At 39.7% G+C, this 142,172-nt stretch overlaps 11 protein-coding genes and 2 long non-coding RNA genes across 24 annotated transcripts in view; 6 read left to right on the forward strand and 7 right to left on the reverse strand.

Moving 5' to 3' along the window:
* The first annotated feature begins 3,584 nt into the window (after positions 1-3,584).
* LOC116055487 (prostaglandin E2 receptor EP4 subtype-like) lies at positions 3,585-6,637 on the forward strand. Its single transcript, XM_036006857.1, has 4 exons — positions 3,585-3,856; positions 3,890-4,635; positions 4,687-4,946; positions 5,888-6,637. The coding sequence occupies exons 2-4, from the start codon at positions 4,074-4,076 to the stop codon at positions 6,212-6,214; spliced, it is 1,149 nt and encodes a 382-aa protein (XP_035862750.1). The 5' UTR covers positions 3,585-3,856; positions 3,890-4,073; the 3' UTR covers positions 6,215-6,637.
* Positions 6,638-12,711: 6,074 nt separating this feature from the next.
* On the reverse strand, positions 12,712-24,731 carry slc35e1 (solute carrier family 35 member E1). Its single transcript, XM_031307032.2, has 6 exons — positions 24,324-24,731; positions 21,440-21,510; positions 19,040-19,177; positions 17,837-17,962; positions 17,465-17,710; positions 12,712-16,137 (listed from the first exon to the last, which is right to left on the reverse strand). Exons 1-6 carry the CDS (start codon positions 24,649-24,651, stop codon positions 15,910-15,912), a joined length of 1,137 nt encoding a protein of 378 aa, XP_031162892.1. The 5' UTR covers positions 24,652-24,731; the 3' UTR covers positions 12,712-15,909.
* LOC118496200 lies at positions 13,490-32,266 on the forward strand. Its single transcript, XR_004898693.1, has 3 exons — positions 13,490-13,500; positions 18,049-18,053; positions 32,084-32,266. It is a non-coding gene; the product is annotated as an uncharacterized LOC118496200 (long non-coding RNA).
* LOC116055213 (mediator of RNA polymerase II transcription subunit 26) lies at positions 26,266-31,561 on the reverse strand. Of its 2 annotated transcripts, none has more exons than XM_031307030.2 (3): positions 31,200-31,561; positions 29,325-29,402; positions 26,266-29,231 (listed from the first exon to the last, which is right to left on the reverse strand). In XM_031307030.2, exons 1-3 carry the CDS (start codon positions 31,269-31,271, stop codon positions 27,660-27,662), a joined length of 1,722 nt encoding a protein of 573 aa, XP_031162890.1. In that variant the 5' UTR covers positions 31,272-31,561; the 3' UTR covers positions 26,266-27,659. The 2 variants fall into 2 exon arrangements, with proteins under 2 accessions (XP_031162890.1, XP_031162891.1); XM_031307031.2 differs by having other exon boundaries at positions 29,325-29,399; positions 31,200-31,560.
* Positions 32,267-32,296: 30 nt separating the features above from the next.
* Positions 32,297-34,088, reverse strand: smim7 (small integral membrane protein 7). Its single transcript, XM_031307033.2, has 5 exons — positions 33,942-34,088; positions 33,695-33,736; positions 33,554-33,606; positions 33,362-33,452; positions 32,297-32,635 (listed from the first exon to the last, which is right to left on the reverse strand). The coding sequence occupies exons 1-5, from the start codon at positions 33,965-33,967 to the stop codon at positions 32,620-32,622; spliced, it is 228 nt and encodes a 75-aa protein (XP_031162893.1). The 5' UTR covers positions 33,968-34,088; the 3' UTR covers positions 32,297-32,619.
* Positions 34,089-35,299: 1,211 nt separating this feature from the next.
* Positions 35,300-45,245, forward strand: tmem38a (transmembrane protein 38A). Its single transcript, XM_031307050.2, has 6 exons — positions 35,300-35,682; positions 41,115-41,271; positions 42,119-42,303; positions 43,358-43,445; positions 44,015-44,132; positions 44,743-45,245. Exons 1-6 carry the CDS (start codon positions 35,559-35,561, stop codon positions 44,944-44,946), a joined length of 876 nt encoding a protein of 291 aa, XP_031162910.1. The 5' UTR covers positions 35,300-35,558; the 3' UTR covers positions 44,947-45,245.
* A 2,247-nt stretch (positions 45,246-47,492) lies between these two features.
* LOC116055223 (cartilage oligomeric matrix protein) lies at positions 47,493-65,153 on the forward strand. The gene is made up of 19 exons (XM_031307044.2): positions 47,493-47,706; positions 50,430-50,503; positions 50,775-50,826; positions 51,165-51,313; positions 53,485-53,622; positions 54,379-54,456; positions 55,944-56,096; positions 57,263-57,367; positions 57,680-57,787; positions 57,890-58,049; positions 58,315-58,433; positions 59,161-59,213; positions 59,330-59,523; positions 60,049-60,227; positions 60,330-60,378; positions 61,035-61,231; positions 61,790-61,962; positions 62,211-62,350; positions 62,707-65,153. The coding sequence occupies exons 1-19, from the start codon at positions 47,640-47,642 to the stop codon at positions 62,763-62,765; spliced, it is 2,247 nt and encodes a 748-aa protein (XP_031162904.1). The 5' UTR covers positions 47,493-47,639; the 3' UTR covers positions 62,766-65,153.
* LOC116055226 lies at positions 63,691-68,700 on the reverse strand. 2 transcript variants are annotated; one of them, XR_004898691.1, is made up of 3 exons: positions 68,031-68,700; positions 65,309-67,750; positions 63,691-65,224 (listed from the first exon to the last, which is right to left on the reverse strand). It is a non-coding gene; the product is annotated as an uncharacterized LOC116055226 (long non-coding RNA). The 2 variants fall into 2 exon arrangements; XR_004106238.2 differs by having other exon boundaries at positions 65,309-68,700.
* A 633-nt stretch (positions 68,701-69,333) lies between these two features.
* crtc1b (CREB regulated transcription coactivator 1b) lies at positions 69,334-84,922 on the reverse strand. 4 transcript variants are annotated; one of them, XM_031307046.2, is made up of 14 exons: positions 84,723-84,919; positions 82,756-82,872; positions 82,116-82,241; positions 80,279-80,340; positions 79,902-79,996; positions 79,308-79,378; positions 79,165-79,208; positions 76,086-76,309; positions 75,258-75,409; positions 73,955-74,191; positions 72,989-73,075; positions 70,677-70,763; positions 70,412-70,586; positions 69,334-69,975 (listed from the first exon to the last, which is right to left on the reverse strand). In XM_031307046.2, exons 1-14 carry the CDS (start codon positions 84,846-84,848, stop codon positions 69,764-69,766), a joined length of 1,815 nt encoding a protein of 604 aa, XP_031162906.1. In that variant the 5' UTR covers positions 84,849-84,919; the 3' UTR covers positions 69,334-69,763. The 4 variants fall into 4 exon arrangements, with proteins under 4 accessions (XP_031162906.1, XP_031162905.1, XP_031162907.1 ...); XM_031307045.2 differs by having other exon boundaries at positions 79,308-79,393; XM_031307048.2 differs by having other exon boundaries at positions 69,903-70,016; positions 79,308-79,393; positions 84,723-84,922.
* A 1,367-nt stretch (positions 84,923-86,289) lies between these two features.
* klhl26 (kelch-like family member 26) lies at positions 86,290-92,518 on the reverse strand. Of its 4 annotated transcripts, XM_036006855.1 has the most exons (4): positions 92,235-92,518; positions 89,822-90,004; positions 87,664-89,252; positions 86,290-87,614 (listed from the first exon to the last, which is right to left on the reverse strand). In XM_036006855.1, the coding sequence occupies exons 1-3, from the start codon at positions 92,282-92,284 to the stop codon at positions 87,665-87,667; spliced, it is 1,821 nt and encodes a 606-aa protein (XP_035862748.1). In that variant the 5' UTR covers positions 92,285-92,518; the 3' UTR covers positions 86,290-87,614; position 87,664. The 4 variants fall into 4 exon arrangements, with proteins under 4 accessions (XP_035862748.1, XP_031163127.1, XP_031163126.1 ...); XM_031307267.2 differs by having other exon boundaries at positions 86,290-89,252; positions 92,455-92,518; XM_031307266.2 differs by having other exon boundaries at positions 86,290-89,252.
* A 4,192-nt stretch (positions 92,519-96,710) lies between these two features.
* On the forward strand, positions 96,711-108,990 carry il12rb1 (interleukin 12 receptor subunit beta 1). 2 transcript variants are annotated; one of them, XM_036006852.1, is made up of 15 exons: positions 96,711-96,931; positions 97,588-97,711; positions 99,406-99,557; positions 99,698-99,840; positions 99,935-99,968; positions 100,760-100,879; positions 101,989-102,065; positions 102,854-103,088; positions 103,217-103,360; positions 103,710-103,808; positions 104,589-104,744; positions 105,013-105,168; positions 105,297-105,366; positions 106,684-106,759; positions 107,917-108,990. In XM_036006852.1, the coding sequence occupies exons 1-15, from the start codon at positions 96,826-96,828 to the stop codon at positions 108,259-108,261; spliced, it is 2,037 nt and encodes a 678-aa protein (XP_035862745.1). In that variant the 5' UTR covers positions 96,711-96,825; the 3' UTR covers positions 108,262-108,990. The 2 variants fall into 2 exon arrangements, with proteins under 2 accessions (XP_035862745.1, XP_031163124.1); XM_031307264.2 differs by having other exon boundaries at positions 96,713-96,931; positions 107,932-108,990.
* A 16,708-nt stretch (positions 108,991-125,698) lies between these two features.
* On the reverse strand, positions 125,699-134,220 carry LOC116055497. 2 transcript variants are annotated; one of them, XR_004898690.1, is made up of 6 exons: positions 133,885-134,220; positions 132,267-132,587; positions 130,598-130,741; positions 128,864-128,910; positions 128,549-128,764; positions 125,699-126,504 (listed from the first exon to the last, which is right to left on the reverse strand). XR_004898690.1 is itself a non-coding variant. In XM_031307511.2 (5 exons), exons 1-5 carry the CDS (start codon positions 133,952-133,954, stop codon positions 128,612-128,614), a joined length of 735 nt encoding a protein of 244 aa, XP_031163371.1. In that variant the 5' UTR covers positions 133,955-134,220; the 3' UTR covers positions 128,179-128,611. The 2 variants fall into 2 exon arrangements, 1 of the variants encoding a protein (XP_031163371.1); XM_031307511.2 differs by lacking the exon at positions 125,699-126,504 and having other exon boundaries at positions 128,179-128,764.
* A 4,351-nt stretch (positions 134,221-138,571) lies between these two features.
* mast3b (microtubule associated serine/threonine kinase 3b) overlaps positions 138,572-142,172 on the forward strand; it is a 34,551-nt gene continuing 30,950 nt past the window's right edge. The window contains exons 1-2 of one of the 2 annotated variants that reach the window (XM_031307252.2): positions 138,572-138,897; positions 141,560-141,649. In XM_031307252.2, the coding sequence (XP_031163112.1) occupies positions 138,851-138,897; positions 141,560-141,649 (137 nt within the window). In that variant the 5' untranslated portion in view covers positions 138,572-138,850. The remainder of the gene's footprint in view (positions 138,898-141,559; positions 141,650-142,172) is intronic. The other variant, XM_031307251.2, reaches the window with a different exon arrangement.

Here is a 142,172-nt window from a genome sequence, read left to right on the forward strand (position 1 = left end):
CATTATACATAACACAGTCGGTTTGATCCATTTTAAAAGAGCAAAACCCTTTGGGATACATTTAATGAAAAAAATACCTCTCACAAATGAGGATTTTTTGTTTCATATAATTTTAAATCCAACTTGATATGTTTAAATGAGAGCAGCTCACAGAGGACACACATTCAGGTAACATTGGACGAATACTGCCCAAGTCTAGCCTTTGGATGTCTTTGGGCTTTTGATAAAACGAAGACATCACCTTGGGCTCTGGGCTATGTCCTGACATTTTGGAGCCTAAACGACCGATCGATAATAAAAATAATTACTTGTTGTCTTGAGCAATGGATCACATCCTAAGTGCATATTTGGTTACATTAACACCTGTATTTAGAGCTGCTGAAGCAACCAATAACTATTCAGTATTCAACAGGAAGTAAATACAATTTGTTACAATATATGAAGTTTGATCTAATAAAAATGTCAATGTTTTAGCATTTGTTGTTTTAGGAATAGTGGGCAAAAAGGCCTTTTTCCGTTTGCGTATGATTTTAAGTGCTGATTCATGTTTTAAGATGATTGTAGAGGTAAGTTCACACAGAAATAGAAATCCTTTATTATGACAATTTAGGGGTATTTTGTGACATGTTCTGTGTTGCTGCTTAGTCATACACTAAAAACTACACTTTAAGCTCCAGTAACCACAGACCTATAATATATATTAAGTGCATTTGCAATAAATTAATTACCTTTACGACATTTAAGAACACTATAAACCGTGCAGGGACAGCTGGTACATTCTATGATTCACTGTGAACTGCAGGACATTCCAGTCGGTGTTGGAGTTTCCGAGCCTTGGCATTAGCCTACTTAAGTGGTTTGTTGTTTTTAGAATCTGCCAGCTCCCTTTTGTCTGCAGCAGAGATGAGCAGCGGTGGTTTAACTCCCAGAGAGGTGTTGTGTTTTGTCTTTTAAGGTAGGCTGCAGACAGAGACCCTCGTTGCTGCTCCTCACTGTAAACATAAGTCACGCTGTAATTAATGTGCAATGGCTGGAGAGTCGGAGCAAGCCAAGTGCACTGACGTCCTGTGTGTGTTCTCGCTGTCGATCAGCCTTCTGTTGTTCCTCACAACCATTTACAGTCATCTCTGTTTGGGACAAAGCCAGTCCTGAAGGGTCATCTCTGTATTCTTCCATCCTTTCCTTCCTTCATTATGAATGAATGTAAATACCAGGCCTGATTGGTTGGATGGTCATTTTTCCAACCATATATTTATGTGTTTAATTCAATATTCTGCAGCCAAACCTTTGGTCAATTTATAAAGCTTTTCCACTTGTTGTAAATATTCTTTGTCAGATAGTTTCTACCACTGTTGAAAAAAAAATGTCTAAAATTAGTCTAAAATAATGAGGAGCGATGCAAGTCTGTAACTCATTCGTTGTGGATTTGTAAGGTGTTTTAACTGGTTTTATTACAGTATGTGGGGTGTGAATGTTGGCATCTTCTCACTTTCCCACATTTTCGAAGGCACTGGAATTTTTTTTTTATTATTATTTTTTGGGGGTTTTCCCTTTATTTTGAAAGTGGATAGACATGAAAGGGGGAGAGAGAGATGAAGGATGACACGCAGCAAAGGGCAGCAGGTTGGATTCGAACCCTGTGCCGCTGCAGGACTCAGCCAACATGGGGCAAACGCTCTAACTGGGTGAGCTAGGGGGAGAGAGAGGTCGCCCCGAAGGCACTGGAATTAATTAGGAAATACTTCATAGGAACTATGAGTCTTGCTTTTCAGAAATCCCTCTGACTCAGTTGATGTGATTTCACCAGTCAAGGGCAGAGTTTAAGACGGAACAATCTTCACAAGAAAAAGAAAATCTCTTGATAGTTTCAAGACTCAAATTGATGGATGGGTTTCTTACAATGAACAGTTGGCTTGTCAGAGGTCTATTTTAAATGTATATATAAACATGACAATTCTTAGGAGTCTGTGCTGTTGGTTTGTATGCCATTATTGATATTAAGCAGGGGTTGAAACAAATCAGTTATTTATTGAAGTTTGCAGCTTGAATTGAGTTGTGTACACTACTGCAAAGAATAACAGGTCACACACTTTAAATTGACACAGCAGCACAGACTCAGCAGCAGGAGGTAAAGATATGAACTACTTTGAGTAAATAACTACCTCTGATAGCAGCAATTCACACCATGGAAGTGTGTTTGAGCAAGAAACCAACCCCCCAATGAAACTCAGTGTTCATTACTCATAAACGCAAATTACAAAACTATATTTTCTACTTTCTTCTTCTGGTATCTAACTATGCATTTTATTTACACAGCATTTCTTTAAATGCCCAAAGCATTCAAAAACAATTTAACAGCAACATGTTTTTGCTAAAGCAGCATCCCCTCTACTCTGGATACTAACTGCACATAGTGAGATTAGTGGATTATTCAAAGTAAGGGGTACATATATTCATTCAGCACCACTTTATTGGAGCAACAGCAGAATATATTTCAAATCCAAACATAACCCAAACTATCTGTGTGGCTGGATACATGTTTCTATTTATGTATCTATTTGTAATTTGGGGAACTGGCCCTTTAAAAAGAGCTGGGAATGTTCGAACAGTTAACAAATGTAAACATTTTAGCACAATGGAAAAATATAATATATCTTTCACTTTATTCCTTGTGATTTCATTTGATTATTTCTTATTATCTTAAGAGTACCTAGTCTTGCATTGCCAGACCTTCCTCCACAGCACTGCAAAAGAGGGTCTGGCTAGTCTATACAGCTTTCAGGGATGGGAGAAAAACATGATCTGGTTTATTGGCATTTCTTTCAACCAATCACAATCGTCATGGCCGGCACTAAGCCCCGGACGGAGCAAAGGCGGCTCTGCAAAATAGCCTCAGGAAGGAACTTGTTTTGGTGGAACGTGTACTTCAAAAGTTGTTTTAGTCATGTCACAGAAAACTCCGATTGGACAGACAGTCTAGCTAGCTGTCCCATCACTGTTCCCGTGGTCAGAGCCAGAACCAGAGATGGTACTGACAACACCTGTGTCCCAACAGGTGACGGTACGTCAGCGCGGACAGATAGAAACATGTCGGGAATTAATATTTAGGCTTGCTACACATAATATCATTGCACTTTATCAGCCGTGGAGAGTAACTAGTCCTATGCCGTAGGCTACTTTAATACAACTGTAAGGTACTTTTAATTGAGTATTTTTTTTTTTTATTATATTTTCTCTTAGCCTAGGCTACTTGTTGTAGGCTACGTTTTACTTCTCTACTTTTATAGCTTTGCATATTCATATTAATTATACAAAATATTATGAATAATCTATGATGTATTAAAGTGGATAAAGAGGAGACTTTATTGATCCGGTGGTGAAATTCACAAGCTACCTGCCAAGTCAAACTTCCGCTGTTATTTGGTGAAAGTAACTCAAAAGTAGGCCTAATGCAAAAGTAGTGTAAAGCATTACAATTCAGAGACAGTAATACTGTAATATAACTAATTACTCTCAAATGACAGTAATAGTAGCCTAATCTATAATGTAGGCTATTACATTTTGGAAGTAGCTTTCCCAACACTGAATATGACTCATGTCTAACTGGGTGAGAAAAGTCTGCTGAAACCTCTTCTGTCTCTGTACATCATCGCTTTACTCACCAGCCAGTCAAGTTAACTTCCTGACAGGCTGCCACAAATGCAGGGCTGTGATGACGCCAACATCGGCAGATCATGCCTCATCTGGGGAGATTGAAGAAAAAAAACACAAACTCTGTTCCTGTTTGTCTATCGCTCAGAGCATCCCATCCCATCCCATCCATCCATCCCGTCAGGCTGCAGTAGTCCCAGTAGGAGTTAGATTTTTAAGTGGCTGCTGGGTGTTTCAGTACGACCTCTGGTTAATTGCATCTGGATCACTGGAAAGCAGAGGGGATGAGACTACCAGAGAAAATACCCCTGCTGAGACCTTATCTTCTGTTACAGGGCGTTAAAAAGGAAATGCACTCTCAAATCCACAACAGACCAAAGGGAATATCGCTAACACACACCAGCCTATAGGTGTATTTGGCGATGGAGAGCCCGAACTTGACGCATGGATCTGTTTCCATAAACGACACGCTGGTTCGGAATTCACAAACGACCAGCGTCGAGACAGCAATCGCTTTACCCATTTTTATGTTTGCTGGAGGCGCCATTGGGAATTTAATTGCAATAATCGTCCTTTCAGTGTCAGTACAGAGGAGGAAATCTTCAGCTTTCTACACGCTGGTATGCGGTCTGGCGGTGACGGACCTGCTGGGCACCTGCCTGGCCAGTCCACTCACCATAGCCAACTACCTGGACCACAATGTGCTGAACGACCACCATGTCTGCGAGTTTCACTCTTTTTTGTTACTGTTTTTCGGTTTAACAGGACTGAGCATCATATGCGCCATGGCAACAGAGCGGTACCTGGCTATATGCTGCCCGTACACCTACCAGCGGTGGGGAGTGGACCGACGCTTTGCGCAAAAGTTCCTTTTCTTTATTTACATCAGTCACATCTTCTTCTGCTGCCTCCCGATGATGGGCATGTCGGCGAGCGAGCTGCAGCCGTCCGGCACCTGGTGCTTCATCGACTGGTGGACACAACACAACAACAACAACAACAACAACAACAACAACAACAACAACAACAACAACAACAACAACAAGCCTGTGGCCGCCGCTTACTCCGTCCTGTACGGCGCCGTCAGCCTGCTGCTCATCCTAGGCACCATCGTGCTGAACCTGGCGGTGTGCGGAGCTCTGCTGCTGATGCGCCAGAGGACCGTGCAGCGGCCCGTCACCAGAGCCAGCGTCCGGGAGAGGTGGAGGGCTCTGTCCTCGGCTGCAGAGACGCAGATGATCGCGGTGCTGGTGATGACCTCCGCGGTGGTTCTGGCCTGTTCAGCCCCGTTGGTGGTGAGTCAGTCTCGGATTGTAATTAGCCAGTAATTGGTTCTTGATGTTGCATACAGTCTCCTATGCATGGAGCAGCACAACTTGAGGAGAAGCCTCAATTTGTTCCATCTAGAAAGTGTAACTAATGTAAAAGGCTGGTTTAACTGTTGTCTTAGGTGTCTTAACATTATGATACATTAATTAGTGTTGGGAGGAAAATTCAGATCCCCTGCATTGTAAAACCGTAACTGTGGCCTACTTGTAAAACTACTAAACAAGTAAAACTCTTAAAAACATGTGGAAGTACAGTAAACATGTAGCCCATACTAAAATATCAAAGTTTGACTGTTGGAGTATTATTACTGATGCATTGTTGTGTAAGCAGCACTTTAATGTTTAAAAGTCACCTTTGTATCCTGGGTGTTTATCTGATGCATCATATTATGTAAAATGATAATCTGCAGAGTAACTAGTAACTACATCTGCCAGATAAATGAAGTGACATAGTAGCATTACATAGAAAAACTCAACTAAAGTAACTCAAAAATCATTTTCCCTGTTATACTGTCATACTTGATAGTTTTCCCATTTCAGACCTCCAAAAAGTAGTAAAATTAAACAATTTGAGAAAGGAAAATCCAAATATTTCAACTGCACACAATTCATACACATATTAAACCTCTACAAAGGATCACATGTAGAAATTGCTTCGTCTTAAGAGCACATAAGCCAAACAGGTTGGGAACCAGTGATGTGGTCTACATTTTATCATAGGGTCCATATAGTTCTTTCTTACTGTTTTGGAAGAAATTAAGGAATGATAACCTTGATTTGAGCTGGGAAACCTGACAAATATGAAAAAAGAACCTATTCCAGTATATATTTGCAGACATTACAGGATTTATTAACTCTTATTTACAGTATGAATATCTGAGTTATAGTAACTTGTTTTTCTCTTTAAGGTCCGTGTGTTTGCCAACCGTTTCATGCTGAAAAATGATCCCAAAGCTGACCTGGCTGCCATACGAATAGCCTCTGTTAACCCCATTCTCGACCCCTGGATCTACATCCTCCTCAGGAGGTCTCTGTTTCGGCGGTTACTAAGTCTATCCAGGCGAGGTAGCAGCACTCGCAGAAGTTCATCTCCTACAACACAAAGGGATCTGTTTTATCCTGATCTCATGAGGGACAGCCACGTGTTCACCCAGCTGATGTACAACACAAACATTATGACTCATCTGCCTGCCACCGTCAAATTCACTGCGTACAACACAGAGAGACAGACTTAAAACAGACTGAAGATGTGTTCGACATCTATGAATGTGTGCTGCTCTCTCAGGCTGCAAGCAGCTCGATGCAGGGACTTTGTCTCGGAGCTGTTGTCAGTGGCATGAAAAGATATCCCGTATTTGAATACTCTCATAACATTAACGTTAGCCCTTCCATCGGACCTGTCAGTCTCTGTACTGTTGTCCTGTTGCTACCCCTTGCCCTTCCAGCGAAACAGATGTTTTCAAAGCATCGTTTTGCTTACTTGAAAGCAACCTTAGCGTGATGTTGGCCTTTTTAAGATAACAGCGTGGTTGTTGTGAGAGCACGATTTCACGCCAATTTGTAAGCAAAGTCACGTTAGATCTAGCTTCACACAACTCGCTTAGTTAATGCAGCAGTTTTGTAGTACGAATTTTTGCTGTCAGCAGAGGGATAGCAACAGAAAGATGAATGAGTAACCCGGGAAATTTCCCTTATTTTCAATGTTCAATATTCACTTAAGACACACGACTGAGAGGGACGTTACGTCTATAAACAGTGCGCAGTAGTCCGAGTAGCGGTAAAGGAGGCAATCAACATGGTGGCCACGCCAAGTAGTGACGTCCTTTCTCTGGATGCGGAGAAAGCATTAGACCGCGTGCAAATGCCATACTTGTTTTACATACTACATAAATTTGGCTTGGGTGAAAAATGTTTAAACTGGATAAAGTTACTTTATACGAATCCCCTCTCAGCAGTGCTTACAAACAGGTTATGTTCTTCTAACTTCCAAATTTTAAGAAGTACAAGGCAAGGATGCCCTCTGTCACCCTTGCTCTTTGCCCTGGCGATTGAGCCTCTCGCTGAGGCAATCAGGAGCAATGAAAATATACATGGTCTCACCATTGGCACGAGGCAGCACAAGATTACTCTGTATGCTGATGATGTCTTGATTGTTTTGAGTAAGCCTGAGGTATCTATCCCAGCCCTTATTGAGACCATCAATATGTTTAGTACTTTTTCTGGCTACAAGATAAATTACAGTAAATCGGAAGTAATGCCACTAGGCAGTCTGAAACAAATACCCAAAACTCCATCTTCCTTTCCTTTTAAGTGGTCACCAGAAGGCTTTGTATATTTGGGAATACGTATAACACCCTCCTTTGACCAATTGTATAAAGCAAATTTCCCACCCATATTTGAGCATATAAGGTTGGACCTTGAGAGATGGAACACTCTCCCAATTTCCTGGCTAGGCCGTGTTGCACTGCTGAAAATGAACATCCTCCCCAGGCTACTTTAGCCAATACAAATGATTCCAGTTATGTTCCTCCATAAGACCATCAAACAGCTAAATAGCTGGTTTAGTTCCTTTATGTGGTCTAAGAAGAAACCACGCCTCAAAATAGCTATGTTATGTATGTCTTCCACAGAAGGGGGTGTTGATCTCCCAGACATTAGGAAATTCCAGCTGAGTGTTCATCTACGTACTATAGCTGACTGGCTGGGTAGTGAGGCCACATCTCTCTGGTTGGATGTAGAGAGTTCAATGTCCAGATACCCTTTAAGTAATCTTTTGTTTATTAGGAAAATACATCTTTAAAGTCTGCTTGTACCAACCCAATTACGATTTCTACAGTTAAGGCATGGCATGCCATTAGAAAATTAGAGGGCAGATCTCGATTCACCTCTGTCTTTACTCCAATATGCGATAACCCTGATTTCCCTCCTGGAGTGATGGACAATAACTTCCGGATTTGGGTAAATAAAGGAATATCTACTTTACACAAACTGCTGGAAGGTTCTACCATGATGTCCTTTAATCAGTTGAAAAGGGGATATGACATTCAGCAACAGGACTTCTTTCGATATTTGCAAATAATAAACTTCATTACAAAGGATACTACAATCCCTCAGTGTCAAAATGTTACACATGTAGAGAGACAGCTCTTTCTACAGAAATACGGTAAATCTATCAGTTTATTCTATAATATCCTTAAGGGATATAACACCACAAACACCTATTTTCTGAAGAGCTTATGGGAAAAAGAACTTAATGTTAATATAACAGATGATGCTTGGAGGAGTGCAAAAACACTGAGTGTTTGTAACCGAGTGAGAGCCATGCAACTGAAGCTCCTACACAGGGCCCATATATCTCCCTCTCAATGCCATAAATTCAACTCTAATTCATCTCCACTGTGCCCCAAGTGTAAAATAGAAACTGGTAGTCTTACACATTGTTTGTGGTATTGTCGAAAAGTGCAGTGGTTCTGGCAGGTCATTGGGCAGGAAATCAATAAGATTCTATCTACTAATAGAAATAATAATCCCTTATGTTTGTTAGTTGGCATATCTGATTTGTCCATTACTGATAAATTTAGAAGAAAACTTCATCAAACACTTGCTTTCTGTGCCAGGAAGTGTATTCTCTTAAATTGGATAACGGATAAAGTTCCATCCAAGGTTCAATGGCAAAGGGTGACTCTTGAATATGTTGCTCTGGGCTATCTGACGTGTAAGCTACACAGCAAAGATGATGTGTTTCGTAAAACATGGGAACCCTTTTTGTCATATGTTGGTTTAAATATTTCTACTATTCTTTCAAGAGGGTTTGTATCATAGCTGAGCACGCTCTGCCTCGTAAATGACATCCCAGCATTTAATTAACATGTTTTTGTCTCTGTGTACCTTTCTTTGACTATATGAACGTATTATGCACGGCAATGTACACTTGGTTTATTTTACTTTTATTTTACTTGATTATTTTATTTGTATAGGATGACTCCTGAATCTCTCGCCTGTATAACTGTAAATGTATGTGTGAGCCAAATGTATGTTTATGTTTATGTTGTATGTAGGTTATGTTTGTTTCTGTCATATATATACTTGTTTTACCTTTGAAAATTTAATAAACATATATATATAAAAAAAAAAAGATCCTATAGCTTGCGCCTTGGTGTCTTTTGTCTTCATGGTTTGACTGTTTTAGTCTTGAATGGAACTCCTGTTTCTGTCGGCATTGACCACCTTGACCCCCTTATTATATTTCACCTTAATAACTTTCATAGAAATGAAAAGATTAAACTGTAAACTATAGGCAAAGAGGGTATTATATAGGGATTATTATACCCCCTTCAGTTGAGAGTTCTTTATTGTTCCTCGAGAGGAAATTTGATTTGTAGTTGGAGGTACAAAAAACAACAAAATAAGGCACAAAACTTCAAAACCTCCTCGCAGCACACAACCAACAGATTGATTGAGAACAATTTCAACACTTAAAAAGTGGACAGTGTCAAATGAAATCCCTTGAGAGTGTCTGGAAAAGTGATTTCTAAGGGTGTCACTGAGAAGGCCTAAGTGACACTAATAAAAACATTCAAGAGGTGTGCAAGTTAACAGCTTCAATTGCACGAGGAACAAAAGACATTTTATACCGGTTTGTTTTTGCTCTAGGGAGCCAATCTCTCCGCCCGGAGGGGAGAGGAATGAATTCCTCCAAGAGTGGGTGGTCAGAGCTTGACAAGATTGACCGTGCCTTTTGCAAAATTTGTCTGTCACAGATCTTTGTTAGAGAGAGCTGCTGTATGCCGATTATCTTACTGGATAATGCTATAGGCCTACCTTTTTTCCGGAGCACATGGGGTCAGCGGCCTTCAGTTTTTCAGGTCAGGTTCTGTTGTTTTATTGAAAAACATTTTTAAAAAAAAAAAGCATGTAAGCAGTCAGTCAAAGAGTTTCAGTTGGCCATCGACTAGTTTTTTAGTCTCGTATCATTAGACTTTAACCATATCGCTGCTGAACTTACCTGTGCATGTACACTGGTAAGAATGCGGTTCAGGGAGTTTCGGCCATGCAGGGAGGGAGGCAACCTACTGGTAACTGCTGGAGAAGGATGGTTACTGAGCTCCATCTGCAGGACTTTTTATCCAAGATGGTCTTCAAAATGTCCCCCCACCCAGGACCTTTTTCAGATGTCTTTCTTTCCCTGAACAGTTCAAGCACAGATGCACGTCACTGACAGCTTCTCTTGATAAAAGACTAGAATGAGAAGGCGAGTTTAACGTGTTAAACAAACAAGGATCAAGTTAGCATGACATCCTTTACAAATCTTGAAAAAGTGCTCACATTCATTTTGATACGACTCACTGCTCAAGGATTCTTAAACTTAAATTGATGCTGCATTCAATTATTTTTAGCCACTAGGGGGCAGAAAAACTCAAAAACAAGAAGTAGTCTGCTGAATATACAGTAAGTGCATTATTCACTTTGAGCAGCTGGTTTTGCCTCCTTCAGCTCCTGAGAAAAATATCTGGTCTTAAGACAAACCACTGTCAATAATTAAGGTTATACCCTGGGTGAAGACATTTGCCTCCATGTGTTCTTCTTACATGCCCTGACCAGTTGTTACAGTGATGTACAGATGTTTTAACTTGAGATGGACCAGTTTAAACTGGAACATAGAGCTTCAGTTCCTTGATGCCAGGCAGAGGAGAGCACATTTTTTTCAGTTTGTTGAACTTATCATGCAATTAAAGGATAATAAAAGTATAAAGTATAAATACATATTAATAACATTTAATATGTTCAGTATTCCATAATGCATTTATTCCTCCCCAACATTTAAAAATAGCATTTACTAAACATAAGCAGACAAGACTGTAAAAGCTGCACCTCTGTACAACATTTTTGTACCTTGACACCATAAATAAAAATCTATTAACATCGGTTAAGTAAAAAGTCTGCCTCAAGATCTATGAAAAATGCACAAAAATAATTAGTTTTACAAAGTAAGTTCATCTTTTTCCAATCAATAACATTTACATCCCAGTTAAAAGCTTTACAGAAGAGAGCCAACATTCAAATGAACAGTGTTCTCCCAGTTCACTGTACAGAAACAGCCAGCATGAAACAGAACAAAATCATAAAGAAACTCATAATTTATGACTTTTTACATCTTGCCCACCTGCAAACAATGCCCCCATCCTGTGGTGCATCAGCATCAAAAAGGTTATACTTATTGCAAACTGCGTTTGGCAAAATAAGGAAGAAAAAACATGAAAAAAAAAATCCAAGAGGGATCTGTGGGATCTGATTAACTGCAGCTACAGACAGTGAGATTTAAAATGTTCAAATGTGTTGTTGCTTTCTGCAGGTTGAGATGCGAATAGTGCATATTTGAACTGTGAAGGGATTGTGTTACTTTTTTGTTGAATAGTTTTGTTTGGATGTTGTCCGTCAATGTCACACTGCTGTTTAACATGTAATTATCACATTTCTCAGCTGTTGATACATTTAGATTGGTTTTTATTTACTTACCCCTCACAATGACAAAGTATTTTACTCTGATCGTCACGTTAAAAGTTTATTTAATCATGTAGGGGTGCACGGTATGTCACATTTCACCTGATGTATTGCACCAATCTGATATGCAGATGAAGTGTCCTTTTTAGGTTAGCCATTAAAAGGCTTTTTGTACTGAAATGTCAATTACCAGCAAATTTCAATTGTCTCTAAAAAAAAAACACATTTATGAGGACTAAAAGGAGCAGATTTCCAAAAAATGGTTTTAAACAAGAGAGAACTATCAGCTTTTTAAAGCAACACCAAAGATTCTTTTGTACCTTAAAATAACGTTTCCAAAATCGTTTCAGTGGTTCATCAACTCGTAACAGGGTGAACGGCACTTCTGCATTCACTTTGCGGCCCTCTATCGGCTAAAACCGCACTATGCAAGTTTGTCAGATCGGGTAGCGGATCTGTAGTTTCAATGACAGCAGTAATGGACAATTCCGCTTCCAACCTGTAGGGGGGCCGAAGAGGAAAAGTGCTTTGGTGATGCTTTAATGTATCAAGGATACCCCTGTTGAAGACATTTCAAGAACAAAGCAGTTTGAAAGATGTTCTTTAAATATACATGATTTAGAGTTATAGTCATGATTGTGTAGTGTTTAGTAATCCATCTCAACTGGTACTCAAAGTAGTATTTTCAGACATCTTCTTCATAGAACAGTGGTAGACACTAGGAAGATGTTACAGTGAAATAAGCATCTATAGGTGTATGGCCATCTGATGAATGATATCCACTCTTCTTAAAGCTCTGCTTTGGTCTTCACCGACTACGTATAAATATCTGGCACTTTGTTCTGCAGCCACTCAGTAAATCGGTCTGCTGTTTAGTGTTGGGAAGGTAGCATATAAGCGGAGTTCATCACAGGTCCTTTAAATGGCTGCTTGCCGGAGCTGATAAGAGCATTTACATTTTACAACACAAGATACTGTATGTGCGGCTGTAAAACCAAACAATCATAGAGCCATCCATAGAACTGCAGAGGGGTGTTAATTCTCGGCCGTTTCGTCTTTATGAGCAACACTTTGATAATAACATTTTAGTCATTTAATTCAATGTTAATATAGAAAATGTTGGTAATAAAGTGTTGAGGTTTTCATAACAGTTGAATTGTAAATAATAACATCCAAAGAGATAAATGCTACCTTTCTGAAATGTAAAATTGTAATCGATGCAGACACCAGAGATCTCAGAGGTTTTAATTCAACTCCTTTGTCGTTTGAGGCTCCTGTTTATGGTGTGGTGGTTAGTTTCTGATATTTCTGCTTAGAGTAGGTTTTAATTTAACACAGTCCAACACCACAAAGTACAGCCTCAAAGTGTACAACAGTCAAATACACAAACAACTACGGCAGCAGTCTTAAAAAAAATACATTTGAATAAGGTTGTAATTATTCCCAGGCTGTTGGAACTCACTACATGACAACATACAGGTGTTTTCTGGTCAATCAATGCCAACTTTATATCTTTCTTTAAAAACAAGCGGTGATTCCCTCCCTGATGGAGAAAAAGAGCAGCTACGGGTTCCCAAGATCCTACAAAACTATCTTAAGCACTAACAGCTGGTTCTCTCTATAAAAACAAAAAGACAATTATTGATACTAGTTTATCTCTGGGAAGCCTAGAGCGCAGTAACCCCACAGAGCTCTTTTTCCTCCAGACTAAATACTGTGACAGTGCTTTAAATTTGTCAGAGAAGACAAACACAGTACACTTAAAAAAAAACACATTAGAATATAACCGCATTATCCCCTTACCCACATCTACCAGGCACTACAGCTGAAAAGCTCACAGGCTACAACTGGCACTTTTACAAAAATTCAATTAACGTGCGTTGTCCCCACAAAATAATTAAGAAATACAACGTTAATTTCAGATGCTGAGACATTTGAATTACCAAATAAAAATAAAAATTGCTGCAGTAAGATGCTCTGTGCATCAGAGATCCCGCAAGGAGAAAAGCAAGTGACTGATGTTTACAGGAATAAACAGTTCAATTCAAGCAGTAAAAAAAAAAAAAGACCTTTCATTAATAAATGATTATTAGTTAATAGTTTTGCAGCCAGTGTAATTAATGATAATCAAACCTCTTGTCCACCTGAAATTACAGTTGAATCTTTTAATTGCACAAACCAAACCTGTGATTTCATGCACGTCTCATTTTGAATCCGTCCAGTGACCGTCTGACACCAATGTATTAATAATGCTTTAAATTAAAACACTTGAAAGTCACTTGACAGACAGTCACAGTCTGTATAACACATTTAGTTGTTTCATGATGTGCAAACTCGAACCGGGCCTCTGTTTAAAAAACAAACATGATGGAGCAGCTTTGGTTCAGGCTGAAAAAAGGGCCTGACAAGAGAGAAAAAATCTCACTGCCTGAGAAGTTTCGCAGATCAATAAATACCAATAATCACTTAAAAAAAAGAGCATCATTTTAAAGCGATTCTTCACCTCCAAACTATGAAACAAAATAATGAATTTTAACATCTATTATATTTTACAGGGTTAGACTACCGAAGAAAGATGGAACATGAGCAACCTTACAGTATGCATACTGAAAGGATGCTTTGTTTGGTAAATCTAATTTTAACTTTGTACATTTATGCTCCATGATTAACAAACGGTGAACTTATTTGTTATCTTGGGGAAAAGGGACAGATCTGTGGGAGGTCATTGACTGTTCTGGGTGACAGAACTGGTCTCACTCTGAAAGTTCATTTTCAATCAAAGTCACAGAGGCTGTGTGTATGTGTATTGAAAAGTACTTTGATAGTGGCAGTTAAAAACACTTGCTGACAACAAGTGGTACTGATTTTACTGATCTGTGTGTGCAACAAGTTTACAAGCATTGGTTTCTTGCAGACACAATGAATGGATTCCTTTTTGTTGAAATTTGGGCATTTTTCTTCATCAGGCACTTGTAATTTTGAACCACGCTGGAAAGTGAGTGCAGTCTAGATGCTACGGTTACCATGCTAACATGCTCACAATGACGATGCTTACATGCTGATGTTTATTAGGTATAACGTTTACCATGTGCACCATGTAAGTATAACATGGTAGTATGCTAACATTAGCTAATTAGCTCTAAACATAAAGAAAAGCTGAGACACATTAGATTTGCAGGAATTTAGTCATAAACGAAAGTATTGGACAAATTCAAATTTTGACCTAACGATGCCACTAGATACAAAGTCAGAGGATCACCAAATCTGATTACAGTGTATCCTGAGGGGAAAATTAATATCCAAACCAAAAGTCAGGAGATCACCAAAATCATGGAGATTCATCCTCTGTGGACCATGAATTTCTGGTCATGTCTGACATTACCATCTATAGAGCCATGCCGCTATCATGGTGCAAAATGCCAAGTGAAAGTCTGATCAAGTTTTCCTACCATTGGACCAAAGCTACAAAAACACAAATTTCCCAAATTTTCTTAGGGGGCCGTCACCTAAAATCCTCCACTGTCTACAAACAAGTCCCCGGCTGGAACACGTTTTATTCAGAGGGCAACGATTTAAACAGATTGTTTCTACTCACATCCTTAAAAGGTGCCTCATGAAGAAAAATTATACTTATACATATGCAATGCCTAAAACCAAAATGTTAATGCCTTCCACTGAGATTTGTTTGTTTGTAACATGACTGTTGTTTCGGTGCAATTTAGCGTTCACATTAAATAATTACAGCTGACATCCTTTCCTCTGAAAGTGAACAAAATAACCCAAAAAACAAAATATGGCTGGTTATAAAAACAAAACGCCGACATTTCCAGACAATAAGGTGAAAATCATTCATCAACTACCTTTTACGTGTCCACCTGCTGTGGCACATTTCTGTGTCTGGATAACATGGCTGAATGTGATACCAAAATGTATTAAACGCGTGATTTAAAGCAACACCAAAGATTATTTTGTACCTTAAAATAATGTTTCCAAAATCGTTTCAGTGGTTCATCAACTCGTAACAGGGTGCATTCGCTTTGCGACCCTCTATCTGCTAAAACCGCATTATGCAAGTTTGCCAGATAAAAACGGTAATGGACAATTCCGCTTCCAACCTGTAGGGGGACCGAAGAGGAAAAGTGCTTTGGTGTTGCTTTAAGTTTCGTTTTTGTCTCAGACCATTCCATACAGTCGGTACCAAACTAATAAATAAACAATGACATACAACGATGCTGTCAGAAAGTGAAGTTTAGACAGGGAGGAGCGTGGGAGAGGTCACGTCACTGGCCATCTCATTTCTTCCTATCCAGAACAAACAGCACTTGCCTTCAGTCTCGTGTTTGGAGCGGGGCTGTGTCCCGCTGCTGGGAGGGAGGCTACACACAGTAATGTCTATGACAGCCACCCGTCTCAAGGACAGACTCCTCCTTTACACCACGTACTGGTGGTTGCTGCTGAAGTTTTTCGTGTAAGCCTGCCGGCTGTACTGGAAGTGGTCGGTCAGCACGTTGTTCCAGTTGTGATGCTGCTCTGAGCCGTGGGAGAAAGGCAACGACCCGTTTGCCTGGATATTCTCCAGTGATGGGTTTTCAAAGGACATCAGGTCCTGCTTGGTGCTTGGCAGCAGCTTCTTCTCCTTGTTAGCGTCATACTTGGCCTGTTGGCAGAAGAGAAGGGCAAATAGATTTTGAATGACTAGATGTTTTTGGAGTTGGTTCCCTGGCACTGCACTGTGGCTACCCACAGATCCTAAATAGTTTCGGTGGGTCAAATGTTTCTCCAAGAGGATAAAAAGTGTAACTTAACTATTTACATTTAAGCAGGGATGCACCGAATCCAGGATTCGGCTGAATATTGGGCTTTTTGACGGGGTGCGGTTTCTGCCGAACCTACGCTTGCACTACGCTGGTCGACGTAATGACGCCGCCGTTGATTACGGGAAGGTGTTTACGTAGGTGGACCGTTCAATGCAGTAGGCTGTGAGAAAGTGAAAATGGAACTCGTGAGCAGAAAAAGTGTTTGGCAGTACTTTCAGTCAAAAGAAGGCGATTCAAGTCGAGCTACATGTTCAATTTGCAATGCCGATTTGTCTCGTGGTGGCGAGGACCCTAAACAATACACAACATCGCCGCTGTTACATTTGGTATGAAACATCCGAAAGAATACGAGTTGTGCATGAAGGAATCTACAGACAGCAGCCAAAATGCAGCAACTTCAGGTACAGCAAAGGAAGGACAGTCACAACTAAAAACTTGTTAACCAGACAACCATTACCAGCTTTGCTGGTAATATTTTGGATATTGATTAGATCTTGAGACATAGGCCTATGGTAATTGTCAAAATAGTTTTTCCCACTTGTCTTGCTGGCATAATGTTGCCTATTCTTTTTTTACAGTTAAAATAAAATAAAATGAAAAATACACTGCTGTGGACGTTGTTTACTTCATTAATGGGTTTACTGTGTTAATGGACTGAGGATGGGTGTAAGATTCAGTATTCGGATTCGGCAGAATCTTAACCAGTGGATTCGGTATTCAGCCGAATCCCAAAAATCTGGATTCGGTGCATCCCTACATTTAATAGCAAACAGCCAAGTTGGACGGACAGTGACAGATATGGAAAGCTGATTTTAGGTAGAGTACCACAAGCAATTCACAGTTTAGGAATAGTGGCGGCTGGTTGCTATGGAACGGAATGCATTATTTTGCAAACTTTTTTTTTTTTTTTTTTTTAATAAGGCCAAGGAAGCATTAAAAAAAAAAGAAGAATAATTGTAAACTGCATAATAACTTAGTGTTTGAAAACTTCCATAAATTGGACTATTATCTGCTGATATTAGCTTGTCATATGTACATCAGCACTGGTGTAGAGTTTTCAATTAAAGGGAACAGAAGATTCATTGTTCCTTAAACTGTTCTGCTTCTCCTCCTTCATCTTTCCCTCTCTTACTCCCTTCCTCCATCCCAGTGGTCGGTGTCACTCACCTTGTTGTAGAGGAAGACCCCGACTATGGCCGTCATCATACCCATGACGTTTGTGAGGGTGACCGGGTTGCGCAGCATTAGCAGTGAGATGCTAATGACCATGATCCTTTTGGTGGCATTGGCGACGGCGTAGCTGAGCGGGCTGACGATGTTCAGTACGCTAAAGGCAATGACGTTCTGAGCAAAGTTGCAAAAGCCGCTGATGAGCAGGAGGACGAAGGTACCTGACCATCCTGAGATCTCCGACTGTGAGGAAAGCAGTATGGTCAGTCTACGTTCAGAGTCATAAAACAAGCCAGGTGCTGCTGAACTCTACCACCTACAACAACAAGGTGGTGCAAATGTCGTGAAATTGCCGTTACTGCTACTTACCAGGTCTCCGTTAACAAGAAACACAGAGAGGTCCACCAGAACCCAGGTGGGCAGCATGAAGAGAACAGCATTAAAGCCCAGGATGTTGAGAAGCCTCAAGTGGTGGATCTTTGTGTCGCGCAACACCTTTAAAAAAAAATTAAGAAAGCGCAATTAAGAAAAAGGCAGAGGAAATATTTATTCCCGCTATTTCACTTTGATGTTATCTAGAGAATATGTTCATTGGAACATTGAGTTTTAACAGAGTCATAAAAAAGATTTGTGCAAGGGTCAGTACAGCAAACATCTCATGGCAGGAGACGGTGTAGCAGTGACCACCTAATTTCAGCATTTAGAGGTTAGATTCTCCCTTCAGTCCCTCTTAAATTAAGCATTATTCTTAAAATCAGCTCGTGATACTGTATATGACAGTACAACTTTAAAAAGGTCTCTAAACCACACTGACTGACCTTATTAACACCCAAATCAAATTTTGTAATTACCCACTACCCAAAACTTGCATATATGGTGATATTAGACATGCCATTCTGACTAGCATCTTGCTCGTCTTATATGTCACATTATGTGTGGCATATAAGATATAAGATATATGTATATAAGATAATATGTGCTCATATTATGCTTTTTGGCTTTTCCCCTTTCCTTTACTGTGTTATATATTTTTTTGTGTACATTATAGGTTTACAAAGTGAAAAAGCCCAAAGTCCACCCCAAAGAGACTTACCATCTCCAACAGAAAACACTGTTCACAAACTGCTCCAAACAGCTCTGTTGTAGTCCAGCCTTTACTTCCGTGACAAATGTGCGTCACTTTGTAACACGCGTTATAATGCTCCCCTAGCTGCTAGCGCGGCACGCCCTCATACTCTGCAACTGACAAGCTAGCAGTCCTTACTGCGCATGTGCAACTCCCAACAAAGATGGAACAGAAGTGTGATGCTTCACTCTGTAGCTAAAACAGAGAGCTCAACACACAGGGTGAAAAGAGGAGCTGCAGCAATGTGCAGTACAACAAAAATATGGTTTTTCTGAAAATTAAACCACATGAACCTATTCTGGTACAACCTCTAAATACAATTATGATCCTGAAAATGAGCATAATATAAGCACTTTAAAAAAGGAATTACAGTTAGTGGTCACTTGTGAAATCCATATGCCCCTTCTGATTTTTCCAACACACAACACCCCCACCCACACACACACCTTTTTGGAGAAGATGTTCTGCAGGGAGAAGCACAGCGTGGCAGCCAGAGCACTGATTAGTCCTGAAACATCAAAGGACAGCTCAGTTGCTGTGGCCAGCAGCACTCCTCCAATGATGGGGATCAGAGATACATACACCTAGGACAGGGACCACACAGGAGGAAAAAAGTTAGGAGTCAGCAGAAACCAAAACAAACAACATTTTAGTAGTTTATATCCAGTACAGTAAAGTTGCAAAAACACCATTTGCTTCATCAGGGAGTGTTTCCCAATTAACTCCAATACAATTTTATAGATAAAAAAATTAATAAAGAAAATCATCTGCAGATGAATCAATAATGAAAGTAATTGTGAGTTGCATCCCTACAAATATGATCAGCCTGTTGCCACCTAATATTTGTTTGGCGATTATCTCAACACTGATTATTTAAAAAAAAAATTATGCTTTGCTGTAACATTAACACATCGTTTTTACTGTAACTTTAACAGGCTAAATAAGTCAAGTGTGTACGGTAACATTTCCAACATTCCTCAAAGCCTAAAATCCAAAGCACAGCCACATTTAAAAAAAAAACACGTTAAGATGATGAGACATTTTCCCAGCTTTAGAGGCTGCAGCTGGACATACTAACCCTTCTATCTGAGACCACACATTTGGGGACAACACATCATGGACTGAAACTATCAGAATCACCTACAGCCAGTTATTTGCATGTTGAAAATGTTGGATCATGAGAAATGATAAGAGACATGCAGTTGTTATGAAACCCACTTGTGCACTCGCCCACTCTCCTACCCCTCAAACTAACCACACAGAGTGAAACAGAGAAAACACTGCACTACACTACTAATGGGATGATTCAGTTTACTGCCCTCAAGTAAGTATGATGCATGGAAAAATTAAAAATAATGAGGAACTTAGAAGTAGGTTGGGAACTTCTTTTAGCCAGAAATTGTCTCTACATCAAAACTGTAGACTGTGCCTTTAAGCCAGATCTCTTACTTTGTTTGTTTGATTAACATTTTTCAACAGGATGCACTACTAGATAAAGCAGAGCAGTTCCGGGTAACAACTTGTTAAACACAACACATTAATCTTCTGCTAACACACTGAACATGCTGATATAGCAAGTATAAGTACTTTTAACACAAGCACACTACTGTAACGTGTCTGGCTGGGTTTTTTTTTTTGTAATCCTGAAAGGCCTCATCTATTTTGGCAGAGGCCTACATTTCTGTCCCATTTCACGTTTCCCGACTTATTTTGAAAATTCGTCCTGAAGGCTTTCTGCACTCAAAAGGAAAAGTTGGAAACTATACAAATGCATTTGATGAAGATACTGTTTAGTCTTATGTACTCAGTCTTTGGAAGATCTACAGTGTCCACTTTATTATTAGGTACACTTGTGCCATCGAATGCAATCCAATACAACTGCTCCAGCAAAAAAGTCTGCTTTTATGATGCTTGTTTTTTTTTTTACACAGTTATATTGTAGCACAGTGCGGCCGGCTGCTCCTGAAAACAGATCTCTATACACACATAGTAACACGTCATCAACGGCTATGTTCCCTGTCTGTGGACCCAGCCTGTCTGTATACTGAACTGTCGACTGTAAGGTAAACATGACAAGCTGATGTGAGACTCAGAGGTCTCCTTATTCACATTTAGCAAACCTAGACTGTAAAATGTTCCACCTTCAGGATGGAAAATGAAGCGGTGTTCCAAAGATGTCAAACGTTGTGAACTTTGTCCTGATCAAGAAGCAATCAATCGAGTAGAGGAAGATGTTGAGGTTCTTTCTCTTTTTTCATTGAGATCTGATTTGTCGTATATAATACAGCTCCACAGAGCACACTACTAATAGTCAATAGTCAATTCAGTTTGACAACTGAACACAGCAGCTGTGCATGCAGACCATGCATCATAGTTTCTCCTTTTAACAGTTCCCAATAACACCGTATTTCCTTTAGCGATCTATGGTGTTTTGTATAATATCTATGTGTCGGGGCCCATCTAATTTTGTATTTCAGTTCATTTACAGTGCACACAGGCCATGATGAGCCTAAGTGTTTATGGCCGGGCAATAATTGTAGAGCTGAAACGATTAGTCGGTTATTCAATTCATCAATCAACTGAAACTGACATAACACTTGCAGTTAGATACACTCCAGGATTGTGCAGACATTACAGGTGATTTGTCCTCTAAAAGATTGTCTCTTCCCCTTCCACAGAAGATCTGATCAACTTCAGGGACAAAAGCCCCTGCAGATGGCCGTAATATGAGATGCAGTACAGGGGCAGTACTGTGCCACATCACCACTGCTTAGTCTCAAACACGGAGAAACAGGCTAAAACAGAGCGGGCCTTGTGCCATGTTTGCTGTGTCGAAACCTACTCACCTTCGTGGTTTGCTTCTCCTTCATGATAATTCTTGATAACAGCACAACCCATATTGGCATTGTAGCTTTGACTGTGAGAAAAAAAAAAAGATAGAAAAAACAGACAATGTCAGCTTGAAAAGTACAACAATCTTGGAAAGTATAACAAAGTTTGTTTCCTTGACAAACATGTAATGCCATTCAACAGCAGCATGTAGAAAGTATAAGATTGAATAAGTTTGAAGACTATAAAATGCTCCTACGTCAGAGCCAAAGCCTCTGCCAAACACACCTCTATTGAATTGTGTCACTGAGTCGCTGACTGGCGGACTATCAGGTTTATCCTGGTGTATGTTACCAACAATGAAAGAGTTTAACTCAAGAGTAGGGCTGGGGTACCAAATTCAATACTTTTTAGGAACCGACCGAATAAAAGCCTATAAATGCCCTGAAAGTATTGAGTATCGAAAAATGCCTCTTCATTCAATATCCAATTTCAATACCTAAAGGAGTAAATCTCATCAGAGTCTGTGAACTAATAAGCATGCAGCATGCTCCTACCAAGATCTAACAATGTCTGTGATTGGCTGTCTAACGTTACACGTCGCAGAGACACGCAGGAAAAACTCTACGTTACACTGAGACGGGCTCACGTAGAATGGAGCTGTAAAATAAATACAAAGATTTGGGCCGTAATGTTGTAATTTCCTTTTGTTTTATAAAACTGGTATTGAAAAAAGTATCGTTTAGGAACCGGTATCAAAGTCACTGTAACGGTATCGAAGAGTTTTGAACGATACCCAGCCCTACTGAAGAGGGGTGGCACCCTAATAATATAAAAAAAAGGTACTAAAATTACAGACAAACAAACAACACATATTTTCAGAATTTAAAACAATCAAAACTAGATTCAGCACCATTGAAAACTACCATCCACATGGACGGAAGCTAACTATTAAAGCAAAGCAACTTCAAAACTTTAGAGAGATTTTATTGACATGGCGGCTGTGCCTCTCAAATTGTGTCCACGCAAGGACCACCATGGTTCTTTGAATTAGTTTAGGATGTCAAAACAGGCATAGAAGTTTACTTTGAAGCCTACTTCTAGTTGAAGTAAGGACAAACTATCAGAAGTTAGGACTAGTTTATGCATATATTGTACTATACACTCAGCTAGCTAAAACTAATGCACTAAATATGAAGGGTATAATGTTCAGATCATGATCTTTTTGGAGGCTGAAGCTAGCTTGTGGTGTTGTTGAACGCTTCTCACTATAAGGCAATATAGTTCAAGGGAAGGATTTATTGCAGACTTTTGTATTTATTGTATTACACCGACAACTGAGTGCACATTTTCACTGTCAAGGTACTAGTGGAAATGGATTGAATTTATCTACTTTTGTCGTTTTAAATGGTAAAACCAGTTAAGAGTGTTGATGGAAAAAACACTGACAAAGCCACCCAAATTAGGTGAAAAGACCACCAGGAGTCTTTAAAGTGGTGTGCAGAGGTGCCATTTCAAGTTTACTTACTTGATTTTCACAGCTTTCACTAAACACCAGTTTATTTAGGTACACCTAACTAAAACTAGCACAGTTGAAACAGCAGCCCTGCAATAAATCCTTCCAGTTCCTAACCCTGGTTCTAACACCACCAGGGACCTTTGAAGTGGTTTAGAGGAGGTTGAAACCTGTTTGATTTAAAGTTTACTTACATCTATTTCAAGGTGAGAGAGATTACTAGAAGTTTGGACTGTTTTATTCACTGGTTTTACTATGGAGTCAGATGTCACTTTATTAGGTAAAGCAGTCTAATAACAGCCTTGCAATAAATCCTACTGTCATGAAGGCTGTTCAGTTGAAGCTGTTTTTGTTGATTAAACCTTATGGTAACTTTGGTGGCTGTAAGTTGTGGTGCTGTTTAACTGTATTATATTATAATGAGAGGTGTTTCTTATATTAAGTATACCGATATTGCTATAGAAATAGGGTGGACAAAAGTTTAGAAACATCTCACCACAAACTGTAGCCTCAAAAAAAGACCATACAGTTAAATGAAGATCTCTAAACAGTTTCAGCCTATACTGAACATAATGACCTTAATAAAGGAAGGATGCATTAAAAGACTGAATCAGTTTTAGCAGGTGTACCTAAGAAAGTGGAAACTGAGTGTACCCATATAAGCTGCTGCTGACACAGGTAGCTAGTCCGTTGAATTCCACAGCAGCTAACCTAATACTATTCCACATTGGGTTTCTTAGGAGAAAAAACAATTACACGAGTAGTTGAGATTTGATTGTATCTGGCAGTCTGAGATCAAAGTTAGAGAAGCACACTGCAATACAGAACAGATTCAGTAATAGACCCTCCCCCTGACGTGGTATATTAGCCTTAATTAAGTTGGCTAGCTAGCTAACAACAGCCAGTTAACGTTAGCTGTTTTATTTTAAAAGGGAGACTAAAGCTGACCAATTCGCAGTTAACAGGACCGATGTAATTATGCCAATGAAAGCCTGTCTGTTCCCGACCTCCCGGACGCCACACTAACCCGGGGCCCACAAGCTAGTTACATATTGGTGTCGCCGAGTAGTCCAGCGTTAGCTACGAAGCTAACATCAGCTGACGGTACGCCAATTTTGTTCTTAGGATGGCGAAGGCTTGACCCGCCCTATTCTCCCTTTAATTGGCTAGTACGCGTTGCCTGCTCTGGTTGGCTTGGTTTGGTTTAGGTAAAATGAGTGGGATAGGGTAAGAATGTCAAGGTAAGCCAATCAGAGGAGGAGTAGGGCAGGACATGCCTTCGCCATCCTGGGAAATAATCAATATGGTACAGAGTAGACACATCATCAAGTTAGCCAGGTGGCCTCACATTATTATCCAAATTAATTTAAATCCGCTGTACTCACCGGTGTGCGCATATGAAACGGGTACTTTCCATATGCTGAAGTGTGCCGACACAGATGCAAAGTATTTTCCGAACGCTAAAGGCAGAATGTACCACCGGTAGTACCTGCTCGGCAGTTCTGTTCTGGGGACTCCCCATGCCCGCAACAACGGCGGGAGGAAGACGACGATAGAAATAATATGAAACAGAGAGACTGTGACCGGGTACGGGAATCCATTGAGGATGATTTTGTTGACGATGTTGCCCCCCGAACTGACCGTGTACCAACCCACACACAGAAAAACTATCCGTACTCCTTCCCTAACAGGGGGCCGGTCCGCCGCAGCCATCTTCCACTGCGGAGTGACGACGACGAGTCACCGGTGGTTTATTTCTAGGTGCATCAGAGGAGGGAAGCAAAGCGCTGCTCAGCCGTCAGACTTCCAACGATGAAGGAAACGCACAGCTTCCGGGCATAGGTTTCAAAGTAAAAGAAATCCACGGACATGCGTTTATAAAATGGAACATCTAGCTGCATTTAAAATGGTAATTTTTGAGTTTGGATTTCAAAATCTAAAATCTACCATTTTAAATAGTAATCGAAATAAATAAACAAACAAAAAACAGATTGCCTAAATGCCTAAACTTTAAAACAACCACTTGGCTCACCACAGCAAAAAGTGCATGAAAGGATATGTCCCATTCCCTGAACATGAAAATGCCAAATAAGTATGGAAACCCAAAGTTTTCAAAAATGAAACAAATACAAACACATTGTGAATTAAATAGAGTGAATAGACAAAACATAAAACCATGAAATTGTATTCACACAATTTCCTAATCAATTATTTTATAATGCCTTTTCATCCCTAGCATCAGTGTGAATGAGCTAAAATGGACATTGAACACTTTGAGTCCAGTCCAGTCACATAAGCCCTGACCTTGCAACAGAATTTATGAAATTCTCATACTTTAGGTAGGAACACCCTTAAAGACTGCATTTATGGCTGCAACTATCATTTTTATTATAAGTTAATAGAGCTCAACAGTGTGGTTGCGGAAGTAAAAATCCCATTTTCTCCCTAAGGTTTTTGATTATTAGCCATAAAGTCTAAACCATCCGAAGCAGACTGACCACGAGCTGCGAGGTTAATAATAATAATAAATTGAATTTTGTTGTTGGTTGTGTAACGAAAGTTTCTGTTCCTGTAAAAGCTAGAGGTACGTATGAAATCAAACTTGTATTAAGAAAGACATGTTTTATTCACGATCTTATGGAGAAAAACTACACTACCCACAATCTTAAGCGTAACCGCGACGTCTCTGATTGGTCCAACTCGCTGTTACCATGTAAACATTTACCGTACCCATAGACTGTACAGTCTATGACCTTACCGCGAAACCGCAAACGGCTAGATCGCACTTCTACCATTCAAGTCTGATAGCTTTTTTTACACAGTCTTGTACCTTTGCCTTTTTTGCCGTTTTCAAAATGTTTTTTTTGCGCAGCTCTATTGTTTGGTCAATAACATTCAGAAAATAGTACAAACATTATGCCAAAAAACAATTTTCTTAATGTCAGTGAAATTGCTGTTTTTTTCTGACAACAGCCCAAAACCTAGATACACAGTTTATTATCACAAAACAAAGAAAAGCAGCAAATGCTCTATTTTTCTTTGAAATTATATTATATATTATAGTAATAATTTTTCTGTTGAACTAATTGATGTATCGAATCAGCTTCAACTGCATTTACAGAGGGGAAGTTGCATCAAAGAGTGCATTAGGAATTTTCTCATAAGCATAGGAATGTTGTTTCCAAGAAGTGCTTAGTATTCTGGGAATGAATCAAAATTAATCTGAGTGATGTGATTGGAGATCCACCCCTGTGGGAATTCATTTGTCAATTAGATTAATGTGAGTAATTGCAAAGAGCCAGCAATAAACAAGTAAAGACAATCACAATTCCTTCAGTTTTTTTATTAACACATATCAACATGTCCACTTAAAGGACTAAGTAGCAAATATGTTTTCTTCTGCATTCAACAGAACACAAAAGGCTAATTTCTGTACATTCACTAAGGCTCTGTCTTTAGGGAAAACACAGGTTTCCATAAGGCAAACAATATCTACAGGAATGATATTAAGTACTTTATCCAGCATGTCAATTTACATCTCAGTTCTTCCTGACAGTACAAAGATGCAAGCTAGTAGCATGATCTGCTCTGCCATTTCATTTCATATTTTACAGCCTTAATACACAGTAAAGGGAAAAGGCAAGTATAAAATAAGTTCACATTATCAGAATGTGTCATTTTGGAGAGTTTTCCTGTGTAAGGGTGGTTGGTGTATCAGCAGGAAAAGGTTGGATTGTTGCTCAACACTGAACCAATTCTGAATAAATAAATCTAAAAAAAAAAAATGATTGTGTAGTCTGAACGTGTATATAAATCTTAAAATGAATATGTAAATAAATATCATACATGACAGCCACATTTCTTTATCAGCGTGCATTGTGCAACCCCCCATACGAGCCTTTCATTCACCCCTAACTGTCACATCTGGCAGTTTCATGTCACTTTAACAGCATTCAAACCTCACAACACAAGAAAAATATTCAAATGTTTTAAAGCTGATTTGTCAATTATTATTTCTGCTAAAAGTCACTGCATGAGACAGTTGTGAAATGAGGGAAGAGCGGTTCTAAAAGGTGCAATTACAAATGTTTTTTCACAGCAGTTGATAGTTGTTAATACAAATGGTAATGACGATAGCTACTTGAAAATAGCATTAGTTTCAGCCTTCAAGATACAGGAGCAAATGCCAACAAAAACCTAATTGGTATCTGTTGGATGTTTGCTTCAATTATGTAGCTTACTACTCGCTGTTGAAAGATGATAAAGTTGATTGAATCACGTTTTTTTAAACACAATGAAAAACAATACTGCACTATGGACTAAATGTGAGTGGATGCAGAAAAGTCACATTCCACAAGGCATGTGGATAACATAAGATGAATAAAACGTAGCTGGGCAGTTTAATGTAATCTCCCATTCAAAGAATGGCAGGTACTGGTAACTTAAATCTGTACAGTTACTGAACACCAACAACTAAATGGTCAGATAATGCATAGCCTCTTTACTTAACGCTGTCTTCACACAATGTTAAAAAAACTCATTAAAACACTGATTACACCCCCTGTGCTCCACACACAACCAAGCAGGCAGCACATTGAATCCACTTTCACCAACGGTGCAAATCAGCGGCTTACACTTAAATAAAGTGCCTTCATACACGCAAAGTCCACTGTACGATGAAGGCAGCTTACAACTTCCAATTCAGAAACCCAACCTCAGTTTTAATCCAGACAGACGTAAGGCAGTATGTTCAACCGGCTCTCATCTCCATGCGGGTCTAAGGAGATGCACTCGGTCCAGTCATACCAACTACCCTTTGTGTCATAGCAACCGTTAACCCCGGACCAGTGTTGCTTGTGTAATCTGTTCAGATCTTCATTGATGATTTCTCTGCTAACCCCCGGTAAATCCCTTGCTGGGAGTTCTGGTGCCAACACATGTGTTTTCTTGACATCCGTACTTCGGTGTTCCTCTTTTTTCAAGAACTCTGTCATGAAAAAGTGTGCACCAGGGGTGTGGGCGCCTGACGATGTCAGCACGTTGCATTGCTGGCTAAGGTACGACTGGATTATTTCACTCCTCGACAGCTCTTTCCAGTCTGTCTGCTGGAAGGGACTGGGAGGAACCGGTGGATTCTGCTTCGGCTGTTCTGACAACTGAGATTCAGGTCTGTGGCCTAGTATGACCTCCCCCTCATGGCAAGACTCCTTATAAAAGGAGGATTTGATCTGTCCTGTTACAGGGTCAAATGTAAGTCTTCGGTCTTTTAACCTGACTGGTTTAGTGCTGTCTTCTACAGGCTGTCCCTCTAAATTTACCACATGATCCTTAGGCCTGTATTTCTGTCTTTTCCTTTTCTCTGTTCTGCTAACAGCACCGTCATCTTCCAAACTGGCCACATCACTGCAGCAGGAGGCATACGAGTTGTGATGAGACATAATCGGAGGCCTGGTTTGAGAATCCAAATCTGAACCGTCTGTGTGCAAACCCTGAACGCAACCACTGAAAGGCTGAGTGGAAGGGCCCAGCCCAGAGGTGTCCACAGACCCAGGCCTCACAGTGGGGCTAGAAAGACCCTGTGCTTGTGATGTAGTTGGTTTGACACCAGCTTCCTGCTTTGGAGTTTGAGGACTGTGCAAAGAACAGCGTGGGCTTCTGGGTCGATTCTGCCCCCCAGAGACAGCTTGCTCTTGTCTGGCTTGCTGCTGCAGAACTGATGCTTTTAGCAAAGAAGAAGTGCTAGGAGGTTTGCTGTATCCCAGGGCACTTGGATGAGGTTTTACAGCATTGACTGGGATTTTAATTAGCCTGTCACTATCCAATGGCTCAGAAATCTCCCTGTCTAAAGGCTGATTTGCACAAGTATCTGTAAAAATTTCTGAGCTACCGCCTATTCCATTGGTTGGCAGCTGTTTGGAGTTATGCAATTTATCATTAAGAGTCGTTTTGGATATCTTGGCTGGTAAGAGCTGTCCTTCCTTCTGGTCACCCTTACGTTTCCTGTTGCTGGGTTTCTCCAGCCTTGAGGAGTAGCAGTTGTTGAAGTCATTTCTGTTCTTCAACTCTGCGCCCGTTTTACCTGATGGTGTGGTGGCAGCTGGAATGGAGATGCAGGGATGAGCACCACCATTGGAAGACCATGATGCACCGGTGTGTCCTTTGGACAACACTTCACCCTTCCCCGGCTCAATGAGCTTCTGCCAGTTTCGCAGGAGCTTCTTGGCCCTTTTTGCAAGGTCCTCATTCTTGGTTCTCTTCCGGACATCGTTGATGAGCTTGCCAAGACGGGTTTCCTTTAAGAAGATAAGATCAGTGTTAAACAGCAGCTCTGGCTTCAACTGCATTTTATTTTGAATGCACATACTGTAGGTCTGAATGCAACCCACCTCCAGTGCCTCTTTGGTGATAGGATGTTTCTCCAAATAGGAGATCACCTCCATAACTACCACCATGTTGCATATCTGCTGAAAAGACACATAGGTTTATATATCACAATCCTGAGACATCACAATATTGTCAGCATTACAACAATAGTGTCCATGTACAATTGTCTCTATGTTCTATGTAGAGGTTGCAATTTGAGATTTAGAACCTTACAGGCCCAATTTACATAAGTTCTCCAGAGAGAGAAATACAGGCTGTTAAAAGGTTGAGGCATAATTTGAATAAACTTTCAAATGTGCACCTGTATGTCAAGAGATGATGTGTTCCTACTGGTTTCAGGCTCAATATGACAAACTGAGATTGCATGCAAATGTGCCATTTTATCCCAAAAGAAGAGGACAGATCTGCAAGTAAGACAGAAGAAAAGAGCTAATACCTGCCCATTCACTTTAATCTCGGCCTGCTCTGCACCAATTAAGGTTTGGCGATATGACAATATATACACCAAGAGATGATATAAATGTGTCCGCCATCTGAGATTGTACTGTAATAGCAACCCAGTGTTCAACAATAAGGGGCAAGTCAAAAAAAAGTTTTAATAATTTTTCCCCGTTAATCATCGTATTATAAATAACGTTATCATTCTCTTGCCCACCTTCTTTTTCCTGCTCTCAGCGAAGGCGGTCGCTTTTCTCTCCCTCTCCTTCCCAGGCCTACCCTGCTTGCTATCTTGTCTCGTGTTGTCTGTTGTTAACTTTTTAGAGACTCTCCCTGCAAGGCTCTGGCTCTACAAAATCATGGAATTGATTAACTGGTCTCTCAGCGCAATTGACACTGTATTCTCGAGGAGGAGCACTGGTACGGGTGAGCCAGCATGTCCTGACAACTACAATGTTTTGTAAACGTTGTCACAAGTTTGAGTCCAAGGCAGATAAAAGTCGACCATTTTTCAAAGTAACGCTTTTATTCAGAAAACCAGTAAAAATTGACTTTGGGCAAGTAGAATTCTTTTTCGCTAGCCCGAACGGGCAAGTGAAAAAAAACCCCTTAACGTTAAATGCTGCAACCCTTTTAAAATAGTAGGCGATGTTGCAAATCAATAAAGGATTGCTTAATGGCAATATTGGATTTGTTTTTAGGATTTCTGCATCAATGTAATAAAGTTATTATTATTATTATATATTCTAGAAGCCAACACATCAGCTTATTACGTTATGTGCTTAAACCTGTAGTGCACCAGCAGTGCAGTATACATTATTACTACAAAAGGCCATACTTACATTTCTCAAAGTTAGCAAATAACATATCTAGCTTCAGTTATGAAGCTTATGAGATGCCCATTTTTTAGAGTACTTTTCAATGACTGGCAATACGTGTGGTACAGAGGAACTGGACAGCATCCTGCCAAAGTGTGGTATTACAATGTCACAGTGTTAAACTTTTATCGGATACTGTCCAGTTTTGATGTTGCCAGAAAAGTGCTGTAGCATACCATGACAATCTCATCAGCTGTATGATAGAGAAGAGTAGAGATGATGTTTTAATCTTACATGCAGCCTTGATCTTACTAAAACCCCAATCAATCAACTCAGCTCAGTTTACCAAGTCTCCAGTCCTTAAGTATTTTTAAGTGCACACAAATAAGCTAACTTGGCTACATTAACATTAGCCAGCAGAAGTCACTCAGCTAAGCCCTGGAATGACTGGCATTAGTTACTTTAGCTAACTATTAATGTTAGCCAGCTAATTAGAAAGAAAATACTAACTCGCCATTCATACATTGACTGGCCCCACTTTGTCAACCCGGAGTCAGCTTGGCCTTGTTGTTTGCCTTTCTGCGCCCAGTTCGTCCTCTGGAAACTAGCGGTTATACTCACATTGCTCTGGCCGTCGATGGCCTGTAGCAGCCGGTCTCTCATCACCTGCGGAGTGGCTGTAGCCGCTGTCATCGCCTGGCGGTGTCGCGGGTCAGGACGGACTAGACAGCAGAATCCCCAGAAGAGGCGGCAGTGGGAAACCTGTCGACACTCACATGCCCGACAGAAGATCTTCTCTGGGCGTGAGCACCATGTTTTATGATGCTTTTATTTTTGTTTTTATTCGCCGCCGTCACGATTTAATAATTCGGACGACGAAAACAGAAAATCCTCTCCGGGAATCGGCTACCCCCCTCGGCTGGTAGCCTCCTCCTCCTCTTCTCTTCAGGCTTTTTGTTACGCGTTCGCGCAGAGCATGATGGGAGAATTTTACGTAACCAATTGTTCACATCCGCCGCCCCGGTCTTTAATACATCCATTCGTACCCCTTGTTCTATGAAAAATGTGTTAAATTAGACAGGTATGCACAGCAAAAGGTTGTTCATATTTTGTTTTTTAATTGATTCCTACGTTTCATACCGTAACAGTTTTCCATTTAGAAGTTCCAAAAAGGATATGTGGCGTCTTTGAATTGCAACCTAAAACTGTTTATTTTTTATTTTGGAAGTGCACACAGCCTTTGGAAATACAAGACGATCATAGTAAAAATATAACGCAAAGCCATACTTTAAAGATATTCTATTTAAATATACCCATTTCGCTCAATAAAGTCAATATTGGATTATGTGCCCCTCTTGCCAATAGACAGTCACAACCACTTAAGTAAATTAACAGACATTGTATAAGAAAACTGTATTTTTATTATTTTGAATAAGGACACATTTACATCGTAGGGCAAATACATTTACTTACAGCACATGTGCCCCAGAATAAACTCTCTCCAGAACTCTTCTGTTGAATCAAGTAAAACGGATAAAGGGATGTTTAAGCAAGACAATCTTGGCAAGTCAAAAGGTTTTCCACCAGCTTTGATTACTACAGGATCTTTAAATGATGAAACACAGATAACGAGTCAGTTAAACATGTTTTATCCTGTTAGTGAAGTCTGTCCCTTATTTTAACCCTGCTGTTTGTAAAATAAGCAAACTGACGTGCTGGAGAAAATAAACTCATGTTTTATAATGAAGCACAGGGGCACACAACAAAAACATGTATTCAGCAAAGGCAAGGGTGTTGGTGCAGTTAGGGCTTAAAAGCAAAGGGTACACATGGAACAACTTCTGTAAGACAATAAATACAGCGATTCATAAATTCCTGTACAGCCAGAAGTAGACTTATGATTTGGGGTTGTGAAGAAAATGGAGAATAATTACAGTTAAAAAGGGCAAAAAGAACAACAAACTCTAACTAAAGAAAAGTTTATAGCATCCAACTTGGAAAAACAGCATCCTGATGAAAGTCCAGTCGCCAAAAATGTTGATCAGGACCCAAACAATCTGTGAGGATTGAAGACATTCAGCCAGTTAGAAAAACAAGAAATTCACAGAACATTTCTAGAACTCTTTAAAAAATGTATTCTAGGACATGTAGGGGAGCACAAACTGCAGCACTGTTGAACAACAGCCAGGATGAAGGAAGGAAAGTAGCCTTGGAAATAACAATCTCTCATATATATATATATATATATATATATATATATATATATATATATATATATATATATATATAAAATATGTAAATCATTTAGTCTGTCTCCCAGTACTTTCTGACGTATCCCTGTCTGTGGCACCCCAAGTCCATTGGTTCCTAATAAAGGCCTAAATCTCAAAAAAAATGGGTCACAAATGTATAGTTTCCTCAGTAAAAAGGCTCAGTAATTACCCAATACAGCTGGGCACTGTAGTTTTTTTTTTTTTTTAGCAAAATTTTACTCAAACAGTGGTAATCTGTGTATATGTTGGAGACTATTTTTTTGACATTGACTAATAAACATTTGGTCCACTAGTGAGTATTTACAATAGCAAGATGGTGTATGAAGGACTAACACTAATAAAATAGTGTTCATTGTAATTAATACATGCCAGCCAGTGCAACAGTGGGTTCATCAATGTGTTTTTAATTGTTAATGTGAAACAATGGAGCTCTATGGCAAAAAGGGATAAGATATATTAGTATTAAACTACAGCTACATGACCAGCATCAACTTAAAGTCGAATACTCACACGACCATGCAGAACATCATGAAGATGTTCCAGAGAGCGATGAAGATCCTAAAGTATCGCAGGCTGAGCAGAAAATCTCTGATGTTGTCACCTGAAACACAGATTTTTGTGGCACAGCTTTGAGAACTGCATTTAGCTGTGACACACACTTTTTAGTGATCTTTTCCCCAGCTCTCTCATACACATACACACCTGTTGTCGGTGATTTGGACTCATCTCCAAATCCTTGGGACTCCTTTCTTTTGCTGCAAAAAAACCACCGTTAAACTCTTATTTTGCTTTGTTGCTCTGATGTGAGGTTTTAGAAAGTGTGACTGTAACGTTAATACTCACAGCTTGAAGTTCAGCACAGCCCCTGCATTCACCAGTAAGGTCCTAGAGAGCACAGAGAGACAAATTGTTTATCTACCTGCTGAGCTAACCTTAGCTGGTGAGCTGGCATTAGCACGGAGCTAGCTTGTTATTTAGCTTGACGCCGCCATTTAACCAGCAACACAGTGCACAATAACACACACACACAACATTCCCATTACACAAAACGTATCCGTATGTGAAACAAGTCAAAAAGAAAACAAATTACCCGAATATCAACAGATCTCCGATCATTTTGTTCACATCACTTCAAAGAAACACCTAACTTCCGTGTTCGTCACGCAATCAGGAATGTGACCAATACCGTTTCAGAGATCTGAGAATGGGGTTTTATGCCCTGCTGTCCTCTGTCAGTAGGTTCCATCCCTGCGGCCGTGTGGTCTTTAATACATTTGTGTGCGCCCGAGGTTCTCCGTCAATGAAATGGTTACATGTGGTTTCAGTTATAGTAGCAATAAATGGTAATAGGAGCATAGATGTATTAAGAGAACAGGAGTTGTACAGCATTTTAAAAGAATCTGCCTGGAAGACTAGAATGAGGGAAATACGACGAAACAAATATGCACGAGCAACGTGCGCCACCTGTTGACACTAAACGTAATAGCAGCGTCAGGTGCAGACCTGCAGTGGTAGTTTTGCTGTTGTTGCAGTTAGCTGACAGGGCATCACTAGCCTTTATGATAGGCCTACTAAAATGAGCAGAACTAAATGTATTTATTTATTTATTTATTTACTTATTTATTTATTTATTTACATATTTCAGGTGGACAGAGATCCCCAAAATTGATGGTGTAAGGCTTTAACGTCTTTGTTTTCACTACACAGCATAAGTTAAAAAGACAACAACCTGTAATCAGCCTCATTGAGGCTAACCATCAAGAACACAAATATCAAGAAGCAATATGACTTATGTAACACAACCTATATACAGTTATATTTATATAAAAACACTTTAAACTTATAAGAGGTTGGGTGCAAATCATCTTTGTTTTGGTGGCTCTCATTCAGATAGATCACAATACATTTTTACCCATCTAATAAAACAAGAACGTTGTTCTATATGGTTCTTGTATTAGTTCCTGAAAGTTGATATTTTGAAGCTACAAGGTTTTCAATTGTGTGGCTTGGGCGCCCCTGGTGGTGGCGGAGGTGATTGCTCTGATAATTCCTTTGAACATGTTAAAGCAAAAATAGAAAAATACATAAATAAAATGATTTTTTTTTACATATAAATACATAAAATCCGGTTGTTGTTTATTTATGTAGTTTCGGTATTACTGGGCCTTTAACCACACTATTTCTGCATCATCTGGAAAATGTGTAAACAGCAAGTGATATCACCAAATGTTCGCTGAGTCTGCAGCCTCGGAGCAGGATCTGATCTGGATTGAGGGATGTTGTTTTAAGAGGGGGTGAATACGTCTTTGTTCGTATTAAGAATGGACACTTGTCTCGGGCTTGTTGTGTTTACAGGCTACCTCCAATCGCGTCTCGTGGCTCAGTTAAATAATGCTTATTTCAACACAGGAGGTGTTTATCGTTGAAATTGTTGTTTTTTAAATTTCAAGCAGCTGACATGTAAACCTGCTGTCGTCTAAAAAGCGGAGCAGGTGGCACAGACCGCATAGGACGACGATGCTGCTGTTGAGGCTGGAGATGAGTGGTATTAATAGGAGGGCTTGAGTGTCACTGGCTTTCACTGTCGAGACCGGGAGGTTTGGTGGAGAGTCGGCGAACCGGGTTTGGGGGGGCTTCACGATCCAGACTGCGCAGTTGGAATAAAACAAACTGACAAACAGGGACTCACTCTTAACAGACAGGCAACATGGAAGTGTTGGCAGTTCTTAATTTGGGCGATTTTGCCCAAGTTTTCTCCAAAATGGGAATGTTTCCCGTGTTTGATCTCGCTTATTACATCGTGTCCATCCTCTACCTCAAGTATGAACCAGGTCAGTGTGTTCTACTCTACTATTTCCTTTCTCTCTCTCTCTCTCTCTCTCTCTCTCTCTCTCGCTCTCCAGATTAAGGGTCTGCTTTATTATTTGATAAATGTGATTGTATAAGCTATTCTTTTTCTTTTTATGTTATTTTGGCAGCTACATGCTTCACACTCACCAGTCCTGTGCCTAAATATATAAATATACATTTGTTTACAACACCACAACGTAAAATATATCTAGATTAACATATTTATTAACATGGACAATTAATATGTAAACACTTATGAGTTATTTCTGAGATGTATAACTTATAATATTAGGTTGACTTTCTTTGTTATAACTACACAGTGTAATATCCCTATGGGGACTTTCTGTTGCTGTTATGTGTATAGTAGCCTACCCAGTCCTTATAAACCATGACCTGTTACATCAACTCCAGAAGGAGCACTTACAGCTCTGCTGGTGTGAGGGAATGACTGTTGCTGCAGCAGTCTGACCTCATTTACACTGAGGAAATCACCGAACCACTCAGCTTTGGGTAAAGCCTGATATTTTCCAAGAATTAACTCCTTTGAGCAACAGAGCCTTAAGTGGATGAAACCTGAGAGGAAGGCCTGTGCATACCAGAGACATAGGCAATAAATAGAATATCCTGAAATAGACAGTGTCAGTGGGCCTCAGAAGCCTCTCTGCTGCACACTTTTAGGCTGCATTTGGGTGTGAATGTTAAACATGAAAAAAAAAAACAACTGTTGAGCTAACAGCCCAGCATGGCCATATTGTTCCTGGGAGGTTGTAGCTTTTGAAATAACTGATGTTCTTCGCCCTAAAGAAAAAGCTCCCTCTGACATGAAAGTTGAGTCATTGTTGGCTCATTTTAATCTCAGTTGAACCAAACACACCTCAACCTCAAACACCTCATCATCATCTAAAGGTTTACAGCTTTAAATGAGCCTCAGATGTTTATCAAATTCTTTAAAACCAGCTTTTACGAAATATTTCATGTGTATCTCCCACAATTTCCTCAACAATGATGCTCCAGTCACTTTCAGTGAGAAAAATATAAGAGCTACTTGTTAGATGAATAAACTTTTGGAAACTTGTTTTGTACTACATGAGCTATCTGGAGAAAGTTAATTGATATTATATGGTTTTTATAATTCCTTTCAACTGAAATTAAATGAAGTAGAAAATAAATGATCTATGAAGAGAATGATTTTATTAATCTAAACGCGTTTACAGCATCACCCTTAAAGGAGAACTCCACAGATTTTACACATCAAAGTCAGTTTAAAGGTCTTTGGGAGTACTGTGTCTCCAGAGGGAGCTCCGTGCAGTCTGATAAACTGCCTCTAGTGATGTCACTTGAGGCAGCGACAGTTGAAGACTACAAGTTTGAAAATGAAACATCTCTGCTTGAGGTAGAGTGCGGATCGGGCCGCATTTTTCTGTCCGAGCCCAGCCTGTGTCCGACAGAGCAGTAACCGAACCCGACCCGAGCCCGACAGGCATTAAGATATTTATGTCCGAGCTGGCCCGAGCCCGACATAGTTAAAATCTCATTTCTTTCTCATACTAATGACACATGTACGTTTGTTTGTGTGGAAAGCTTTTATTAAGCAACTGGAAGGCATTCGGAAATGTCAACAGATGAGCGCATCAGCGCACACGGGGGAACAAGCGCACGTTAATAAGCTGTTTAATTTAAAATGTTCAATGTGTTAACCTTTCCTGATTGCTTCATTTCCAACCGTGGTCAGAAAACCAGGGGAGACTCAAAAATCCCGTTTCTGGTGAGCAAATGAATGAACTTGGCTTTCAGTCTGGGGTTTATTTCGGACACCGCACACACTGTGTACAAAACTTAAACTTATTCCACCAACTCTGCTCCGGTCACATTTACACGTCTGCTTCCTCTTTCTCTATCTCTCTTCTCTCTTGTATCCACACATACACACGCACTGAGCTCTCTTAAAGGAGCTGCAGCACCATCATACAACAAATGACTTATCGCGCTGATGTGACCGAGCCTGACCCGAACCCAAACATCATTTCTAAATATCCAGTCGAGCTCGGGTCGGGTATCCATCCTCTAGCTTGAGGCTAGCGACTCGAGGCAACATTAGCCGCTACTAGCATTACACACCTGAATCTCAGACCTAACTTTCGGTGATCAAGTTAGTTGCATTGTGGGTAATGTGGCATTTTTGACAAGAAAGAACTCAAGATTTGCCAAACTCTCGCAAGAGGGTTGAGGTTAGGCATTGACTTCTCAGTCTCGCGAGAGTTTTTGCAAATCTAGGGTTACCACCTAGACACAACCATAAATAAGATCCTTTTTTAACTCTCCATCATGAGTTCGACAATGTTAAGAGAGTACAATGCTAAAACAGTGTAATACTCTTTTACAAGTCACAACTGTGGTTATTTGCTAATTTGAGTGAACACATGTTTAAAGTTATGCATTAACGTAGTTAGTAATGTCCCTAAAGTTTTAATGGTTTCAAAAGCAGATGTGAAACTATACTGGGACTCATATCTCACATAGTAGTAGAGGTAAAGGGGATTGTCTCACTTTGCTTTCAACACATTTTTTTTAATTTTCTCTTTAATGAAAAGAAAAAAGATGTCAAAACATGGAGTGAGAGTTCTTGTTTTTTAATTGAAACAATCAGCATTTGTGTGTGTTTTAGAGTTAAAATCCATTATTTCATCAGAGCTCAGGCTAACTGTGTCACGTGGCTACCAAAGCTGACTTCATGACTGTACATTTATCTTACTTCACCTCTCATTTTACAGTCAAATGTCTCATGCTGCCAACATTTGCAATATCTTTTTATATTCACCATTCCCTGTGTGTGTCCAGTGTGTCAGAGTGGAGAGTCCTAGTTCACAGTACATAGAAGAGCACATGAATGAGTTTAGGGGTTCAACATTGGGGGGTGGAGGGGTGGAGAGACAAGTGTGTGTGTGTGTGTGTGTTTGTGTGTGTGTGTGTGTGTGTGTGTGTGTGTGTGTGTGTGTGTGTGTGTGTGTGTGTTGGGGGGGGTTCAAAGGTTAACCCAGGCCTGACAGTTGCAAGGTAGGAGAAGCAGTTGAGCAGAACATATTTATAGGGCAGCATTTCTCAGGATCAGATTGCTTTCATACTGAGCACCAGTGTCACCACGACACCCTCACCCACCTGTTGTTGGAGATTTGTGCGGTGAAGCAGCCGCGCTCTGTTCACATCTCCATTTACTGAAGGTCTCTAACAGTGTTGTAACACTGTGTAGTCTTTACCCACATGGGAACATATACATAACATAAGTATTTTTATTTTATGCCATTTATTTCATTTTGTACTTTTTACTCATTACTACATTTATTTTCAGCTATAGTTAATTATCTTAATAGTTTGCTTTGCTTTCCCAGTGAGAGTTAATTGTAACACAGCACAAAGCTTTAACATTTTTGCTATAGTTAGCTGCAGTTTATCATAACTTGCATACTGATTTAGAAATGTTAACAAAATGTTGACTGGAGCTATAATTGAAGTGTTTTATATACAGTTGTAATGGATACCTGGCAGCCATCAGGCACAAGCAATTTCCATGTCCAAGTCAACTCGATTTTATAGGCCAGTAACACAAGTCACAAACTTGCCTCAAGGAGCTTTACAATTTGTCCAACAATACGACATCCTCTGTCCTTTTTGACCCTCATTTTAGATAAAGAAAAACTCCCCAAAAATTCTTTAATGGGGAAAAAAGGTAAAAAGAAATAAAAACTCAGGAAGAGCAACTGAGGAGGGATCCCACCTCTTGGACAGACAGACGTGCACTACATGTGTTGTGTGTACAGAATAGACCAACAAAGTAAAATTACAGTATGGACAATCTGGATGACGAAAAGACAGAGTGTAACTAGTCTACACTCTATCTGCTAACAGTAGCTGCTATCAGACGGCTGCTTTTGAGTAAGTTTGGCTACAGTGTCATAAAGAAATCTAGGCTTGTGTCCATTGTTACTGATTAAGTGAGAGAAATATGCTACGCGGACAGAGCATGCTTATCATTTGAAACACACTCGTGCAATGAGAGGTAGAAAACTCTAGAAAGAGGTTTGACTGGTATAGAGAGTTTAAATGTTGTATAAATGTCATTTTATGGTATATTTTGACATGGTATAAATGCTTGGCATATAATAAGTCAGTTTCACATCTGTATACAAAAAGAATACCAAATGGTCATATATAAAGCATACAATCAGTTTAATAAATTGTAAAGAGCTGTCTCATCTGCTCAAGTCGGTATACTTTAAAGACTCAGTCATCTGTTGAGTTGGTAAACTGTTAACTCACAAATGACTGTAGAAGTCCTGAGTCAATATTAGGTTATGATAAAAAAAAGGCGGATTATCAGGGCGTGAACTGAAATGGTCGACTAGGAGTGGACAAAGATACAGCTCATAGACGCACAAGGGATCCACTGATAATATTTTTCAAAGGTTATCGCTAACAGTTTTGCTCTGCATGGAACTAACAGAAGGTTTTTAAAAATAAACATTTTATGACGATTTTCAATTTGACTGTTGTGATTCCCCCCCAAAAGAACAAAGATTACCAAAGATTTTCCTTTTGGTTGTAGTAAAGCTTCTAAAACAGGATCTAGACCATTAGGATTTAGCAGGTCATTAATAAGGAGGCTTTAGTATTTATATAGTTTATTCAGTGGTTAACTACAATTCATTTTTTTATTTGATTTAGAAAACATGATGAAATTCGAACGAGCATTTTGCAAAACAGTTAAAAAATAATACATTTTTAAAATATACTAATTAATAACTCCATTATCATTATTCTAAAATCCAAAATGAAGGAGAAATACATAATTTTGAAGTTAATTAGTGGCAAGCATTGATCTGCCACAGAGCCTTTTTTTTTAAACGACCTCTAGGAGTTGACAAGGTCAGAAATTTTAAAATCATAAACAGAGCATGTTAGAAACTTTTTACCCAATACTTTTTCTATTTCTTCTTCTTTTTCTTCTTCTTCTTTGTTTGAAGTATTTACCTGTAATTATAATTTCCATACACTGTTTTGCAAATAAATAAATAAATAAATAGAGTAACTGATTATGATTAATGACTGAAAAGACTAATTATTCCAGTGACACACTTCAGCTTCTTTCGCAGGGAAAAAAAGTGCAGTTTTTCAGTTTTTCGTGGTATTTTTCTCTAGTTGTCGTCACAGAAGAACCACCAAACAGACAGTGTGACATCTGCTATTAAATAAAAGCCACACACATCTTTAGCTTCACACACATAAAACAAACTGAGTGCATAAAACTCCACCACCTTCACCAACACCCCTAACCTAATTCATACGCACACTGAAAACCCCTCTCGACCACACGTAGTGATATTTTCATTTTCCTGACAGCTCCTTCTCTGTGTTGCAGGCTCGGTGGAGGTTTCTCGCAAGAGTCCCGTGGCCTCCTGGCTCTGTGCCATGCTCTACTGCTTTGGTAGTTACATCCTGGCAGACATCATGCTTGGAAGCTCCCCCATCGACTATTTCCAATACAACAGCCACATCCTGTTGGCCTCAGCTGTCTGGTGAGAAAGTCCTCAGAGCTTTAAGGTCACATGTGGATGGGACCATTAAATCTGCTTATTTTTTATTTTTTTTGTATTCAGGCTTTTCATCTAACTTATAAGAATCTGTATGTGATAAAATAATGATCCCCTATCAGCCACAGTTTGGAGGTCATTCCCATTATCCTTGTCAAGTGAACGAAATGGTGAATTTCTTTTCCTGCTTTTTACAGGGAAATAAACTTTATAGATGTCTTCAAATGATCCGTTCAGCCAAATCACAAAAATAATTTCCCCTTCTTATCACAAGCTGTATCGGCAGACAGTTTTGTTGTCACGTTTTTAAAGTTTTAGATATCATAATAGGTCATTTAGTGTGCAGGGCTCAAAGTGAAAATTACTTTTGAAAAACTGAAATGCAACATATCTGCAACATAGCAAACAATGTCCCACTCACTCAGGATAATCTACAGACCTGAGTCTGTAGAACAGTTTCCTTTGAAAAAAAGGACAAATTGTAGGCAGGGCAAAGCGAGGCAACTTTATTTTCATAACAACATTTCTAGGTGCTTAACGTGAGGTAAAGAAATGCATCACAACTACATTTAAAAACACAGCTAACAGGAAAATAAAATAAAATGAGGATGCTGTGAGATGACAGGAAAAAGCTAAACAGTGGATTACTCAACACCTTGGCAAACAAAACCTATCTTTATGGCCAGACACTGAGGCTTAGTAGCATTTTTGTGTGATTTGGGTGAACTTACCTGTTAACATTCTCTTCAAACCTAACAATCAGAGCTGAATATTTGATGTTTATCATCCCCTCCCCTCACTCTAAGATCTTGTTCTCCACCATCTTTCTCAGGTACCTCCTCTTTTACTGCCCACTGAACCTCTTCTATAAATGCGTGGCTTTCCTGCCCGTCAAGCTGGTGTTGGTCGCCCTGAAGGAAGTCGTCCGCACTCGTAAGATCGCAGCAGGTGTTCACCACGCCCACCACGCCTACCACCACGGCTTCTTCATCATGGTTTTCGTTGGATACGTCAAAGGTCAGTGTTTTGTCATTTCACAGCGATTTGCTGCCATAAATGTGTTTATACTGTCAGGGCTTACTTACAATATATTATGCAGTATTACAGTATATCATTCAGATTACCAAGGCAGTTTTGTGTTGCGGCACAAAATGTAGTCATGTTTAAATTGGGTTTTTGAATTCTCACAAAAAACAAATTCGATTGTGTTACTCCATCATTGGCGATGACAAACAGAACTGATTACATACAACATATAGTTCCTGAAGGAGAGTGATGGAGATTGGTGGTCTCTGATGTGTGCAGGGTTACCAAGTTTTTTAGGGACCTTTAATGTTCTATAGAGAAGAAAGTCTTTAATGCTGCTTGGTGAGCCTTGAGTCTTTGCTGCTCACTCTGGCAGGAGCTCTCTGTGCTGACCGCGGCACTCAGTGAGCGACAGAGAGCAACTACACATTTAAACACGAGTGAACACCACATGTGCATGCCGGTGTGCACATGGGCCGTTCATTCATAATCAGTGAGTTTACATGCACTTAAGTAACCCGATAACTGGTTTAAGTGGGTAAGAACTTTGACTTTACTCAAAACCGGAGTCAAATTCCTGTATGTGTACACAGTTGGCCAAACAAGCTGATTCTAATTCTGATTTGTTGGACTAAAGAAAGTGTAAAGAGGAAAGAGGAAGAAAATGTAAAAAATGTCTCCATGAACAATGTTTATGTTTGAACCCAGAAAGGCTCTACAATGATTAAGGAGCAAATTAATGAAAAGTTGTGCAGTCATGATGATCTGTAGAATACTACAGACTTTATAATTTACCTCTGATGTCTTTGATGCACACCTAAACCACGTTTCCTGTATTATTTCACCATAAATTATCCAGTAGTAAAGAAAAGTCCATAGAAATATATATAAAGGGTTGTCCTGGTTTGGTCTCTGCTTTAATAGTGAGGCCCTGTGGGCCTGTTGAAAATGGAGGAGGAAAGCTGAAGCCAGATAAGAGCATTCACATGAGACAGACTTTTTTGTCCTCATTTTTTTTTCCCACTGTCTATTTTTATCATCACAGGGTCTGGAGTGGCTCTCATTTCCAATTTTGAGCAGCTGCTGCGTGGTGTGTGGAGGCCCGACACCAATGAGATCCTCAACATGTCATTGTAAGTCGGAGTCTCCTGCTGCTGCAGGGAACACATACTCATCTCTGCCTCCTTGAGCATGCAAAACTAGAACTTAAACGTTATTTTTCTTAAATTGGACATGAAACACTGACAGCTTTTTTAAGAAACACAGCAGGTTTGTTGAAGTCACTATGCGTAGAATTTGAAATTGTCTGATGTTGGCGCCCTCCAGTGGTAGTATCAAAAAGGCACTTTGGCAGACTGTAGTGCACTGTTAGATGAAAATCTCTCATCCCCTAAAAGAAAGGGGTTTGATAAGCCTAAGAGAATTTATTCAACCTACAGAGGGACATTAGACCTTCAATCAAAACATTCAACTAAACAATTAAACATTAAATTTATATACATTTTTTAAAAGAATTGTAAAATTGCAGCACACCTTGCACACCTAAAGACGTATGTTGGTCTAAAGAAGTGGTTACATTTCTCCATACAAACGTTTTTATCTTTCTCTCTATCTCTGATATGCAATCTAATCCTGATCTCGTTGTTGTGATCTCTGCTGCAGTCAGATGTTTAACTGACAGGTTTGTCTCCTGTCTCTGCAGCCCGACCAAAGCCAGTCTGTACGGAGCCATCCTCTTCACCCTGCAGGAGGCTCACTGGCTGCCAGTGTCCAAGAGCACCCTCATCCTCATCTTCACCCTCTTCATGGCCACATGCAAGGTGAGATTAGCGAAATGGAGTTGAAAATGTTGCTTTTATGATTCATTTTAGGCCTAACATTTTAAAATCTGTGTTGACATTGTTCCAGTGTAACTCGAGCAATTTGTCACATGCAAAGAGTAGCTAGTATCTACGTTCAGGAAATCCCCCCCCGACTATAATATAGTTAGAAAGAAAAAATTATAAAATGTTCCCTCTCTCTGAATGATTGCCCACATCTCTGATTTTATGTATTTCAAAACATTTATTCAAGATGTTTGTTTGGCCTATAGGATTCACAAAAGACATTTTGGTGAGGAACAGCACATATAAACTCTACAGGTCAACTTTAAAGGGTTACTCCAGCAATTTATTATTTCACTTCCAAACAGAACAGTCAAAATTGCTGCAGCAGAGAATGATATATAAGAAGTGCTGCATCCTACAATTCCCATAATGCATCTCAATGGGATCTCATTAGACCATCCCTGCCTACATGTACACAGGCTCTCTGTTAAAACGTTTAAGTATAAACCAGTTAATGGATTCTGATGTGTACAATCTGTGAAGTGCCCCTTAAATTATCCCAAAATAAGGCTAACCTCTTCTAATTGACACCATCTTCCTTCAGGTGGTGATGACCGCCCGACACTCTCACGGCTCCCCCTTCGCTCTCATTGAGTCCTGGGTTTGCCATCTGCTGTTCGGCTCCCCTCTGGGTGGATCTGAGGAGGACCATCATCATCCTCCCGCCTCTGTCCCATCTTCACCTCTCAAAACCAAGGAGGAGCTGAGTGAAGGTACCCGCAAGAGGAAGGTCAAGAAAGCCGAGTAGGACGCCAAGCTGAAAACTGCATCATGGCCTCGACATGATGGGACCTCCCATTCCTTTCTAGGGAGAGGGGCAGTTTGATGTTTAACCAAATGAGACCCTTTCTATTAGAGCAAAATGGTGCTTTCTGCATTTTACACAGAACGAGGACTCTGTAAGTACCACGGCAAATGCTTCACACTTCAATCCAACCCGGACATTTGAAACCTATATATTTATGGGTTTGTGAACATCTGCATCTGTGCTCAACACTGTGTGGTGATCCACCTTCCTGTCTTTAAATAAAATCAAGAGAAAAATTGTGTCTCGTGGAATTTATTTTCCTTTTCTTATTGACATTTATTTTCATGTTGACTATTCAGAAGTAATAAATGGTGATAACTGAGTTATTTAGGTTGAGTTTTAGATGGCGAAGTATGGATTAGGATAGTACATATTACAGCAACACATCAACAGCTTATATAATAAAATATATAATAAAAGTAATATGTTTTTTTTAGGTTTTTTAGTGACTTAGTTTTCTATAAAGGATGCTTCAACGCATTTTACCTTCAAGTAATTTTAGTGCAAATGTTCAGGGCTGGTATATTTAAAATGTCTCATAAAATGTTTGTACATGTTTTATTGTTTCTCACTTCTGAAACAGAGAGATTATACAGCTGTAGGATGCATTAATGTGTGAGCAGCATTTTTGTTGTAGATTGAGAAAACTACTTTATAAAATGTTGGGCTGTTTAATCTGCAAAAGATTCAATCTTACTAAGACATTTCTGTAAATAACTGAGTCCTATAAACCTTGTTTTTCAGTGCAGTAAAATTATTTCAACCAAGTTTGTAATTCAAACCAACTTGCTCAATTTTGTTTTAACCTAGAAACGAGTGTTTGTATCCTGAAACAGGAAAGAAAACGTCACCATCTCTGCAGACCCTGGATCTTTTTATTAACTTGCCATTATGCATGTCTTTGTTGCAAAGTGTGAAGCCTCTTTTTCTGTGCTGTGATGCAGCCCTCTGCTGGTGACTCCTAACTGGGTTATACAACTCTCCCTCTGGAGCTGAGACCAGTTTCTAACACTATTCTTAGCTGTACAATATACGTGGCAATCCACCACCATTTCAGACGTGTTTAAGACCAACGCTGGCCCAGGAACCAGTTGGCAGTCAGGAGTACGTTTGTCTTCATAAACTCTGTTATGTAACTTCGAGGCTGTTGGGAGGTGATAGGAAAGGTCCGAGGTCGACCTGAGGTCATGTCTTGAGAAACTTGGATGCCGCCGGCCGTGTTGACAAACTCTTGTAGCACAGGCAATAAAGCTTCACTAATGAACTTTGCAGGAGGTTGTTACACTCAACCTTTGACCTCAACATTCCTCACTGCAGCAGCAGAGGAGGAGGAGATCAGGGAGGTAAAAGATCTGTTCACTGCATTTTCAGGTTATGCTTGTTAGAGCTCACAGAAACCATCCTTGTTGCTTAAGTCTAGAGGTTTACTTTATCCTCTTTGGTGACTTTGTCAGTACAAACCGTACAAACTAACTCTGTGCAGCCAAACATTGTTTAAACTTAAAGAACTTTATTTTAAATTGTAACTCAGATATCCCAACGTTTCCAAAGATATCAAATATGTCAGGGTGATTTTCTGAGGAAATAAGTCTACAATTATGCAAAATACAGAGAAAATATTTGCTTTTTGATTAAACTGTACAGCTGATTTGAATATAGACATCATATAGCTTTGAGTTGGAATAAGCTGATAAAGAATATGTATGTATGATACTATCAGACAGTGTGGAAAAAGATGATTTTAACAAATTTGAAGCTACCAAAAGAGGAAAGAAGCAACAACTATATGTTAAGGGATTTAAATGAATCAAATGCCCATTTCATCCTTTGATAAAAACACATTATTGAAACAATAAGGATTCAATTTGTTTACTGACTACTCACTCCTACAAACATAAGAGTTTAAAGACCAGAGGAAAGATCTCAGAAATGTGTAATTTCTTTCACTTCGGAGTAAAACGCCTCCAGCAGGACCACAGAAATGAGCTGCTGTGTTTGTTTTTCCTGCAGCGGCATCAGAGTGAGACTTCCCTGCTCCTTTGGGCAAAGCAGCAAGCAGGGATGGAGAGAGTTGAGGTAGTGAGAGCTTATCAAAGTGATCTGGGCCAAAAAAAAAAAACCTTCACTGCAAGGAATGTAACCAACATCTGCTGATCCCATTACTGACACACACACACACACACACACACACAGACAGAAAAAGTCTAATGCATTTGTAATCATGAACCTGTAAACATGGAAAGTTGTAAAATCCGTACTGGATCTGAAGTCTGTTTTCAGTTTATATATAAAACTACAAAACTTCTTTTTCTGTGCTACTTTAATTTATATTCATTCAGATATCAGAGGCTAATTAAAGGGAAACAGAAACAGAGGTTGGGTTGATGCATGTATTATATGTGGGGGTGTAATGTGTTGCAATCCTGTTACTTGGACTTGCCCAAATAGTGGTTTGCAGAGGAGTTTTAGGGGAAAGGATGAGGATGTAAGTTAGGGAGGGAAAGGTGGAGGGGAGGGGGTATAAAGAAAGACTGGTACCAGGTTTGCAGGAAGAGCGCTGAGTCAGAACGCAGAAGAGAGAAAAGAAGCTGTACTTGAACAGTCCGTCAGGATCTGTTAACACAGATTCAACCATGCTGTGGTTTCTGGTGCTGAACTGTGTGCTCTGCATGGGAGGACACGCTGCAGCGGGACAGCGAGGTGAGATCTTTTTTTTTTAAATAAATGTTGTAGTTATTGGGCTATGCAGGTGGGAAACAATAAGGTGGAACTTAATTGTTCTTTTTGGGAAATCATAGGTTTGCCAGAAAAGCACTGATAAATTAAAGTTGCCACTGGCATTCCCCACTATCATTATTCACTCCAATATAGTATAGAATTTGTGAAAACGGAGAAATAGTAAAAGCAAAATGTCTAACATGGATGAGAAAATAAATGTTATAAGGTTTGAAACTTGAATTAGAATGTATGTTGTTTTTTATTTTCTTTTTTTTATACCTCATAATGTAAATTAATATTTGACTAGTGGAGGATTCAGAAAAGTTTGAGTTTCCGTGCAAAGCCTTTCTGAGTACACAACTGTACTTGCACACAATAAGGAAAAACAATCACTGAGAGCTTTCTGTTGCAGAAAAAAAGAAAAGAAAAAAGTCTTATTTACCTCTCTATTAGCAGTGAGAGTGATTTATCTCTAGTATCTTTTCTTTCTGCTGTGGAATCCATTCAGTAAACAGAGTTGCTGCTAATGGGAATACCATATTTCCTGCGCTTTACGCTCAGGAGGTTTCTACCCTCGTACAGGGGGATGGGGTGGTGTGGGTAGATGGTGAGGTCTTAGGGTCAATTAGAACAAGCAGCATGTTGCGTCAGGATCTGACCACACCGGGGCATCCCATCCTGTTTTGAGATAAGCTTCATGAACCGGTCTTACACAGAATCTATGTTTTGTTTTGTATTCCAAATAATGTGTAAGTTAAAGTGCCTAATCAATGCTTTATTTTAACAATGTATAAAATGACAACGTGAAAGGGATCACTCATAGTAATGAACTTAACTGGAAAGAGAGTTACCATCTTAATCTGCAGCTCACCTCGGCTTTACAGAGCTTTATAACGAGTTTCAGCTCATTGTAACTGTCCGGCCCACAACTTTACTGTTTTGGTTCACTCTCACGCTCGATGGTGTTTTAAACCCCCAACGTCTCCTTCCAAACAGCGCTCAGACCGTTGACTTCAAGGCACCTAACCCGAACCTTAACCCTAACCCTAACCCTAATGATAACCATTGCCTAATTCTAGAGCCTTCCAGGCAGCGCTGCCTGGAAGGAGACATTGAGGGCTTAAAACACTGATAAACTGCGACAAACACTTGTGTTTTCTTGTGTAAGTTTTTGTCTCCCAGCTAATCCCACTGCAGAACTTTAGTTAGAGGACAGAGATATTTTCAGTCTTGCTATTTAGTGCAAATGGCATAATATTCTCCTGAACAAATGAACCAATTTTTTTACACTCTTGTTTCAAAGATAATCTTTTTAGCATCTCTGCGTTGTAGGATAGTTGAAAGTAGGGATGCACAGAATCAAAATTTTTGGGGTTCGGCCGAATACCGAATCCACTGGTTAAGATTCTGCCGAATCCAAAACCGAATACCGAATCCTACTCCCATCCTCAGTCCATTAACACAGTAAACACATTAATGAAGTAAACAAATGGTTAACACAAGCTTTTAGTTGTGACTGTCCTTCCTTTGCTGTACCTGAAGTTGCTGCATTTTGGCTGCTATCTGTAGATTCCTTCATGCACAACTCGTATTCTTTCGGATGTTTCATACGTAAATGTTTTAACAGCGGCGATGTTGTGTATTGTTTAGGGTCCTCGCCACCATGAGACAAATCGGCATTGCAAATTGAACATGTAGCTCGACTTGAATGGCCTTCTTTTGACTGAAAGTACTGCCAAACACTTTTTCTGCTCACGAGTTCCATTTTCACTTTCTCACAGCCTACTGCATTGAATGGTCCACCTACGTAAACACCTTCCCGTAATCAACGGCGGCGTCATTACATTGACCAGTGTAGCGCACGGTTCGATGGAAAACAATTCTAAGGTTCGGCAGAAACCGAACTTCGTCAAAAAGCCCAATATTCGGCCGAATCCGAAGCCAAATCCTGGATTCGGTGCATCCCTAGTTGAAAGACATTTGAGAGAAGACAATCTGCATCAAAAATCCAGATCAACACTTTCAACTCTGTTACACTGTAGAAACAAAAAAGACACCCGCCAAGTTTAGTTCCTGTTAGCAGACAAGCTTGAAAAATGTTTCTTCCAGTAAATCTTGTATCAGTTCACATATGGAAAATCAATTTAGCAGCTGCAATCAAAGCATCTCTCACTCCAGTGAATGCGTAGGTGGTGGATACAAACGAGGCCTGCGGTGGCTGAGTAACGTCAGGTATTAGACTTTGGTATTCGACAGACAGTGGATCATGTTGTACAGGAGGACATGTGTGTTGTTCCCCCCCACATGTCCATATTTGCTCCTCAGTGAGCTTCTGGTGCCAGATGTTCAGCCAACAGAAAGACTAATGAGGTCATCAGCTAAAAATACAACCTTACATCAGTTTATTTTTCCATTTCATTAAACTGGTAATCTGCATATTGCACACACACACACACACACACACACACACACACACACACACACACACACACACACACACACACACACACACACATACACAGTTTACATACCTTTGCTATGAGATTATCTGGAGCTTCATCAGTGCCTCTGTCTCGTAGGCTTTTATTTGGAGCAGGTCAGGGCCTTGTCCAAGTTGTTGTTCTTCTTTATTTGTTATACAGACCACATTGGACCACATGGATGTATCGCTTGAAATGGTTATAATGATGTTTTTTTCTTTTCAGATGGAGAAATTATCAGTCAGATTAAAATGACGAACCTTGCACTGGCTGAGATTAAAGAGCTTCTGAAACAACAGGTAAACCAGTTTTACAGCAAGAATGAAGTTAATGTGCATCTATTCATATTGCTGATGATCTACATTTTGTGTAACTGAACACATACAGGGCAGCTCATAGGATCATTTGTGTTGATAAAGATCATACTGAAAAAGATGAACGTTAAACCGACCATTTTTCGTTAGAATCAGATGCATTTGAAATGTGAAAAAATAAAACTGGATGGTTGATTAGATTCAGATTGATAGGGTCAGGACGTCGTACAAACGTTTGATTTATTGTATTTTCCAGATAAAAGAAATTGTTTTCCTGAAGAACACAGTGATGGAGTGTGAAGCCTGTGGTGAGTCGACCAACCAAACAGAGACTCCTCTCAGTTTTACTTTCATGATTGTGTACGCAAAACATTTTTCAACTGAATTTGAAGCTTTGGTTGTTTTTCAGATGATTCTATGCTGATGATGACAGCTAATTTGTGTACCATTCAACATGGTTTTGAATAGTAGCTGAACTTTTCAAGAACTCTTCTCCTCTAGTTTTATACAAGAATAATATTGAGAAACAATGAAACAATATTCATATATGTTGATGGGAGTTTCATATCATCGTATAAAGATAATATAATAAAGTCCGTCAGAACAAATTGGTTGAGATGACTATATAAACCGTCTCTCTCCTCAGGGATGGGAGGAATGCAGCCTCGTCCCTCCTGCGTGCCCAACCCCTGCCACCCAGGGGTGAAGTGTAAGGAGACACCTCAGGGGACAAAGTGTGGACCCTGTCCTGACGGTATGGAGGGCAACGGTACCCACTGCACTGATGTGGACGAGGTACGCAGAGATATCATACGATAGATCAATACATCGCTAGGATAGTAAAATGATTAGTTTGGTTTAGGGGATTTAATTACCTTTAAGCCATCATTATTCAACGAAAAGAGTTTTCTCCACTCTCACTTCTGAGACCAACTCATATTACATACTTTCTCTGGAAAGCTGACAACTGATCAAAAATGACAAATGTGACTGTGACAATATTTGATGAATGACATTCAAATCCTACACACAGGGTGTTTTTAAGGTATAAAACAATACGATTGAGATATGATAAGATACAATACGTTACATTATGATATGGTTCAATCCGTATTCAATGTGATACATATATTATAGGCCTACATTATGATACGATATGTCATGATATGAAAAAATATGAGTTGTGTTAGTTGTGTAACGATACATATGTTATATGATATAGGTGAGATGAGAAAGGAGCCAGGAATTATACTTCTCTCTCTTGCTCTCTTTATTCATTATTTGCAAAACCTTTTTTCACTTTTCATGTGAACAACCGAGAGAAACACTATGGATGTCTTCTGGAGACTGACATTTGATTTTTTGACGTAGTTTAGAACAAGCATAACCTGACCCCACACAGGTGCATTCATGTAATTTAGTGAACTCACGTATTTATCAGCATCGCTTCACCCAACCTTAACCTGAGGTTATATCTCTCTTCTTCCTCAGTTCGCTAAGATATTAGAAAAACTTTTTGTTCTAAGAATGGACCACTTCATTGAAACCCACACATTATTGAGTGATCACCAATATGGTTTCAGATCCAACCGATCCAACACAATGGCAGTTATGGAATTAGTAGAGGAGATATCGACAGCAATTGAAAACAGGAAATTCACAGTAGGAGTATTTATACACGCAGACAAGCATTTGACACTATGATCATGCAATATTAATGACTACACTAGAAAAATATGGCATAAGAGATGTAGCACACAAATGGCTTAGTAACTATCTGGATAACAGACAGCAGTATGTACAAATAGGTAATGATAAATCTGATTTAAAGAAAGTAATGTGGGGTTCCACAAGGCTCAGTACTCGGTCCAAAGCTGTTCATATTGTACATAAATGATATCTGTAATGTGTCCAAATTGTTGAAATATGTGTTGTTTGCTGATGATACAAATTTATTTTGCTCTGGTGATGACCTGCGGTTGCTTTCGGATACAGCGGAGAAAGAGCTGGAAGTCTTAAAAAGATTGTTTGATATTAATAAGTTGTCTTTGAATAAAAAATAAAAAAAACTAAGTTCATGATATTTGGAAATAAAAAAATCAATCATGAAGTAAATATCATGATAGAAAATGTGGAAATAGAAAGAGTCTATGAGAGCAAATTCTTAGGAGTGATTATAGACCACAAATTATGCTGTAAACCACATATCAAACAAGTGAAAACTAAAGTATCAATGTCCATTGCGATATTACATAAAACGAAAGATGTGCTCAATTCAAATTCGCTACATATATTGTACAGTTCCTTAATATTGCCATACATTACATATTGTGTGGAAATATGGGGAAACACGTACAAAACAATCACTAACCTTATTTTTATATTACAAAAGAGAGCAATAAGACTCATTAACAGAGCAGAATACCTTGAACCAACAGATTATTTATAAAGTCACACACACTTAAATTTAGAGACTTGGTGGATGCCAAAAAAATGCAAATAATGTATAAAGTCAGAAATAGAATGGTTCCAGAGTCTATCCAGAAGCAGTTTCAGATTAGAGAGAGCAAGTATGAAGTGAAATTTAATACAGAAATTAATGATAATACATTTTATATAAATTGATAATATCCTGAGGGATCTAAGAACAAAAAAAAGAATAAAATAGAATGTAAAAAGGGTAGGTGTAATAAGCAAATACTTCAACCTACTCCTTTTCTATCAGTATTGATTATAAACAAGTTAAGATGACACTGCATGAACTATGGTGACACTTTGTTTTTTTTTACCGTTTATGTTATGTAAGTGATGTTGTGTATTTATGTGATTGATTGAACTAAACTAAACTAAATATCTGCCTGAATAACTAAAAACACGTGTGGGTCTTTATTTCATTAATAAACTTCCATATGTTGACCTTAAGATGAACGTCTTGATGTGTGTTTCTGTGCCTTTGTTGTCGACAGTGTACTGTGATGCCGTGTCACATGGGCGTGCGCTGCATAAACACGTCCCCGGGTTTCCGGTGCGGTACCTGTCCTGCTGGGTACACCGGCCCCCAGGTCCAGGGCGTTGGCCTTGCCTACGCCACCGCCAACAAACAGGTCAGCATCGTCGGTGAACACACACACAGTTCAGCCCCTCTTAACTACTCTAATTGTTACTGCTTCTACTATCTACTAATACAGCAAAATAAAAAAGCAAAGGGTAATGCATTTATTACAAACACATATCTGTGATTAAATATTCTAAACTCAAGGTTCACTTACTAGCAAGTTTTTGACCATCTCCCACCACCTTCTTAAGCTAAAGCCAGTAAGTGAACCATGCATTAGTAGGCCTATGTTGTTATTTTAGTGGTAGTAGGTATAATGGCAATGGTACAGGTATTGTGTAACACATTTAAATAACAAAAACATTAGTAAATCAATATTATATTGTCACTGAAGATTCATATTGATTGAAGATTACCTACAGTAATTGCTAAGCAACATATGTAAAGGAAGTTAAAAAAAACTGTGAAAAGTATCAAGATGCTGAATTAGTAAAATATTATCATTACCGGTATATTATATATTGTTGATAGTTTTTGAACCTGAGGGAGAAGAAACTTTCCCCTCTGCGCCTCAACATGTTTGTCTTTGCTTCCCACCAGCTCCTTCCTAAATTTGTCACCAACACCTCCTTTCTCTCTTGTGTACATACAGCATGTCACACAGGGTGCACTGGTCTGTTTCAGCACCACCTTAATCCTCGATGCAGGACTGCCGTCACTCTGCCGCACTTCATTTTTATTTTCTGCCTCTTGACATGAAAGTCCATTAAATTATCTGATGTTTCTGTGTTTTTGTCCTATCAAGGTGTGCAAAGATATCAATGAGTGCGAAGGCCTCAACAATGGAGGCTGTGTGGAGAACTCTGTCTGTATGAACACCCCTGTGAGTAGAAACACTAGGAATTTACAATAAATCCCTGACTGTCACTTTTGTGGAAAATATGCTGGCCGCTGCTAATATAATACCCTGTAGCACATACAACCCATTAGAAGGTTTATATTTTTGCAGGATCATATCACATACAGTATCATGTTCCTAAAGTGCTATATAAGGGGCCCCGCCATTTCAGACATTCAGTGCTCGTTAAGTTTGTTAACGGAAGAATGTTGAAAATACAAACTCACCAAAGGGAAACTTAACTATCATTCTCTCAAAAAGGCACATGTAAAGTACCAATACCATGACTTAAAGCAAGAGTGTAACTTTTAAAACAATACTCCTCTTTCAAAGGAAAAGTTGAATTCATAAAGCATGAAAATGTGCCATTACTCAATTCAGGACACCCGATGTTTTGTTACCAGAGCCTTACTTCTTCCTTACGTCTGGTGTGACCAGTGGCTTATGGTAGCCAATGCTAGCAAACTTTAGATATATATTTCTGTATAACTGACCATACTGAGTCAGCTCATTAGAGCTTTTATTTTTATTACTTCTGCCCACAGTGCCCTTTAAGGCCCCTTTATACTGTGCAAATACCAGCATGTTAATTGCATATCACACTGGGCGATGGGTAAAATAAAGTCTTGGTCAAAATCTGTGTCACACTGTGAATTATCGATGTTGAAGCAACATTTTGCATACAGAGACACATTATCAACTCGTATCATCCATCTATGCCACTCTCAAGTTTTGAAAATGATGCAAACAAAAACACAGGCTTTTACCACAAATGTCTTATTTTTGCCTCCATCTTTCTGTTTTATGTTTTTTTTTAACTGAAAATTGGAAATAGAGCTTACAACTAAACACTGGCCACTGTATTCTGTGACACTGTAGTCTCGCTTTGCCAGACCTTCCTCCACAGTGCTGCAAAGGAGGGTCTGGCTGGTCCACACAGCATTCTGGGATGGGAGAAAAACATGCTCTGGTTTATTGGCATTTCTTTAAACTAATCACAATCGTCTTGGGCCGCACTAAGCGCCCGACAGAGCCACGGTGCCTCTGCAAAATAGCCTCGGGAAGGAACTTGTTTTGGTGGAACGTGTGTACGTTCAAAAGTTGTTTTAGTCGTGCAACAGAAAACTCAGATTGGTCAGATAGTCTAGCTAGCTGTCTGTATTTACCATGCAGAGATCTGAGGAGCAGTTAACCCTAGTCCTCATAAATTGACCGGAGTTTAAAATTCCAACACAAAGAAAGCAGAAGGTAACGGACATCCGGGCAAAAAGAGCGTGATCCATCGGAATTTCCAGCAGCACCGGAGCAATCCAAGAAGTATAACTGTAAAATCTAATATGGTGCATCATAGTTTCTCCTTCCTGCTCAATGCAGTGTTTGGAGGTCCTATAAAAAATAATAATGTAGGAATGTAGACTGACATTCGCCCTTATCAGTGAAATGATTGGTCTGTTTCCCCTGTGTGTCATCAGGGCTCATTCAGGTGTGGTCCCTGTAAGACAGGCTACGTTGGGGACCAGCGGCGTGGCTGTAAGCCGGAGAGAGCCTGTGGGAACGGCCAACCCAACCCCTGTCACGCCAGCGCTGAGTGCATTGTCCATCGAGAGGGTAAAATTGAGTGTCAGGTGAATAAATTAAAACGCTCTGCCCCATGTTCTGAGTTCATACTTCTCGGAGCAAAAGTGGGCAGTTTCACACTGTAGCAGCCCCAAGTAGGAGTGAGGGATTTACATTTTTTATGCTTTTAAAGTGTGACAATCTTCATTATCCACTTATTTAAGTTTTGATTCATTAGTTTCACTGTGTGCAGTAAATCTCTCCTCCTTCATTATCCATTGCTTGTGTAAAAAACTAGCAAATTGTACTTAAAGCGTAACTCTCGCCAAAATGCAACCTAGGGTCTTTTTGTGAATGTACCCGAATCAAACTTTAGTTTAAAAGCATAATTAGGACGGAAACGCCACTTTTAAGATTTACTGTATTTTTGTTTTCGGTCAAATGGCCTTTTGAATGGGATGCTAGGGGCACTACTATGATCGCATCAAAATCGCTATTTTTAAAACACTAAGAAGGCTCGACACAACATGAAACTTTGCTCGAAGTATCACCAGGGGCTCTACACATGAACTCGAGCATTGAGAACATTGTTTGTGTACACAGAGTTTACTAAAAAGAAAGGTTTTGAACTACTCACTTTAGCAGTTTGTTTTTGCCAGTCAAAACGTGTCGATCTCCGAATGGACAGGGAGGAGAGTAAAGATGGAAAGCTCCTGAAGCTTAGTTTCATATAAATTGTTTTGTTGTTAGTGGCAAACAATATTGACCTTGTAGTTGAAAAAGGAGCCTCATATAAGAATGACATTTCCTCCTATGGAGTCTGTCCATTCGCATTTGGAGATCGACACTTTTTGACTGGCAAGATGGCGGAAAACGAAAATACGTTAAATCTTAAAAGTGGCGTTTGCATCCTATTTATGCTTTTAAACGAAAGTTTGACTCAGGTACATTCACAAAAAGACCCTAGGTTGCATTTTGGCGAGAGTTACACTTTAATTTATTGCCACAAACATTTTGCATCATTAGTCAGGTAGAGCTTTAACTATAGAAGTTACAGTTTGTACACAGCTGCTACACATATCATGAAGAGTTCTTTGAATTATATAACTTTTGTGCCAGATATTTTAAAAATCAAAGGTCTTTTTGAGCACTTAATGTCATCTGGTACTGAATGCAGTACACAACACGGCCAATGAAAAGTCTGTACAGTACATAAAACATTATCCATCCTCAGTGCGGAGTGGGATGGGCTGGCAATGGCTACCTCTGCGGGGCAGACATTGACATTGATGGTTTCCCCGATGAGAAGCTGGCCTGTCCTGAGATGAACTGCAACAAGGTAAGTCTCCTGAGAGTCTTCATGAGAAATCTTTACTGTAAAAATGAATGACACAAAAACAGCATAAAATATTCACAGGTGTTATGCAGATGTGGTAATATACTGTATGTTGTTGTAAGTTAATTTTTGTTGCCAGATACTGACTGAATTATTTTTTAAGGCTGTGGTCTGGGGTTTGAAATGCTTTTGAAAAACAACAATTTGACCATCATGGTCAGTTCTTAAATTTAATTGGTCCATAACACTGTATAACAGACACTGTTATTCATTTTGTTGGATCTGATTTTAGTCTACTTTAACTTTTCTTTTTAGGATAATTGTCTCACTGTTCCCAACTCTGGTCAAGAAGATGCTGACCTTGATGGAATTGGAGATGCCTGTGATGAGGATGCAGATGGGGATGGGATCCTCAACATGCAGGTTCATGCATAAAAGACACCGATGGCATATAAAAATAATTTAAAAGACATAAAAAACCAATGAAAAGCCTGAGTACATCTATGTTTTTGTACCTCTTTACAGGATAACTGCGTGTTGGTGCCTAACGTGGACCAGAGGAACGTCGATGAGGATGACTTTGGCGACGCCTGCGACAACTGTCGCGCCATCAAAAACAACGACCAAAAAGACACAGATGTGGACAAATTCGGTGATGAGTGTGATGAAGACATAGATGGGGATGGTTAGTGTTCTACATATCTTTTACACACCGTCCCTTCAATATGGATTTGTTCATACATTAGGTATAGATGTTTTGAGTTATAAACGGTAGGTTTAAAGCTGCAAATTCACCGTAGGCTACCAATATGTTGTAAAGAGGCCTGCAATGTGGGTACAGCTAAATTAAGGCTACATATTAAAAAACAGAAAAGATAAAACTTTAACAGAGTTGGCAGGGGAGTATTATAAGTCACTTAATCATTCACTGGTTCCTACTTTAATTCCAGGAATCCTCAATCACTTGGATAACTGCAAAAGGGTTCCCAATGCTGACCAGAAAGATCGCGATGGAGACAAAGTGGGAGACGCCTGCGACAGCTGTCCTTATGTTCCAAACCCTGACCAGGTCAGAAATCTCTTTTTCATGTTTTAAGGTGGCTCTGCAAGCAAAAAAATGTCTGGTAAGCCAAAGTACATACAGTTTTAACCCTTCAGACAGAGTACAAAAAAAATGTACAGCACAAATAGGAAATGCCAAGTAAGGTGAGTAAAGGGTAAGTAAAGTGGAGATTGCAACTTGTAAACAACTAGTAAAAACTTAAAAGCCCCTACAAAGTTAAAAAAAAAAACAAAAAACATCAAATAATCAAATAGTCATGACTTATACACAACAATCAATGTTAAAGTTTGAAAACAAAAAATCTATTTTAACTATATAGAGTCAAACACTCAGCTAATCTGCTTCATCTGGAATGTGTGGGTGTGATTTTATCTGATTTAAATGACAGATGCCTTGTAACAACTCCAGATATTAATTAAAAAAAAAAAGAAAAATGACCACCTTTTCCAACTGAGCTACATTAAAACACACACTGAAATCTCTGTTGTAACTTTGAAAAATAGCTTGTGTTCATGAAGTACCCTATCCCTCAAAGTAATTCGCTGATTGAGGAAGCAGTTTTTCAGGAACTTTAAGAGCAAAGACACGATAAAGAGGTTTTTTTTATCTCTAAGAACACTGACCAATTAGATCTGCACAAAAAGTTAAAAACACAACAACTTAACAGCAGCAGAAAATCTTGCTTGACTTTGTTCACTTTCACACTAACTATAATCCATTTCCTGTTTCTCAGACGGATGTGGACAACGACTTGATTGGAGACCCCTGTGACACCAACAAGGACAGGTACTATGTGACATCATCAGTCACATCACATATATTTATTGTGAATTATCAGTGTAACGAGTGTACTGGAGATCAAAATCTGCACATGAATGCCAGTAAAAGTCTCTCTTGTACAGTGACGGAGACGGTCACCAAGACTCCCGGGACAACTGTCCAGCTGTCATCAACAGCTCCCAGCTGGACACCGACAAGGACGGCATGGGAGATGAGTGTGATGATGACGATGATAACGACGGCATCCCAGACCTGCTGCCACCTGGTCCGGATAACTGCCGTCTGATCCCCAACCCTCTGCAGGAGGACTCTAACGGTGGGTTATGGCCCTGTCTACATCTAGTAAATAACTAGTCTATATCCACGACATTCCTGCCGGATCACACTCTTTTCGCCCGGATGTCCGTTACCTTCTGCTTTCTTTGTGTTGGAATTCTAAACTCCGGTGGATTTATGAGAACTATGGTTAACTGCTCCTCAGATCTCTGCAGGGTAAATAGAAACAGCTAGCTGGACTATCTGTCCAATCTGAGTTTTCTGTTGCACGACTAAAACAAATTTTGAACGTACACGTTCCACCGAAACAAGTTCCTTCCCGAGGCTTGTTTGCAGCAGCACCGTGTCTCTGTCGGGCACTTGGTACCGCCCATGATGATTGTGATTGGTTTAAAGAAATGCCAATAAACCAGAGCAAGTTTTTCTACCATTCCGAAAGGCTGTGTGGACTAGCCAGACCCTCCTCCGCAGCGCTGTGGATGAAGATCTGGCAAAGTGAGACTAGTAAATAACAAATGAAGAAAAGCTTTTGTTCCTAAGACAGTCTTTATATTTATCTTCTCAGGTGATGGTGTGGGCAACATATGCGAGAAGGATTTTGACAACGACACTATCATCGACACCATCGATGTTTGTCCAGAAAACGCTGAGGTCACCCTCACCGACTTCAGGGAGTACCAGACCGTCGTTTTAGACCCGGAGGGAGACGCACAGATCGACCCCAACTGGGTGGTGCTGAACCAGGTTAAGTGACTTGTTTGTTTCTGTATTTTTTGTGTCCCAAAACACTAAACATCTTCTTGATCTGATTAAATTTCTCTTAAATCCACTCTTTTGTCTGTGCAGGGAAGAGAGATCGTCCAGACTATGAACAGTGATCCTGGGTTGGCTGTTGGTAAGAGCATTACATCTGCTTTTTAAAGGAAAAGTGCAACATTTTGGGAAATTGGCATTACCTCTCAAAGTTGTGGATGGTACTAACAGAACCGCTTCATTCCATCCAGTTTTTTGATACCTCTCTGTTGAGGTACCTAGCACATTGATCTGATACTAAAAGGTGGAGCTAGAAACACTGCAGTCTGCGATTGGTGTGTAGACGTTCCTCTGCATCGTCGGGGAAGAGGAAATACAGTAAGAGCTGGATGGAGCAGTGAGGAATAAAAAGGTTTTTCAGCTTGTTTCTTGGCCCAATGCTGTCCAAGGCTATTACTATCCAGTAACAACCCTGCCTACATTTAAGAGTACTGTCTGGGATGGAAACGCAGAACATATCTAGTGTTTTGGTACATGTCCATAGAGGTTACGTACGGTTCTAAAAGATACAATACCGAACGCGTTTGATGGAAATGTGGCTTAAGTTTGAGCAGGAGTCGTGTGCACATCAACAAAACCTCAGTGGGATGGGTGCTGGATGCAAAAAAAAATCAATAAAATTGCAATCCAAAGTACTTGGATCACAGCTCCCGTTAATTATATTAGTGATGTTTCAACCAACTGCAGGTGAAGAAGTGTATTCCTTAAAATGTCTGACTATTTAAATGTCTCCACCAGGTTACACGGCTTTCAGCGGTGTGGATTTTGAAGGGACGTTTCATGTTAACACAGTAACGGACGATGACTACGCAGGATTTATCTTCGGGTACCAGGACAGCTCCAGTTTCTACGTGGTGATGTGGAAGCAGGTAGAACAGATCTACTGGCAGGCAAACCCGTTCAGAGCCGTTGCAGAACCAGGCATCCAACTGAAGGTAGTCTACCATTCTACCACAGGGAAATGTTGCAGGAATTTAACTTTTTAGCAGTTTAGTCATAAGAAATACTGGTACTACTTTCTGATAAGGCTCCATTTATAAATGATATATAATCTGTAATAAATGGCTTTAATGATGGCTAATAAATCATGTATTATTGATCTGATTATAGATCATTTGTAAGCCATTAATAAGAAAAACGTTTGGGTAATCAGGTTGGGAAAAATCCTCATTGGGGCGAACCTTCTAATGGACTGTTCAATCACTTAACTTCTAGAAAAGTGACCTGCAATTAGAAATGTTAATAAACCACTAACAAAGGGTTCTTGCAATAATCCATCAAGTCTGCAGTTATGTTAATACAATGTTTATAATAATGTAATTTTATAAATTGATTTTGGTCGAGATTTCCTTTTTCTGGAAGTCCAGAGTCGAAAGTTTAAATAGTTTTTAGTTTTTAAGCCACACACAAGAGTTGCCAGGACATGCTTGCTGAGGACATGAAAGATTAGTCCGGAGACTCAGACATCTTGTCACTTGTGGTTTTTCAAAAAGGCCGTCAAGTCAAACACGGGTCCAGGTGAAAACCTGAGGAATGCCCTGTGGCACACCGGTGACACCAGTGACCAGGCCAAACTCCTGTGGAAAGATGCTCGCAATGTTGGCTGGAAGGACAAGACTTCTTACCGCTGGTTCCTCCAACACCGACCCGCAGACGGCTACATCAGGTACTGACTGAGTTCAAGAAAAACTCCATCACACCAATGTCTGTGCATTCAGTTTGGTACTTCACGTTTAGCCTAGCTTAGCAAACTCCCAAGACTGGAAGGTGGGAGAAACTGCTTGCCTCTACTGAAAGAGAAAAAATACATTTTCCGGCTGCTTCTAGATGGTCTTGTTTATGAACAAACGTACAAACCATGAATCAGTTTGTTGCTGTGTGATGTTCTTACGTTCTCTCTTGGTTGGCGTGTAGAGTTCGTTTCTATGAGGGTCCTCAGATGGTGGCGGACACAGGCGTCATCATAGACACCACAATGAGAGGAGGTCGACTGGGAGTCTTCTGCTTCTCCCAGGAGAACATCATCTGGGCCAACCTGCGTTATCGCTGCAACGGTATAAGAGAAGTTTCTGATTCTGAAATAAGGAGATTTTAGCTAAGCATTAATGTTTTTTTTTCTACAAATTAACACAGGTTAATTACCTTCAGTTATTCCAAAGCTACATCGTTATTGTTAGAATTAAAAAGCATGCATGTACATTTCACAAAAATTGAAAGAGCATTCTGATAAATGTTTATGAACTCGTTTAAGCTGGATAAAGCTAAATATGAATGCAAAATAGAGATATGAATGCAGCCACAAATGGCAAAAAGTAATTTTCCTGCTCCATGTTGAGTATTTGTCCTTCAGCGGCTCAAACTGTAGCCTAAACCAAACAGTGATTTCCCCTCATGTTGTTTCTCTCTGCAGACACTCTTCCTGAGGACTTTGACACCTACAGAGCCCAGCAGGTCCGGCTGGTGGCCTGATGACAACAAACAAGCCCAGGGAATTCTGGGAACCACTTTCTAAGCACAACTGGGATCAGAAAGAACATCATAAATTTGCCAAAAAGTCCAGCACACGTGTTTGAAAGTTTTAACTTAACACTGTTTTAAATTCGTGACAGAAAAAGAAATTCAACAGCCTTAAAAACTCTTCAGAGGGGAGCATTAATATAACATGACTTGTTCGAATTGTTTAGCTGTTACCAAACAGAACTTTCTGTCATAAATAATTTAGCTACAAAATGTATATTACATTTCAATTTATACTTTTGAAAAAACTATATTTAACTGTCACAAATGAATACATGTAGATTTTGGTAAATTATGTGCAGTATTATGTTTAATCAATAATAATGGAATATTAGCTGGTCAGACATAATTAAATGTTTAATTTGAGAGGGAGTTTTCTTTTTAATTGCAAACATGTCAGATGGATCAAGTGCGGAGAAATAATCTTAAAAACTTGTCAATTGTTATCGAGAAATGCAGACTATGTTGAAAATAATATATTTTCGTCATGTAAAGCATCTTTAAATATCTAGAAAAGCACTCTTTAAATGAAACGTATTCATGTTAAAGCCCTGTCATATAATAGCTATACTGCAAAAAACGTCAAACATTAGATTTTAAGTAACAGACGTGACTTTTTTTCAAACTCAACAGCTTTTAGTGGAAATCAACATTCTGAACATTTCTCAAGCATGCACATATCCAAAATAATCTTTTCAATTTTGCATTTGGAAATACAGATTACAAAATAGGAACGATAGCAAAGACAATATACAACAGGATCGAAACAGCATGCATGTCCACAGCAAACACGCTGCAATGTTGTAAAATGACATCGGACAGGTTTTTTTTAATCAGCATATTCTGCAAATCAAGACTATGTGCAGAGAAAAAAATCTGTCTTCCACATTCAATTTAATTGACATTTTTTCTTTCATCTTATAAACAAATGGTCACATAAGAAGAATCACATGGCAACAAATAAATAACTACAGATCTTTTACTACGACTTACAGGACAACAGTGATATTATGCTATTCTCACTATAAGCTTCAAGTGGAAACTAAACCGTGTTTTTCCAGAGACAGTTGTAGAGTCATTTAGAAAACCCTGTGTTATTAAAGGGACATTTTATTAAGACCTAAAACACTCTGGGAACAAGCATTAAAGACCGCCTTTAGACACAGGACTCCTGTTTGAGCTTCGCTCGTCTGCTTCTTCAGTTTGGGACACGATTTTAGCTTCACTGCTTTTTAACACAACACAAACAAAAGCTGTGCTAACAAGTAATGCAAGTCATTGGTGTCTCAGACTAAAACCAGACTATTATAAAATACATTAAGGTGATTTGTTCATCTCATCGGTTTGGAAAATGGACTTTCGTTAACCTGAAAAGTTTTGCTTTCCGTATTTCAGTGTTTAGCCTCAGACAGAAGGAAATGTTTCCCATGAAAGTTACATAACTCAACATAACTCTGCAGATCAAAGAAAAAACTTTTCCCCCAAATACATGCCTTTTTATTTCCTTACTTGAATCAAAGGTGTATTAGCTGCCTAACTTGAACTCAAATCTTTACCAGTGATAGTGTTGCTGTTAGCTAACCTTGTTAGACAAGGGAAAAAGGTATCTAATACTTTGAGTATGCACACTAGATATCCAGAGGAGTGTAAGCTTCAATGCAAGTCCATCAAAATTAAAACGTGTCCAACAACTCTTCTCCAGTACAACACGCTGCATCTACCAAATGTTTTGCACGTAGGTGTTTTCTGTAGCCGGACATGTTTGTTAGATTAAGCATGCTGTACTGGAGAAGAGTTGTTTGACATATTTTATTTTTGATGGAGTCAAATTTCTCATGTCGAAATCATGTAATATACATTTTAGAGTTGCAGTTCATTTCACAAAGTGAGACTGTGTTGCAGCACCGTACAGCACTCTGTGTAGTCACGATGCACACGGCTTCATTTGAGTATTTTTGACTAACTAACTACCATCTATTGTCTCTTTAAGAACTGTAACTCGCTCAAACTGCAATTTTTCACATGGGGGAAAAATGACCAACAAAGAAATACATTCAGAGTGCCGTTCCTTTCCAACACGAGAGCGCAAGCTGCACTGGAGTAAGCCCTTTCTAGTTTTGCATCCCCTAAAATCTTCACAGATAAAAAAAACAAGACAAGCTAAAATATAGTTTACAAAGGAAAATAGAGAATTCATCTTTTCTTTGACATGGAAAATATCTCCGGAGTAAACATCTGGAGTGAAACAGTCGGCATTCACATCGGGCAGAACAGTCCCTGCTCAAAAGCCAGGAAATCACAAATAAAATGCAAAGCAACTAGTGGACTAAACATAGCACATAGCAAAGCAAAAACACAAAAAAAAAAAAACAAATAGAAAAAACATAATTACACTTTACACAGTCCAAAACCTGACATAGCACATAGCAAAGCAAAAACACAAAAAAAAAAAAACAAATAGAAAAAACATAATTACACTTTACACAGTCCAAAACCTGACATGATAGGCAACAACATAAAACATATCTGATGTCTTTAAACAAACTCAGCATAGCTAGATCAAACTCCTTTACATACCATGGGATAAGAATCAGCTCAATGTGTCTATCATGTCATGCAGTTGACTGTGTAATGCAGAAGCTTCAGAAGATTCAAGTCCACATATGCAAACGATCAGTGCGCGTGCCAATCTGCATTCTCTGCGAGACAGAACCTGCTTCCATTTTCTTAAGAAAAGCCAAAAGGGTTGTGTTGACGGAGAGGAGGGGGCCGGATCGACTGCGGGTTCTTTTTGTACGAGAATTCGACTGTTTACACTCGTACGCGTGAGATGCTACAGTAGGAAGAGAGAGAGACTGATTCCACAGAGGAGGAGAGGGGGGCGACTGAAGAGCAGAGAGAACAACAAGTCCGGTCCGACTGTGACGGGACCAATAAACTCCAACATTTGGCAAACAGGCTAGAACTAGGACACTGCCACAGAAAATACATTCTCTTATCATTCGTGAAGTAGCATTATACACAGATGGAGGTAACAGAGTCACTTAACAGGAGTTAACTGTCGCACAGAAGAAACCCATACATGCATCCCTTTAGACTTTGTGATAGCGTTATGTTACACAAATCAAACCTGCGGAGCTATAGAAGGCCTTCATTTAGAGGTTTTGACTGTCAGTTTAGTCATGCATTTTGTTTCAGCTATAGCGTATGTACAAGGTCAGTGTGAATGACTAGTATTCAGCAGGATGACACGGAATAAAGTGATAGGAAAAAGCTCAAATCACTGGCAATGCAACAGTGAAGTTTGGGCTCACACACATTTTGTTTTAGGAAAACCACCTTTGGAAACATGTAATCTGTAGAGAATGAGTTCTATACATTTGTTTCAGGGACTTAAAGGAAAAATCCAACAAATAAAAATAGCTTCTGGGAAAGTGTTTTGCATTTCCGGGCCATTTTTTAGTGGTTTATTTTTCTTCCTCCTGTGGGTTAACAAATGTGTGGATATTTCCAGCAACTACAGAGAAATGTTTCATTGATCTAAAACATCAACAGAAAGTCAGGTTTGGCGTCAGTTTCTGTGGGATTAAAGAGAAAGGGTTTCTTTATACAGCAGCTGTTTTGTTCAACAGTCCCACAGGAAGAGATGTGTTCAGGGGGAGTCTGGTAAAATGTAGGAAATTACCAACTGAAGAACTAGAGGTTCACGAAAAAAAAAAAAAAAAAAAATGTTCAAAGTACAGCTGGATTTATGTTTCTTGTTACTCTGGCGTTAAAATAAATGTATAGTTCAGTGTACGATTTCACTCGTTGATTGTCATAGCAACACTTGAAATACTCATACTCATCCAGTTTAAATTTCTTCTTCCATTTTCTAACACAGAGCACCGATGTTGAGCATGATCTCAAATTATCACAAATGGACACAAATGTGTCCGCTGACTAAAAAGGAGATAACTGAGATGGGTATTCCTTGTTTTGTCGAAGCAATAACAAGTAAAAGAGTAAGGAGCCTGCAAAGCCCTGACAGAAAGACAATAAATAAGTTAAATTAAAAAATGACAATAAAAAATCTAACTATTTGGGACTTTAGCTGCTCTGTAACACAGAGCAATGATGACAGAGAGGACTGTGATGTGTACTGTGAAGGGCCTTGCTAGGTTACACTGTCAATGTGTCTGGTGTTATTGAAAAGGAGAATCACGAGCCTTTCTTCAAATTACTCAAAGCCGTCTTCACTATCAACGTTCTCTACCAACATCAGTAACATGTAGGAGAAAACAGCCTGAGCTGAAAATGAACAGTTCTTTATCTCAGTAGTTCCTCTCTGCCTCCATTACCGCAACATTTCAGAAGAATAAATCCAGCTCAACTTCTGGAACATGTTGAAACAATCAAACATCAGAGGCGGATTTTTCCTTTAAGGGTTTTTTTTGTGTGTGTGTTTCTCATTTGCATAGGAATCACAGATCTGTTGAAGGCAAACAAAACCTTCGATGGAGGATTACAGCAGACAAACATTTCAACTGAAACAAATTGTAGAACTGTTGAGGTGTGCATTAAACCAAACGTGATTCCTTATAGGGAGGGAGGAGGGGAGGGGGGAGGAGGGGATGGAAACAGCGCTTTAGGTGAATAAATGATTAGTATGTCTGTACATGAACATTACAATATACCAAACATGATCCCACAGACCTAAACACACCTCTCTCAGGGAAACTCTGACAAAAGGCCAAGGCAGATTGAACTTTGACACAATTTGTTTGACACATTTTGGCAAAGAAGATTGGATGCAGTCAGAGATGATATTAATATGTCCAGTACATTTTCAGATGAAACTTGTGTAAACATTTTTCAGTTGTAAAAGGTGGCGTAAACAGTTTAAGACTCTAATACATCCTACTGTTTTTGGGACCGTTTTTTGTTGTTTTTACACACTGGAGTGGGGCGAATCTCAGTGCAGTCGGAAAATTGCATACAATACTTAATATCGTCGCTGTCAGGCGAAAACCTTGTATATCCAAAACCATTGCTTTTCAGGAAATGAATAAAAGGCTAATTTGAAAACATATTATTGAGCCATTTACCTATATGTATCTATGACCTAAGACAAAGTGAAAAATAAAAATCGCCTCAATCGGTCACGGTTTAAGGATTTGTAAAACCCACCGACAGACGTAAAGGGTGACCAATACCATTCATTTATGAAAAAATGACAATATGGAGATACGAGGTTTGTGCCCAACAGCGATGACATAAATACACTCTTTTCTTAAACAGACCCACTTATCTGTTTACTAAATGGAGTAAACCGACATTCTTCAATAAAAAAACATCATGTTCATAGTAACTTCATTTGCATCATATGAAACAACCATTCGGCCATTAAAATTCCTACACTTTGCATGATACTTTTGTTTTTGATGACCTCTGTGGCAAAGTAGTGTTTTTGTTAGAGTTTCCCTGTCAAAGAGCAAAAAGCCTCCCCATAATTGCACTCCTTCTCAAACTTTAAACCCATCCTTTGATTTTTTTTTTTTGTTTGTTTAGTTTGTTTTCGTTTTTTGCCCCACTTTAAAAAACATCAACAATTTGGCTATAAACTGTACCGATACAAAATACAGTACATTGATTTGTCAAACCTTACACAACATAACCACAAATATCACTGACCAAAAGTTAAGTTCCTCTCAAATACAAGAAAATGTTACAATAAGTTACGAAAATACGTTGTCACATTAGACACTTAAGTAGAACAGTAGAATACTCATGTAAGGCAAAATCAGGTGATTTCACAGTGACGACTTAAAAAGATTTAAGATTTTAGTGTTTAAAAACAGACGGCTTCCTTCACTGAAAAGAAGTGTGTGTGTGTGTGTATATATATATATATATATATATATATATATATATATATATATATTTTTTTTTCCTTTCACTGGCAGAAAATTAATTTGGATGCCTTTTTCTTGCTTTCTAGTTAAATAGAAATACCTGAAGATTTCTCTCAGAAAAAGTTAGTTCAATGGACGTAAAACCAACACATTTCTGGAGCCCACAGCATTTTCTGGAGCTGTGCTAAAAACTATGATATTTAGATTTGAGCGTTGGGCTGCAGCATGGCAACATCTACCACGCCCTTCATCAGAGAATGGCACATCCAACACCTAAGGGCAACTATGGGGAGGTTTTGCACTCCTTCATTAACCAAGTAGCTTAACAAACACATAAATATGTTAGTAATTAATAAATAGACACAAATTACATCAGTGCAATTTTACACTATGCCTACAGAGAGCATTTTGGCATCAAATTTAAATTATGAAATGGAATATAAAATCTGTAACTAAATAAATAAAACATGTAAATACATAAAGCATCAAAACATACAGTACATGATGAAAATAACATTTGGTTGTCAAAAATAAAGCTTTGAGTGTGAAATAGAAAGCCGTTACGGCATGATGGGAAAACCGATTCATTTGATTGCAGGGCTGTGCTATGTTTTTCTTTTTGTTTGTTTTTTAACACAGCCAATATAAAACGGGTACGGTTTAGCCCAATGTCCTAGCAGCTTCCTGCTACAAGCAAATAACAAAACAAATATTAAAGTGGATATGAAAATAAAGAAAAAAATTGTCAAATGTGCGTTTTTGGAATATATGTGGCATGTAATGGTACACCGTAAACACAGCAGGCTAGCGAAAGCGCCGAGCTCATTCAAAATGACAGCGAGGCCATTCCCCTGGGCAAGCCACTGGATGTCTTTTTCCCTGTTGTCTTTTGGTGGCGCATCGTTTCAAAGGGCTTCACGGAGTCGAGGGCGAGGTCGGACAGCTGGACGGCCATGCAACGAGGGAGAGGGTTCATCAGGCCCTTTGCTTCTCTCCATTCACAAGTTAGTGTGGGTTTTTTTTCTTCTTGTTCTCGTCCACAGTCAGCCTCTCATGTTACAGCCTGTCCATCCTGAACGTGTCCTCGGTGGCGGAGTCGGCAAGCACCATGTCGGGGTCATTGAGCATGTGCAGTCCGTCCAGGGTGAGCGGGTCGATCTTCAGCTCGTCCAGAGGGAACTGAGAGTCTGCGTCAAAGCTGACATCACCAACCCCCGCCAGAGAGTTGGTCAGCTCTTTGGAGAGGCTCGGCGGAGACTCCCCTGTGACTGAGATACGTGACATCAGAGAAAGAAGTGGCTACTGACATCTGGGAAACAAAATGCACGTTTGGCAAAAAGCATGTGAGCATACTTCCACAGTTTTAAACTAAAGTTAAGGAGGTATTTTGCATTTTAAACAGTAACTAGCACGGTGTACTAGTTACGTAACAAATATTTTCATTTTTTTTAAATCAAGCTGTTATTTTACACTTATTTAAATTTGTGCCTGATGAAGACTGATGAATTGCTCGCAGCCAATCACCACAAGTGTTCTTCGATTTAATGCAACGTGTGATTGGCTTAGCAGCAACAACCCATACAGTCTGTGGTGAAGTCGAGCCCAAATAATACTTCATTGTCCGGGTATTTCATAACTTTAAAAATGTCAAACACAAATATAATAAAGGTAAAAGTGAACCTGATGGACTTGTGGTGTCGCTACCTGTTAGGATGATGTTGGGGATGTTGCCGTGGCTACTGTAGCCGAGTTGCTGCGAGTCCTGTAGGCTGCTCCCGGTGAGGCCCATCATGGCTGCCTGTGTGTAGTTAAGGGTGGAGCACTGGTTGAAAAGGCTGGTGGAGCTGATGGGGTTCTCGATCATATTGAACTGCTCCAGCTAAACGAAGTACAGAATTGTAAAAGTCAGGGACTATCTCAGGAAAACATCGGTGTCATGGCTTCTTTCTGTTTGTGTGCTCTGCTTCACCTGGTGAGAAAGGGCATTGGTCTGCCTTAAAGCCAACTGCTGATCATAGAAGGAGTCGCCAAATATACTGCCCACCAAGGGAATGTGCTGGAGGAAGAGAAGTAAGCCACAAAAATTCAGAACAAATGTCAAGAAAGCAGCTACAATTAAAACACAAAAGCAGAATTAGCCAGAAGGCAAGTTATGCGGGCCCACGAGCAGACATTTCAGCGATGGAATAACAGAAAACACAAGCAAAACACACAACTGTCAGACTGAGCAGCGACCAAAGCAAATGGCTGTCATGATCAGGGCTGTCGCGGTTCAGAGACAAAAAGAGGAGGCTGGTGAAACACTAGAAAAAAATGAAAAAGTAATGCTCTGTAACACCTAATAATTCTAAAATGACAAAAACAAAATCCAAAAATACTAAGACATGAAATGAACATGTGGCTGTTTTTCCCGTCCCTGTAGAGGACACCGCGACAGCCCTGTTCACTAGGACACAAACTAAAAAGGGAAATTCTGGTTTTGTCCACCTGACTGTTATTCTGATATTTCTGTCATCTGCTGTGGCGAGTTGACAAATGTAGGAACAACTTCAACAGCTTTCCAAACAGCAACATTTCAACAGAAATCATTTCAAGCACGTTTTTGAGCAACTGTGATACTGAACTGCGTAACTTCGTAGCGTATCCACAGTAAGCACAGGAACTTGCAGGCTGACCCAACCACCTACTGTATTGGATCCACTCTTCTCACAAAGTGTTTGAGATGATTTCTCTTATGACGTTTTTTTTGGAAAGTCGTAGGAGCTCGAAACTGAGTCAGCGTTTCCTAATTTTCAACAACAGGGTGGAGTAAAATGTCACTTTCCAGCTCGTCACAACTGACAAAAAGTATGAGAACCCTGCGCAGGTTGACGAATACTGGAATTTACCTTGAAAATAGTCTTGCAATGAACAAAGCACCAACACTGTGTGATAGGCCTTTTATTTATTCATTTTTTTTAAGTGGTGGAGTCCCAGTCTAACAATTTGTAACATCAGCCTTTTAGTCACTGATGAACCAGAGGTGACTTAATCAGTGCACAGAAGCCAAGAATTTAGAAGGGTTTATACTCTACCTGTACCTTTCAAAATAAACTTTCTACCTTTTTTGCTTTACCTTTTATACTTGAGTTAGCTGGTTCTCACTTTATAAGGATCCCTGTGGAAGTTTTGACCTCTAGTAGAGCTATAGAGCCGTTTTCTATGAATTGGGTTCCCGTTTTGTTTAGCTTGTGTGAGAGGACGCACACCTGACGCGATGCACATTCCTGCCAATGGCTTCACACTATTCCACTGATGTGCAAGTGGCGGTAATAAGCCAAGATACGCAGCAAGGCACCAACAAAAGACAGTGAAGAAGAAGACTGCTAGCTCTGAAACATGGAGAAAAACAATGCTGGATTTAAAATACCAACAAAATCTGGGGAAATTAATTCAACACGTTAGACCGCAAGAAAATACACAATGTCTTTTGAGTAACATTGAATGTAATGTTTACAAGAAAACTCCACAGGGCACCTTTAACTAAATGATCTGTTTAAATATATTTAATCATTTTAAATATATTTAGTTTCAACGTTGCCATTGATAACTTCTTCGTTTTTTTCAGATTTTGACAAAGTAATTGCTTTCCTCGATGTGGCCTTGCACCTTGAAAAACACTTAACACATAAAGTGTATTATTAAAACACATGCAAGCTGTCTTTGCCTTTCTGCCAAATGTTTGAGTCAGGATAAAGCTCTGATGACTTTCCCCCAACGGAGAGAGCGTTGTGTTTGGTTTGTGTGTATGTGTATAGCAGATGTAAACCGAGTTTAACTCTGTGCTTCAACTAGCAGCTCAGGAGCTTTTGACTCACAAAATACAAACTGCTAATGTCATCATTAAGTCTGAATGATGGTAATGAAGTCTCACAGTAACAATGTTGCAGTTTATGGGCAGGAGCCTTTATGTGTGAATGTGTTGCAGCTCATCCATGAGGAAAGTATTTCAGTCTTATGTGGTGCATACTAAAAAGACTTGAATTTTGCTCGCTGAAAGATTAACATTTTAAGTGTAAAAAACGGTCAGGGCCTCCATCAACAAACTGTCGCCATGTTGTCATGCACACAGTGAACAGTGACAGTGGTGATGAAGAAATGAGTTATGCAGCGGTTGACACCATGAGTGGTTAACTGCTGATACAGAGGATGAAAAGCAGCCTAAACTCATCTACAATTAGCTTTCCCCCAGGCGCAAAGCTCTTCCCAAAACAGCAGCTAGCTCGGTGGGTAGGCCCTTACTTGAGGCGAGCCGCCGGGGGAGAAGCCTTGATTGGAGCCTGGGGAGGTTGGAGACTGAGTGGCTGGTGAGCCAGTCTGATTGCGGTACTGTTGGAGGGAAGAGGGTTAGCTAGCACTAAGCTTCATGGCTGTCACACACAAATCTAAAAGGACGGGATGTGAGAGGGCATCAGCCTCAGATCTGCTCATTACGTTTAGTGTGTATAGGTGGGAAATTTGACTAATCACCACCAGATGAATTGTGGAACAATGCTGTTTTGTATTTACTTCTGGAAAATGTGATTGTGGAATAGTAACATTTGCTGGTCTTACTCTAATTAAATGGTAAAGTTAAAGTGATTTAATTCTGTATCTTATAAGCTTATATCAGCCAATGTCATTCTTCAGTACACACACATTCAACCAACTACATCTGGAAATTAACCCACACATAAGCTGACAAAACAATAGCAAATGCTAAATAGTGAGTAGAATTAGTCCGCTTTAAAAGGCATACTGTGTAACTTTTCCCGCTTCGGTCCCCCTACAGGTTGTCTCATTGGAACTACAGCTCGCGCGGCTGTAGTTCCAATGAGACAACCTGTAGGGGGACCGAAGAGGGAAAGTTATATAGTATGCCTTTAAAGGATTTGCAGGAATCTTCCATAACGTGAACATACCACAAGTAATAAAAAGCTCTGCTTTGAAGGTAACTGAAGTAAAAAGTAATAATTATCTGGTAGTCAAGAGTAAAGACATACTGTTTCTCCTAACAAGGTGAGTAATTCTACAAAATGACAAATCAGTGTCAAAGCCCAGTATCATAAAAAGGATGTGAAGATATTTACTTGGATATGTTCTGTGTAGCTGAAGAACTTTCGGAACAACAGGGAGGCAAAATGAATAGAAGCTTAGGAATAAGCAAAATGGTTCCAGTCATTTCATAAAATTAATAGATTTCTCCGCTTCCATTTTCTGGTTTCTTACCGAGCCGATACTGATGCTGGCGGTGGTCTGGCTCTGACTGTCTGGGGAGGGGCTGCTTGCAGTGGTACCAGGGGAGGCCAGAGTTGGCAAGGTGATGAGCTGGATGCCCTGCGGCAGGATCTGCTGCTGCTTCTGGAGCTCACTGAGCAGCTGAGCCTGGGCCTGAGCAGTCAGCTGGTTGAACAGCGGGAACTGAGAGAGCTGCTGCTCCAGGGTCATCGACTCTGTTGGCACGACCTGAGGAAAGACCCACATGGAGTCGTCCCATAAAAAGTAGGGCTGCGCAATTAATCACAATTTTATCGAAATCACAATATGGACTAGTGCAATATCCAAATCGCAGGGGGGCGCAATATTTGTTAAAGCCAAAATATGGTTTAAACTATTCTGAATTAAGTATTGTGATGCTGCAGAGACATCCCGGCCTACAAATCCTATCCTACAGACTAAAGAAATAATCTTTGTTTGGTACAGATCCTCACACTGTAATCATTTGAATCTCTTTAATTTTAATATTTTTCAATGAAAATGAGAACGATACAAAAATGATCATTCCCTCTAGAGCTGGGCAATATATCGATATTATATATATCGTAATATCGAGATATCGTGATATGAGACTAGATATTGTCTTAGATTTTGGATATCGTAATATGGCATAAGTGTTGTCTTTTGCTGGTTTTAAAGGCTGCATTACAGTAAAGTTCTGTCATTGTCTGAACTTACCAGACTGTTGTAACTGTTCTATCATTTGCCTTTACCCACTTAGTCATTATATCCACATTACTGATGATTATTTATCAAAAATCTCATTGTGTAAATATTGTGTGAAAGCACCAATAGTCAACACTACAATATCGTTGCGGTGTCGATATCGAGGTAATTGGTCAAAAATATCCTGACATTTGATTTTCTCCACATCGCCCAGCCCTAATTCCCTCCAATATCGTGAAACATATCGCAAACGCAATATCAGTCAAAATAATCACAATTAGATATTTTCCTCATATCGTGCAGCCCTAATAAAAAGTGATATGTTGAATTTACTGGAAGATTATTTGAATGTAATTTCAGCTCTTCTTCCTCCAAGTGACAGGTTGCTTGAGCATGTCGTTTGACTGTTCCACTATTATAAAAAACACCACCCAAAGCACATTTTATGCACCATAGCTAATAGTGTGGAGACATACTTGTGTACAAATAGGCATTTGTTGACTACTCTCTTTAGCCAGCTGTATGGGGATAACAGCCAAACAAAAAAATTGCACAACACAACAACTAAGTTAGCCGAGCAGAGCCTTACCTGCGAGATGTTAATGGGTGAGGAGAGGGTGGGGGAAAGCTGCTGTGGGGACTGTTGGAGATGGAGGTCAGAGGTGAGACTGAGCGGCACCACGGGTGGTTGCCGGCGCTGTGCCGTCACAGTCATGGTGGGTTGAGAGGAGGTGGGGATCCCTGGCGAGGAAAAAACAAAAACAGAGTACACATGATATACATATGTGCTGTAAAGTAAAAACAAAATCAGCAGCAAAAAGAAGACTGGCAAAGAACTTCAACAAAGCTAAATATTAATTAATTGTAATTTTGAACAAATCCACACAAAATGCAAAAACACAGTTAAAGATTTTCCGCCGTGTCAACAAAGATGTTGAGCTAGGAGCTGCTATATTATGGCCAATTCATCCAATTTTTATAAACAAAAATTAGATGAATGGAAATTATTTTTCCATCAACTAACTGAACTTAATTAAAACAAATTCACAATTAAGTGTGCAGTTGAAAAGTATATTTTGACGCCTGCACTGTATGTGTGGGATGCAACAAAATACATGTAAAATCACATTCATTTGACTAAGACATCAATCTCCACACGTTTCACAACTCTTGTGATGGTGATGGTAGTTAGGGTTTTTCCACATCAAGTATTCAGTGACTAATTGATGCTGTTCGAAGAGGACACAAACCTTTATCGATCAATGTCACCTCCAGCCCAGGAACATGTATTCTATTGATCAAGTTAAGCCGACACTACACAAGAGTTTTCTGTTGACGTTTAAAGTCAACAACGTCCTCACCTGATGTACATTTAGGTGTAGAAAGTTTTACTGTTTGAGTAGTCCAGTATTATTACCATGGCTGGCAGCACTGATGCCCAGGTGGGTGAGGTTGGTGGTCAGGCTGCCCGTGCTGTTGGATGAGCTGAGGGAGGGGAAGGCCACGGTGTCCTCGGGGTCCAGCGGGGTGGACAGTGGAGGAGGGAACTGGATGTTGGTAAGGTCAGGCAGCGAACCACCGGTGTTGTGTGCAGCTGGGAGCACGGACGGGTTCAACTCCTGGTCTGGTGATGGGAATATACTAAAAGACACAAGTTCTGTCAGACGGTAGAAAAGCTACTCCCATGTCACTATACTTCTGACTACTATGCCTGAATAACGGTCTTACCCGGATCAGCACCCTTTGGATTTTTACTTGGATGTTAATGCTCTTGAATGACGTCATTCATTCACAAAGTGGCACTCCCATCACGGACCGTGAACAGGAAAAGGCAGAAAAAATGCCACTAAGTACATTTAAAAACAATGGATAATCAGACCCATTTTGTTATAGGCTCATGATCAATGCATTGTCATTAGCCCAATATTTTTCTACTCTTAATCAGAGAGGACACAGTCCATTCAAAAGTGGATCATTACATTGGTTAAATTACATTATAACAGTCCATATGCACCTGTACAACGAACAGTTCCTGAGGATAGACTAATAAGGAAAAAAGGAAAAAACAACAAACAAGGAAAAACATCAAATTAGCATAACATGATATTGAGATTAAATTCATCATTAAGGCCTTTTGGCGATAGGGTCTGCAAAGTAAGTATCCAATATGCCTCGCGTCTTTTTAGTAGCAAGTCATGGCTGCCCCCTCTTTTTGGAAGACTGACTCGTTCAATGCCACAAAAGCGCAATGATGAGATGTCATGCTTATGATCATTAAAGTGTACCGCGACCGGGTAATCCCGGTCGTTTCTGCAAATAGAGCTCTTATGTTCGCTAATGCGTTGTTTTAACTGCCTTATGGTCTTACCTACATACACCAGACCACATGGACACGTTAAAACGTACACTACATGAGTGGAGGCACAAGTGATGACACTCTTAAATTGGAAAAATCTTGTTATTGTGGGGGGAGAATCTCAGAGATCTTCTAGTTCAGTGGTTCCCAACCTTTTTTCCTTGGCGCCCCCACCTACTCATGTCTAAGAAAAGTTGAGCCCCCCCTGAAACCGAAGTTGAGGTTTCTCTCGAGATAGAGCCTTACTTTCTTTTTTGATATAGAGGAGTTATCAGCACTTTTACGTTTCTCCGCCATGTTTCATTCATAAAATAGTGATGCCGTGGCGGCAGGAAAAACGAGGATGATAGCAGCTAGCAGCTGACCTGATGACAGCAAGAGCCAGAGGTTAAGAGGTCCTAGAGGTTTGGCCTACTAAGCAGCCTGCCTACAATTTTAAGCGAGAACAAAAATATATAGTTTTTATACAGACTTTTGTATTAATTATATATTCTAGTGTATTATCCTAATTTGTTTAACATGTGCACATTTTTTTTTTACCTCAACCTCAAACCAGATAATGCGCCCCCCCTGTGATCTTTGCCGCCCCCCTAAGGGGTGCCCGGACCCCAGTTTGGGAACCATTGTTCTAGTTCACGCTGACTTTGCGAGATATAAGCCAAGGAGAGCTTCGCAAAGATTATTAAGCCCATTACCTACTGGCAACTACCGCTGTGGAGGATGTGCACAGTGCAACAACACCTATAAGACACAACTTCCGCCATCCCCACAATAACAAGATTTTTCCATTTAAGAGTGTCATCACTTGTACCTCCACTCATGTAGTGTACGTTTTAACATGTCCATGTGGTCTGGTGTATGTAGGTAAGACCATAAGGCAGTTAAAACAACGCATTAGCGAACATAAGAGCTCTATTTGCAGAAACGACCGGGATTACCCGGTCGCGGTACACTTGATCACTAATGATCATAAGCATGACATCTCATCATTGCGCTTTTGTGGCATTGAACGAGTCAGTCTTCCAAAAAGAGGGGGCAACCATGACTTGCTACTAAAAAGACGCGAGGCATATTGGATACTTACTTTGCAGACCCTATCGCCAAAAGGCCTTAATGATGAATTTAATCTCAATATCATGTTATGCTAATTTGATGTTTTTTCCTTTTTTCTTTATTAGTTTATCCTCAGGAACTGTTCGTTGTACAGGTGCATATGGACTGTTATAATGTAATTTAACCAATGTAATGATCCACTTTTGAATGGACTGTGTCCTCTCTGATTAAGAGTAGAAAAATATTGGGCTAATGACAATGCATTGATCATGAGCCTATAACAAAATTGGTCTGATTATCCATTGTTTTTAAATGTACTGAGTGGCATTTTGTCTGCCTTTTCCTGTTCACGGTCCGTGATGGGAGTGCCACTTTGTGAATGAATGATGTCATTCAGGAGCCGGACCTGATTGGTCCTGGTTAGTCAACCAAACTATTTAAGGCTATGGTTGAGGTGAATGTGTGAATTTACCTGATGAAGGTCTGAGACCGAAACGTTGTATTTTTCTAAATAAATTATTGCTTGCTTAATGGTCAGTGTGCGGGACTCTTCTCTAAGCTTTTGATCTGCTACTTTTGATCATATCCTACGCACCTGCCCGACAAAAGAGATGTGCAAAAAAGCTTTCTTACGTTGCACTTGAATGTTTATCAATTATCATCATCATCATCATCATCATCATCATCATCATTATTATTATTATTATTATTATTATTATTAATACTACTACTACTACTACTACTAATAATAATAATAATAATGTGTATTTGATATAGCACCTTTCACATGATAAAATTGTTAAAAGACCCAAACAGTAAAATTAGCAAGTAAAAAAAGAAATAAAATACCAATAGAATAAAAATTAGACTTAAAAATACATAATTACATTAATTGTGGCATTACCACCATAATGATTATTTCCTATAGCACTAGAGGCAACGTGTTAAAGTGCTTTTCCAGCATGTTTGCGGTCTACCTAGACCAGCTGTCTTGTATCAGTGCACTTACAGTATGACTCATTTATGGCTGTGTGACTGACAGTCTGCTATGCCCCAGTGGTGTTTCACTGTAAAGAATAATACTCACTTGATTCCCGGGACATCACACGTGTTGGGCTTTGATGAATCATCCTGGGTAGAAAACATAATATCGAGCTGTAAGTCTGACGTGGTTCACAAGTATCATAAAAAGTGCACATCTTGTTAGCCGTTCCCTTTTCTGGTCAGTACCTTCTCGCCATCCCATAACTGTTCCTGCGCATCCTTGTCTGCATTTGACTCTGAATTCTCCGTCCCAGGCACTGTTAGCAGCAGTACTAATTAGTGAAACAGCAAGACACAGTTGCTTTGCTATGACAAAATGCATAACAATCAGTGCAAGAAATGAGTCATCAATATCCCAGCCAGTCAAGCAGGATATAGTGCTGTGCACTAGATTCCTGTGTCTAAAAATAGCAAGGTGACCACCAGACAGACTAAGTGGATGCCAGCCAATCTTGGCTTCATTATATGAGAGCCTCGCACATAAAAAAAGACATAATCCATGGATAATCAGTGAATTATTGATCGTCCTCTCTAGACCATCCTGGGCCAGCTCCATTCAAAGATGTTACTTCTCTACAGAGTACTGTAGCAGTATGCTGAAGCAGTTCTTCGCCTGAGATCAGTATCCATTTACTCCATAATTATTTCATTAAGAATCTAGATCTACTTCTTTGTGACATCAACGCTTTGATGTCATTTAGGGTTTGCCGCCTGCATCAGTATATTGCACATTAATAAATAAAAGCGGCTTTGTGTCTTTGTAACTGGATCTTCCATTACCTCGTTTAGGCTGCAACTCCTGTGATCCCCCTGCAAACACCTCCTGGGGCTTCGGATTCATGGTGCTCTGGTGTAAGGCAGAGTCCGAATTTGTCCTGTATGTGTTAGAAAGAGGAGATGTCTGCAAAATCACAGCCAAATCCTGAATACTGGCAGAGAGCCAATTCTACAGCATCACATTCATAAAGAACCACATTCTGTTACACATTCTATACAGACTGTTATTTGACATCATACAGCTAAATATGTGGCCTTCTTTGTGTATCTTTGTACCAGCATGAATGCACAGTCATGTAATTACATTTTTGTAATTGAGCTCTATCCGGTTGTGTGTCCCAGTTATCACTTTAGCAAATGGACAAGGGGAGGTGACTTACCTTCTCCAGCTAGTGTCTGGCGGTGGGGAGAGGTAAACTGAGCTGTAAGGACAGCTGTCAATGTGAATTTAGTTAAGGCAAATAAAGTAGAGATTAAAAATGCATCTCAGCTAATCCATACTTTCATGTCTGTCCGCTGATTCGACCTAATGCATAATAAATGACCACACACAAGTGTTATTGGGATCCGATTACTTGCCAAAAGGCCTCAGTGTCTTGTCATCTAATGCTACATTTACACGTGGCTGGCTATTTTCATAAACGGACATTTCAGCCTCTCCGTTTTCAAAAATAACATCGTGCACAGCTGTCAGTTTTCAGAAAAGTGTGCGCTTACACTTACCCGTGTATATATGCCGTCAAGAGCATGCCAAACCTGTAGGTGGCAGTGTAACGAGAAGCTCAAGCCCACGTTAGCCAATCAGAATCCCGAAAATAGCAACAACTGCAACAAATCATTTCCTCTCTCTTCTCTTCCTCGAGTGCCTAAACCTCCGTTTGTCTCAGTTTACATGCAAACGAAGTTTTCCAAAATCTCCACTCTGGCCGGAGTTTTTAGAAAGAATCGTTTTCAGAGGCGAATTCTCCGTTTGCGTGTAAACGAAGGGCACAAATGAAGGGAAATGTTTCCGTTTTTCAAAATAACCATGTAAACGGGGTATAATACGTTTCTAAGAATAATATTGTCAACAGGAGTGTAGCAATTCATTGTATGATTCAATATCAGGCTACATGTAGTGAAACAATTTGCTTCACCCTTTGTTCAAAATCTGTTGAACAATGCAGAGCTATGGCTGATAATCTCTCTATCACCACATGTGGTGGTTTTTGTTATACATGTTACACATACAGACTTTAATTACAGATGTTTTGACAGGTAAAAGTGCATTTCTCCTGGAAAGTTTTGGAAGATTGTTATTGACTGTAAAGCATGGTCGTCATGTTAGCCCTGCCTGTATATCATTGCATGGCTAACGTAAATGAACAGCCAGAGCTGGAGGAGCCTCCCATATAATTTAGATCCCCAGTTAAGAATTCAAGTTCAAGTTTGTCATTCCAACTACAAAAATAACATGTATATTAGGGTTGGGATGATATGCTTTGTCCCAATTTGATTCTTTCACGATACATGCGTACCAATTCGTTTTGTATTGTGATTTTCATTTATTGCGATTCCAGAAGTATTGCGATTCGATAGTATTGAGTATTGCGATTTTCTTTTCATCTTTAACAAAAACTAAAAGTTGAATACACTTCCAGAGACAATATATCATGAGACATTTCTAAAAAAAAACGAATTGTTTTCTAAAAAGAGTGCACATCACATGTCAGTCAGTCAGTCTGACATTTATTTCATTTGTAAAGAAGTACGTAACATGTATTTTTTTGCATTTTCTGCTTTCGGCCTGTTTTGCTGGAAACTGATATGATGTAGTTGCTGTCGGCGGTACTGTATAAACAGGAAATATTTATGTTAACCATTGGTAAAACAATTAAATAAATAAAAATATTGATCCTAGAAAAGAACTCATTTTAAAAATTGTCATAAAAAAAGAAATCACAATACATTCACAGCCCTAATATATATAACATTGTATTTGCATATGTATTGCATTTGGAGTTCCAAGTAAATTATAACGCTAGAGAAGAAGTATTAAATCATATGAAACTGTGTTGACACTGTTCAAACCTACTCAAAATGTTATGTCCCTAAACATGCTAACTTAATTACAACAACAGACTGAAGGTGCACAGTTCAAGCACACTCTGAAGCCTCAAAGTAACGCAGTCAAAACATCCTCAACGTCACGTTTCCACAAAAAAAAAAAAAGGATATCTGGCGTCCATGTTTGTCGACTGACAGCGGCCGGCGGTGAGGTGATGTGATGCGGTTCCGGTCACGGTAAACACGCTCCACCAACCCGTGGTGCCTAGTTGTCCGGCTGGTATCCAGTACCGAGTTCTAGGGTGAACACATCAGGTGAATGAGGCCAGCAAAACAGCTTACCACAAAACTACGTCTTAGTATAATGTTTTAGGATTAATGGTGCAAATGTGTTCATTTTAAAAATGAGTCAAGCCATGGGCCCCCCATACTGATGCTTGAGTTGGCAAATGTATTTAAAGATGGAAAGCCATGACAAGCAATGATATACTTTAAAATTTAGGAACCAAATTACACTGCAGGGTAGAACTGGTATACCTTGTATTACTCACTTCTGGCTTCCTCTCGCTCCTGAACCGTGATAAAACCTGGTCGGACTATGCATCTCTAACCAGCAGCTCATTTCTGAACACTTTACTGCAATCCTACACTAAGCTAAGCCTGCAGACTTCTCTGTTTTGAGCCAATCTTTCACGAATACTACAGATAACTGCAACCTTTGAATGTTCAATATTATCGCCAACAGCTAAGAAAGTTACAGCAATCGAGAACAAACCATTGATTTACCAGCCGAGAAAGGCTAAGGGCTCACCTGAAAAGGCAGGTCAATGTTGCCATTTCCAATCTGATTGACATTGGGCAGTGAGCCTCCATAGTACTGTCCACGATTCTGCCCTAGTTGCAAATACTGGGTCTTCTGTAACTGCAACTGTGCAAAGTAAAATTGCATGAAAGCATGAGTGAATGACTGATCGGATTCACAAATAAAGTAATGCTAAAAATGAATGATGCCTGCCAGTCCAGAGTGGTGATGAAAGATGAGTGAGTCCATTCATTGACAGACGAAACAAGATGAGACGGGCAGATTGGCTGTTTCATGAACAATCAAGAGGCGGACAACATCGGAAAATCACATCAGCTGATGTGAAGGACACCTGACTGACAGCTGGTGTAATTACAGTCTTTCCATGTTAACACACCCAGTGATGACATTAGCCACGTGTCTTAACACAAAACCAGTCACAAAAGTCATGTATGGTATTACAAAAACAGTGATGGAAGTCATCTTCCACAATAATGAAGTTGATAATGAGCTGAACAAATGCAATGGTTTGATGGATGGCAACACAAAGAAATCTGGCAGAGACCACAGAACTGACTAGTTAATTTAGTTTTTTTTCCCTGCAGTAAATGACAGTACAACTCTGGTTTACACTAATGTATCGTGTGGTAAGTGCATCATTTTCCAGCAATCGGGCCAACAATTAGCCGAAACATTTCCTGGAAACAAGTCATTTCTTGTTCTGTGGTTAATAGATCTAAACAATTTGGTGATTCATTTTTCAGTTTAGTAGATCACCAGAACATAAATTGGTAACACTTTTGATAATTAATCAATCCTTTCAGTTTTAAGTAAAAAAAAAAATCCAAACATTTAGTTGTTCCAGCTTCTAAAATGTTTGCTCTGTTTCATGTGATTTTAAAGTTATCTCTGTAAACGTATATCTCATGTACTGTACTTCAACAGTATGTTTATTGTATATGACATTTTCCACTATTTTCTGAAACAAGTGAAATAAGGCTGTGATTATATCATTTTCATCTGGAATTCTCTTTTCCATAATCCATAAAATGTCCCACAGTGAGGTCTTAAAATAGCTTGTTTTGTCCAACCAACAATCACAAAAATAATAATTTTTAGCAGCAAATCCTCACATTTGAGAAGCAGGAGGAACCAAAACATTTGGCATTATTACATAATACATGACTTAAATGATTAATTATCAAAAGCCATTCTTTTTTATATTAATGTATCAAAGCATTAGTTGCAAGTACAACCATAGTGGTTAAGGCAGCATTTTCTGTTGATGGGAGAAAGTTGCCAAAGTTGACTTAAGGTGAACATACAATCAATAACTACATTAAATTGTAGAGATGAAGCCAGTGAAACAGATGCATGTGGGTTGTTTAAAGCTGTAGTTATTTTCCACAAGTCTGATATTTGCTCATTGTACAATAAATAAATGAGCAAGATAATATGGTACAGATCTGACGTTAATCTAACGGGTAACGTTAAACGTTAATCTTGAGTGAATGGTTAACAGGGAGAAAAAACACAGCTGGGAAGGCAGGTTAACATCTGATTGGCTAGCAAACACTAACTTAAGCCCTCTCAGAGGTATTGCTCCAATTTAGTTTCTAGCAGCTGACTTTCCGAATATGTTGTTAGTTATTTACATGGCAGAATGCTAACGAAATGACAGCAGTGACTGGTCAAACCAGCACAGGTGCACATTAACGTTATTCCCAGCTCCAGCATGCTAGCTAAGATAGTTAACGCTGAACACGAGTAGCTTGTTATATCTGAATAACGCTGGCAGGATGTATACAGGCAAACGTGTACACATCATTTGATGGTGTTGAACCGATGCAGCTGAGGACGTTAATATTAACTTTAGCTACTTAGCATCCCAACGTCTAGATTTATCTCCGCAGCGGTCGACAGCTGCCAAACAGCGATGCAACAAAACGTAAACAGCCGGGGTGTGCAGCTCTTACCCGCGCAGCTCTGGTGATGTTTAGGTCTTTCATCACTTCTTCAAACGCAGCAGTTTCCTCCGCCTGTTTCTGATTATGCAAAGCGATTTTCTCGCTAAATTTGCGGGGATTGTTAGAGGACGCCATCTTTCCCTCTTCTTCTCAATGGAATGTTACGTTACACACCACGCTAGGGCCTTTTGGTCTCGTCATCACGTACGGCCAGCGGCACGACAGTGGTGTGTTGATGTTCTTTGCATTTTGCATCAGCTGTTGACAGTAACCACGGCTTTGAGGCAGGGTGAGTTTAAGACAAGATAATGTTGTGCCCAATATACTGTATATAAACAATGACACATACTGTACATGTGTAAGTATATACTTTATACATTGTGCATATAGCAATTTAAAAAGTATGCATAACAAATAAATATGAAAGTACTAATGTGCAACATAGGATGCATTGAGTAATGCAAATTGAATGAAATTACAAGCAATGTTTAAACACAACAAAGGTGTATTTGTGTTGCTATGTTTCAAATGTTACAAGCTACAAGAAAAAAAAGCTACAAGCTCCTTTAGTGATCACTAAAGGAGAAGTAGGAGAAGAAACTGGATTAAATTTGTGGTAATTTGATAATAATCCTTGTCAGTGTCCAGCAGGGAGAGCAAGGAGTTGTACAGACTAATGGGCACTGGGAGAAGGATTCTTCGGTCGCGTTCAGTGGTGCAATTTAGTGGTGTTAGTCTGTTGCTGAAGGCGCTCCTGTATTCATCCAGGGAGGCATGAATAGGGTTAGAGAGGTATTGTCTATGATGCTCAGTAGTTTGAGCATCATCTTGACTGAGGGACGACCGAGGGGTGTTTGTTGCATGTCTGCTCTCTCTTTCTCCCCTCGTTTCCTTACTCTTACTGTCACAATCTAATAAAGAATTGCCTACATCCAAATCCTAACATCCATATCAATATAGCAGATGTTTTGTTGTAAAAAGATGACATATAAAATCCTTGAACATGTTTTGGTGTTGGTTATATATAGCCACACCTACCTAAACAAATAGGAAAGGTGTGGATAATAACTGAGACTTCCAACAGTTAACATAGGTATAACATGAATGCTGTTTGTCTGAATTGAGAAGTTAACTGAAAGCCAGATTTCCTCAGAACATGGCCCAAACTACATCATATGTCCAAATGTTCCCGTCCAAATGTTGCCTTTTGACTGAGAAGCAGAACAAAAATGACACAAAGGTTTGAATAATCTAGTGTTAGATGTATGCTTTGGGTTTAATGCTTTTCTTGGTTTTATATCTCTGTAAATTAAATATCTTTTGTTTTTGGGCTGTTGGTCAAACAAAACAAGACATTTTAAGATGTTAACTTGGCTTCTGAGAATTGTAGCAGGTATTTTTTTTGCTACTTTCAGGCATTCTATAGACCTAAAGAAATTGAGTGAAACTGCACAGTAAGTTTCCTTTGCGTGTCTGTTGGAGTCTGGATACAACAGTTCAAACTTTCATAATCAAAAGGTATTATGCTTCAGTTCACCATCATATCAAAATAAGAACAGAAAAAGCACCTGAAGGGTATTTTTAAAACATGATACACCTTTAATAAAATGATGCACATAAAGCTTCACAAATGTCTACATTCCCCTTTGACAAGAGGAGATTCCTTGTATTGCACTTCAACAATATCATGTGCTTTTACTGGTACAGGTAACAGAAGACATATACACATGCTAAGGCAACAGGAGAAACATGTTTTGCAATGGACACTCCTCACCATCATGTAGATGATCACATTGAAAAAGGAAAAGCAAGAACTCTAAGCTTGCTTCTTCCTTATGCACATATTAAGTACATCGATAACTTCAGCAGCAGAATTAGATAAATACTGCTTTGAAAAGTGCAGCAATGCAGTCAAAATAAAAACATGAGCCGTATCAAACGTGGCAAATGGATCATTTAAGTAGTTTTTCTGGGGATATTTGATCTTTTGAGAATAGTTTACATATTACATCTGCATTTATTAAATATCACCTGTGACCCCCTTATTGTGTTAGTCAAAGGACAAAGCATGTGTAGTACACAAGATATAGCACATAAAGAGCAGCACACATTTACTGACATTACAACTGACACATGAAAGATTATGTAGCTGCCTTAGAAGGTCCATACTGGTTTGTTATGTTGACTGAGAGAACAATAGTGTGTCAGGGTAGTAGCAATAAAAAAACAATAACACCCACATGAAATATGTGATTCCACACTACTCATGCTCATTTCTGCAATCATTACTGTGCATTGTGGTTTGTTGATTAGTGCATTTGAGGAGACATACAACAGTGAGATTTTGAGTTATCTTGGTTGTTTGAATAATAAACAAATACAAAAGAACACAAACAGAAGCACACAAATAAAGCTTTTACAACTGTACAATCATAATGTCTAACATAATAAAAAGTTAAGTCTGTTAATACCTTTGCAAACCAAATTTAACTTTCATTCAAACATGAGACAATTTGTGCTGTCAGTAACTTCAGCCCTTCATTGATCAAACTATAACACTTTTACAGACTGAATTATGATTATTTTATATTATTGATTATTATACATTAAGGTAATGCTATTCTGGAAGAGAACTATATCTTTACAGTTCATTTGGAGATAATATTACCAATCAATTAATCATAAAATTCAATCTGTGGGTTAAACACATATTGGCCAAAACAGGATATAAGGATGCAAGGATATAAAATAATACACAAATCTGAGTAATGCTGCTTAGGTGTAGGCCATTCCCTCAACACACACACACACACACACACACACACACACACACACACACACACACACACACACACACACACACACACACACACACACACACACACACACACACACACACACCTCAATGGTCGGCAGAAAGAGCACATGGAATAAATCTTCACAGTCAAAGGTCAGATGGTTCGCGTTGTGGTGTTTTGTGCAATAATAATCGGTGTGCAAGCGATGCCAGCAAAGGATTCTGGGAAGTGCAAATCCCTCTCCCACTCTTCTGTCTCTGTGTTGTACACCTGCACGATGCTTGTGACATTGTTTAGGTGCCAGTTGTAGCCGCCGACGATGTAGATCTTGCTGTCCAGTAAACAGCAGCCCGCCTCAGACTGCCCTGCTCTCATGGGACTGACGGTGGTCCACTGGTCGTTCTCTGGAATGTAGTACTCGACCGCAAGCACATCAAAACAACGGTCCACATGATCCATGCGACCGCCCAGAGCATAAACCCGATCCTTGGTGCTGATCATGGCATGCAACACTCTGGGTTCATTCATGGGAGCTCTGAAGTCCCACTGGTCTGATGCTGGGTCGTAGCAGTGAAGAGTTTTCTTGTCGTCCAACGAGACGCCATAACCCCCTGAGATGTACAGCTTTTCTCCACAGGGAGTCCCTGCATGTCCCCAAATCCTGCGTTTTAATGGTTCCACATTAGTCCACTCGTTCTTCTTTGGGCAGTAACACTCTACAGATGACAGACTGCCAGATCGATTGCGCCCTCCGGTGGCATACAGCTGTCCATTCACCACGTTGAGCTGAAACTGGATACGAGCCTCCTGCAAAGGTTGGATGCGCAGCCACTGGCTCAGATGTGGGTCGTAGCGAAAGCAGCTGTCTACCGCCCCCTCACCGCTGCGGTACTGTAAGTGCTGTCCACCAACGATGTACACAAAGTTATCAAGTACGGCAACGCAAGCATGGCTGCACCCCATCTCCATCTCTGTCAGCTCTTTGAACTGGCGGGAAGTGATGTCAGGGAGATGGTACACCTTGGTGCTCACTGTGCGGTCGTTGTCAGTGTAGGGTGTCCCGCCAAAGGTGATGACTGACAGGACGTCCGAACGTACGAGTGTCCGTGAAGACTGCATCTCATGTTGTCGGAAGGGAAGAATCTGGTAATTGAAGGCCTCGAGGAGATACTGGCGGCACAGCACATCCTCCACCATGATGTCCACCGTCTGAACACTGTCCACCAGCTCAGAGGAACGCATGAGGGGGAAGCGCACATGGCAGAGGACACTGCTGGCTTGAGCCCGGCGAGACTCGTCATACTGGAGCCACCTGATGGCAGCATGGAAGAGGTCGATCTCGCTACAGTTCTTCAGTTTGTTGCTCTGCAGGAAGAAGATGAGGCGCTCCATGGGAATGTGCAGAAAGTCCTCCTCCTCTGCAATTTGGAGGAAGTGGCGGAAGGTGAAGGCATCCACCGACTCTTTGAGGGAAGACAGGCTGAAGGTAGTGGCCATCTGGCCGATGTGCAGGCAGGTCTCCACGCTCATCGCTGACTTGAGGAACTCCTCGCACAGCTCCATGACTGGGACCATCTGGAGAAACACAGCTGCCCCAAGGACATCCTGAATACAGTCCAGGTCTAAAGTGACTTCTGCACTGTAGGCAAAGTCAATAATATGTTTCAGCCCACGGGCGGACAGACCCTTCAGCTCAATGGTATCTTGATTCGACTCCCTCATGCCTCCAGTAAACATTGCTCTGTAACACAAGAACAGGTCAGTGAACTACATGATATTTTTTATAATTCCATCTCTTCTAAATGCAAGGCATTAGTTTTGTATGACTTCACATAACTAAGTCAAATTATATTATTATTAGCAATTATATGTATGCAGATTAATTGAAAACTACCATCTAATGAAAACAATGTGCAAAACAAAGTGAAAAGTATATTTGGCTAGATTATTACGTCACCCATTTGTAGATTTATCTAGTTTAGGTTTAATAATTTATCATTTTAAAATGTCCTTGCTTTCAATATCTGGAATACATCTTTCTACAACTTCTATAATAAGTAGGAAATCAGTGAAGTATAATGGCTATGATTAAAGACAAAATGACAGAAAACAAGCGCAAGTGAGTGCATCATTTTGCTATGAGTTTCACCTTCCTCCCCCAACTGAATTGCTTATAATACAGTTGATCTGTGAACTGCAGCATACTCTAACAGTGCACTTGGTGTAAATTGCTATGGATAAGAGCATTGGCTAAGTGCTTCCAATTTAAAATGTAAATGGAGGCGAAAGGTCTTGTGATTTTAGACTAACCTGAAGTAATCACTACAAGCGGCCAGCACAGCTCTGTGGACCTGGAAGCGCTCCTCATTGATCGCCAGCACAACGTCAAGTAGCTGGCCCTGAGCACGCAAGACCGACAAGCCCTGGAGGAGGGTGGTACTGTGGCTTGAGGCTGAGAATGTACAGCGCAGGGTGCTATTCTTGTTAGCCATACTGGAAAGAAAAAAGGGCCTTGTCACAATCAGTAAATCAAGGGATCCTACATGATAAAACTCACTTATATTTTCCAGGGCTTAAATCCTTAACTGAACTTGGAGACTGTGTCAATTCTTCAATCTAATGTTTACAGCTAAAAGCCGTAATATTCTGGCCGAGCAGGATGTTTAGCTTAAGAATATTATTATAAATGTGATCTGTATGTAGATATCTAATGTTTGGTGTTAACTCAAGGCGTTGATGCACACAGCAATACTGTGATGGAAATGTAATCTAATCTGCCACAGTTGGCCAAGAGGAAATGCAATCTTTAGTGTACAGTGTCTTTGCATTAGTGAGAGTGAGAGTGCTGCACACAGGAGAGAAACAACATTGCTATCAATAGAAATGTCATCCCTCTGCTTCAACTATTTGTTGCTACACATAGAAAACAGAAATTAATCAGCCAGTAAGAAGCATGATCACTACCACAGGTACGTATAAACAAAATCTCAGTGTGCAGAAACAACATTTAGTGGCAGAAAACCACATTGCATTGTGAAATCACCAGGGACAGAAATGTCAAAAAACATTAAAAGTTAAAAAACTTCAGACTTTAAGATTAAAGGAAGAAACTTAACCTGAGAGAGTATTGAGCTTCCTGACATCACTTCAAGTAGAAATATTTCCACAAGTAAAAATTACATCAGACACTTGTACTGTGACAGCTGCTATTTTAGTTTTTGTTGGCACTTCCTCTGCCAACCTGCTTTGTTAAAGGAGACCCAAAAATGGCATCCAATCACATAGAATACAGACTACAGATGACAAAAATGCATCTTTACACTACATGCAAGTTTGAGTCCAACAATTTTATATTCAGATCACAATTTAATACCGGATAATATCAGAAATTAGGTCATACAATATTACATTAAAATGGATTAAAGCACTGAAGCATTTAGGCATGTGAGTACATGAATCAAACAATACAATATCCAACACACTTATCATTTTTCTATTCAACTTCTCTGTACTTTCCAGACCTACTGTGTATTAAGTCACTATGGCCATCTACGCCATACTTTATTATAACACCCACACTATATTTTAACAACCAATATCAGCTAATCACAGCTACATCGGTATCTGCATATATGTCATCCGATAAGTGTCAAAAATGTTTGCAGTGATTGTACGCTGTTGCATTAAAGGACGGTTCCATTTTGGGCTGTTTGTAGCCTTAATGTTGCTAAGCTAGTGAGTTTCTTATATCCTTTAATAATGTGTCTGTTTAAATGAAAATGGTTTAGGAAGGCAAGAAGAACCTGTAAGTTTTCTGATGGCTGGTGTAATGTGTTTTGCTGTCTGCAGTCTAAAAAAAATTCTCACTGCCCGAGAAAATCATTTAGAAAACAGCTCTCATCTTATCTTATGTTCATGCCAATACAATAGTTTTTCCATCAGAAAGCCATACAAGTTTATTTTTCAACTGTAAAGTGACCCGCTCATTACAGATCTTGGTCACAGGAGTCACTTTTTTAACAGCAGACATTTTGACTTGCCATAGTAGGAGGAGGTGTTCATTTAATTTATATTATTTATTTATAATAATTTAATTAATTTGATTATTTACACCTGCGATTTTCCTACTGTGACATGTCTACTGTTGAAAAGCACCTACATCGAAGTGATCCTAAATGTTGTGCACTTATGTTAAACTATCGGCTGATAGGCCTATATTGTAATTACATTTTAAACTCTCTAATATCGATATCAGTATCGATCTGTCTCTAGACAGGACTGATCAATCAAGGTGTTGTATGTGATGACATTCAAAATGTGATTTAAAAAAACAAGTAAACAGACTTTCACTTTACCATTTCTGTTCACAATTTGCAACTTTGTTTAGCAAAGTGTTTCCAGTTAATGTTACATTGTTGTCTGCACCTAACTTTAACAGCCTGCTGCAGTGAGTTAGGTGTGTTTACTGCTCTAAATGAACAATTGTTACACCATTAGTTAATTTCAACTCTGCTGTGCATGGATATTAAGAGCAGGCAGTGTGGATGCCTGGAGGCCCGGACAGCTCCTCGGTGTTTCCCGGAGTCAAGCAGCGACTGCGGGACGATCCAGCGGGGCTCGAACTGCGCTGCAGTCCCGGAGCCGTGGAGGCTTCGCTGAAGGTAACACCGAGGGACCAGTCCAACACCGTGGACATACCACATCCTCACTCCGCTTCACTTACCTGCTCTGTGGATTTTTCGAAGCAAAATCCCCGCCATCCGACTCCGCCATCTTCTAGCACAGTGTAACATGCATGGAGCATTTTCAGTAATTTTACCAGAAGGTCAACGGCACGATTGGCCTGTTCATGGTGTTTTGAAAAGTACGCGTTTGTCTGGCATGGAAGGAGAACCGCTTTCTGTCTCAGGCCCTGTGGTGAACACGGTAATGACCTCTCCTACCCAATAGTTTGCCGCACCTCCTTCCTGTACTGACAGTTTCTGGCCACTGGGAGGAGCCACTGGTATGTCTTACAGGTCTACAGGTGTAGGCCATTGACATATATAAAATCATAGGTGTAGGCCAGTGACTGGAGAGGTTCACCAGTAGGTCCGCAAGTGGTGGAAGAGGTAATCCGATTATTTACTTACGTAAAAGTAGCAATAGTAAAATACTTGGGTATTCTTTGGTATTGTTTACAAAGAAAGGAATAAAACAATTATACTAGTAATGCATGTAACGTTAACTTCTTGTAATATATCGCCCACATGTTCTCCTTGTGTGAGGGAGCTATAACATCCGGTTGGTAGCAGCAAAATAGCAGCAGAAGGGAAATTAAGGCATGGGCCAGTTACCGGTTTCAAGGTATACTGCGGTTTGAAAAAGTCAAGGTTTCAAAACCACTAAAATTCATATCATACCGTCATACCGTTCCTAAGGTATAGCTGTTTTTAATGAGTCTTCAAGGACAGAAAGTGCAGTTTAGAAATCCCTCTGCCTGCCAGTGTACAGTGTTTAAAAATAAAATACATTGTGTTCAGTGGAAAAAAAGTAGTTTTTTTACCCAGACATTTATAATAATACATTTATAGCTGTGTTTGCAATACCGTGAAATCGTGATATTTTTGCTGAAGGTTATCATACTGTCAGAATCTCATACTGGCCCATGCCTAGTATCAACATAAAACACAGTGCTTTCAAGCCGGAGAGCGGCATTCACTTCGTGGCAATAACAAAATACTTTCACTCAGGAAACGCTCGTTCGTTCCTTGAGAATGTCTTAATCCAAACCAAGGAACTTTTTCCCAAACTTAACTTGTCGTTTTGGTGGCTAAACTTAACTGTCATTGCCACATGAGGGTCACTTTTTCTGGCTAAACTCCACTACATGGCCCCTGAAAGGACCGTCATCTGGCTGTGACTGTAGCTGGCTCGCAGTCACCTATTGGTGGCTAAACTGCTGCTGGTAGCCGGTGTCGCGGAGCTCCATAGCGGCTAAATACAATCAGCAACTCCCATTTAGATTTTATCACCCCAGCTGCTGCACAGAGGCACAGCCAAAGCGGCATAGGTAGTCGTCAAGGAGGCACTTGTGTTTGACGTCTTTTGTGCATGCAGGTTACCACATCTGACTCAGACAGCCGGTGGCCTCACTCACTAACAAAGACTCCTAGATTTATTAGCGAGCTGCATAACTTTCTAAACAGTATTTTGCTGTTGTAGCTGCTTGAGGTGGAGCTAGGTACCAAAGGGTGAAGATGAAAGTGCAAGTGATTTGGTATGAAACTGTAACTTTGTATATATGGGAAATGGGGAGAAGAATGAGGATGTAAGACGAGGAGGAGTTGCAGGAGAATGATCGTCTCCAAGACCACAACACAAACTGGAAGGATAGTTTTTAATAGTTGAACAAGTTTCACATCCAGATTCGTTAAAAGAATAAAAAACATTCACATTCACAGAGTTACACGAAATTTGGAATGGAAAGATGGGAAACTACCAATCATACAGTGGCCTTCATTTATGAAACGTGCGGACAACCTAAAACAGGCGTAGTGCGGGCGTACGCCGATTCCTACGCAAAGCAAGGCATTTATCAATTTGAACGTGAGCGTAGGCTGCGATAAAATCTCACGTCTGGTCTGAACTCGTGTATGCAAGTTTTCGAGTCAGTGTGGACTTACGGTGCAGCATATAATCAGTTTAACAGGAGAAGGAGAAGTCATCAGTTGATCACTTATCAGCAATGGCAGATCTGGCTCTTTTAGAAGACCTCTTTGCGCCGGTACAAGAGTGCACACGTATGCGCACGGGCCACGGTGGAGCGCTCCATCGGATTGATTAAGGGCAGATGGCTCTGTCTTGCATCAGCGGGGGGGACCCACACATGGCAGAAAAAGTCTGCAATATTGTTTTAGCCTGTGGGGTTCTGCACAACATCGCGCAGGAAAACAGGGTGCCATAAATTTAGTGATGGAGCCAGATGACCCGATGCCCAGAGAGCAGTGTCCAGCAACCAACTGCCCCAACTGGGGGCTATACCAAGGAGACAGGATAGTATTCCTCGTTTTTAAAAGGTATAGTGTTATGTTTGGCAATGATAGCCTACTCAATACAGGAAACATGACGATTCACATTTTTATTTATTCTTCAGGTTTTTGTTTCTCTTTTAAAGTGTTGTTAATGGCCACAAGTGAACGATTTATTTCTGCTATTGACCGAGTTATTTCGGCTAGTTTTTCCAGCCCCTCTGCTGTCAGGAGACAGGGTCAGGGTGGTGGTCCAGCACAGGGGGCGGAGGACACGCGCTCTCCCTCACAGCTGTTGCCTGGTTCTGACTCATGAAAAAAACACGAGTAAAATAAAAGACACTGCATAAACTCTGCTACTGTGTGTTTATTTAAATATAGGTACACCATGTAGGCCTAAGAGATTGCAATATAAGCCTGTATATTACTATTAGGACTATAGCATACATATGTCAAGGATGTATAAATTAAATAAACTTCAGCTGGAGTCCGATTTACTACGGCAACACTGTTCACTGCATCAGTGATCTCTTTCCATTCCGCATTCTTTCTTTTCATGCTAAATAGTACACACGTTGGTGCAAATGAACCTGAGATATAAGGGTTTCAATCTCCACCTCTGAAAAGTGCCGCTTCTCAGGCGGATTACGTCTCGCCATGTTGTAAATTGTAGGGACGAGGCCTCAAAACCGAGAATATATTTGGGCGTGATATTTAAATTACGATTGTTTCCAGCCGCTGCATTTATCAATGTACGACCATTCTTACGCTCTGATTGGTGTGATACGAACGTTTCATGAATCACATGTGTAGCCTGTTGTAAGATGATTTCTGCGCTCATATTTGCGCTGGTTTCTACGTTGGGTTGATAAATGAGGGCCAGTATGTCTACAATCAATTTCAGCATGGAAACCTGAACTATATGTGCTGTCCTAACCTTCTCCTCCTTTATCCTGTCTGAGGTCACTGGTGCAAGACCTTCAAGATATATTTTTGATATCAACATTGAATTAAATGACACCAGTTTTATTCATTAAAACGTCACTGTCCTGCTAATCTCGCATTGCCAGACCTATCTCCACAGTGCTGTGGGGTAAGGTCTGGCTACACCACACATACAATCTGGGATAGGAGAAAAAAACACACTGGGTTGTTTGCATTTCTTTAAACCAATCACAATCGTCTTGGGCGGTTCTAAGCTCCGGACGCAGTGACTGTGGCTCCACAAAATAGTCTCGGGAAGGAACTTGTTTTGTTAGAACATTTGCACCTCGCAAAAGAAAGTACCACATACAATATTAAATTAAGTTAACTGCTCACAGTAACATGAGTTATATAAATTAGTTGGATACACGGTTAGACATAATTTGCTCTTACCACTGTATCATAATTTGCTCTTACCACTGTATCGTCGTGTGTAGCCTACTTCGTCCATGGAAATCCCTACCAATCGGTCCCAAAACGTCCCAGTTAGATAGTAAATGCCGTAAACATATTTTTTGTAAATCTTAACAATCATTCCCCGAAAGAACCAGGCCTGGCTTATTGCACGATTCAAATTTTCTTCAAAACCATTTTCAGCGTGTGGCTTGCTAGCTCAAAGTTTGTTGTTGTTTCCCGAAGCGAAAGGATTTTGAGAACAGCAACACACAGAGAGTGGAAGGTGAGGGACAAAGCCTGACATCCGGTGCGAGAGCCACGCACTGGATGTCAGGCTTAAATCCTGCAAATGTATTTCTGTTGATCCAGACTACTGTCCTGAAAAATCCACCAAGAATCAACATTCAACTCTGCAGTTATTTACAGCTTTCAGACATTACTGAATATACTGAAAGTTAAATACTTTGGGTCCGCTGTAAATTATACTTATTCACGTGCTGCTCCAAACTTCTTGGACTTGGACAAACTCCTCTCTCCCATCATGATGGTTTGATGATCGGATGCAGCTCACTTAGTGGCAGACATAGAAACACCAGACAGATATAGGTGTCTGAACTCTGTTGCTATAGTTTCTAGAGTCTCCTTCAATTTGACTTTGAACAAAAACTTAAACTTAAACTTTGAACTTAAAAAAACCCGAAAAAAATCAACAAAATGACTTGAAAGAGTTATCACTTTCGGAATGACTGAAAGACTGTGTCTGTCTGCCAGTTTGTCGAACACAAACCTCCCCCCGCCCCTGACACTTGTGGTTTTTGCTGTAGCTCATATAACCTGAGGGACGTGAAACTTCTCTGACATTTCTGAGAAAGACAACTGAGTTACATGAAGCCAGGTTGAATACATGGACTCACACACTGAAAAATGGGCCTTCGAGACTTTCCACAATACCTCATGGAAACACTGAAAGGCTGGAGTTCACTATATAAATACGCTGTTGTGTTTATTTTCCTTACAGCTGTCAGCAAAGGTAAATAAATACCCTTTATCTTTTCTTTTCTTACTTCACTTAAGTAACATCATGGTAGTTTTTATTGTTAACCTCTATCTGATCACATCAAAACACAGTATAGAATAATAATCACGAATAAACAAACTGAAAAAATGAAAGGGACAATTGCTTAAAAAGTTAAACATCAGCCACAAAATGATGGTTAGCTTATCAGCATCATGTGGTTTTCACTTACAGATTGCATCCGCATTGAAGTGCCAGCCTTGATACCTTTGTTCAGACTGATATTTCACATATTGTTGGGTTATTGTTTGTTTTTTTATAAATAGGATGCCTTTTTTCTGTTTTGAGCTTGATTTTGCTCAGTACAAGGAGACTGAGGGGTTCAGTGTTTGGACTGATTGACCAAATGCCAAACCTCTAACCTTGTCTGTATAATGTATCATGTATGTAAGTGCTTCACAGTAGAGCTGAAATAAAATAAGAAAGTGAAAAGAATATCATCGAGAGGTGAAGTGGATTGACAGTATAAAAGGTTAAATGAATTAAGAAAACTGCAGCTGCAGTCTTTCACATTTCTGCTTTGGATTTGTTGCTGAAGAAAATGTCTTTGTTTATTTCTAGACTCAGTAAACTTAATAAATTAGATCATTTTGAAATGTCTTACGCCTAAGGGTCAGCATGTGAGGCTCCTTCCAGTCCTGAGTGCTTCAGAAGAAAGGCTAATGAGTCTGTTTACATGTGTGAATGGAGCATGAATACGACTGAGAGCGATGTGACATTTGACCTTAACTTTAAGTGAGTATTGTGTTTGAGCTAAAATATTTGAAAAGTGGTAACATCTACTCAACCAGCAACATGTCTATGATGACTTTCTTTCTTTCATTTTTTTCATATTTTGTGAATGTGTATTGCTAAACACAGTGAAAACATTCGGTCCTCTCAGAATCAGAATGATCTTTATTGTCATGATATTCAGGTACAGGTATAGTCATGAAGTCTTCATGACCTCTCACAGTGTAGTTAAAAATATATCAAATAAATAAAAGCAGTACCAGGAAAGAGTAGTAGCAGCAAAACAGCAGTACCAGCGTATTATTTAAAAAATTACGCTTGTGCAAGTACAAAATTACTTTGAAAATAAATAGATAAAATGCACTAGTTAAATAAAATGTACATATTTACAAATTTGTGAAGGTTATCATAGACAGATGCTGAATCTTTGTTTATAAATTGTACAGCAGCAGTCTCTGAGGGTGGGTGAAGAGTGTGAAGAGCATAGAGCTCAGGCTCCCGTGTTTAAGATGGGGGGGGTGGAGGCGTGATTACCAACTCTGACTTGCTGTGGTCAGTTTGTAAGGAACTTATCTTTGGACAGAGTCAGGCTAGCCAACAATAATAATATAATTATAATTTATTGATTTATTGATTGACATATGCCTTTGGTGTGGGAGATCTGGGTTCCATTCCCACTGCAATACATCAACCAATGTGTCCCTGAGCAAGACACTTAACCCCTAGTTGCTCCAGAGGCGTGCGGCCTCTGACATATAGCAATTGTAAGTCGCTTTGGATAAAAGCGTCAGCTAAATGACATGTAATGTAATGTTCCCCGGGGGGGGGATTACAATTGTTTCACTCTGTTGTTAGAACACACTACACACAGGCCTGAAATACACACATGCTCAGGACCTCTACATGCACAAATGGAGAGATTTCAGAGTGAGGGGGCTGCGACTGGTGGACAGGTGCCCCGAGCAGTTGGGGGGTTCGGTGCCTTGCTCAAGAGCACCTTGGCAGTGCCCAGAAGGTGAACTGGCACCTCTCCAGCTACCAGTCCACGCTCCGTACTTTGGTCCGTATGGGGATTTGAACCAGCGACCCTCCGGTTCCCAACCCAACTCCCCACGGACCAAGCTACTGCCACTCACTGGAGTGCTTCCTAAATAAGCACCCCAATTGGTGGCAGGAGAGCAATACGGCCTCATACCTAAATGTAACGCTCACAGTTTTAAACACATGGTTAACCTTGTGAAACAGTCACAGTTTGTTTAGATTTAGGCAACAAAACTAGTTGGTTAGGTTTAGGAAAAGATCATGATTTGGGTTAAAATAAGTAAGTTTGTTACAAAACTTCAGTAACATACGACGTATGTGACGTAATTACGTATGTAACTTATACACAGACTTTGTCGCTCTTTATACTACATCACCTGACTTCCTCCTTTGCTCCCGTTATAATTGCTATTCCCACTAAAGGTCGCTGCCACAATAAACGTAATAAGCTGACTGTACAAACAACCTATGGGTTGTTTTTAGGGGCAGGACAGTCTCAGGCTGGCTGTTTGTAACAATCTTAAATACCTTAAGGGAAAGAAATGGGAAAAACTGAAGGGGGTTCATATTATACACCTTTAGAATAATGCTGAGGACATGGGATATGTGTTTCTGCTGTTTTCAATGTACTCAAAGCTCTACATATTCACCCGCAGTAAAACAAAAATTAGGAACATTAAGCAGACCTGGTCTCAGGTCAACGAGGAGCAGCTTATCCAGTATCGTCCTGTTCACATTTGGGTGGAAGCTCGCACAGGAAACTCCAGCTGCACGTCACCCTATAGGTCTGTTGTACTCAGGGACACAGGTACTGGATGCTCCTCTCATTTCACCCAATTACATGCAAGATTAAAACACACTGTTCTCCTTTTTAAGTGACAAGTTCACTGAGAATTTTACTATAAATAAAGTCATCATTCACAAAATATTGTTGCATTTCCTCAACAGTTAAGTATGCAGCACCACGAAATATTTTCATGTCCTGGTTAAAAAACAATCTCAGCTTAAGATGGAGTGCTGAAGAGGAGCATCCAGCTTTAGCTGAGATCCAGTTCCAACGAAATGACAACCCCTCAGAATCATGGGAAAAAGTGAGGCATATTATGTTACCAAATTGAATGTATCTAAAGCTGTTGTTCTACATAAAGTACGATATTTAACCTTTTATCTTTTCTGCTGTTACAGAGAATAACAAATACCACCAGTAACAATTTAGAATGTGAGTAGTTTCTTATGTCTTTGTAATTCTGTAAGTCTTTTGAAAGAAAAGTTCTTTCAGCATTGTTTTTTATTGTTTGTTTTACTGAGATACACTAAAGGTCATACCAGTGGTTTAGTATGTTTTGGTTTTAGCCCACTAATTTCAATTCTCATATTTACATTACTGCGGACCAAGTTTTAAAACTTGCTTTCTGAATACTCTACATAAGTTCTCCTAATGCTGAGATAGAAGTGGCTGTAAGGATAGGGCTGGTGTTATTCTATCCCATGAAAAGCCCCACACTAATAGTTTGTTAGTCTATCCCTCAATACTTCTGACCCGGTCAGTGTCCTACTGAAGATGTAAGTCGATCACAAACACATAGTTTCATTTTTTTTCTTCTTTATTTAAATGCTCAGTAAAACAGCTGGGCACTGTAGTCTTTTACAAACGTTAATAGTGCATTTTCTGGATTATTTTCAGCCATGGCCTAAAATGCACAAGTGAATATTTACTGCAGCGGGACAGTGAATGTGGGATTGACTCAAAATAAACTGCAGCGCCTCGGTTGATTGTAAAGAAGGAAGATGTCACACTGCATTGCATTGAGGTTCACTGATGTTTTTCAATTTTTTATAACTTTTGGACAACAGCAGAATAACATATATCAGATTTTGGAAGTAGGTTTACTTCATTGTGGGCTTTGATCTTTTCATGGGATCGGTTGTCGATAGGAAAAACATAAGAATCACAAGATTTTTTTAAATGTAAAATTTATGAAATGCCTGTTTTTCTATTTATCTGAACAGACAATGCCACTGTTGAGAATCTGTTGAAGGATTCAGCTTACAAGGTTCAAATCAGACATCGGTCCACTCATGCCCGAAACCCACTGTGGAGCGGCTGGTCAGATGTGACTGTTCCTGCAGGTGAAGTCATAGTTTTTATTGAAATAATTTGTTTTCACAAATCACCAAATGTCACTTCAACAGAGAAGACTGACTGATATCTAGGGTTGGGTACCGAAACGCGGTGCCAATAGGGCACCGGATCCGACGTAAACGGTAGTAACGAGACCGAATAAGAACGAAAATTTCGGTGCCTGACTTTTTTTTTTTCAGAAGCATCGCTGCACAGGACGCTACGTTACTGTTAGCTAGTAGCTGGATTAAACACAATGGTTAAAATGCTGACAGCTTACGTTAAGCGGTGTAAAGTGTGACTGTATTTCCCTGTAGAGGATTCCTAGCCTAGAAATCCAGATGCAAATTTAATTTGCAGCCAGGGGGGTCTAGGCACTCTCCGTTGGCTTGCGAGCTGGAAAAACCAAACTCTGGTCAGGCCAATCACATCGTGTATAGAGTCAGTAGGCGGGCTTATGGCTGCTGCTGCTGGGAACAGCGGTCTTCTGGAAGACTTGGAGTTAAGCTTTTCTTTGAGAAAAGAACAAAGAACGGCACTCATTCTCAAAAAAGGAAGATGTGTTCGGAGTTTTTCCAACTGGATACGGCAAAAGTTTAATCTATCAACTAGCAACTATTAAGCTATCAAAATATTTTATATTATATACATTATAAATATATATATTTTTGTTCAGGCACCGGTTCAGGCACTGTTTAGGCATCGGCATCGTTTTAAAAGTATCGTTTTAGCACCGGTATCGGAAAAACTCCAAACGATACCCAACCCTACTGATATCTGTAACTGATTTTCTATACTGAGGTGTCAGGTCTGATTACTGGCCTGAAATGGTTTGTGCACACTCAATATCATAAATCCAAACTCAAATATGCTATATTTAGCATAGTTAGAAATATGAGTCCTCACCACTCCTACCCCAACACCTTACATTATTTTACATTTCTCAAAATGCATACGGGTGCCTCTTTCCTGCTTTTGGAGATGGTACAGTGCACACGTTAACAGCTTTAAGATGTATTTCACTCTAAACACAATTTTTTTTGTTGACTCAAACTGGGATTAAAATCACTCAACATACAGTAAATAGCCTGCTCAATAATATTTGTTTTTTTTGCAGAGCTTGAACAAAAACCTGAAGTTACCATGGCAACAATACTTTTAAATGGCACTCGAAAGGTGATGTTAACATGGAAGGTAAGCGTGACGAGAAAACAACACCAACACGTTCACACTTGTGGGTCCAGATTAGACTAACGCACATTTCATTTTGTTTTACTTTTCACAAGCACATACTAACTTTCTCACATATTGTGCAAACATGCGCTGCCATCAAATGGTCCCAAATAGGACAATAGTAATGCATTCCATTTCAACTAGAAATCCTGGAGAGTATTTTTATTACAGTCTATATGTACAACTGTAAATTCCTCATGTTCACAGTGTACTTGGGTAAACTTTTTATATATTAGAGAAAAAGATGGCATTAAGCATTTCAAATTTGACTGCAACTGAATTGCTTTTAAGATTATTGAGCAACACTATTATGTGTAATTATTATTGGGTCCATTTTGTACTTATTACACAAAAACGTCAGCTTCAGGTTTCCTTGACATTTAATTTTTGTTTTGTTTTGTTATTGTCGAGCAGGCATTTGGCCAAATAGAGGGAAAAAATCAAATTTTGAAGTTTGAATAATATATAATCTTATCTAATCTTATATTATCTCCAAGTACGGCCAAATATGCACCAAGTATGACCATGTTGTATTTTAAAACAGACAATTTGATGAGAAATGTTTATTTGCACTGAAAGCAGCACGCACAACTTAGGAGACTTTAACAATTTGACAATGTTGCATCTCACCAATGACTCGCTGCTTTGAAACCTTGTACATAAACCTTGCATTTTGCAGATTTTTGCGGTTTCTCTGTGTAAACTTCTGCTTTGTTCAGTTTGCTGTCTTTGTCTCTTTTGCTGTCCAGCCGATGCCACATGCAGCTGCAGCCAGTGGAGTGAATTACAGCCTGACCGACACACAGTCTTCTCATGGATGTCATTGTCAGAAAAACAGATATCCCATAATCACACCTCAAAATACACACACCACTTATGTCTCGTTCTCTGCTGTCAATATCTCTGTTATCGCCAAAAACGCAGCAGGGTATTCTCCACGAGCAATCGTACAAGTTCCAGCCGAACTCGCTGCAGATTTAAAAAGTAGGCCAAAGTGTGTGTGTGTGTGTGTGTGTGTGTGTGTGTGTGCGCTTGAATGTGTCACATCTCATGTTTATGTATCCTTCAGTCGAACTTAAAGGCTGGTATTTAATTTCTTTTCTTTTTTGCAGTTTGTGACAAAACATTACTGAATGAAACATTAAATAGGACAACTTGCCTTGAGTTGTACGAGCTTCAAGATGGGGATTCCATGCCAAAAAATGTGATCACATTAACGGGAAGGAAGAAGAAAAAAGCGAAGCAAATAAGAAGGAGTAAGTTGAAGTTAAAACGCTTTTAACCACACAGCTTCAGCACCTCGGCCACAGAGGGCTAAAGACAATGGAGAAGATAAAAACCAAAAACAAGACATGGAAACTTATACATAGTGGATTCAACAAATCAGTAGGCCTACACAAAATGATTGCACTAATTTAGCACCAAATGTCATTGACGTTTTAGGACATACAGATACAAAAACATAAATTTTACTATTTCCTTTTTTATACCTCCACGGCGAAGATAATAAAATAGGTAGCTGCTGTTTGTCTGCTAATGTTGTGACACACTTGTATTACAAATATTTTCTGTGCAAGGAAAACTATAAATCTGTTTCTGTTACAGAAATAAAGGACTATGTTCGCTACCTTTACTTTGAACACAGATGTGATGATGGGAAACCACAGACAGTTAAAATGTGCATCTTTTATGAAAAGGAGGGTGGTAAGTGTCTTTAATTTAGATTTGAATACAGTGGATTCTGCAGCCATGCTAGCAGCTCTGTGAGGCTGTGCTTAGACACAGCAGCGCTTTGAATTAAATGCTAACATCATCATGATAGCAGGCTGCATTGACAATGCTAACATGCTAATGTTTAGCAGGAAGGTTCACTATCTTAGTTTAGCATGTTAGCAAGCTAACATTTGCCGATTAGCACTAAACCAATACACCGGTACTCATTGTACAGTTGATGGTAAAGTCATTAGCCCTGCAGGTATTAAACCACAGTATTTGACAAATTTGAATTTTGACTTGATGATAGATAGAAAGTTAAGAGATCACCAAAGTTATTAGAATTCATCCCAAGGGAGACATGAATGTCTGATCCAAATGTCATGGTAAACCAACCAGTAGGCTTGTTGTCGAGACAATTCACAAAAAAACCCACAAATGTCAAAAAACTTAGAGGAAAAGTCAGGCCTTCATCAATGTCATAAGGATTCATCCTCTGGGAACCATCAAGTGTTGGCCAATAATAAGCTTGTCTTTGTCCATTTCTAATTTAAAATCTGTACTTCTCATCCCAATGTGTGGACCTGATTGGGACCATCCTTTTATGTACTTTACATGACTGTGAAAGAGTTGCCAGGGTATTTATGAGTTATGGTGCTGATCCAGTGCAGGTCGGTGCATCGAGGTCATAGAGCACAGCTAAGTGTGCCTCCACATACTGAAGAAGAAGATAAAGTTGTTTTAAACCTACATTTTTCTTTTTCTCTCCAGTTCCACTCAGAGAACCTCAGGACTTAATTTCTTTTAGTGAAACACACACTTCTGTTAACTTGTCTTGGAAAGCGATTCCTCTTGTAGACCAGCAAGGTTTCCTCACGCACTACGGCCTCTGCAGCGTGAAAATCAGCTCACAGAATGTGTTGAAAGGTGCAAGTCCTTTTTTTTACTCATCTGTAGCTTTTTGCAAAGCTAAAAGTTTTGTAGAGCTGAATGAAAGAGAACAAATTTACTTTAATGTATGATCATTTATTTTATTGCAAATGTACAATATCTCACCAACTTTTGATACTTTTGAACTAACTTCCACTTACAGCATGTGAGAAAATTAACCACCAATAACAAATACACTTATGTTTGACTGTGATGACAGCAGTGTGTGACTTTCTGAAAGTTTTTCCACATCTAATTTCATCAGAGTGCGTTAACATATCAGCTTCACTGATGAAATACCGTCTGGAAAACTTGGCACCAGGTATGAAATACAACATCAGCCTGGTTGGAGTGACACGAGTGGGGAAAGGACCTGAAGCCACAGTGACGATCAACACGCTGCCAGAGAAGCCTGTGAATGGTATCCTAAAACAGCTTTGTAGTTGTTGTTTTTGAAAGATGGAGACAAGTCAATGTCAATGTCAAAATCAATGTCAGTTTTTCAACATGTTGGTGCAAACTAAGTTTTCCTTTTTTCCCTGAAATTAGTGTGGTGGAGTCTTGGCTTGCTGTTTCTGTTCTTTTTGATGACAACAATGTGCACCTGTATCTTTAAGAGGTAGGTGCAACCCCTCCTGTAAATATTCTACAGTTTGAGATACAAATGAATAATAAACCTAACAAAGTATGCATGAGGACTGAAAGCTGACTCACAGTAAGACTACTTGCTATGTAAACCTGTTCGAGTCGTGATTCAATCAGATCTTTAACCCGAGTCTTTAAATCGACTCACGAGTCTCTAGTATCATTAACCCGTTTCAGTTGAGTCCTACTACAATTCAATCTAAAATGATAACAGCGCCACACACAAACCTCTTGCAACATTAGCTTCTACTATGCTAGCCATCTTAGCTGCAAAAAGCTTTATAACTTACAATTTCGTAGGCAACAACAACTCCACAAGTCAACTCAAGCGCCTGAGTGAGCAGAGAGACAGTCCTGACCCGCAGACTCAGAGCCGGAAGCTCGCAGACCATGGGATTCACGAGTCAACGAGGGCTCGTGAGTTGTCGGGAATTCATGAGTTCTCGCACTAATCAGCCAGCTATATGAGTGGATCTGATTCAGACGAGCGAGTGAAGTCTCTCCTTGAGCTCAGAGTAAAGCAAATCCACAACAAAAGCCATTCTTTCACTTCTGAAATAACATACAATGTTCTGCACGTAGCCTAGCTAGGCCTACTGTAGGCTTGGTGTATAAATGTAGTATGTTAAAATGCAATTAGGTCGAGCAGACCTAATTGCATTTTCGGCTCACCTCGCCGACAACTCATGTTTTTTTTTGTCTTCAGAAAACTTTATTATTCAAGTACAGATACACATACACATTGAAAACATTAAATGCATACATACATACATGAAAAAGGGGCGCATGGAATTTACATTAAAGAGGTTGTAAGTCATTGTGAATGTTCAGAGTCTGGATGGCTTTCTTATTTGTCAGTCCTATTAAAGTTTCAAAATATAATTTCATGTAATTTTTAAATGAATATTCGGTTTTCTTTCAGACCATTTACATTTATGGATATAACGTTTTCCAAATAAAATTAAAAGATTCTAAATGAAAACATGGCATTTTATCCAAATCAAAAGCTCGCCTTGGATGTAGCATATAATACTGACTCAAGTGACTCGCACAACCCGGATCAGTTTAGTGAGTGACTCAGAATAACCCGAATCATTAAAAGGAATCGAGTTTGCCAGGCCTACTGCTGTGGTGAATGTAACATGTTCTGACCTTCTTTAAAGCCACTATGTAGAAATGTTTCGTGTTCATAGTGCATTCATTACTCTTATGGTTTTAAGCTTGTGAACATTAGTGCTATGTGCAGTCTATGTGCTGCTTTTATGCAGTTTAACTCTGTTCTAACATTTAGAATCAAAATCAAGATCCTCCCTCCTGTGCCGACACCGGTTATTCCAGATTTCATCCCTTATCAACCAGAGAGTCAGGTAAGACTGTGCTTTATCAGGGACTTGCAGATGTTAAGCATGTTTTTTTTCTGAAATCCAGACAGCTGAACCTTTAGTCATGTAGAAGTTCACTGTAGAGTCTGCCCTAGTGCCTAGGGGGAAAGTTTGCGGTTTTTACCTTTTTGCTAATGACTTGCACTGATATACAGTACAACAGAGTACAACTTTATTGTCCACAGTGGTGGGAATTTTTCTTTGACTTCAACCACAGTTTGTCAGTTAAGAAAAGTTAAAGCATAAAACATCATACACAACATAAAACATTAAAAACATTAAGTGGAATTTAAAAATACAAAACTACAATCTCAGATTTAAGATTCCAATTGTGGCGGGAATAAAACTATTTAGTAAAACGTATTTTGTGCCAAATTTACTGAAACGTGCCATCAAGGGGAAAGTATTTTGTCATGTCGAACAAATCATGCAATGAGTTCTACAATCAGCAACCTGGTGGCTCAAAGGTGTAAAATGCAATCTTGTTTATTTGAGGTAATTGTGCAAATATCTTGTAGTTAATATAGCAATGGTTTCTTTATGTTTAAATTATTTTACATTTAACAGCAAATAACTAATAGAAATGAAGGACAGCAAAAGGCAGAGCCAACATCCTGACCTTACACACTGTGACAATGAGGTAGCAAATGAGTTTATTTGCTAATGTGTGTGTGTTGGGTGTGTGGAGGCTGAAGTAATTAGAAAGAGTAAAAGACAGACAAAGAAAGGCAACTGATGCGACTGGATGTGTTGCACATATTTAATTTTTTTCCAGGGAAGTAAATAAAATGGAGGAAAGTCCCAAATGAATCTGTCGAAAGACGATGTGAGAGAACCACAAACTGTTAATTGACCGGAAAGCAGAACTTTGATAATTTCCTCACTACAGTAAAGGGTTAGGGTTAGAGTGTACAGTAAGTCAGTGTGTCAACTGTTCTTGTGATGGTAATAACTCCACCCATTGTACTGCTAAAACCATGTCACTTTTGTAGTTATTGTCCTCCTGTTCTGTTTTTGTTTAATTTAGTTTGAGTACTTTTTACACAATATATGGCAATCAAAGAATAATGTACAATGCTGTTTGTTCTCTGTGCATACGACAATAAAGTTTTTTGTGTAATAAATAAAGTGTCTTCTGCTAATGTGACCTACCACAGGAGTCACTGGAGAGAAAGGAGGAGGTGCATGAGCTGACGCTGCACCAGCTACATCCAGAGGGCAAGTCTGTCCCTGAGGACGCAGAGGAGACCGATGTCCTCACAGGAGAGTGGGATAACGGCACTGACGAGGACGTGGAGAACAAGAGGGGTGATTCAAGGATGTCAGGAGGATCCAGTGATCAGTCTTTGGATCCCAGCTCTACAGATGACGCACTGAGGAGCTCCAGAGAAGGAGAAATGATGGATCTTGAACAATTGGACAACAAGATCGCTATGCTGATATACAGGAATGGTTTGGTCTTTGATGTAAAGACGGACTCGCCTTGATCTCCATCTCTCTTGGCAACGGGACAAGATTTTGGTATTGGAAGCGTTTCTGTTTTCCGTTTGTAGTCCAAGTAGTATTGACCAATCATGTTTAAGCAGGCTTTGGTTGCATGTAGGTAAACAGTGGCGAGCAAAAGAGGAAGAACGCATTGGCCGAAATGCAATCTGGGAACCCATCAGCTATCGTCTGACCACAATTTAGCAGATGTCTGTTTATAGAGACGTTGTCTCTCAACTTCAACTCCATTCTCACGTCTCAAGGTGCTAATCAGACCCGGCACACGGAAAAGGAAGTCTTGGCCCGGATAATCTGTTATCCGGATATCCGCTGGCTACACCAGAACCCCAGAAAAATGGTCCGTTGCCCCCAGTGGCTAAATTAGATCAGACCGATAGCCGATGGGTTACGAGATTGGACTGGCCTCAAAATGGATTTAACTGCTTTTACTGCCTCATAGCACAAAATTGCACAAACACATCAAGGGTCGACATATTTGTTGACTTATACTAAAGACTGGACGATAACTTTTCTGGTCCTAACAGTTCCATCTTTTTCAACGTATATGTCTTTTTGTAATGTTAACTGAAAAAGGATGCTGATGTATCTACTTATGATGAAAATATTTGTTTAATGTTCATGCATGGTAATTTTGGCTGGTGACGCCAGTATATGAAAGCAAGCACTGGCTTTGTCAACGCACGTTATCAATAAACCTTGTTCTAACTGTGTATAGCAAATGCTGGTTCAGACTTTTACAGTTTTTACCATTTGTAGGTGTATTTGATGGATTGACATGAAATCTCATCCAGACATTCATGATCACCAAAGGATGAATCCTAATGACTTTAGTAATGCTCTGACTTTTCCTTTTGTGCTGCCAGCAGGTCAAGTTTTCACTTATCCTGTGAAATATTTTGATATCTACTAGATGAATTGGCATATTTTATACAGACATTCATGGTCCCCAGAAGATAAATCTTAATGAATTGGTGATCCCCTGACATGTATTTGTATGTATGTGTGTATGTACACTTGTATTTACGTGAATATTTTATCCTATAGCACTTTGTAACTCTGTTTTAAAAAGTGCTCTATAAGTAAAGTTATTATTATTGTTATTATTTATTGTATAGCGCCACCAGCAGGTAAACATTTTTGATTGAGAGGGAACTCTCTTTTCATCTAGCACTATCAAGAGCTCAAACTGTTATATGTCCAATAGTTTTATTCAAACACCTCCAAAACTACCATCAGCTCAGATGCACTTTGTGTGTAGTGCCGCTTTGCATGTTAGCAAATGTTAACAAGCAAACACTCCTAAACTGAAACACTAAATCTAATAATAAAAAAATATATAATAATTTCCCATGTAATAACTGTAAGACTTTACTATTGAAACTAAGGACTGGACTTTCTAATTTCTAATTAATTTGCCATTATTTGTAAATTATTTATCTTTAAAGGGGCTATACTCGATCCTGAAAAAATCAACAACAGCGGGCTGGAATTGCCTCCACACGCCTCTCACAGACAGTTTCCCTATATGTGAAATGCTTAAGTTTTTTTCACAGCCACATGCACCAATATTCACTCGCGCAAATATTTGTTAACTGCTATATTAATGTTCTGAAGAGTACAGATCGTTTAACTTTTTTATTTTATTATAACACCAGTCTCTGACCATGACTGCAAAGATCAAAAACTCATTTTGGACCTCAACTTTTAACAATTTACAATTTTATGATATGCATTACAGACTGAGAGAGCTGTGGATTCTTGGTCTTGTTAGCAGCTACATCTAGATCAAATTCATGAAACGCAATAAAATAGTATAGTTTTTTTTTTTTTTTCCAACAGCAATGTGCAAATAAAATATCAGCTTTTCTGTAAAGAGTCTGGCCCATTGTTGGTCATTGTAAAATGAAACCTAAAACTGCAAAAAACAAAGCACCATTGTGAGTGATGGCTGAGCAGCACAACTGTGAGTTTCTCAAGGGGTTGAATATATGACAGGAAGTGGTCACAAAAAAATCCAATGACCTTAAAAAAAAGGTAGCTCATGCAAGGTGAAGCGCTAGATTACTCATTACCACCTTCTGTGGTGTTTCGATCTACCTTGTTCAAACTAGAACATGTCATGTTCATTTTTTCAGAAGTGATGACGGACTTTCAGCATTTTCCACCACACTGCACTTTAATTTCTCTGCAGAAAAAGTTATTGTACTTGGTACCTGTATTGTTTGGTTGTAGCCTGCCTGAGGAAAACGCCACACTGTTGTTTTACAGTACATATGAAAATCAGATTATCTCTCAGTCAGTTATCTCTCACCACATCAAGATTAAAATCAGTCCTGACCACAGACCGCTGCTTACATCTGATAAACATGATGTGTGGTGAAGAAAATAGCCATACTCTTAGAGATACAGCATTAAGTACAGTAAGGACATGTATTTTCAGGATAACCTTTGAGTTTCCAGAGCTTATTTTATCAACATTTATTTGTATACCTATACTTAAAGTGATGGTTTGGAGTAATTTCACCCTAGGGTCCTTTGCACCATGACCTCGAGCCAAACAACCCCCCATGCTTATTTCACCTGGATCGAACATTGGTCGAGTTAGCGTTATCAGCTGGTTAGTTTAGTGCAGGCGCTAATGGATCCAGGTTTGTATCTCGTAAATTACCCCACTAATAACGCCCGAAATGATACCAAACTTCTACAGTACAGTACTGTAAGTACACCAGGAGTTTATTTAAATAACACTTGCCTGCTGGCTTCTGCTCTCTGCTGCTACTGCTACCGGGCAGTAAAGCGAGAATTATACTGGACGCAGCCCAGCTGGCGCGTACAAATGTGACGTCATGGGATCGCCGTGACTATTTATACCCGCGCTGGTGCTCGCGACACTAGTTGCAGTCTTCTCCTGAACAGCAGTGGCGCTAATGAGCAAAGGCTACAGACGTTGCTCTTTCTACGGACTAGTGATGGGCGAACGAACATGGATGTATTAAGAGAACTGGATACAGTGTTCGGCGGGAAGCCCCGTACATTCCAATGAGAAGGCTCAAAAGCCATAGACTGTATATAAGAATGGACCAACAGATCCCGTTGCTCTGGACGGAGACCAGTGAAGGCCGTTAGAAGCACTTTTCCGGTGAGCGCCGAGCATTACTGCGCAGCCTCCAACTGAGAGAGACGACGTAAATGTGACGTGAGCAACCTGTCTGAAAGTTGTAAGCCTTCTGGTAGCTGTGCAAAGAGAAATCTCAATCATTCCCAATCTTGAGTGTAGGTATATGTAAGGAGATAACATGGACACAGGCTAATTATTGCTAACTAAAATGTTAGTTAACATTAGTAATTAAATTTAAACAGCTAATGTAAGTCGAAACTGTCTGCGAGCTTCTCCTGTACTATACGGTAATTCCTCTACTATGCGAAGTAAGTCCCGTGGTCATGACACAATTGTTAGCCTATTTTTATAAAAACGTCTGCTACGGAGCCATAACGTGAGGTACAAGGTAATGGAGCCTTTTATACATTGTTGTGTTTCTTTAGAAATAAACAATGGACAAATAAAGTCTTTAAACGCTTTAGATGTAAAGTTATTCGCTGTCAAAGTGACGTCAAAATGAATGGCAGTCAATGGAATGCTAATGAGGGGTGAGTGCTTATTAGCATCAAAATGGCGCCATAGGAGGTTTGGGTTGTGAGGAGACGCTTACCCCCTTGTCAAAAGTGCATAAAGCAAACATGGAGCTCAGCTCTTCCGCATTGTTGGCCCATAACGCTGGTTGGCTCACGATGGACATGCGCACTAGCAACAATTTGTTTGTGTTGTCGTAGCAACCGGTAGCAACATGTGCGTTCATGAGCTTCTCTCTCATGTCTCTTACAAGTGGCGAACTCATAAACTCGCCGTTTTTATTGTCTAAAATATTCACTAACGTTAAACATTGTGTTTTCGTTGTTCCCTATCGTTTACATGCTTAGCTAAATAAACGATAGGTGTATTTAATTAGTGTGAAAAATGGTCCTCCCAGCCCACGTCCACACAGGATGGTGGCGACAAGGACACACTGAGAATCGGTGGTGATGGGGTGAAGACACAGCAAACAGCCAATGTGGATTTGCAGTGAAAATGTAGATTTATTTAGAGTGCTATAAAATACGTCATCCAGCACTCTGCCAAAAAAAACAACTTCCAAAACAAACAAAAATGAACCACTGGGTTTCTCAATTTAACTAGCACAAGCAAAAAAAAAAATCTCTTCTTTCAATAATTCTCTGTATACAACCTCTCAGCAAGTTGACACTCTCCCGACTCTCTCGAGGGCATAAAAACCCTTGCTTTAAATAAGGCCCTTCAATTACGCTAATTGGTAGAAACCAACGTGACAGGGTGTTTTGTTATGTATAGTGGTTCAGCAGATATTTTCTCTAATCACACACATACATTGAAATATAGTTCATCATACACCTCAGTACTCATAATAATAATAACATTAATTTCCTGTAATTAAATAATAATCGCATTACAATACAGCCCATAATTTTATACTGCTACAATAGCTTTCCCCCGCTCAAATAAACACTTTCCCGTGTCCCAAACAGGGAATAAAACTAGCAATTGTCATGGGCTTGTGTTGCTTGGGGAAACAAATTGATGCGGGGCCAGGAAATGAAAGTAGGTGCTATCAGTGTACTGTTGGTGTTTGCGTGCACAATGTACGGATTAACAGAATGAAATGTGTTATGGAGCAGAATCGACGGGTACCGCGTCGTTCGCTATGTGGTTTACAGATGTTTGGTGAGTAACTGAAAGTTGTGTAAATAAAGATTGCGCATGAATGAATCACGCCGCGGTTGCCGGCACCGAGTGTAGTTACAAACATTAGACACTACGTGTGTGGGTATGCGCGTAAACGTGTTTGTGCGTGTAGGATAAGGTAGTCAGTTTAAATGTTGTGGGGAATGTCAGGCGAGTTGGGGAAAAGGAGGGGCTCTACCTTTTCACAGCTAGACAACCAAGGAAATTTAATAATTATATTGTGCTACTAGCTAGCTAGCTAGCTAGCTAATAACTAGCACTAGCAGTTAGCCTGCAGTTTGCTGAACAAAGCTCATCCATGGCTTCAGCTCTCATCCACGTTACAAGCTTTACAGCATACAGCCCTCGGATGTATCATAAGAGAGAACCAAGGCGATGTAATCACTATGTCTGTAGTAACGTTATGTAGGCATATAACTATCTATGTATAGATCTTAAAACAGCCATGCTAGCTACCCCTGATGTTAGCAACTAGCTAGCTAGCCGATAGCCCGCCAGTTTGGGAAACGCTAATGACTTTACATCCACGTAGCTAACAGGCTTTACAGCATACATACATTCCTCGGATGTATCATAACTTCATAAGATAATACCACAGACGTATTAATAGAGCACATGGTGAATTACAACCATTAGCTATATTCATTATTACAGCTAGCTACATGAGCTCGGGAGAACTGTCATGTGAGCGGGCGGGCGCAGTCCCGCGGCTCTGCTCGTGTCCACTATGCGCATTCATCATGCCAAATTTAATAATTCTGGATTCACTTCTAGTGAATGTTAAAAATGTTAAAAACGTGAAGTTTTAAACAAGGACCCTTTCAGTGTTCGGGCTGGTAAGTTGATATACCCAGAAACAAATTATCCGCTGAAATACAGACGTTTCTTTCGCCATGCAAAGTCTATGTGAAAAGTGCAGTACCACCGTTATCCACTAAGCCCATGGTTTTTTTTTTTAGACTTGGCGCTCTTCCTGGGGGCTTGCGAACGAAGCCTTGTGAAGCCTCTGAAGCTTCTTCCTGATTGTATCGCAAAATGATCCGAAGCATCAAAGCATCAAAAACAACACAGTGACATCTGGTGGTTAGTCAGCAGAAATGACAGCGGCTATGAACTCGACACAGCCAAACGAAGCTACAACATGAACATAGGAGAGACAGAATGGACACATGCATATGGCATGACATGACTGAACTTGAATTAAATGACATGAACATGACATGACTGAATTAAAAATATAAAGCCTATGTTTGAATATAACATAATATAATAATATAAATTACTGTGATCAGGATTTGAATGTAAGTATGTTTAATTAGGCTAAATATGGATTCAATAAACTGAAGCAACAATTCCATCTTCTACTGCTACTTAGAATTATGTACAGGTGTATGTAAGTAGGCTAATTTCCATTAAAAGGCTAATCAAATAAATTGCAAGCCACACTCATAAACCCCGCGATGTTCTAGTGAATTGTAACAGGCCGTTGGTAAGCACGCAGCGACATGAATCCATGAATCCAGCCAACCCTTCCGGAGTTTCAGTGACGTTCGAAGCTTCGGACGTCATCAGTCACGTGCTTATTTCAATTTGATACAAGCTCCAACACTGCTTCGAATCAGTGTGCTTTGCGGGAGTGATCCAAGCTTCGGTGCCTCGGTGTCAAACGTCCCATCACTACTACGGACTAGAAGAAGAAGAAAAAGGTAAACAACGGCAGAACTGGTTGCAGCATTGCCGTCAATGCTTTGATTTGATTCAATGACCTACTTCGTCGGATCAAGCCTTTTATTCACCATAAAAGAACTCATCTTAACCCAGTAAGTTTACAAGAGAGACTTGCAGTCACTCTGAGAGTCCTGGCATCCGGTTGTCGGCGAACTCGTTCAGGCCTCCCGTTTCCGCTTTGTCGCGCGCTGCTGAAAAAAAAAGAGCCGTGCGCGACAGCTGGGCGCGCGCTATAAATTGGAGGATTTGCAGGATATGACATCATTTTGACGTCACAATGGCGTGCGCCACCTTGGATGCATCCAGTATTACCATGCGTTCATGGACATCGGAAAAACGTTTTTCCGATTGAAAACGTCATCATTCACGTCCCTTCCTGTGGGAATCAGAGGTGGGAAACTCGGGCCAGTAGACTGTAGGCGAATTTGGTTCACTGAATATATTTCAATGACAATAAACTTATTTATTGTGGACAAACGCCCCTGCTGAGAAACATACACAGACATAACATGTTTCAAATTATTCATAAATAGGCCTATGTATAAAAAAACAACAACACCTTATCCGTGTCCTTTCCCGTTCGTTGTTCTGCAGATAACACAAACACCTGACGATGTGCTGTTTGTATGCTCGCGTAAGAAAACAGCAGCAAATTATTGTGGCCTCCATGTTTTCACCAGGTTTTCACACACCTGATGCTCTAGGCTACGCCCAACAGTTGGTGGCAGTCATGCAACAAGTTGTTATGCCAAACGCCAATATAACAGAAGAAGAAGAACACGCATCCCGACCATCCTAACTGTCGGTACACGATCCGTTCTGCCTGCACGATCCGTTCTGCACATGCGCAAGATAATACTGTTTTACGTATCCATACGACCTGCACGATCTGTTCCACGCTAGCCTATGGCTAGCCTCCACCGGGAAGCTAACGTTAGTTTAGCTAACAGCTAATTCGGCTAACCGCTAGCTGACAGCTAGATTCAGTCTAAAATAACGTTAACTCAAACATAATGGGAAAAGCAGGCTACAGCTAAATTAAGACTTCACAGTAATAACAATAAAGACAAGTATTGAGTGATTGTATTTTAAATGAGCACAAGTAAAGTAGAACTGACGTAACAGCTGTTATATATGTTAGGTGTTTGTTATATATGTCAACGTTTATTTTCAAGTTTTATTTTGAGGGTCTTTTAAAGTTATTACATGCTGTCTCAGCTAGCAGTTAGCCGAATTAGCTGTTAGCTAAACTAACGTTAGCATGGCTGTCGACCGGAAGCGTGGAACAGATCGTGCAGTGTCGTAAATCCTCGTACAACTGCGCATGCGCGAACATTTTGCGCATGTGCAGAACGGATCGTGCAGGCAGAACGGATCGTGTACCGACACTAACCATGTGAACGCTGGTAGTCGGAAAAACAACGTAATCACGGGGGCGGTCCCTGTCATTCCGAGGTGGCATGAACGCGCCATAATTCTCGCTTAAGAGTGCTTAGGGACGTCTACAAATTACAACACCGAAAAGAGATACAACAAACTGTACAAAAAGACACTACCTTATTTAATCATTAAATTAATAAATAAGGTAGTGTCTCCAAACTTACCTCAATTATAACTTGTCTCCTGCTAGTTGTACTACAGCACTTACTTTTAAAAAATAAGTTAAATTAATAAATATTTTTGTTGTATCTCTTTTTGGTGTTGTAATTTGTAGACGTCCCTAAGCACTCTTACTGCCCGGTAGCAGTAGCAGCAGAGAGCAGAAGCCAGCAGGCAAGTGATGTTTAAATAAACTCCTGGTGTACTTACAAACTTTCCAATCCATCGTTTTATGAGTACATAACCTATTTGTACTACTGTAGAAGTTTGGTATCATTTCGGGCATTATTAGTGGGGTAATTTACGAGATACAAACCTGGATCCATTAGCGCCTGCACTAAACTAACCAGCTGATAACGCTAACTCGACCAACATTATAACAAGGGAAAAAAGCTTATGGGGGGTTGTTTGGCTCAAGGTCATGGTGCAAAGGACCCTAGGGTGAAATTACTCCGAACCATCACTTTAACTGGTAAATCCTATATGGGAAATTGTATTATGCATTTGTTTTTGAGTATTTAAGCAATTCCTGTGTTGGGTAATAATACAATAACATCAAGAGAAGCATGACAGAAAAAAAGCAGCTTGTAAAATTGCAACAATTTAAAGGAATAGTTTGACATTTTGGGAAATATACCTCTTCTCTTTCTCACTGAGACCTAAAAAAGAAGATGTCACACAATAAGACTGTCAATGTTGCCTCTAGCACACGTTGTACAGGTTAATAAATTAAAACTGGGTGGTGATGGCACAGTGGATATGACACATGCCTTTGGTGTGAGAGATCTGGGTTCAATTCCCACTGCGATACATCAACCAATGTGACCCTGAGCAAGACGCTTAACCCATAATTGCTCTAGAGGCGTGCATCCTCTGACATATGTAGCAACTGTAAGTTGCTTTGGATAAAAGCGTCTGCTAAATGACATGTAATGTAATAAATTAAAATTGTCTTTTTATCTAGCTTCCTCCATGAATACACTATATTACTTGGTTTACTCTATGTTACATGCTGTAAAACAGGTTGTCCAACAGATGGCAGGATAGATGCCTCTGCTGATTTGTTTAATTTATGGGTATCTGAGTCAGAACTATTCTAGCATGGTTTTTTACTCATAATCAGAGAGAGAACTATCATTTTGGATTGTAAATCATAGGCTTTGAAAAAACAACTTTTACATCCGTATATTTATATCTGAGATTACCATAAATAAATTGCATATTTGGAGGCAAAAGTTTGTCATGGTTTAAAGCAAATGTTGCACCTAATGATAATGCTGATATTGATTTAGAGCTTTTCTTTTTTTCAATTCTTAAAGTTAGATTATTATTATTTTTTTAATCCATGGATCATAAATGTACTAGTTTTCACACTGTCTTGGTATTTATGTCACATTTACTTTCCTTAGTTACATTTTTTTTTTCTCATGCAAATTTACACACATCTTGTGTCTGTCTTGTGGTTTCAAAGTAAAAAACGTAGCCTTGCACTTTATAAGAGGCACGAGAGCAGGATGAAAAACTGCAGCCTTCTGGGTGGATTAAATCTGTGGTTTCTGTACTGTGACTCATTGCCACCAGAGGGCAGTGTCAGTTGCAGCTTTGACCATCAAGGATAAACTTCCCCTCTTCAGACATACATTACATATAAACTGCATATTCAGGAAGCAGTTTCAGTTTTTGAGTGCTTGCTTGAAACTGACATGACATGCACTAAATGTTGTGTTTGGGAAGCTTTTGCTGCCCATCAGAAAAGTTAAAGCAGTGGCCTAGAGGTAGAGTGGGTACCATGGAGAGTAGAGTGGGTAGTTATATATAGGCTACAGTCTATGTTGGGATACTACGGAAATATATATGACAAGAATAGTGCTTAAATAATCCTTGTCTAGATATTTATTCACAGTGGTTAATGTCGTTTGAAGTTGAACTCAGAAACTCCAGCGGAGTCTGTCACAGTCTGAGGGTTTATAAGCACACCGAAAATTTCTGGGCAGTCTAGGATGCTTTTAATTCACAGTGAAAGCTGCAGGGAATTGGAAGGAGATAATATTTGTGCTTGAGCCTCAGGTAGACTGGCCCTCAACACAACCAGTCAGAGAGGAAAGCACCTGGGAAGGGAAGATAGAAGCAGAGAGCAGCAGCATTATAGCAACATTATATACCTATTTAAAGCGTAACTCTCGCCAAAATGCAACCTAGGGTCTTTTTGTGAATGTACCTGAGTCAAACTTTAATTTAAAAGCATATTTAGGATGGAAGCGTCACTTTTAAGAGTTACCGTATTCTCGTTTTTCGGTCAAATGGCCTTTTGAATGGGAGTCCTAGGGGCACTTTTATGCTAGCCTCAAAATAGCTATTTTTAAAACACTAAGAAGGCTCGACACAACATGAAACTTTGCTCGAAGTATCACCAGGGGCTCTACACATGAACGCAAGCATTGACAACATTGTTTGTGTACACAGAGTTTACTAAAAAGAAAAGTTTTGAGCAACTCACGTTAGCAGTTGTTATTTATGCTCTCCGCCATTTTCCCAGTCCAAAATAGGCGATCTCAAATTTTGTGTAACTCTGTGGATGTGAATGTTTTTTATTCTTTTAACGAATCCAGATGTGAGACTTGTGTCCCACCAACCGCTGACACTACACCGATAAATCACTCATACTTTCTCCCTCTGAAAGTAAAAAAAATAATATTTAGGGACAATGAAGGGAAAATTGGCTCTGAACAAATGACGTGAATTTCCCTCACCGACTTCTGAACCCTTACCACATTTTTAGATTCAGAGCAGAGTTTGCTGCTCTTTTTGCTGATGTCAAGTGGAAAACAGGATCAATGTTAACCACACACCTACGGTATGGTCCGACACCACATGCGGTATGTGATTATTAAGGTAACACATAAACGGAAGTTACAGAAGCTCTGAGGAAATGTTAATGTAATGGTTTTCTATTAAATATCAGCAATTGGCAGCTAAAGCATGCATGGAAAAATCTGTTTTTCATTTTATTTGTAATGGACCAAGTACTACTTTAAACAGATCTTAACATTTCATGTATTGCACCTTAATGCTTTTTACACGAAACAAACTGGACAAACAGGATAGGACAAAATACAAAATGATACACTGCATTGCACTACACTACATGTCAGCAACAAGTGTACAGTATGTTAGACAAATTACAGTAAAAGCGAAGATATTAGCGTACAAAGCAAAACTAATAAAATGCAGAGTCAGTAGTTACAGAGTTAAGTAGCTTTTAGTGGCTTTAAAGACACTGACAGAGCTGCAACTCTTTGTCTCTTTATGTTGGCAAACTTTGTTAATAATAATTATACTAATAATTATGAGGGAAAATATTTAGAAATTAGACTCTTTATGTAATAATAAACAACAAATATGTGCAAAACCGCCAGCCTTACATACATTTGGTTATTAGTTCTTGAGTAAAAAAGATGGATGTGTGTAACAAGTTGTGTTGTATATCAAAGCAGTGGTTTCACAGTGGGGTCACAAGATGATTACAGGGATAAAATGATTTTTAAATATATAAACGTATGTATTATTTTATATAGTTGCCAAATATCTCTTGCTTTCACCACAAAAATAACTTTAGTTTGTTATTCATCATTTAAATGTTGCATTAGATGCATTAGAAGATGCAACAGCTTACAGCACAGTGGAAAAGCAAGGTTGGGTTTGTTTATGAGAAACCTCAATACTGTAGAGGTGGGTGTCATGTCGTGCAAAGTGCAACAGGTAGAGCACAGCAGCAAACATGCACACCAACAAAAGACAGTAAAGTCCAGCTTCACTTTAAAGGAGTGAGACAGCAACAGTTCACTTGAGTCTTCAGGGTTAACATCACTTAGTTGAGGCCTTCGCTTAGATATTACATTAGATATTTCTGTTTTATTCTGCAAAATTTGATGGTGTCACAGTAATTATATTTCCCCTTCTACTAAAAAATTAGTTTTGCTTATTGTTACTCCACTTAGATGTTTGGCTGTCACTGTGCAGAATGATGTATGTAAGCTTGACACTAGAAGGCTGTTTTTCAAGACAATCATGGTCCAGTGCCACCTAGTTTGAGTGATCTGCCTTTGGGGCTTGTGAATCCATGTCACATCGCATTTCTTTTGGGTATTTCAGGAGCTAAACTAGTTGCAGGTAAGGCTTATGTTTGTTCACATGGAGGACAAAAGATTAAAATAGGAGGTCCCAAACTGATGAAGCAACATCTGTGGAAACAAACACTCTGAGTCATGTTTAAAAGTTTAATGTTTCAACTTAGATGCCAAATTTACGAACTATAATGCAATATTTTCATGTATTGTTTGGGCACAGCAAGGCAATATTAAAATACCAGATTTGTTAAGGGGACTTGTTACTTTCTCCTTCTTTTTTTTTGTCATTCACATTTTTTTATTGTTTTTTATAGAAACAAAGACAAGAACAATAGTGATCTCTCTCTCTAAACAAAAACGAGAGAGATGATGACAAATGAGCGAAAGAGAAGGAAAAAAACAAAAACATAGGAATATAAATATACACACACAGGGTAAACACTGGTCTAACTTGTCTCCATACCTTACGCATATCATCACACCAGTAGCACAAATGATGAGTATTCTACCAATATCATGCAATACCAGTCATCTCTAAAACATCTTAGCAGTGACTTATACAGACATTAAAATCATTTAGTCAAATTCTGCCTCATTCAGTATGCAATATTGCATTCATGTAGGGGCCCCATATTTTCCAAAATACCTCCTGTCTGTTGTTCAAGTTAAAAATTAATTGTTCGTAACTGGCCATTTTGGTAATTTCCCCACACCATTCGTTCAGAAAGGGATGATGTGTTTTGTTTTCCAATGTCTTAGCACAATCCTACAACCTGTGGTGAAGGCCAATCTGCACCAAAGAGTCTGACAGGCCCACCCCTGCTGGTATTATGCCTAGTATACAAAGTGCCGGGTTCTGTATCAAGTCTGCCCGTAGTACTTTGTTAACGAATGTTATAATATCTTCCCATAAGTTTGTCATCATTTCACATTCATATAACATATGTATCAATGTGCCTCTGCTTCTTTCGCATCTCCAGCATATATCTGAATCCACTAATTTTAGTCTCGCCATCTTACAGGGAGTCCAGTAACCCCTATGAATGATCCTATAAGTAATCAATCAAGTCTGAACTTCCCTTGACGTTTTATACCAGGACCCCACAACTTCCTCCCAAGTCTCATCAGCTATCCCAACCTTCAAATCCTCCTCCCATGCTCTCTTGAGGCCGTTACTTTCTCCTTCTAAAAGAAAGGGGAATATATATTGCAGATAAATTCTCTCTGTAATCGGAGAGCAAAAGCCCTCCAAACCATACGACGATACAGGTTGTTTTTTCCTACTCCCTAATACGACTCATAGGAATGTTTCATAAATTAGCACCCCTGGCAGTGGCACGAAATACGACCCACAGGAGCGTTTTCCGTCCTCACATCTTAACCAGAGAATGTAATGGTCCCGGTTTTAACCATGTTGCTATTGTTGTGAAACGGTTGCAGTTTGGTTATGTTTAGGCACAAACACCACTAAGTTAAGTTTAGAAAAATATCATGGTTTTGGTTAACAGACAGTTTATGTTATGTTAGCAAGCAAACTTTAGCACGACTGCCCACAAAGTACTAAAACGTTACTGACATATAGAAACTTTACAAACGGATAACCCCATCATTGTAACCAAAATATGTCTGAGTTTATTTGCAAAGCTTATGTTAGTGAACTAGCATGTTGCTACTCCCCAGAGTAGGGTGCTTGAAACACCGACTAGCAACACACAGGACGAGTTGACCAATCACAGTCCTTGCGGTCTGCGTCGCCTCGACGCAAAGTAAAATTTTTTTGGAGGTGCACGTCAAGCTACAGCGGAGGGCTTGGAGAGGGGTTTGCGGCGATGCAGAGGGGTCTGCGGGGGTACGCCGTCGATTTGATGCAGTAGCATAAAACAGCCTTTATTTTCACCTTACTATGCTCCCGTCATTATTTCTACAGCCACTAGAGGGCGCCGTCACTATAAACGTAAATATGGATTGTAATTGCTGCGTGAACAAACGACTTAAGGGGCCATTTTTTGGGGGAGGACAGGGTCCAAAAATGAGATGTCGTCTCATACTGACCATTACTCCCCTGCGCATTGTTTATGTACCGTTTTGCTTTTAAGGACCCTTTGAGTACAGAGCACCCAGCAGACCATACAGATTTTGCCTCATGTTAAAAAAGAAAGACAGCGAAAGCACCTTCTTGGATGCTCCTATGGTAGATAAAACATGATAAAGTTCCATTTAGGGTACCCTTCGAGTGGAGAAGACACAATATATAATATAGGCTGCCCTCCATACTGGAAAACATTCTGTGCGCTGGTGGCCCATCACATTTACAGCGGAGCAATAAAAAGCATCCTGACTGGAAACATTACAAACTGGCATGAGATGCGCACAGCTTAGGACAGGATGCAACGCCTGATTAAAATCACCTAGAACATCATTGGTACGCAAATCTACTGAGCATCAGTGATATTAGTGAGCTGAGGTTATTAAAAGAATTTAAGAGACAATACCCACCACAGCGACAGCCTGTTTTCAATTGTTAAATGACTGCAGAAAATATCAAATTGTAGGAAATTTTCTGGGGTTTACCCTCATCTACATGCCTGAGTTCTGAGAGAAAATGACTGGCCACTCATTTAGTTAGCTCTCTTTCTCTTTTTTTCTTTACGTGAGCTGTTTATCAAGTTTTACCATGAAATGAAACTGTCATGTTTTGCTGTATTGGCTGAAATCTTAACCAAAAAAGTTAAAGAAGCTACCACGAGCCACACTGCAACAGGGCTGACTTCAGCCTTTTGGGGGGCTTTATGTGAAATTGAAAGTACTAATACAGACTTTGCGGTGTCCAAATCTAGGTTTCATTGTATTTAATGCTGAACAAGCATCTGCACCATGGGACCCTTTATGCAGCATCAGAGAGACAACACTACGTCGCTTCGCAGAAAAACAAATGGTGGAGTTGATTTACTTGGGCCCGCCCCACTGACACACTAAAAAAAAGCTCCTGCGTGAGAACAGCCCTGTTAGTATGGCGGAGCAGTACTGCATGATTTTACATACCAAAGGCTTGGGAAAACCAGGCCAGGTTATACTTTTGCCATAAGGTCTGCGAGGTCTGCTTGAAGTTAAACTCAACCAGTGTGATTATGTCAGCCAGCAACTTCAGCTCCAACATAGAAATGCAGACAAAGGCACGGGAGGAAATTGTTATTGATACATTTTATTCAGAACACCAACAATTTAACAAGCTGAGCATGCAGCTAAACATTTTGTTTTTACAACTAAACACACTGTGAAGCATACACAATGTGTTTTATTTCTCATTTTAAACACTTCGGTAAACATACCACCAAAACAAAATGTATTTTCTTTTTACTTACACAAGACTTACATAGATCCAACATTGATAAAGGACATTATTTGCACAAAAAATAAATTATTACTGTATTTTGACAATCACTCCTGCATTTCAAGAAAAAAAACTGTTCAGTAGTATGTGTAATAATAACACCTGACAGGACAAGAAACTTAGGCCGGCTACACACTGCCTGCGCGGCGTGAGCGTGGTGTTTCTGTTGCGTGTCAGCTAAATGGCGGCTGCATGGATTTTTCTATGTCTTTGCACACCAGAAATGTGTCTGACATGGCGCTGCTGCTGCTAGCCTTGTCTGTGCACATGTATGTTTTCCATTGATTACTGCACTCAAGCAGTAGTATACTTCATGTTAAACATAAATATATACTGATTTGATAACAGCAAAGACAACGTCGGCAGTATTGACGGCAAAATAAGCTACAGAATTTTTCGTTCTGTATTGACAGGTGCAATATTATTTTTTTATATTATATATATTTTTTATTACATTTGTATCTGCATTCATGTCAAACCCTAGAGACTTTAAAACATCAAAATGTCATTTATTAATATGTATTTGTGTCAAAATGACACATACACATCTTTTCCTATTCTATTTAGCCTGAAAACGCTTCCAACACGCTTGCGTGTCGCGTGAAAAATAGGCGTTGGTTCTATTTCTAGCATGCACGCATTTTCGGCACGGCTCAAGCCACGCCCGAGACGTGCATGTCATGCAGGCAATGTGTAATCTGTAACCTGTTAACATGGGAGCCGAAATAAAAACGGACACGCCACGCAGCTGACACGCTCGCGCAACGCATCCAGTGTGTAACCGGCCTAACGGTACAGATCCACTTGTCCGACACGACTGAAGCGTGGTGTCGCGACGTCATACATCCATGGTTGATGCTCCACGGCCCTGACTTGCAGCTGATTGGACAACTGATTGGACTGACGTGGGTCTGGCTTCTCGAGAATTTCAAATTCAAAGTCATTGCGGCTCGTTGAGAATACGATCTAGTATTTTACGAAAATAGTTCACCAAAACGTGTTTCTGAAAACATTTGAAGCGAGAAATAGGCCATGCAGTTGCTGAATCTGTCTTTATTTCAGATCGACAAAGGTCAGTTTAAAAGATTTTCGTCTACTTCTACTGTATAGTCGCGTCGCATTCAACGGATTCATTTGCATAAAGATGGGCATCGGCCAGCTTTTTGACACGCAGCATTTTTTCAAATGCAGCGCCGCCTTCCCGGAATGCTTTGCGTGCACTTTGAAGTCACTTGACGTCACCCATAGGAATAGAGTGGAGCACTCCGCGACAGAAGCGTCGCACGGTCAAATGGATCTGTACCGTTACACTCCAGAAATTTGTCTGACGTGGCGCTGCTGCTGCTAGCCTTGTCTGTACACATGTATATTTCCCATTGATAAAATGAAATACCATGTTAAACATAAATATATACTGATTTGATAACAGCAAAGACAACGTCGGCAGTATTGACGGCAAAATAGGCTACAGGCTACTTTTTTTTACATTTATATCTGACATATCTATATCTATATCAACATGTCATTTATTAATATGTATTTGTGTCAAAATTTTATTTTGCCTGGAAACACTTCCAACAAACTTGCGTGCCTCGTGAAAAATAGGCGTCGGTTCTATTTCTAGCATGCACGCGTTTTCGGCACGGCTCGAGACGTGCGTGTCACAAAGGCAGTGTGTAAGCTCTAACCTGTTAACATGGGAGCTGAAATATAAACGGACACGCCACGCAGCTGACACGCTCACGCGACGCAGCCAGTGTGTAGTTGGCCTTAGTAACATGGTACATTCAAAATGCACTTTTGCTATTTCATTCATTCATTTTGGTTTTAGAGCAGAGAGGAAACTTCAGTCTGCGTTTGGTTGTGTGCCATTGTGGTCACCAGTTTAAAAACACACACACCATAATTTACCAGGTTGGCAGTTTTTTTCCCCATCCTGAGTAACAATCAACATCCGGGGTGAATATTCAACTTGCTTATCTGCCACTGATGAACAGATATGTTGGGTGAGTTTTTTCTATAGAATACATGGATATCATCACATTAATGACATCAATATCTGGCATTGAGAACATAAATCAAAATTTTGTGTGACAAATCTATCAAAACATCAGTAGGCACCTGCCAAAAGAGAACTTCAGAGAACATGCAGTGGAAAATGGCAGTGAGATAGTGTGAGATAGTTGTTGTATGTGTAAAATCGGTTCGAAAGTGTCAAACTGTCACACTATACAGTAAATGGAAAGTCACTTGTTTTGTGTGACCTTTGAACATACAGTACTGTTAAGCTGAGATCTCTAAACTATAAATACACTGTTTCCTGTGACTGTTTCATTTTACTAATGGTTCTTAGTTCTGTTTATTTTAACAGTGGAAACATTGTGCTCTGATGAACGCAATGATGAAAAACATAGTCATTGACAGAAAAGATAAAAAATGACTCAACCTGAAACCCAAAGGGAGCTTTTAAAGATTCCAGACATCCATGCTGAAGATAAGAATATTAATAAACTTGTTATGGGTGTCACTACAGCCAAGTTCAGCACTGGAATCCAAATGTAATCTGGAGAGGAAAGGTTTAATGGTTACATTTTATTTTTATTTTCTTGTCAGTCATCTGTCATCCCTCCACACCCTCAGAAATGTTTATTTTATTTTTATTTATTTTTTAATTTGGAGACAGTGTTACCTACAGGTACTTTAGCTATTATTGGGGCTTAAAGGATAAGCCTGGCCTTATTCTATATGTTGTTATTATCAACAAATCCCATGAAAACACCAAAATCATCTGCGTGTTAGTCCATCTCTCAATACTTTCTGCCTTCCCCACCCTGTCAGCCTGTTCGCTTCCCGGGGGGAAAAAAAGACTTTCACCCAGGAACTGTGCAACCCAGTCTCACGGCAGTTTGTGAAATGGTCACGTAATTTAATCTATTGATTCGTGTACACAGACACATTTATCTCTTTATTTTTTTGTGATGATCAGCACATTTTTTAAAGTAATGTATTAAGAGCGACTACGGTAGCGACTAGTATGAAAGGCCAAAAATCCGCGTAGGGAGCTCGGCTGGGGTGGTGGATGGGTCAAACAACACAGGACTTGCACCCGGGGCATTGTGTCCCGCATGTCACGTTTCCTAAACCCAACCGTCCCGTTCGTGCTGACCATCACGAAAAAAACGAAATGAATGTGTCTGTGTACACGAATCAATAGATAAAAAAAAAATGACGTGACCATTTCACGAGCTGCTGTGAGACTGTGTTGAACTGCATGGTCCTTGGGGGTGTTTTAATACAAACCATAACCTTTTTCCTAAACTTAACTAGTCGTTTCGGTGCCTAAACTTAACTTTCATCGCTGCATAACGCTCACTTTTTACTTAACCGTAATCACCGCCGAAATGACCAGCAGCTCGCGGTGCTCTGTACCCGGCGCACAGTCACCTATTCTCGGTTAACTGAACCACCAACTACCACTGACCTGACGGAGAACCATGCGGAGCAACGTAGCCGGTGTCGCAGAGCTCTGTAGCAGCTAAACACATAGATCTACTGACTGCCACTGATACGACTGAGCTATGACGGAGGTCTGTAGCCGTGTCACAAAGCTCTGTAGCGGCTTGAACAGCTAGCAACTGCCGCTCTGTAGCACGGAGCTTTGTAGCCGATGTCACGTGACCAGCCAGCAGTCTCCTAGTTTTCGTATAATATCATACGTTTTAGTGTGCATAACCTTTCGTACGATATCATATGAACCCGTTCGTGAGAATGCATTGACCCTGTTTGTAGCATTCAGCCGCAAGCCCATTTGATCCTACTGAAGACAAAAATATATGTATTGTATGTAAAAAAAACAATGATGTTTAATGTTTAGTTCTTTTTAAATGTATAATCAAAAGGATAAATAATTTACCAAAACAGCTGGGCACTGTAGTTTTTAGAAAATGTTACTCAAACAGAAATAAATAGTGCATTTTTGTGGGACTATTTATAGTGGCGCATTAATACACATTTGGTGATCCAGTGAGTACTTAGAAGAAGAAAGAAAATGTTTGTGGGACTCAAAATGAACTACAGTGCCCATGTTCATCATAATGAAGGTACCTGATGTGTTTAGTTAGTTTAGTTTTTTGACAACAATGGAGGTCTAAAGGCGCTGACACACCAACCCGATTATCGGCCATCGGTCAGTCTGGCGAGGTCAGTGACTCGAGTTTGCTCGGTGTGTTCCGAAAATATGTGTTAGTAGGATCAACTCATTGTTTTGGTCTTTTTGTGGCATTTGTTAACAATAACAAAAAATATCTCCAGACTTTGCCTTTAAGGGTTTAGTGGACAGATGAGACAAATAAAGAGCAAACAAAAACCAAAAATCAAAAAGTTGGTTTGTTACTGTACAACTATGTGAGCTGACTTGTGGTTTGCCGCAGCAGCTGTCAACATTTCAATCTCACGACCACCAAAAACAAAGTGACACGGACATACATACAACCCAAGCAACAACTCTTCCCCTCCAAACTCTTTTGCTTCTAAATTATTGCAAGAAGCCTAAAGTACATGCTCTGAGGGTTCATTATTGAGATATGAAAAACATTTACCATACTTACAAGTCATCTTGGATATCTTTACCCAAACCAAGAGAGAACAGCTGGTTTACATTCAATTGCATGTCACACTTGTCTCTTTTCTGGGAGATAGTTGACTGCAGCGTACTCTGTATCACCTGGATTAATCTCCAGAACTGCAGAAGATCTTTTGGGAAAGTCCAGGACACTGTAGACCAGTGGGGGTGCAGGCACATTATAGGACGCTTCAACTGTTTCCTGCAAAGATGGTCAGAGTCAACTGAAAAATGTCTGCAGATGTTTTAAATATTTACTTTGGCGTATACATATGGCGGGAAAAGATAAGTGTGTTCTTACTTGTACTGTGGGATTGGAGCTTTGTTGTGACGGTGGTTGTTGTTTGTCTGTAAAAGACGCAAAACAGGTGAAATATTGAGCCAGTCAGGCTAATAATCAACCTAATCAGTGCAAGACGTGGATTTGAATATACCGTTAATCAACAGCTTTGCTTTGTTATAAGGTCTGAAAGTGTGAAGTTAGTTAAGGGGTAGGAAATCTGAATAGAGCTAAGGTGGAACGAGCATGTGACCAAAACATATGAAGGCCTACAGTACATAATAAAAATATAGTTTGTCACGAATAGTTCAACAGAAACTGTGCAGTAGTTTTTTCAGCCCGTAATTATTCTAGCACGTAACTTCCCATAAAACCACACATTGTTTCTATATTTCAGTTTTTCTGAAAAAATAAAATAAACAAGATACAAAGTATTAATTAGTAAGGCAGATTTGTTTAACTTTGGACGGATCCATGTTAGTTTATGCTAGGCTAACTGACTCGGGCCAAGACACAAGAGTAGATTTTCTTTTCAAAATATCTGCAAAATGCTAATACCAGTGACATATTACAATAGTCAGTTTAAAGGATGAGACAAAATAGTGGTCATATTGATGTTATATTGAAGTAAAACCTATTCATTCTGTAATAGTTTGATTAAGTCTGACTGTATCATTGATCTTTTACATTTAACTCTGCACCGCAAGTATCATTTGGCAGTGCAAAACAGCCAGCAAGGTGCAGAAGAGTACTGTTTATCTCCACCAACTTGTTTGCTGAGTTGTGTGTTTGAAGACTCGCAGCCCTATCTGTGGACAAAGTTTGGACTAGCGTGACTTAATACAGGAGTGCACTGTCAGCGAAACCTTGCATTTGTATACATATTCGGGAAATCAGTGTGGTTTCTGAGGTCGCAAAGGGTGTCAAAATATTTCAAAGAGGCGATGTTCCTACTCAAAGTAGGCCAGAGGGGTTTGTCTCTGAAGTGAAAGCGCTGGTAATAGTGAACAAATAATGCAAGTGATTTCTTTTCCACCTGTCCCTTTGTGATAGTAGATGCATTCACATTTGCATGCACTGAAGGAGGACGTCTTTTCAGAAGCTGTGAATCATCATGTATCAAAAGGATGTGAAACTGCAATCTTGTTTGCATTTTTGAGCATCTCACCACACAATTGCAATTTTTTTTTCCACAGAATAACAATTATTCTTCTCACCTTGCTTGAAAAATGTAGAAAATACTTCTGTCTCTGTGTTTAAACCTTGTGTTGTCTTCCCGTCAACCTTGAAAAAAACACATTTTTTTCGACGTTCTTGACGCCTTTTTTTCACAGTTTGTTTTTGCTTTTTCCAACGTTTTAAATTTTTACATTTTTCTTCTACATATTTTCAGCGCTTATTTCTACGTCCCAATTTTTCTGATATAAAACAAAAATTAAAAACAAGGTTAAATGAATCCCAGTCATAATTTACATGCAATTTTGGATTAAAGTTTCCAGCTGTATCAGGTCAAACATTAACATTACAGTATATCTTACATTTTATTAATTCAGCTGACACTTCTGTGCATACTGAGTACAGCTTAAATTCCTATTTTAACAACATTACAAGCAACCAAGGGCCAGTGTAAGTCAAACCTGAAAACAGACACAACACCGATAATAATATCACCGAAAAGCCTGAAGTATCAGATATGGCAGACAAGTATAACAAATACAGAGAAGAAAGGAATTTTTGGACCGTCACTTTCCATACCGTTGCTTTTCACGAGACACCAGATCAACAAGGGAAGTGCTGCAGCCAACAGCACGACAGGTGAAACCACAAGGACAGTGACGCCGATGTGACTGGGACTTCCACTGTCTTTATTTTTTGTGGTGTCATTCGGCTTTGGAGTAACTGTAGGAGTTAAAAAGAAATTATGAAAATACACACTTATATCTCAGCAGGAAATTATTTCTTCTCACCAACATGTCTTTAACCAATGGTGAGGTTATTTATTAATATAATTGTTCAAAAGACTCTAACTTACTGTATATCCAAATGAAATGTATTGTTTGACTGTATTTTTCCTGTACAATTAGACTAATACAGTATACTATTTTTATTTATTATAACAAGATGAGCATTTTACCAACACAGACACTAATATACTTTGAGGTGTCAAATAGCATATCTGATGTGAGCTAAAGTGAAGGTGTAGCAGCTCTAAGTAACTGTTATTCTATATACTTATTGTCAACAATTTCCATGATAAGACAAAAACTAGCAATGCGTTAAGTCCGTCTGTCTCACTACTTTCTGACTTCCCTTTGGAAGTCCATTCCTTCCTACTAAAAATACAAATCTTTAAAATGGTCACATTTATATTAAAAAAGCTCAGTAATTTCATAAATCACATGGATACTGTAATTTTTTCACCATGCTACATAGCATTGTGGCATTAGAATGTTGATTGGTCACTCCACCACTAATGGATATATTGCCATTCAATTTGGTACAGACATTCATGTCCCCCTGAGGAAGGATTGTATGGTTTTTTTCACCATCTACAGCCATTTTCAAGCCAAAATTTTAAATTGTCCTTTGATTTATGACTAAATACCTGCAAATGTAAAGATGACATTCCCATCAGCCTCAGCTGTACTTTGTGTTTAGTGCTAAGAAGCAAATGTTAACATGCTAGCATGCATTAGCAATTAACAGAAATTCTATTTAGAAAATAAGGTTGGTAGTTTGATCTCCAGTTCTTCCATGTCTTAATGTTTAGTGTCCTTGCAAGGCAGCTTCGTCCCCATCAGTGTGTGAGTGTGTATGAGTGAATGGGAGGCAATGTAAACCACTTTGTCCTGCTAAGGTCAAAAATAATTTTAAGTGCAGTCCATCTACTATATCACAATATATATCAAAATTGCAATTTGATAGTACATGTATAGAGGATTATATCCATAGTACACACATTTTCATCCTCATGAATGGTCACCCAGTGCAAAATGGTTTTTCATTGATGTGTTTTTAATAGTTCTTTGATAACAATGGAGCTCTTTGGCACAGAGGCACAAACCAGCTTTTGTTACACAGGAAATACTTGTTAGCAGAATCAATTAATTGATGGTTTTGGTCTTTTTGTTGGATTTGTTGACAACAAGAAAATATAGAATACTACCAGCCTTATATTTTAAAAGATATTGACAATGATCTGGTAATTTACTGTAGGACTAGTAAATATTTGTTTTATAATATTGTAATGTGTATAAATCTACCGACCATAATAAAAAAACTAGACGTCTTTATGGTCTTCTTACAGTATGCTGCACACTCCAAAGACTGACAAAGTGCCCTTCTTTAATATTGATCTATATTGGTGTCACTTCCTGGATCCTAATCATAATATAGTTTGAATAATAATAGAGTCTGATCTTACCTGTGCTGCTTCTGTTCTCCTCTCTGACAATCAGCTGCACCTTTTTACTTTCTATTATGAGTCCTGAGTCCGTGAACAAACTGACCCAGTAAATTCTACTGTGATTTAGTTTGAGGTTTGTAATGGTGAAAAACACAGACGTATTTTTAGGGTTGACGTCAAAATCGCCTCCGCTTGAGGAAATTTTGCCCTTTGAATACTCAGCAATCTTTGTGTGGTTTGTTGTATAAACTGCAAAATATTCTGTGACACTGATGTTAAATTTGAATTCAAGGGTGGTGTCGTTGCCAAGGATCCCTGTGACCTCCCCTCGGCTGGTGCCTGTATGGAGACAAGACAAGGGATGTGTACGAGTAAGTGATTGCAATGACTACTCTGCCCTATAAAAGCAAAACGGAGTAACTACAAACAAGGCTAAACCCAAACTGCAGTAACTGCTCTCAGGCTGTGTATTTCTGCCCAGGTTGCCGTAAATACACTCATACACACATTTGTTAATCTGTGGCCCCTATGACCCCTTACTGCATTACCTGCCACTGAGAAACGTTATTTTGAGTAAAAGCTAGCTGGCCAGATAGCCACTAGCTTTAGCTAAAGCTGGTTTCTGTATCCAATTCTGTATCCGGAAATATCCACTTTCATGAACAACATATTGGTTATTCAGTTTGTTATCCCACACATCTAAATGAGAAAGTATCTAAATGCTAATTTCAATCATAATGGAGATTAAAAGCCGAGCTAAACACATGCTAAAGCATGCTAAAGTTTTTGGGAGGCAAAGTAATCCTAAAATAAGTACTAGATTAAGGTATGACAACCATTATATCTGTTAGAAAACAGCCTTTAAACCCTTCACTGTGTGTTTGTGTTTGAGTGCGTGCGTGCATATGCGTGTGTGTGTGTGTGTGTGTGTGTGTGTGTGTGTGTGTGCGTTCATGCGTAGAGTATGCATGTGTGTGTGTGTGTGTGTGTGTGTGTGTGTGTGTGTGTGCGTGCGTGTGTGTGTGAGGACATATGTCAAAGATTTCAGTTTGTGCCGTTAAAACTGTCTTATGTCTACAAAACCCATGTATCCTGTCTGTCATTATATATAGGCTACACATTATGAGCCACAATTACTTAAAAAGGAAGGATTGAAGGACATAATTTAAACTATTGTGGGCTTATTTTTTGTTGTATTATCTGATTTCACAAACAATGTCTCAGTGAGCTTTAATAGGAATATTTTATAAAATGTCACAAGAATACAAAGTTGCCTCAAGGCCATGCTTTTTTTTTAATCTCAAACACAAGCCTTCAATATTTTATGAGAGCGATGTCATTCTACAAATGCGTGTAACATTTAACAAGCATGTTGTCCCCATTTTAATGTGCTCAATGTGCAGTGGCAAAACAACAACAGACAAACTGAGAACACATCACCACAGAAACACAGCTATAATATATAATAAATAATAACAAAATAATACAATTATTTCATATAAAAAATGTGATTATTACAGAACAAAGAAGAAATACAAAAAATAAGTTACAGAAAGCAGTAAAAATGAAATTTTAAAGTTACATAAAAGCCTAAAACATCAACCACTTAATGAAGACAACTAAGAAGACAGCTTACCGTTGAATACCATGTGAGCTATGAAGATCAAAACTAACCCGAGAGGCTTTGAGACGATGTTATCAACCATGATAGAAGATATGTGTTGCCTGCAGGCCCGGCAAGGTGGCCTTTGAGAATTTGATATTACTGATTTATATGAGCAGCCTTGGTGTGTTGAATCCTTTGGTTTGATATTTCTACTAAAGTAGCAGTTTGTGTGCCTGAGAGGAGGAAACTGTAGACAGGAACTTGCTTGAACACTATTTATCTACCTACAGCATCACAAGCACCTCCTGTAGCGGAAGTCTTCAAAGAGGTTCATGGACATGTGGTGCAGACTGTGAGGAACTCAGCTGAGGAGGTTTCCTTCACGTTTTAAGGAAAATGTTACAAACAGAAAACAGTGTCAATGGACTTGGGTAAAGTCAGTTTTCATACTCACAAAAAAAGTTACTTTCGAGAGAATCAACAGCAACTTGTCCTCCAAGAAACAATGTTCCATTTTCTTTAGAAAATCCAAATACACCAGATTTTGCTATGTTAGTGGCTATATCAGTAAAAATCAGCAAGACATGCACGAACACACGCACGCACGCACGCACACACACACACACACACACACACACACACACACACACACACACACACACACACACAAACACACAAAGGCACAAAGGCAACACTTTAACCACAGCAGAGGAAGTTGGGGGCTTTGAAGTCACAATTTGATGACTTTAGGACAAAACAACAGGGGGGTTTTGTTGGTTGAATGTTTGGTTTCAGTGGTTGATGGAGTTGGTCATTTTCATTAGAGCTCCTGTTCCCACTCTTCTCACAGTACCACCATTGCAAACCACTGCAGAGGAAGACCCTGTGGCCTAAACCACTAAAGCTGGTGACTCAGCTGAAAGGGGCACAAACTTGTAGGCGATGTAGTGCACTATCTGTCAATCACAACCGTGTTGGAGGGCTTCAGCTTCTGGGCAAAATCTGTAAACAGCTAATTGTGTTTTCAAATGCAGCCCACATCTTCCCTATCTAAAATGTGACAAATAGATTGATTTGATTCATTTTTGTAAAACAGGAGCCTCCTGATTGAGGAAAAGGAAATATTCTTCTTTACACTCTTATTTTCTTTTAGAAATTACATAAAGACATTTTGAACTAATGACTGTTGTGTGCAAGTAAAAAGTGATGAGTGAGTGATGAATGACTTTTCTTTCTGCTTACACATTATAGTTAATTTGTAATGTACATTTCTGACAAGATAAACCAAATACTGGAGATTTAGATACTGTGACTATTCTGCTCTCGTTGTATTCCAGCGCCACCTTGTGGACTGAATAGTACAATGCAAATCACTTGCAAAGCCCCAGACACGTGATCACACACACACACACACACACACACACACACACACACACACACAAATACACAACAGAGGTTTTAGTGGTTTTGTAATAGAGTCAATGAAGACATAACTGAAGGCCTCTGGATAAGTGCCTCCAGTGCCTCAGCTGAAGTCTGGAACTATTATAATTTCATCTGGGGAAGCATCTTCGGTTCATTGTGTGTCAGTCTCGCATTGCCAGACCTTCCTCCACAGCGCTACGAAGGAGGGTCTGGCTAGTCCACACAGCGTTCTGGGATGGAAGAAAAACGTGCTCTGGTTTATCGGCATTTCTTTAAACCAATCACAATCATCACAATCGGGCTTCTGGGACTCCATCCACAAATGTTTTCCCAAAAGCTCTCAATCTTCTAGGCTGACTGTACTGTCTTTCAGAGCCTAGAGAATTAGACGAGCTAAGGAAACATTGGTACCAATTATGCTGTGCTAGCTTGTTGGGAAGGGTGCTAAATAACGCTCCAAAGTTAGGCTTTATTATGGCAAGGAAAAACAAAGTCCCTTGACCTCTTACCTCCAGATATCTGAATGAAAATGGGTTATATGGGTACCCACGAGTCTCCCCTTTAGACATGCCAACTGTATGCTAATCCCATACAATTTGAGGTAAAAAACCATGCAGTTTTTCTCATGCAGTACAAATGTGTTATTTTCGCCTATTCTAAAATGCTGTATTTGAAATTTTTTACGTTGGGGTCACTAAACAGTCTTGGAGTTGCATAAATTGTGTATAACTGGAAAGGTGAGACTCTTGTGGATTCAATGAGCCCAAACGTATGACCCCGGACCCCTCTAGGTTTGGGCTGAGCCCAGGATGTTTACAACATCTGGCTCTGCTCCTGTTTCAAGGGCAGGTGAGATGTTCAACGATGGAGAAATAGACATTGGACAGATTTTGGGATGGCAAGCTTTGCATGTTTTATATGTGGTGTACACTTTGGTTTGTTATTATCCTTTGTTTAGCATAGACTATTTGCATACTGTTAATCTACTCTTGTTAGCATTAACCATGAGTTGTTAGTCAGGTCCATGCCATCTATCTCCACACGGTCTCCTCTTTTCCTCTCCTCCCATGATGCAGTAACACTGCTTCCCCTCACGTCGCTCAGGTTTTGGTGCGCAGTGATTCCTGCCTGAGTCCTCTCTCTCTTGTTATTGAAGCCTTCAATATCTGTGGGTGAGATTTTGGATGTGTGTGTCTCACAGTTACCCACAAAGCATTACTCTGAGCTTCTGTGGAAACACATTTTTAAGAGGAACTCTACACACATTTTTTTTTTCTTAGCTGTAATGTTAATACGGGCAATTTTTTCAACAGTATTGTGTGTGAAAATGTTTTTTTCTGCTCATGTTAAAATGTATTTAATATGATGTAGTATACATCAGCTCATACAAGCGCTCCATAGCTTTTGTATTTGTCTATTGTATCAGAAAGACGCAAGCTATAGTACTAACTCATTTACTGTGTTCTCTACCGTTTCTAGTGTAAGACAATTTACTCTTAATTTTTATGGTACAAAACATGATGTAATGTTAAAAACAGTCCAGTATAGCATATTCAACCCACAATCTCACTTGCCATTTACTCAGGGACAATTGTTGAAAACAACATTTAACTAAGCTTCATCTCACACAGCAGAGATGGGAGGAAGCACACACAGACTGATAGGGAGGGAAGAGAAGAGTAGGAAAGCCATTATCGCCATGGTAACTGAGAAACCGACACTCCTATTAAATGCTGCTCTAAAAAAACAATTACCAAGACACCCCCAACCTTACACACACACACACACACACACACACACACACACACACACACACACACACACACACACACACACACACATGCACACACAGGCTCTTTTTTCTGCACATTAGGTTCAACAGGTGGTTTCAGACACACAGGCAAAGTCATCCCGCAATTTTCAGTTTTTTTCATTGTGATCTTGCAACCACTGCTTAGGACAGATGCCACTTAATTTTAGTTGTACACGATTTACCATTCTCTCAAGACATCAACTGAAGTCTTCCAACATGTGACTGGACTGGATAATTGAATTTTTCTTTTCATTGTCAAGGTGGAAATACCAGTCATACACTTACAGTAAACCCCCCAATTAAACCAAAAAGCTACTACTACTACCAACAATATTAAGCGTAAGAATATCATGGCATGTAATGTAAAGCTTACAATATTGCATTAGAGGCTGTTAAGGACTTATAGATTCCTAAAGTCAACAAGAAACATACTGGTGAAACCAAGTAAATATGCTGTAGCATGTCAATCATGCTGGAGGAAGACTGTGTGTGTTGCTGTACTACTCAATTCCTAGCAACAAGGCAAACCATCACCAGCTCCCTAGCAACCAGGAAGACACTGTTGTCACCCGTTAGAGATACAGGCATTCCATAGAAACAAAGCTGAGGTGAAAATAGTGACAACCACCCCACCTTACACACACACACACACACACACACACACACACACATAGCCTTCAGATTGGATGCTCACAAATTGACTTTCAAGTATGCAATTATTGAATATCAAACACACACACACACACACACACACACACACACACACACACACACACACACACACAGGAGCCGGGAAATAAAGCAGATGCACAAAAATGTGATTTGGCTACACACGGACGCGGCATGCGTACGTACAAACACACACACACACACACACACACACACACACACACACACACACACACACACACACACACACACACACACACACACACACAGCAGAGAGAGTGAGAAACGCATCATGTGTAGCAGCTGTCACGGTTTCCAGCGGAGGTATTCCCCAGCCTCATCACGACCAGCAGCCTGCCAGTGTTCACGGCTCTGCTTCATTTTGTTTCAGCGCACAGAGAAAGAAATAATGGACTTATAGATGATCTCATCAAACAATAGGCTACAGTGTGAACACTTTTATTTTGGCGTCGTGTCATGTGGTAGCCTATTACACGGATAAGCAGCTGGAAAAAGAGGCAGCAGGACAGAAACACGTTATATTATATGATGAGACGTTATGACAATAACAGTGTTCCCCTCTTTTTTTTTTATAACAGTAAAAGCGGAATAACCAGGTCTGTGAATCTACATTTCAGCCTCAACGCCAACTTTCCCCCTCGTCCTCACCCAACGTGGCCTGTGTTGACTGTCACCCACCGCCCAAATTGATTTAGCCACCCCTTCCAATAGACTCCCCCTTTTCTCCCTCTCTCCCTCCCTTCCTCTCTACCTTCCCACTAGTCACATGGAGGTTAGCGATGACCCGTCGCTCCCTCGGTTTTGTGGCAGTCGTACTCTAGTGCGCCTTGGAGACAGACGAGAGGCGAAACGCGCAAAACTGCCTAGGCGCGTCATTTGTTTTTAAATGTAACTGCGTTTTACTGTATATATTCACACGGAAAAAAAAAATCTCTCTGGAATCCGCTAAAGTCGCTGGTAAACGATACTCTGTTTAACAGGTTATTTTTAGTCACCCACCGCAGCGATGAGTGGCTGGAAGCCGGCCGTGAGACCGTAAGTGAAGCCACCGCTTGGTGATCAGCAAGAATGAAGTCGAGGCGAGATAAACTGAAGATCCCCTCTCTGACACTGGAGTAAGTTCTGCTTTTTATTTTTATCCTCTGGTGCTGGTGTCAAACCGCAAGCTGCCATGTGAAACTTGTTTTAAAAAAAAAGTTGTAATAAGATTGAAATAATAGTGTAGCCTACGCATGTAGTCTTAATGGTACCCGTGCACTCCAGTTTCAACAAGCATACTTTTAAGCATACTTTAAAAGTGGCTGCAGTTAAACCAACACAAAAACAATCACCACTAAAGCTGTGAGATCAAAACAGTAGTTGAATCTGATGGAAATGCAAATATTTCCTCAAGCTTTCTCCCAGTGTGATGACATTTGCCAGGACGCTAGTTAACAGCTTTTAGTTTACTCTTGTATTTTGTATTTTTGAAAGCAGGACTGCTTTTGAGAAGTTGTCTCATCTATTGCACGTTGCTTATAAAATATCAGTATTATTAGTAAAACTCATTGGCAGTTTTCCTGGCTGTGTGTTAATCTTTAAACTAATTTATTTACCCCTACTGGATGTAGCCTATAGAGATATCCATCTTTGTCTATGTATGGCTGGTTAAACTTGTAAAACCAAACCACTGGAACAACAGAAAACTTGCGAAGATGAGGAGTTCTTTTGTCTAAAGTTTCAGGCAGTTCAAATATCAGTGGGATTATATCTTTCAGTTTCTCCACACTGTTCAGTTTTACAGATCTTTTACTTTAATCAGACAGTTAAACTTGTTTTTCCAGAGGTACAGTGCATGCCTTATGTGGAATTCTGTCCTCATGATGTTTTGTTTTCCCAGCTCTATTTTCTCCTTTTTTAACCTCACTTAAAGTACATGATTCCTGCATGAATCATATGCTCGCCCTCACAGCACCAAGACGGACAAATGGCTCTCATTCTTTAGCACAACAGATATTTGTTTTCCATATAATTATCAACCTGTGAATCCTATCTCCATCAAAGGACATGGCTGCAGTCTTATATCTACCCACTCTTCCTCCAGAGGGAATGTAGCCTCTTTTTTGCGGGGAAAGAGGCGGGGTACCTGCTGCCCACTAGATGCTGATCCATAAGGCGTAGGAGCTCCCTGCTCACATCCCCATTCTCTGATCCATCAATCTGCCTCCTCCATGGATCATCTCAGCAGAGCATGCATTGTTTTTGTTTCTTTTAAATTTTTAGGCTCTTCGCTGCTCCCGCGCAGATACAGAGGAGGTTTCACGCTTGGCAAGCAGGGAGGGTTTCAGGGTTTTACTTGTGGCTGTTGATGGACGCATCAGACACACGTCTGCTTGAAACAGATGCTGTGACATATAGGTTTCAGGATTGGCTCTTTCACCTCCAGCAGTGCAAAAATGACAAGCATGGCATAACATTGTCGTATGTTCGATCGAAAATTGTGCTTTGCAAGTATTTAGGTACACACTAAACTTTTTGCAAGATGCACATGCTTAGAAAATATGTCTTAAAGCAGCATCCTTGTTTTGTGATTTTTATTGATAATTTAAATATTTTACTCTGTAAGTGATGTGCAACAATATGACTAGAATATCTTGAAATATGCCGATACTTCTGAATACAATTCAGTGATTGTTACTTTGGTAGTGAAGACAATCTTGCTGCTATCTTGCCACCGTTGTAGCTGCCACTGCACTTAATTTCAGAGTGTATCAACCTGAACATCTGCACAAATCAGAAATTCAGTGTGAATGTCACCAATGAGTCAGTCTGAGATTTTCTACTCAGTTTACACACTTGACGGGAGTGTCCATGAAGTGGCTACAAAATGGAAATGATGGGTGATTACTCACTTAAGCACCGTAGAGGGCTTTGGTTTAGGGGTCTGAAAGAGAAAACGTGTTAAGATAAAATACAACGTAATGAGTTGCATGCGTTGTGTAATTATGAGCTGACACAACAGAATGAGGTGTCTTTGTGCAAGGAGTTGTTTTTTCAACCTTCCTCCCTGCATTACTATGACAACACGTTCATTAGTGCTTTGGTAGCCAGTGCTGTGTTTAGCACTGAGAAGCCTCTGCAGCACTGAGACAATAGCAGCACTGTGGAGCCCACAAGGCAGAGCTTACATCTCAGTAATCAATAGAAAACAGCTTCTGCGCTGGGTCAGCATCAGGTAGACACACACCTTAGGATGGCTGAGCATGCATATTTTGATGCAAAGCTATAGTGCATTAAGATTTGAAATGGTAGACAATATTTTATTTTAAAAAGTACAGTCTGAAGATTTTATTTTGTGCAGGGCACACATGAACCCAACATTTATTGTTCTTGGGGATCTGAAGGCAAGCCTCAACATCATAACATACAGTGTGTTCCCAGATGCCACACACTCTCCTACACTGTTACTTGTTGCATTAGAAGTTTAGTAAACACGTGCTGGATGATGCAACTTCCTTTCTGGTGTGTTGACACGCAGCTGCCAACTTCCGGTGGTGTATAGTAAGAGCTCACGAGAGGTTAGAAGCCGACTAATCAGATTGTTGCATCCAACCACCCTGTAACAAACAATGCTAACAGAGAGGCAGCAGCATCACCCAGTTGGTGAGTGTCTGTCTGTCACAATCGCCTGTTGATGTCTGCCAACGAGAAGCAGGCATCAACATCTAACCCACGATGCCGGTGTGCTGAGGTGCTGAGTCAGCATATTAATCCATGCGAACATGTCTTGCCTTACAGTTTGTCGCCCACATGCCAGAGCCCCACCCTCCTGAGCCCATGCAGCCCCTGCAGTCCCTGCAGCCCCTTACAAACCCTTCATCCCTGGAGGTAAGACATCAGTCACACACATTTCTATGGACTGAACATGTTAAGTGCACAAAAAAAGCTCTCATCAATGAGTCGGTCCACCAACAACAATTAACTGATCCACATAAAAAGTAGCTAAAGCCTGATGAAGCTATTTGGTCTAAAAACTATTAAAAACACAGAAATGAGCCACCTTTTTGCACTGGTTGACAAGTCACGTCATTACCACAAATTCAGTCCCACATACACCATTCTGTTGTCACAAATACTCACTAGAGCACCAAATGTGTATTAATCCACTGTTAAAAATAGTACATAAAAAACTATTTTCTCTTGTTTGAGTCATGTTTGCTAAAAACTACAGTGCCCAGCGATTTTACGTCCACTAATTCCTACTAGGAAAATGCCACATTATTTTCAATGTCACAAAAAATTTATTGACTATATAATAAGACTTTGGTAACATAAATCATAGATGCTTCTTCAAAATAATAGTTTTTACTATCTGGATATTTGAGTTAAAAAAAAGAAAGTTAATTCTTGA

The sequence above is a fragment of the Sander lucioperca genome, chromosome 11 (genome assembly GCF_008315115.2).
Source record: "Sander lucioperca isolate FBNREF2018 chromosome 11, SLUC_FBN_1.2, whole genome shotgun sequence".
Taxonomy (NCBI): Eukaryota; Metazoa; Chordata; class Actinopteri; order Perciformes; family Percidae; genus Sander; species Sander lucioperca.

Excerpts from the sequence above, each read along its gene's own strand:
- il12rb1 (XM_036006852.1), top strand. The coding sequence starts at position 96,826 with ATGGGCCTTCGAGACTTTCCACAATACCTCATGGAAACACTGAAAGGC. Across the intron at positions 100,880-101,988 it reads AGATGTGACTGTTCCTGCAG|AGCTTGAACAAAAACCTGAA; the intron begins GTGAAGTCATAG and ends TTTTTTTTGCAG. Across the intron at positions 102,066-102,853 it reads AGGTGATGTTAACATGGAAG|CCGATGCCACATGCAGCTGC; the intron begins GTAAGCGTGACG and ends TTTGCTGTCCAG.
- LOC116055497 (XM_031307511.2), bottom strand. The coding sequence starts at position 133,954 with ATGGTTGATAACATCGTCTCAAAGCCTCTCGGGTTAGTTTTGATCTTC. Across the intron at positions 132,588-133,884 it reads AGCTCACATGGTATTCAACG|GCACCAGCCGAGGGGAGGTC; the intron begins GTAAGCTGTCTT and ends GTCTCCATACAG. Across the intron at positions 130,742-132,266 it reads GGAGAACAGAAGCAGCACAG|TTACTCCAAAGCCGAATGAC; the intron begins GTAAGATCAGAC and ends TAACTCCTACAG.
- LOC116055213 (XM_031307030.2), bottom strand. The coding sequence starts at position 31,271 with ATGACAGCGGCTACAGCCACTCCGCAGGTGATGAGAGACCGGCTGCTA. Across the intron at positions 29,403-31,199 it reads CCATCGACGGCCAGAGCAAT|CAGATATGCAACATGGTGGT; the intron begins GTGAGTATAACC and ends GTGTCTTTTCAG. Across the intron at positions 29,232-29,324 it reads TCACCAAAGAGGCACTGGAG|GAAACCCGTCTTGGCAAGCT; the intron begins GTGGGTTGCATT and ends ATCTTCTTAAAG.
- slc35e1 (XM_031307032.2), bottom strand. The coding sequence starts at position 24,651 with ATGGCTGCGGCGGACCGGCCCCCTGTTAGGGAAGGAGTACGGATAGTT. Across the intron at positions 21,511-24,323 it reads CGTTTCATATGCGCACACCG|TCAAAGCTACAATGCCAATA; the intron begins GTGAGTACAGCG and ends TTTTTCTCACAG. Across the intron at positions 19,178-21,439 it reads AGGAGAAGCAAACCACGAAG|GTGTATGTATCTCTGATCCC; the intron begins GTGAGTAGGTTT and ends TCCCTGTCCTAG.
- LOC116055223 (XM_031307044.2), top strand. The coding sequence starts at position 47,640 with ATGCTGTGGTTTCTGGTGCTGAACTGTGTGCTCTGCATGGGAGGACAC. Across the intron at positions 51,314-53,484 it reads ACTGCACTGATGTGGACGAG|TGTACTGTGATGCCGTGTCA; the intron begins GTACGCAGAGAT and ends TGTTGTCGACAG. Across the intron at positions 60,379-61,034 it reads TGATCCTGGGTTGGCTGTTG|GTTACACGGCTTTCAGCGGT; the intron begins GTAAGAGCATTA and ends TGTCTCCACCAG.
- tmem38a (XM_031307050.2), top strand. The coding sequence starts at position 35,559 with ATGGAAGTGTTGGCAGTTCTTAATTTGGGCGATTTTGCCCAAGTTTTC. Across the intron at positions 42,304-43,357 it reads TTTCGTTGGATACGTCAAAG|GGTCTGGAGTGGCTCTCATT; the intron begins GTCAGTGTTTTG and ends TTATCATCACAG. Across the intron at positions 44,133-44,742 it reads TCTTCATGGCCACATGCAAG|GTGGTGATGACCGCCCGACA; the intron begins GTGAGATTAGCG and ends ATCTTCCTTCAG.
- smim7 (XM_031307033.2), bottom strand. The coding sequence starts at position 33,967 with ATGATCGGAGATCTGTTGATATTCGG. Across the intron at positions 33,607-33,694 it reads GCTGTGCTGAACTTCAAGCT|CAAAAGAAAGGAGTCCCAAG; the intron begins GTGAGTATTAAC and ends GTTTTTTTGCAG. Across the intron at positions 33,453-33,553 it reads GTCCAAATCACCGACAACAG|GTGACAACATCAGAGATTTT; the intron begins GTGTGTATGTGT and ends TCTGTGTTTCAG.
- crtc1b (XM_031307045.2), bottom strand. The coding sequence starts at position 84,848 with ATGGCGTCCTCTAACAATCCCCGCAAATTTAGCGAGAAAATCGCTTTG. Across the intron at positions 70,587-70,676 it reads CCAATGCCCTTTCTCACCAG|CTGGAGCAGTTCAATATGAT; the intron begins GTGAAGCAGAGC and ends TACTTCGTTTAG. Across the intron at positions 69,976-70,411 it reads CCCCAACATCATCCTAACAG|TCACAGGGGAGTCTCCGCCG; the intron begins GTAGCGACACCA and ends CACGTATCTCAG.
- klhl26 (XM_036006855.1), bottom strand. The coding sequence starts at position 92,284 with ATGGCGGAGTCGGATGGCGGGGATTTTGCTTCGAAAAATCCACAGAGC. Across the intron at positions 90,005-92,234 it reads TCGAAAAATCCACAGAGCAG|TATGGCTAACAAGAATAGCA; the intron begins GTAAGTGAAGCG and ends TTTTCTTTCCAG. Across the intron at positions 89,253-89,821 it reads GCTTGTAGTGATTACTTCAG|AGCAATGTTTACTGGAGGCA; the intron begins GTTAGTCTAAAA and ends CTTGTGTTACAG.
- LOC116055487 (XM_036006857.1), top strand. The coding sequence starts at position 4,074 with ATGGAGAGCCCGAACTTGACGCATGGATCTGTTTCCATAAACGACACG. Across the intron at positions 4,636-4,686 it reads CATCGACTGGTGGACACAAC|ACAACAACAAGCCTGTGGCC; the intron begins ACAACAACAACA and ends ACAACAACAACA. Across the intron at positions 4,947-5,887 it reads CCTGTTCAGCCCCGTTGGTG|GTCCGTGTGTTTGCCAACCG; the intron begins GTGAGTCAGTCT and ends TTTCTCTTTAAG.